This window comes from Chiloscyllium punctatum, chromosome 27, assembly GCF_047496795.1.
Source record: "Chiloscyllium punctatum isolate Juve2018m chromosome 27, sChiPun1.3, whole genome shotgun sequence".
In the NCBI taxonomy this organism is placed as follows: Eukaryota; Metazoa; Chordata; class Chondrichthyes; order Orectolobiformes; family Hemiscylliidae; genus Chiloscyllium; species Chiloscyllium punctatum.
Genome location: NC_092765.1, coordinates 51,706,177 through 51,827,183, shown reverse-complemented (window position 1 = coordinate 51,827,183; position 121,007 = coordinate 51,706,177). Strand labels below are relative to the sequence as shown.

The 121,007-nt window shown below is 44.7% G+C and overlaps 2 protein-coding genes across 6 annotated transcripts; one reads left to right on the top strand and one right to left on the bottom strand.

Annotated features, from left to right (window-relative positions):
• Positions 1–14,422: 14,422 nt before the first annotated feature.
• mrps15 (mitochondrial ribosomal protein S15) lies at positions 14,423–93,371 on the bottom strand. 5 transcript variants are annotated; one of them, XM_072548640.1, is made up of 10 exons: positions 93,249–93,371; positions 92,004–92,057; positions 86,164–86,239; positions 83,430–83,478; positions 81,194–81,278; positions 69,345–69,403; positions 62,345–62,536; positions 53,548–53,647; positions 33,401–33,478; positions 14,423–16,918 (listed from the first exon to the last, which is right to left on the bottom strand). In XM_072548640.1, exons 1-10 carry the CDS (start codon positions 93,334–93,336, stop codon positions 16,785–16,787), a joined length of 915 nt encoding a protein of 304 aa, XP_072404741.1. In that variant the 5' UTR covers positions 93,337–93,371; the 3' UTR covers positions 14,423–16,784. The 5 variants fall into 5 exon arrangements, with proteins under 5 accessions (XP_072404741.1, XP_072404742.1, XP_072404743.1 ...); XM_072548641.1 differs by lacking the exon at positions 33,401–33,478; XM_072548642.1 differs by lacking the exon at positions 62,345–62,536.
• A 12,246-nt stretch (positions 93,372–105,617) lies between these two features.
• On the top strand, positions 105,618–106,454 carry LOC140453269 (general transcription factor II-I repeat domain-containing protein 2B-like). The gene has a single exon (XM_072547826.1). The coding sequence runs from the start codon at positions 105,618–105,620 to the stop codon at positions 106,452–106,454; it is 837 nt and encodes a 278-aa protein (XP_072403927.1).
• Positions 106,455–121,007: the final 14,553 nt, after the last annotated feature.

Here is a 121,007-nt window from a genome sequence, read left to right as displayed (position 1 = left end):
TGGCAATATCAGTATATCCGATCATACCCCAGTGTATATTAAAGATGCGGTGGTAGGCTTGAGGCACTGGTGACTGGACCCCTTCATCTTCAAGGATGGCAAGTTTATTGAGCTCTTTCCTACTCAGTTCAGGCTTTCTTAGATATTAGTTCAGGCTCGGCCAGTCACCAGTTTCCCATCCTTTGGGAAACAGCTGAAGCCTATGCTGCTGGTTTGATTATTTCCTATTCAGCCAGTAAGGAGTGGCAGACAGGTAAGCAGCAACGCTTGCTCAAGACACTTCTGAAAGTAGCTGAAAAGGCTAACTTTGACAATCCCTCACTGGTTAAACTGCAGAGGATCACAGCGCTTCGGTCTACACTGAACTCCATGCTCACATGGACAGCCAAGAGAGAGCTTACATTTGCAAGTCAAAGGCTGTTTGAGCATGGGGATAAGCTGGACAAGTACCTAACATACCTTACTTGGAAAAGGAGTGTCCCCAAGCCCTCAATCAGACAGGACACTGGAAATTTGACCTACGATTCTAAAAGGATTAATGCAGCATTCCGGAAATTTTACTCTGATTCTACCAATCTGAAAGCAGTAAGAGTGGATGGGTTAGGATGGAGTCATTTTTTTAAGAATTTGGGCTTTCCAGGGGTGACTCCTGAACAAGAGTCTCTCTCTCTCTCTCTCTTCTCAATGCCCCGTTGTCAGAGCAGGAGGTGCAGGAGGCCGTGAGGCAGTTCCAGAATGGGAAGGTGCCAGGTCCAGACGGGCTCCGGAATGGGAAGGTGCCAGGTCTGGACGGGCTCCAGAATGGGAAGGCGCCAGGTCCGGACGGGCTCCGGAATGGGAAGGTGCCAGGCCCGGACGGGCTCCGGAATGGGAAGGTGCCAGGTCCGGACGGGCTCCCCAGTGAGTTCTCGAAGGAATTTATAGTCACAGCCTCCTCCCACTATCTCTAAAAGAGTCGAACATCTCTCTCTCATTCTTAAAAAAAGGGAAAGCCCCGGAGGACTGTGCTTCCTGTAGACCCACTTCGCTCCTGAATGTCGACTTCAAAATCCTATCCAAGACTCTGGCATTAAGGTTAGAAACTGTACTGCCCCCATTAAGGAGGACCAGATGGGGTTCATAAAAGGTCACAGATCGAAGGATAACGTCAGGAGATTACTTATCATGATCCAAGTATGTCAACAGTGATCGGGACAGGGATTGGTGATCTCCTTAGATGTGGAAAAGTCATTTGACAGGGTTGAGTGGCCATAGCTTTTTCATACTTTGAAGCCATTTGGTTTGGGCGAGACCTTCATTAGGCGGGTGGATATTTTGTATAGTGACCTTTTTGCCGTGGTCTTCACCAATGGTGTACAGTCAAGCAATTTTATTATTTGTAGGGGCAGTCGACACCGTTACTTGTCACCGTTACTTTTCACATTGGTGATCGAACTGCTGGCAGAGGCAATACGTAGGGATCCCATTATAAGCGCTCCAGAAGTGGGGATGAAGTCACATAATATTACACTGTATGTGGATGAAGTTCTTGTCTTCTTATCAAACCCAGCAGTCTCAGTGCCACACCTGATACAATGCATCAATCCATTTGGGGACTTCTCAGGTTATAAGATCAATTTTGTGAAGTCAGAGTGCCTGATCCTGAGTGAGGATCTCAGTTCCCCTTTAGATGGTCGCAGGAGGGCTTTCTCTACTTATGTATATTTATTACTCCCATTTTTGATCAGCTAATTGAAGCCAATTTTGCCCATTCATTCGACAGAATCAAGCAGGACCTTCATAGATGGGAGGCACTTCCAATCTCTTGGTTCGGTCGGATAGCCCTCATTAAAATGAACATTCTGCCCCGCCTATTGTATCCTGTGCAAATGCTTCCTCTGCTTTTTACTACGCAAATACTGAGAAGACTGAATGGCTGGTTCAGTTCTTTTGTCTGGTATAGCAAGGGTCCCCTAATTACATTGACTAAATTGCAGTTACCTTACCTATGTGTGGGTCTCCCAGATATCAAAAACTATCAGTTAAGCTCATTGCTATCTTACGTGAATGATTGGGCCTGGGGAGACCCTCACTCACTTTGGTTGGACATCGAAGTAACCTGCTGTTCTTAAACAAAATGAGAACAGTTAAGGAATATTGCCATAGCCCAATAGTCATCAATACTGTCAAGGCATGGAGGGCAATACATCAGGGGGAGGGCAATATTGCTAAAACATCATCTTCGACAGCGATTGTTGGTATGCCGGGCTTTCAGCCAGGGATGATGGACTCTGGGTTTAAACTATGGGCAGCTAGGGGCATGTCTTGTCTGGATGACTTATTTAAAGGGGTCATACTGATGTCTTTTGACCAATTGGCTCGGAAATATGAATTGCCCAGTAGGGACCTCTTTCGGTTCTTCCAAATGAGAAACTTCATACAGAAAGAGACCACACTTCTAACTGGTCCCAATATGGAGAGGAGGGAGTTGAGTGCTGAGGATACATTATCTGTTAGTAATGCTTATCATCTATTGGGAGATGGTTCCTCAGACAAGACCAAATGACTCTGTAAGGTATGGGAGACGGAGTTGGACATTGAGATCTCTTCTGAAATATAGGAGGATATCTGGAAAAATGCAAGAAGGATCTCAATTTGCAACAGGACCCATGCTTTGCAATTCAAGATTCTCAACAGGGTCCATCTGGCCCCAGACCGCCTCGCAAAATTTAAAGTGGGCGCATCTCCAAAGTGTCCTCAATGTAAAGTGAGTGTGGGCATGCTTACTCATTGTATTTGGTCCTGACACAGACTGCGGGCACACTGGAGCGCTGTGGTTGGTGAAATAGAAAAGGCCTTGGGGACGGAGGTGGAGATGGGCCCGGTATCTCTTCTTCTTGGCTTTTTTAATTCTCTTTCATTAGATGCTCACAAAAAAGGGCTTTTCAGTGTCCTCACTTCTTATGCTGGAAAAAACACTCTATGAAGGTGGGTGTCGGAAAATCCCCCGGGGCTGACAGGCTGGTGTAAGCTCGTCCTGGAGCACATCCTCTTGGACTTTCTTACGAGTATGGTGCACTATAAAACTGAGAATTTCTAAAAGGCATGGCAGCCCTTTTTGGACTACTCAGGTACAGATTTGTCTGCCATACTAATAATAAAGAGCCTTTATACAGCCCAGGGCAATTTTAAGTAATGGGTTTGCTATCCAGAGTGGAGAAACTATGAACATATGAATATGTATAAACTTTGCGCTTGATGATCAAGGGCTATTGTTTTGTTTTGCTGAGTTGTGTTACGGTTGTTATCATTATTATTGTTAAGATTTTCCTTTTTTTAGTTTAGTTATTAATTAGTATTTATTTGTGTAATTAGCAGTTTTGTTTTTTTAATATTGGTTTGAATTGTTTGGTTTTGTATTTGTTGTAATATTCAAAAGAAAAAAGTTCTTCTTTTTAATAAGAATATATCTTTAAAAACTGGAGTTGGAGGGGCACACATTTCAGTCCATAATTCCTAATCCTTGGTGAGTTAGAGCCTTCTTATCAGTTCTTCCCATTACAGAGGAACCTCGATTATCTGAATGAGATGGGCAGCTGGACTAGGCACCAACAGATAACTGATTATTTGGTGAATTGATTTCCTCTGGGGCTTGGAGCTTTCTGTGAAGTCTGCTCCCCGTTCAGGACACGAGGCAGCAGCACACCATGCGCAAGCCCCCCCCACCCCCAACCCTGTCCAACACCGTCCCCCTGTCACCCCCCCAACCCCGTCCAACGCCATCCTCCTGTCCACCCCAACCCTGTCCAACACTGTCCCCCCCCAACCCCGTCAAACACCGTCCCCCCGTCCCACCCCCAACCCCGTCCAACACCATCCCCCGTCACCCCAACCCCGTCCAACACCATCCCCCCATCCCCCAACCCCGTCCAATACCATCCCTCTGTCCCCCCCACCCCGTCCGCTCTCCCAACCTCATCCAACACCGTACCCCCGTCACCCCCCAAATGCCGTCCAACACCACACCCCCGTCACTCCCCAACCCCATCCAACACCGTCCCCCCCAACCCCGTCCAACACCATCCCCCCGTCCCGCCGTCCCCCCAACCCCGTACAACACCATCCCCCCGTCACCCCCCAACCCCATCCAACACCGTTCATCCCAACCCTGTCCAACACCATCCCCCTCGTCCCCCCAACCCCATCCAACATCATCCCCCCATTCCCCCCAAACCCGTCCAACACCATCCTCCCGTCCCCCCAACCCCGTCCAACACCATCCCCCCCCGTCCCCCCAACCCTGTCCAACACCATCCCCCCAACCCTGTCCAATACCATCCCTCCGTCTCTCCCACCCCGTCCGCCCCCCCAACACCGTCCAAAACCGTCCCCCCATCACCCCACTAACCCCGTCCAACACCATCCCCCCGTCCCCCCCAACCCCGTCCAACACCATCACCCCGTCACCCCCCAACCCCATCCAACACCGTGCCCCTGTCACCACCCCAACCCTGTCCAACACCGTCCCCCCAACCACATCCAATACTGTCACCCCGTCACCCCCCCAACCCCGTCCAACACCATCCTCCTGTCTGCCCCCCAAACCCTGTCCAACACTGTCCCCCCCAACCCCGTCCAACACCATCCCCCTGCATCCCCCCAACCCCGCCCAACACCATCCCACCATCCGCCCCAATCCCGCCCAACGCCGTCCCCCCGTCAGCCCTCCCAACACCGTCCAACACCATCCCCCATCCACCTCCCAAACCCGTCCAACACCATCCCCCTGCACCGCCCCCAACCCCGTCCAACACCATCCCCCTGCACCGCCCCCAACCCCGTCCAACACAGTCCCTCCATATGCCCATCCCCAACCCCATCCAACACCATCCCCCGTCCCCCCAACCCTGTCCAACACCAACCCCTGTCCGTTGTCCGCCCCCCCAACCACGTCCAACACCATCCCCCGTCCGTCCCCCCAATCCCGTCCAACACCATTCCCCCATCCACCGCCCAACCCCGTCCAACACCATCGCCCCCGTCACCCCCAACCCCGTCCAACACCATCCCCCCGTCCGCCACCCCAACCCCGTCCAACACCATCCCCCGTCTGCCACCCCAAACCTGTCCAACACCATCCCCCGTCTGCCACCCCAAACCTGTCCAACACCATCCCCTTGTCCCCCCAACCCCGTCCAACACCATCCCCCCGTCCGACCCCCATCCACCCAAACCCCATCCAATACCATCCCCCCGTCCCCCCAACCCCGTCCAACCCCATCCCCCCAACACCCCACCAGCCCTGTCCAACACCGACCCCCCGTGTCACCCCAAATCCGTCCAACACCAGCCCCCTGTCCGCCCCCAACCCTGTCCAATACCATCCCCCCGTCACCCCCAGCCCTGTCCAACACCATCCCCAATACCCCCCAACCCAGTCCAACACCATCCTCCCATCCCCCCAACCCTGTCCAACACCATCCCCCCATCCCACAACCCCATCCAATTCCATCCCTCCGTCTCTCCCACCCCGTCTGCCCCCCCAACCGCGTCCAACACCGTCCCCCCGTCACCCCACCAACCCCATCCAACACCACACTCCCATCACCCCCCAACCCCATTCAACACCGTCGCCCCCAACCCCGTCCAAAACCATCCCCCGTCCCCCCCGCCCCCCAAACCCCATCCCCCCGTCACCCCCCAACCCCATCCAACACCGTTCCCCCCAACCCCGTCCAACACCATCCTCCCCGTTCCCCCAACCCCGTCCAACACCATCCCCACATCCCCCCCAACCCTGTCCAACACCATCCCCCCCCCACTCCCCCAACCCCATCCAACACCGTGCCCCTGTCACCACCCCAACCCCGTCCAACACCATCCCCCATCACCCCCCAACCCTGTCCAACACCATCCCCCCAACCCCATCCAATACTGTCACCCCGTCACACCCCCCAACCCCGTCCAACACCATCTTCCTGTCTGCCCCCCAAACCCTGTCCAACACTGTCCCCCCCAACCCCGTCCAACACCATCCCCCCATCCGCCCACCCCCAACCCCATCCAACACCATCCCCCTGCATCCCCCAACCCCGCCCAACACCATCCCACCGTCCGCCCCAATCCCGCCCAACACCGTCCCCCCCGTCCACCCTCCCAACCCCGTCCAACACCATCCCCCCATCCACCCCCCAAACCCGTCCAACACCATCCCCCTGCACCGCCCCCAACTCCGTCCAACACCATCCCCCTGAACCGTCCCCAACCCCGTCCAACACAGTCTCTCCATCTGCCCATCCCCAACCCCATCCAACACCATCCCCCGTCCCCCCAACCCTGTCCAACACCAACCCCTGTCCACTGTCTGCCCCCCCAACCACGTCCAACACCATCCCCCGTCCGTACCCCCAATCCCGTCCAACACCATTCCCCCATCCACCGCCCAATCCCGTCCAACACCATCGCCCCCGTCACCCCCAACCCCGTCCAACACCATCCCCCGTCCGCCACCCCAAACCTGTCCAACACCATCCCCCCGTCTCCCCCAACCCCGTCCAACACCATCCCCTTGTCCCCCGAACCCCGTCCAACACCATCCCCCTGTCCAACCCCCATCCACCCAAACCCTGTCCAATACCATCCCCCCGTCCCCCCAACCCCATCCAACCCCATCCCCCCAACACCCCACCAGCCCTGTCCAACACCGACCCCCCGTGCCGCCCCAAATCCGTCCAACACCATTCCCCTGTCCGCCCCCAACCCTGTCCAACACCATCCCCCCGTCACCCCCAGCCCCGTCCAACACCATCCCCCCATCCCCCCCAACCCAGTCCATCACCATCCTCCAGTCCCCCCAACCCCGTCCAACACCATCCCCCCCGTCCAACACCATCCCCCCCGTCCCCCCCAACCCTGTGCAACACCATCCCCCCCTCCCCCAACCCCGTCCAATACCATCCCTCCATCTCTCCCACCCCGTCTGCCCCCCCAACCGCATCCAACACCATCCCCCCGTCACCCCACCAACCCCATCCAACACCACACCCCCATCACCCCCACCCCATTCAACACCGTCGCCCCCCAACCCCATCTAACACCATCCCCCCATCACCCCCCAAACCCATCCAACACCGTTCCCCCAACCCCGTCCAACACCATCCTCCCCGTTCCCCCAACCCTGTCCAACACCATCCCCACATCCCCCCCAACCCTGTCCAACACCATCCCCCCCACTCCCCCAACCCCGTCCAACACCGTGCCCCCGTCACCACCCCAACCCCATCCAACACCATCCCCCATCACCCCCCAACCCTGTGCAACACCATCCTCCTGTCTGCCCCCCAAACCCTGTCCAACACTGTCCCCCCCAACCCCGTCCAACACCATCCTCCTGTCTGCCCCCCAAACCCTGTCCAACACTGTCCCACCCAACCCCATCCAACACCATCCCCCATCCGCCCACCCCCAACCCCGTCCAACACCATCCCCCTGCATCCCCCCAACACCATCCCACCGTCCGCCCCAATCCCGTCCAACACCGTCCCCCCGTCCACCCTCCCAACCCCATCCAACACCATCCCCCCATCCACCCCCCAAACCCGTCCAACACCATCCCCCTGCACCGCCCCCAACTCCGTCCAACACCATCCCCCTGAACCGCCCCCAACCCCGTCCAACACAGTCCCTCCATCTGCCCACACCCAACCCCATCCAACACCAACCCCTGTCCACTGTCTGCTCCCCAACCACGTCCAACACCATCCCCCGTCCGTCCCCCCAACCCCGTCCAACACCATCGCCCCCGTCACCCCCAGCCCCGTCCAACACCATCCCCCCATCCCCCCCAACCCAGTCCAACACCATCCTCCAGTCCCCCCAACCCCGTCCAACACCATCCCCCCCCGTCCCCCCCAACCCTGTCCAACACCATCCCCCCCTCCCCCAACCCCGTCCAATACCATCCCTCTGTCTCTCCCACCCCGTCTGCCACCCCAACCGCATCCAACACCAACCCCATCCAACACCACACCCCCATCACCCCCCACCCCATTCAACACCGTCGCCCCCCAACCCCATCCAACACCATCCCCCCATCCACCCCCCAAACCCGTCCAACACCATCCCCCTGCACCGCCCCCAACTCCGTCCAACACCATCCCCCTGAACCGCCCCCAACCCCGTCCAACACAGTCCCTCCATCTGCCCACACCCAACCCCATCCAACACCATCCCCCGTCCCCCCAACCCTGTCCAACACCAACCCCTGTCCACTGTCTGCTCCCCAACCACGTCCAACACCATCCCCCGTCCGTCCCCCCAATCCCGTCCAACACCATTCCCCCATCCACCGCCCAACCCCGTCCAACACCATCGCCCCCGTCACCCCCAACCCCGTCCAACACCATCCCCCCGTCCACCACCCCAACCCCGTCCGACACCATCCCCCGTTCGCCACCCCAAAACTGTCCAACACCATCCCCTTGTCCTCCCAACCCCGTCCAACACCATCCCCCTGTCCAACCCCCATCCACCCAAACCCCGTCCAATACCATCCCTCCGTCCCCCCAACCCCGTCCAACACCATCCCCCCAACACCCCACCAGCCCTGTCCAACACCGACCCCCCGTGTCGCCCCAACTCCGTCCAACACCATCCCCCTGTCCGCCCCCAACCCTGTCCAACACCATCCCCCCGTCACCCTCAGCCCCGTCCAACACCATCCCCCCAATTCCCCCCAAGCCCGTCCAACACCGACCCTCCATTGCCCCATTCAACACCATCCCCCTGTTCCTCCCAACCCCGTCTAACACCGACCCCCCCACTCCCCCCCAACCCCGTCCAACACCATTCCCCGCACCCCCTCAACTCCATCCAACACCATCCCTCACATGTCACCCCAACCCCATTCAACACAATCCCCCCATGCTCCCCCAACCCCGTCCAACACCATCACCCCGTCGCCCCAACCCCGTCCCACATCATCCCCCCATCTGCACCCCAACCCCGTCCAGCACCATCCCCCCCATGCCCCACAACCCCATCCAACACCATCCCCACGTCCGGCCCCCTAACCCCGTCCAACACCGTCCCCTCATCTGCCCACCCCAACCCTGTCCAACACCATCCCCCCGTTCCACCACCAACCCTGTCCAACACCATCACCCCGTCCGCCCCAATCCCATCCAACACAATCCCCCTGTCTGCCCCAATCCCGTCCAACACCATCCCCCAACCCCGCCCAACACCATTCCCCGTCTGTTCCAACCCTGTCCAACACCATCCCCCCGTCCGTCCCCCCAGTCCCGTCCAACACCATTCCCCCATCCACCCCCCAACCCCGTCCAACACCATTCCCCCGTACCCCCCAACACAGTCCAACACCGTCCCCTCGCTCCCCCCCACCCTGTCCAACACCATCCCCCCGTCTGTCCCCAACCTGTCCAACACCATCACCTCGCACGCCCCCAAGCCCGTCCAACACCATCCCTGCGTACCCCCAAACCCCATCCAACACCATCCCCTTGTCCCCTCCAACACCAACCCCTCAGCCATCCCTCCAACCATGTCCAATACCGATCCCCTTGTCTCCCCCACCCTGTCCAACACCATCCCCCCGTCTGCCCCCCAATCCCGACCAACACCATCCCTGCGTACCCCCCAACCCCTTCCAACACCATCCTCCCGTCCCCCCCAACCCTGTCCAACACCAACTTCCCGTCCGCCACCCCAACCCCGTCCAACACCAACACCCCAGCTGCCCCCCCAACCCCGTCCAACACCATACCCCCTTCACCCCCAACCCCGTCCAACACCATCCCCCTGACCCCCAAATCCCGTCCAACACCATCCCCTTGTCCCCCCAACCCCGTCCAACAGTGACCCCACCGTTCCCCCCAACCCCATCCAACACCGACCCCCCGGTCCCCCTAACCCCGTCCAACACCATCCCCCGCACACCCCCAACCCAATCCAACACCATTCCCCGTCCACCACTCCAACCCCATTCAACACCATCACCCCGTCCCCCCCACCCTGTCCAACACCATGCCCCCGCATCCGCGCACCCAAACCCCTCCAGCACCATCCCCCCCGGCATCCCCCTAACCCCGTCCAACACCTTCCCCACGTTTGGCCCCCCAACCCTGTCCAACACCGTCCCCCCATCCGCCCTCCCAACCCCGTCCAACACCATCCCCCGTTCTCCCACCAACCCCGTCCAACACCATCCCCCCATCCAACCCCCGTCCTCCCCAACCCCGTCCAACACCTCCCCCTAACTCCCCCACCAACCCCGTCCAATACTGACCCCCTGTCCGCCCCCCCAACCCCGTCCAACACCATCCCCCTGTCCGCCCCCAACCCTGTCCAACACCATCCCCCCGTCACCCCCAGCCCCGTCCAACACCATCCCCCCAATTCCCCCCAAGCCCGTCCAACACCGACCCTCCGTTCCCCCCAACCCCATCCAACACCATTCCCCTGTTCCTCCCAACCCCGTCCAACACTGACCCCCCGCTCCCCCCAACCCCGTCCAACACCATTCCCCGCACCCCCTCAACTCCATCCAACACCATCCCTCACATGTCACCCCAACCCCATTCAACACAATCCCCCCGTGCTCCCGCAACCCCGTCCAACACCATCACCCCGTCGCCCCAACCCCGTCCCACATCATCCCCCCATCTGCACCCCAACCCCGTCCAGCACCATCCCCCCCCATGCCCCACAACCCCGTCCAACACCGTCCCCTCATCTGCCCACCCCAACCCCGTCCAACACCATCCCCCCGTCCGCCCCAATCCCATCCAACACAATCCCCCTGTCTGCCCCAATCCCGTCCAACACCATCCCCCAACCCCGCCCAACACCATTCCCCGTCTGCCCCAACCCCGTCCAACACCATCCCCCCATCCACCCCCCAATCCGTCCAACCCCATCCCCCCATCCACCCCCGTCCCTCCGTCTGCCCAGCCCAACCCCGTGCCAGACCAACCCCCGTCCTCCCCAATCCCGTCCAACACCACCCCCGTCCCTCCGTTTGCCCAGCCCAACCCCGTGCCAGACCAACCCCCGTCCTCCCCAATCCCGTCCAACACCATCCCCCTAACTCCCCCACCAACCCCGTCCAATACTGACCCCCTGTCCGCCCCCCCAACCCCGTCCAACACCATCCCCCCGTCCGCTCTCCAACCCCGTCCAACACCATCCCGACGTCACCCCTAACCTCGTCCAAAACCATCCCCGTCACCCCCCAACCCCCGTCCAACGCCATCCCCCTGCCCCCCCAACCCCGTCTAACATCATCCCCCGTCACCACCAAACCCGTCCAACACGACCCCCCCTCCCCCCCAACACCGACCCTCTGTTCCCCCCAACCCCATCCAACACCATCCCCCTCCATACCCCCCAACCCCGTCCAACACTATCTCCCCGTCACCCTCCAACACTGTCCAACACCATCCCCCCGTCCGCCACCCCAACCCCATCCAACACCATCCCCTGTCCCCCCCAACCCCGTCCAACACCATCCCCCGTACCCCCCAACCCCGTCCAACACTATCCCCCCGTCACCCTCCAACACCGTCCAACACCATCCCCCTGTCCGCCACCCCAACCCCGTCCAACACCATCCCCTGTCCCCCCCAACCCCGTCCAACACCATCCCCCGTACCCCCCAACCCCGTCCAACACTATCCCCCCGTCACCCTCCAACACCGTCCAACACCATCCCCCTGTCCGCCACCCCAACCCCGTCCAACACCATCCCCTGTCCTCCACACCAACCCCGTCCAACACCTTCTCCCCCCCAAACCCCGTCCAACACCCCCCCTGTCTGCCACCTCAACCCCGTCCAACACCATCCCCCCGCAGCCTCCCAACCCCGTCCAACACCATTCCCCCGTCCGCCCCCCAACCCCGTCCCCCCATCTGCCCCCCCAACCCCATCCACCACCATCACCTTAACCCCCAACCCTGTCCAACATCATCCCCCTGATCCCCAAACCCTGTCCAACACTATCCCCCTGTTCCCCCCAATCCCGTCCAACACTATACCCCCATCCCCCCCAACCCTATCCAACACCATCCCCCTGTCCCCCCCAACCCCGTCCAACACAGACCCCCGGCCGCACCCCCCCAACCACGTCCAACACCGTCCCCCCGTCCGTCCCCCTAATCCCGTCCAACACCATCCTCATCAGCTCCCCCCCCAAACCCATCCAACACCATCCCCCCATCCGCCCCACCAACCCCGTCCAACACCACCCTCCGTCTGTCCCCTCAATCCCATCCAACACCATCCCCTCGTCCGGCCCCCCAACCCCGTCCAACACCGTCCCCCCATCTGCTCCCCCCAACCCCGCCAACACCATCACCATGATCCCCCCAACCCTGTCCAACACCATCCCCCGATCCCCAACCCCGTTCAACACCATCCCCCGATTCCCCCCAATCCTGCCCATCACCATCCCCCCATTCCCCCCAATCCCGTCCAACACCATCCCCCCGTTCCTCCCAATCCCGTCCAACGCCATCCCCCTGACCACCCAACCCCATCCAACACTAACCCCCGTCTGCCCCAACCCGACCAACACCACACCCCCGTCCGCCCCAACCCCGTCTGCCCCAATCCAGTCCAACACCATCCCCCTGTCCGCCCCAACTCCGTCCAACACCGTCCCCCCCAATCCCGTCCAACAACATCCCCCCGTCCCCCCCAACACTGTCCAACACCATCCCCCCGACTGCCCGCCCCTCAACCCCGTCCAACACCAACCCCCCTGTCCGATCCCCAATCCGGCCAACATCACCCCCCCAACCCCTGTCCAACACCATCCCCCCGTCCCACCAACCCCGTCCAACACCATTCACCCATCTGCCCCCCCAACCCCGTCCAACACCATCACCCTGACCCCCCCAACCCCGTCCAACACCATCCCCCCTTCCGCCCCAATCCCGTCCAACACCATCCTCCCGTCCGCCCCAATCCCGTCCAACATCATCCCCCCGTCCGCCCCCCAACCTCGTCCAACACCATCCACCCCATCCGCGCCCCCAACCCTGTCCAACACCATCCCCCCTGTCCGCGCCCCAACCCCGTCCAACAACATCCCCCCATCCGCCACCCCAACCCCATCCAACACCATTCCCCCGTCCCCCCCAACCCCGTCCAACACCGTCCCCCCGTCCACCCCCCAACCCCGTCCAACACCGTCCCCCCGTCCACCCCCCAACCCCGTCCAACACCGTCCCCCCGTCCGCCCTTGCCAGCTCCCAACCCCATCCATCACTGAACCCCCCCCCCACCCCCCCAAATCCAAATCCCCTCCAGGGCAGCGGGACTGGACACCAACAGTAAGACTGCTGCCCTTGAAGGGTGAGTCTCCACACACACGCCTTTTTTACTGCAACTTTTTGACAGATTCCACCTTAGCTCTGTACAGGACAATATTAGAGAGATTATCTGGGGAAAGGGGAGGAGTTTAGGGTACACCCCTGTGTAGAACTCCAGGGAAAGTGTGGGGAGAGAGAGAGGGTGGGAGGTTGGTCGTTTGGAGACAGTGCCTGGGCTCCCATTGATGTCCAGGACTGTTCTCAGCAGCATTTCAGTAAGATGGGTTCATTCTTAATCATTGTAAACAAAAGACACAATCAGTGTTGGAAACGCCTCTTTGATGTAATGTTTCTGTCGGGACCTTGAGATCTTCTTCGAATAATCGGAAATTCAGATAATTGATATTCGGATAATCGAGGTTCCTCTGAAGCTTGGTTCAGCCACATTTGGAATACTGCCTACAGTTCTGGTTGTCACATTCCCAAAAGGATGTGGATGTTTTGGAGAGGGTGCAGAGGAGGTTCACCAGGATGTTGGCTGGTATGGAGGGCACTAGCTATGAAGAGAGGTTGAGTAGATTAGGATTATTTTCAGTAGGAAGATGGAATTTAGGGGAGACCTAATTGAGGTCTACAAAATCATGAGAAGTATAGACAGGGTGGCTCGCAAGTAATTTTTTCTCAGAGTGGGGGGGCTCAATTACTAGGGGTCATGAGTTCAAGGTGAGAGGGGAAAAGTTGAAGGGAGATAGGCACGGAAAGTTCTTTGTGCAGAAGGTGGTGGGTACCTGGAATGTGTTGCCAGTGGAGGTGGTCGGCGCAGGCACGATAGCATTCATTAGGATGTATCAAGACAGATACATGGGCAGGGAGCAGAGGGATACAGATCCTTCGAAAATAGGTGACAGGTTTAGAGGATCTGGATCGGTGCAGGCTTGGAGGGTCGAAGGGCCTGTTCCTGTGCTGGAATTTTCTTTGTTCTTTGTATGAACTGGTTTTATTGAGGTGGTTAGGAAGCACAGGAAGGAGAATGGTGTCAAATTCTAATGGTATTTAGGTCTTGACAGAGACTGAGATCAAGAACTGAAACAAGGGACACAAAGTTCCCACATAAATTTATTTGGTTGGTAGTACTTCACATTATATGTACATTAAAGTTGGAATACATGAAACTTTGTTTGTAATCGATCCAACCGTTTTAACAGAATTGGTTAAGTAAACTACAGTAAGCACAAATATGCATCATGAAGTAGTCTCACAATTCATCCCCAACAACCGTCTTACCTTTCATACCTAGTAATCTCCTTACCTTCCATCCACATTATCCACCTCATTCAATCTTCAGTCTCTGTCTCATTTATCCAGTCATAGAATCATAGAGTTATTCAGTATGGAGACAATCCCTCAGTCCAACTTGTCCATGTTGATTGGGTTTCCTAAACTGAACTTGTCCCATTTGTCTGCATTTGGCTTATATCCCTTTAAACCTTTCAGGGTAGGACTCTTGTAGTATGGTGGCTGTGTCTCTCCCACTAGGCTAGGAGGTCCAGGTTGAAGCCCTACCTATTGCGGTGGTGTGTAATAACATCTCTAAACAGGTTATTAAAAATATCTCCAAGTCATCTCACCATATTTCTATCTCGCCTTCCATTTATTAATTAAAACTACAAGCTCATATCTTTCAAGTTGTGACAGTGTCCATCCTTGACGTTATTAACAAAAGCAGCACTTAATACAGGGTTAATTCAGCTGGACACAGACAACATTGGGCCTATCTCCCTTGTAACTGAAGAGACTAACAGATGATTTGACAAAATTGAATAAATTGTATATGAAAGGTGAGATAACAGATGACTTCAGTGGTCAAGGGATCTAGATATAAGATTTACAATAAACATTTAGGAAAGAGAAGGAGAAATACAGAAGGCTGTGAGATACACAATTGGAGTTAGTGACTTATGCAGAACTTGTCAACATCTTGAAGTAGGCTAAATGGATAATTGAAGGAAAGAAGAATAAAGCGATGGGAATAACAGGATAATGCTCCCATGAATATTATACATCAGTATGGACTGGCTAGACTGATGATTTGTTTGCATTTTGTAATTCTGCACATCAATAACTTGTTCCAGTCTGCATTCCTAATATGTTGGTGTCAAAGGATGCTGTGCTGGTGGAAGAGGTTTCTGATGGAATTTGATTAATAGCAGGTTTGATGAATATACCAGGATTTCAGGTTCTACAGCCAACTGAGGAGGGCATTACTGTATAAACAAGGGCATGTACACCTAGCCTAGACCCATCTTCTAACCTTGGGATCGTTAATGTACTTGATGCAGACTTCTTTCCTGCCCTGGAGTTTGCAGCCAGGCAAACCAGTCTGATGTCAAGAAGTAGCGCACCAACCGAGTTATCTGAATATGCCACATATTCATGTTTCACACACTTTCACTAAATAGATTTCCTAATGGTAATGCTGTGGAAGTCATGTGATCAGGCATGATATGGCCTGATGTCATGTGATTAAAATATCATACAATCATAGCACACAATATATCTCTAAACCAATTTGGCAGCCCTTCTGATCAGATCCCTATACAATAAACCAGCCTCAGTTCTAAACTAACTCATAGAATCCCTACAGTGTGGAAATGAGTCATCCAGCCCAAAAAGTCCACACTGACGCTCTGAAGAGCAACCCACCCTCCTAACCAATACTCCACATTTACTCCTAACCTGCACATCCCTGAACACTATGGGCAATTTGGCATAGCCAGTTCACCCAAACTGCACACTTTTGGATTGAGACAAAACCAGAGCACTTGGAGGAAACTCATGCAGACACGGGGAGAATATGCAAACTCCACACAGTCACCTGAGGCTAGAATTGAGCCCAGGTCCCTGGCGCTGTGAGGCAGCAGTGCTAACCACTTAGCTACCGTGCCACCCCCCCAACTGTGCAATGTAAGGATGTGGCAGGGAGGTCATAATTCCTGTGTTTGAAGAGGTTTTGCCTATTTTTGTCTGGATAATAATGGTATGTGGGGTGTAACAGAATGACTGAAACGTCAATTCTCCTGCTCCTCAAATGCTGCCTGACCTGCTGTGTTTTTCCAGCACCACACTCTTGACTCTGTTACAGCATGACCCCTAAACCCTTTCTTAGCTTTCTGTCCTTTGAGGATTTCTGTGGCAATGTTCTGTAGAGTTTAGAAACTAACAGTAATTCAGTTGGTGGGTTCCTCATTCTTCCTGTGGTGAAGGCAACTTGTGATGTCAGCTCAGAATGAGGATAGAAATGTGTGACGAATTGCTCAACCTTCCCCTCCAAGACCGATTTCTACAATCGCTTTTCAGATTTGGTTCCTCTTTGTAATCTGTTATTGTCGTTATTTTGTACCAAACTCCATTCATTAACAGATTGTCTCTGATGGTTGTCTCACCACCCACTCACTCCCTTTACCAAAGCTGATTTACGGCATTAACTTTCCACTCGAGATCACAGAAGTAGATTTCTCAAGGACTTGACCTGAATAAATTCTGAGAGTTCTTCCTGACTTCAGTCCTGAATTAGTTTTCTGTTGGTACGTTCCTGTGTCATCTTGCTCTGCATTTAGTAGAAAGAACAAAAGAACAGTACAGCACTTGATCTGGCCCTTCAGGTCACCACAGCTGTGGTGACACATTACACCTTCCTAAACTATAAATCTTTTACCCAAATATGATCCATATCCCCCAAATCTTTGCTTACTTATATATATCAAGACGACTCTTAATAGTTGCCATTGTATCTGCCACCTCTACCACCTCCTCTGGCAGCACACTCCAAGCACTTAAAACTCTGTTATCTCACTTTTTAGATTAGAATCAATCTAAACATCAGGTCATAGACCGAAAACACAGGGGGCTAACATACCTTCAACATATTGTCTAGCTATCACCATTGTTAACAGCAAACCCGAGAATGCAACTTTTAAAAAAAGGGTTTTGTGATTTACACATGAAAGAGGTGAAACTATCACTGTATTCTAACAGATGAAAGGCTTAACAATCAATTTTTCAATGTATAATTTCAGTTACATCACACTGCAAATTTTTGCTATAAATTCTGTGCTACGATCGAGCCCTCCACAATCACCTGATGAAGGGGCGTCGCTCCGAAAGCTAGTGTGCTTCCAATTAAACCTGTTGGACTATAACCTGGTGTTGTGTGATTTTTAACTTTGAATACCCCAGTCTAACACCGGCATCTCCAAATCATGTCTCATAATTTTGTAAGGCTCAGTGATTTGAGTGCATAATCTAGGTTGACAGTTCAGTGTAGCACCGTTAGAACTTCTGTCTTGCCACCTGAATGTGAAACTGTCTCCTCACATGGCCATTAATGGTGCTACGGTATTGTTCTGAACAGCATGGGAATATTGATTCATATAACACCTAAAGTGGGCTATCTGGCTGATTAAGGTGTTTTTCAGGATCCTTCTGTGAAAAATCAGGAAATGATCTTCACAATTTAAAACAGTAGAAGAGGGTATTGGTTGAGGTGATAGTGGAGGGACCGAATAAGCTTGCTATGCTTATAGAGAATAAGTCACCTGTTCTAGACAATTTGTATAGCAGCATTCAAAAGAAATTGGGAGTGGAAACTGTGGAAAGTTCTGTCATAATATTTGAATCTTCCCTGGATAAGGGCGCAATGGCGTGAGAGAGGCTGAGAAAACATTCAAAAAAGGTAAGGGCACTCTAATAACTACAAGCTGGCCAGTTTAACATCAATGATGGGTGGGGTTTTAGAAACAATAATCAGAAAAAAAACTTCACTGATGCTTGGTGTTATTTCGAAAGCCAGCAGGGACTTGTGAAGGGCAAATTGTAGTTGACTATTGGAGTTTAATTTTTAGAGAGGTTTGATGAAGATGTGGCCGCTCAAAATTATGAACTTATGATGGATTTACAAAGATTGGACAATATCTGAGGCATGCTGGGAAACTGAGGCAAGCCTTGACCAAAGTGACTGTGCTGCAGAATCCAGACAGGCTGCAGCTACAGACAGACAGTATGTATCTGACCTGGTAGCTGCAGACCATACAAATGCTTACTTGAGTTTGGGTTTGAATAGAGTCAACTGGATTATCCCCCTCAGGGGGATCAGAAACATTGGGGTGTGTACAGATATGGGGGTGCCTCACACCCTTACTTGGAGGGGTCTACGTATGCCCAGGACTTCCACGAATGGATACCCAAGGACCACTCTACTATCGACATGCCAATGTCTGGTTGGGTCTGATTGATCAGGGTGATCGAGTCTGATTGATCCATTGGTGAACAGTAAGGAGTCACCCAAAAGGCGCAAAGACTTTCAGGTATAAGAATCACCACAACACCACGCTAGGGGTGGTAACTAATGAGAAGCGAGGACACCCCTGGGACCAACGGGAGAAGACTAAATGACCATCGTCATGTGGATCAAGGCCAAGATCTAGTGTGGTGGGAGATGATCATCCAGAGTTAAGCTAAAGCACAAGATAGTTGTTTAGATTTATAGTGTAAACTGTCAGTTTGTAGTTTAGTTTATTATGATATTAATTGTGTTAAATAAATAAATATCATCATTTATTGCTATTGAATCAACTCGCAATTTCTTTGCAAGATACAAGAGTTAAAACACACTGCGTGGCACGTGCAACAAATTGGCACCCCAGATGGGACCATGATAAGAAGTGATTTTGTCGCTCTGAGATCAAATTCCACAGAATCGAATATTCCTTGAGATTTTATCTGCGTCAGTCGTTAAGAGGATAGCTGTCCCATATGAAGGCCAGGAATTCAAGTAAATCAAAGGGAATAGAAAGGTCTAAAGTAAACTGTTCTTTAAAGGATAAAAGCCAACAGTTGTTTACTTCTGATCAAATAAACAACTGTTTGCCTTGTGTGTACATGGGATTCTTATTGGGATAGGTAAGCTAAGACATCGAAAGTCGGTAGAGACCCAGTGGGATTGGGACCAGAACATAGCAAAAGCCGTACCCTCAGTCTGATCTACCCCCATACCCGGTAGTTTAATCGAAAATGGCAGAGAAAGGCAGAGGATTGTCCTGTATGGGAAACAAAACTGAGGCAGTATATTAGTAAGAATGTATGGGCAGAATTTTGTTGCAATAATGAAATAGGATCAGCTTCCCTAGAACAGAAATATTGGAATGACTTTAGGACAATTCAAGGGAAGCGACCTTCCAAACTTGAGAAGGTGCTGTCTAGGACAATTGTTAGGGACAGAGCAGGAATTAAATACTGTCTGTAAGGAATTAGAGGACACAAGAAAGGAGATAAAGCTGAAAAATGCAGCTCCGGACCAGAGAAATCAGGCAAACCTACTATACATGGGGAAGTTCCAAACTCAGTGTGAAACACCATACCAAGATACTCATAGTGTTCAGGAATGTGTAGGTTAGGTGCATTAGATAGGGGTAAATGTAGACTAATGGGGTAGAGGAATGGTTCTGAATGGGTTGCTCTTTAGACAGTCAGTGTGGATTTGTTAGGCCAAATGGCTTGTTTCCACACTGTAGAGGTTCTATGATTCTATGATACCCAGCATACACTGTCAGCTAAAAAGGTTTCTGAGAATGAAATAAGGCAGAAATATATGTGCAGATTTACAAGCAGCAGACAAAGTATTGCATTAGGCAGATAGGGAGAAGAAAAAAGTAGCTGCAGACCACACAAAGTGCCTGGAAGAGATTGGGAAATTAAAAGCCCAACTCTCAATGCGCAACAGAATACTGAGCGCATAAGGGGAAGTTAAAGAGGAAGGAGAAGGGCAGGAGCACAGCAGGGGACCAGTGCAGTGCTACCACTCTGGGCATACATGACACTATGCACGAGAATGTAGAGCCTATGTGTGGCCACACTCACAGCCACAGGGACCACCGACTGCAGCAGGACGAAAAGGGAGTCATCAATTCCCATTAGAAGGCCCAATTCGGCAGGCTCTGGTCAATGTCGTGGACACTAGCTAACCCACTCCCAATCTACGAGGCATCCACCTCACAGTGTCAGGTTTCAGTTTCTTCAGCGTGGGTCTGCAACATGCAGTGGGGTAGTGTGGGTGGACTACCAGGCAATGGCGAAATAGGAGACCACCACTAGAATTTCTTTGGGATATCAGAGTTTCCCGTTCAACCCTCAACACAAGATTTAATAATCTACTCCAGAAAACCACAGGGACCATTGTTCTAAGTGGACTTACTAGCCATGTACGTGAAGGGTACATAAGCAAGCCAACAGAGTTTAAATTGGACAACATGACATGCCAGCACCCTGCTATCTTAGTCAACCTTTCCTCAGGCACAGAACACATTCTTAGCATTGATTACAAAACCATGTGGAATCTTACTTTTGATCCAGTGAATGCCTGTATAAGGCAACTCTCCTGATTAGCAACATGCCACCCATCATTCCAGTAGGCTAATCAAATCAGCACAAAGGAGAGTTTTGGTTCAATCCCCTGACAATGACCAAGGATCTGACTATGAGAGAGGTGATTGTGAAATACAAAGGGGCATTCACCCAGCATAAATTTGACTGTGGGCATATCCCAGGAGAGGTGATAATTGAGGGGCTTTACTAGAAACTGCAAAGACAGTTGGGCGGCACGGTGGCACAGTGGTTAGCACTGCTGCCTCACAGCGTCAGAGACCCGGGTTCAGTTCCCGCCTCAGGCGACTCTCTGTGTGGAGTTTGCACATTCTCCCCGTGTCTGCGTGGGTTTCCTGCGGGTGCTCCGGTTTCCTCCCATAGTCCAAAGATGTCCAGGGTCAGGTGAATTGGCCATTCTAAATTGCCCGTAGTGTTAGGTAAGGGGTAGATGTAGGGGAATGGGTGGGCTGCGCTTCGGCGGGTCGGTGTGGACTTGTTGGGCCGAAGGGCCTGTTTCCACACTGTAAGTCTAATCTAATCTAATACAATACAGTTTCCCTCGACAGGTAGACAGGGAGGCTAAGGTAATTGACATTCTGTTACAGCAAGTGGTGCTGCAACCTGTAGCCTGCAGTGATAATGCTCCAATTTCACCGGTCAGGAAACCAGATGGTTCATGGTTTTTAACTATCCATTATCAGGAAATTAATAATGTTATCCCTCTCACTGCACCAAGAGTAGCTACCAGCCCAACACAACAATGAAGCAAGCTCCCCAAGCTAAGTACTTCACGAGACTTGATATTAGTAATGGTTTCTGATCCACATCCTTAAATTGGTCGTGTGAGTACAAATTCGCATTCACTTTCCAGGAACAGGTCATGTTACTTTGGACTTTGGTTTGGCCACATTTGGAATACTGCAGGCAGTTCTGGTTGTCACATTACCTGGTTGTGGATGCTTTGGAGAGGGTGCAGAGAAGGCTCACCGGGATATTGCCTGGTTTGGAGGGTGCTAGCTATGAAGAGAGGTTGATTAGATAAGGATTATTTTCATTAGAAAGACAGAGGTTGAGGGGGGACCTGACTGAGGTCTACAAAATCACGAAAGGTATGGACAGGGTGGAAAGCAAGAAGCTTTTTCCCAGAATGGGGGACTCAATTACTAGGAATCACGCGTTCAAGGTGAGAGGGGAAATGTTTAAGGAAATGTTTAAATCTTTACGCAGAGGGTGGTGGGTGCTTGGAACAAGTTGCCAGTGGAGGTGGTCGAGGTGGGCACAATAGGGTCAGTTAAGACGTATCAAAACAGATATATGAATGGGCAGGGAGCAAAGGAATTACAGACCTTTAGAAAATAGGCAACAGGTTTAGATAGAGGATCTAGATCGGTGCAGGCTTGGAGGGTCTGTTCCTGTGCTGTAACTTTCTTTGTTCTTTGTTCTATACCTGGGCTTGTCTACCCCAAAAGTTTCATAGCTCACCCTTGATTTTTCACAGACAGTTAGCCAAGGGACTAGAAAGGTGTTTCTGGCCTGACTACCTAATACAATATGTAGATGACCTACTCTTACAGATGGAAACAAAAAAGGAGCACATCCACCTCTGAGATGAATTACTCGATCTGTTACACAAGCTACGATGTAAAATAAACCTGAAAAAGATGCAAATTCTACACCCTAGGGTTGTATACTTTGTAGCAATAGTCACCCACAGGAAAAAGGAGACAGACCAAAAGTGAATAGAGACCATAGAATGATTCCTAGTCCCTCGAGATGTTAGTGCATTTGATCTTTCCTAGGGTTAGTGGGATACTGCAGGAACCACATTGATGGGTTTGTCACCAAAGCAGCCCCACTCTCAGAGTTGCTGAGAAAGAACGCTGCCTGGAACTGGACATTCCAACTTACAAAGGCAGTGACTGATTTAAAACACACCCTCTTATTACTTTTGAACCCCACCCTAGAAGCTTTAGGTTAGATTCCCTACAGTATGGAAACAGGCCCTTCAGCCCAACAAGTCCACACCAACCCTTTGGAGAGTAACCCACTCAGATCCATTCCCCTACATTTACCCCTGACTAATGCACCTAACACTATAGGCAATGTATCATGGCCAATTCAGCTGACCTGCACATCTTTGGACTGTGGGAGGAAACCAGAGGAAACCCACACAGACACGCGGAGAATGTGCAAACTCCACACAGACAGTTGCCTGAGGCTGGAATTGAACCCGGGTTCCCTGGCGCTGTGCAGCAGCAGTGCTAACCACTGAGCCACCCTGCCACTTGTAGTCACAGACCAGACGACAGCTGCTGTTCTACTACGAGAGCGGCACGGTAGGCAAGGCCTTGTGGCCTACGCCTCCAGGGTTCTACAGTCCCATGGAACATGGATTTCCCATGTGTGAACAATACCTCCCTGCTGTCTTATGGGCAGTCCAGTATTTGAACTATCTCATTGGCTTACACCCACTGACTATAGCTGGTGATCTGACCAAATCATATCCATTAAACCACCCCCACTAGTCCTTTCTATACACCCCAACCCAGCTTCCGTTAGATGGCTGAATCAAAGATGACTCAGTGAGCCAGATTCGAGCCGCATGATAGGCTCTAATGCTTCAAGGTCGGGACACCATGGTAAAACATACCAAGGTGTCCACCTTCCTAGCGGATAGCCTAAATTATGGGGGAGACCCACATGACTGCCAAATCATATCCATTTAAACACCTCACTGGTCCTTTTTATACATAAGCAGCAGGAAAAACGGTTAGGAATGAGACAAAAAGATAATCAGGCTGACACAGCCATCAGAATTTATGTAGATGAATTCTCCACTGTAGAGAATGGCTGTCAGATCACCAGCTGTGGGAAACACATGACTGACACTCAAGCACAGCCTGGATTAGTGGTGCTGGAAGAGCACAGCAGTTCAGGCAGCATCCAACGAGCAGCGAAATGATTTCGCTGCTCGTTGGATGCTGCCTGAACTGCTGTGCTCTTCCAGCACCACTAATCCAGTATTTGCTTTCCAGCATCTGCAGTCATTGTTTCTAACTCAAGCGCAGCCACTGATTGAACTAGCTTCAAAATTACCCAGCCATTTAAATGCCCAAGCTGCGGAACTAGCAGCTGTAGACAATGTCGTCAGGCAGCCTCATCTATTCCCTTCACCTGCAGATATTTACTCTGATAGCATGTATATGTGCAACTGCCTCACTGAATTTTTACCATTATAGGAAGCTAGAGGTTTTATTTCTGCCAATGGGAAACCAGTACCATCAGCCTCCTCAGTAAATTGTGTATTGCAGGCCATTGATGGAAGGAAATATGGCATAATTAAGGCTAGAAACCTCCATAAAACATTCGCAGAGAATAACAGTACAAGATAGTTGACTGGATTTATAATGTAAATTGTTAGTTTGTAATGTATTTTGTTATTACAGTATTAAATATGTTAAATAAATAAATACTATTGTTTATTGTTATTAAAAGTTGACTCGCAGTTTTTTTGCTAGATATGAGTTAAAACATATTATGTGGCAGGCGCAACTTAATATGGTTTAGAAAGATCTGAAGAAAACTTCTGATAAGCTACCACATAAGGAGTTAATTAACAAAATCAAGGCTTACGGAGCAAGAGGATCAGGGTCAGCTTGTATATTAAGAACTGAAAAGTGATTTTAACAGTTAAACTAAGGAACGTACTGCAGAAGCTGGAGATCTGAAATAGAAACTGGAAGTGTTGGAGAAACTCAGCAGGTATGGCAACGTCCGTGGAGAGAGAAACAGAGTGAATGTTTCAAGTTTGGTTTGATGCTTCTTTGGAACTGATGGACAAGAGTGACTGTCAGTATTGGGAGAGCGTTTTTGCTATATAGACACAACTTGAACATTGGAAGACAGTGTATCTTTTAAAAATTTGTTGGTAACTGTTCTGATTACCAGAGATCAATAACATAAAAGAACAGAATGCCCTAAATTATATCAATAGAAAAAACAATGGACAAGATTTCAATTTTTCTAACTTTTACTTCAACAATGTAAATTACCATGAATAGACAAGTTGTATTCAATAGAAAGTTACTGATAAGAGATAGAATCACATTGTTACTCAGCATCAGGTTCAGTCTCCAAAGTACTTCACAACTCTTGTTTTAAAGGAGTTAAATTCCTCCAGGATATGATCCTCAAGTCACTTCCAACAACAACTTTACTGTATTGGATTTCTACGGCACCATTATCACCCAAAGTGTGCTCTTCAACAGCAGCTCCTTAGCTCAGCTCTTGACAGTTCGAGTAGCATACATTCCCGGAGTTATCTTCATCTGACCACTCACATCCTGCTACATGGCAAGGACTACTCTGGCAGACTAGTTTTATTGCACTATTCTGGATTAGTGGTGCAGGAAGAGGTTCAGGCAGCATCCAAGTAGCTTCGAAATCGATGTTTCGGGCAAAAGCCCTTGATCAGGAATAAAGGCAGTGAGCCTGAAGAGTGGAGAGATAAGCTAGAGGAGGGTGGGGGTGGGGAGAAAGTAGCATAGAGTACAATGGGTGAGTGGGGGAGGGGATGTAGGTGATAGATCAGGGAGGAGAGGGTGGAGTGGATAGGTGGAAAAGGAGATAGGCAGGTAGGACAAGTGGGGACAGTGCTGAGCTGGAAGTTTAGAATTAGGCTGAGGTGGGGGAAGGGGAAAAGTCCACCTGGTGGAAAATCCAATCCCCAGTGTTTTATTTTAGTTTGATGTGCCTCCCTTTCAAATTTTCACAACCACTGTAACTGATCTGACCATGAGCAGAAATCTGATCTCCCAGCTTTGCGTTCATCTCACAAACTATACATTTCACACAATCCCAAACTCAAGTTTTAAAAGGACAATACAGATAATTGGGGAAATTACCGGATGGTGGGTTTTATGTCAGTGGTAGGGAATTTATTAAAGATTCTTACAGACAGGATTTACTCACATTTGGAAAAATATGGACTTATCAGTGATAGGCAGCAAGGAAGGTATCATCCCCCCAGCCCTATATCCCTCTCATTTATCTCTCAGCTCCCTGGCCCACAAGCCTTCGATTCTCTTCTCCACGAATGCTGCCTGACCTGCTGTGCTTTTCCAGCACCACACTCTCGACTGTGATCTCCAGCATCTGCAATCCTCACTGTCTCCTAGCAAGGAAGGTCATGTCTCACAAACCTGATTAGGCTTTTTAGCAAGTGACAAAGATGATTGATGACAGTGGAGCAGTAAATGTTGTCCATCTGTACTTTAGCAAGACCTTTGACAAAGTCCCTCATGGCAGGCTGATACAAAAGGTGAAGTCAAATGGGATCTGTGTGAGCTGTTAAGATGGATACAGAACTGCTTTGTCATAGTAGACATAGCATAGTGATGGAAGGATGTTTTTCTGACTGGAGATCTCTGATCAGTGGCGTTCCATAGGGATCAGTGCTGAGACCCCCCGTTGTTTAAGAGAAAATGAGGACTGCAGATACTGCAGAGTCAGAGTTGATAAAGTATAGCACTGGAAAAGGCACAGCAGGTCAGGCAGCATCTGAGCAGCAAGACAGTCTATGTTTCAGGCAGGAGTCTTCTTCAGGGCATGATTTATGACCCCTGTTGTTTGTAATATATACATTTGATTTGGAGGAGACTGTAGATGGCCTGATTAGTAAGTTTGCAGATGACACAAAGATTGGTGGAGCTGCGGATAGTGAGGAGGATTGTCAGAAGATACAGCAAGATACAGACAGGCAGGAGACTTGGGCAGAGAAATGGCACATTTGTTTAATGTGGACAAATATGAAGTGATGCATTTTGGAACATTTAACAAAGGAGGGAAGCATACTGTAAATGGCAGAACACTTTGTAACATCAACATACAAAGGGATCTAAGTGTACAGGTCCACTGTTACCTGAAAATGGCAATACAAGTGGTTAAGAAGGTATATGGCATGCTTGACTTCATCAAGTTGCAAGTCATGTTGCTACTGTATAGAAGTTTAGTTAGGCCATATTTGGAATATTATGTACAGCTCTGGTTGCCACACTACCAGAGGGTGTGGAGCTTTTAGAGAGGGCAGAAACATTTAACAGGACGTTGCTTGATTTGGAGAGTATTAGTTATGAGAAATATTTCGGCAAACTTGGATTGTTTTCACTTGAACAAAGGCTGAGGGGTGTCCTTATAGATGTTTACAGAATTATGAGAGGCATAGATAGAATGGATAATCTGAGTCTTCTTCCCAGGGCAGAAATGTCAAATACTGAAATACATTGAAGGTAAAAGGGGTAAAGTTTAAAGGAGCTGTAAGAGGCAACTTTTTTTACAAAGGGTATTAAGTGCCTGGAATGCATAGCCAGAGGAGGGGTGGAGGTGGATACAAATAGCAACTATTAAGAGGCATCTTGACAGATATATGAATAGGCAGGAAATAGAGGGCTACAGACCAAGTACAGGCAAAGGTTTTTAGTTGAGAAAGGCATCATGAATTGGCACTGTCCTGTTGGGCAGCACTTGTTTACAGTGCTGTACTGTTCTTTGTTTGGATTTAGGTAAACAGTTAGGATATGAGGAAGTGACTGCAACAAGCCTTGGCTAGGTTAGCAGAATGGTCAGTCATCTACTGACTGAAACAGGGAGATGACTCACATTGGTAGAAGGGAGAGGGTGAGACAATATAGGCTTGATAGCGCAGTTCTAAAGACAACAATGAGACACAGGGACCTAAGAGTTCATGTGCATTGATCTTTAAAAGGGGCAGCACATATGATAGAATAGTTAGCAAAATACACAGGACAGAAGAAGGAAGTTATGCTAAATCTGTATAAAGGTCTGGTTAGGCTGCAGCTGGTGTATTGCATTCACTTCAAGTCACCATTATCTTTTATTCAGTTGTGGGATGTGGCCAGTATTGAATGCCTTTCCCTAATTACCTTGAGAAGGTGGGGGGTGTGCTGTCTTCTTGAACTGCTGCACTGTTGTGTGTAGACCCATAATGCCCTTCGGAAGGGAATTTCAGGATTTTAACCCAATGACACTGAGAGAGTGGTGATATATTTCCAAGTCAGGATGGTGAGTGACTTGGGAAGAACTTGTAGGAGATGGTGATCCCATGTATCTGTTTCCCTTGATCATCTAAATGCACATAGTCATGAGTCTGAAAAATGCTGTCTGAGGACTTTTGGTAAATTTCTACAAATCAACTTGTAGATAGTATCCACTGCTGCTACTGAGTGTCGATAGTTGAAGAAGTGGATGCCATGCCAATCAAGTGGCCTGCTTTGTGCTGGCTGGTGTCAAGCTTCGTGAGTATTGTTGGAGCTGCACCTATTTCGGCAGGTGGGGAGTATTCCATCACACTCCTGCCTTGTGCCTTGGAGATGGTGCACAGGCTTTGGGGAGTCAGGAGGTGAGTTACTCACCGCAGTATTCTGAGCCGATGACCAGCTCTTGCAGTCACTGGGTCTACATGGTGGGTATAGATCTGGTCAACGGTAATCCCAAGGATATGGATAATGGGGAATTAACATGGAATGTGAAGGGACGGTGACAAGAAAATCTCTTACTTGAAATGGTCATAGCCTGATATTTGTGTGGCATGAATGTTACTTGCCACTTGTCAGCCCAAGCCTGGATATTATCCAGATCTTGTTGCATTTGAACCTGCTTCAGTACCTTCAACAGTGCTAAACATATGTTTGCTGATGATTGCACCCTGATCTTATAGAATTCCTGCAATTTGGAAGCAGGCCTTCAGCCCATTGAGTCCACACTTACCCTCCGAAGAACATTCCATCCAGACCCATTCCCCTGTAACCTATCCCTGTAACCCTATATTTCCCATGGCTAATACACCTTGCCTACACATCCCTGAACATCATGGGCAATTTAACATAGCCAACCCACCTAACCTGCAAATCTTCGGACTGTGGGAGGAAACCAGGCCATATGGAGGAAACACACGCGGTCATAGAGCGGACATGAAAACTCTACACAGATAGTCACACAAGGGGGGAATCGAAACCAGATCCCTGGTGTTGTGATGCAGCAGAACTAACATCTGAGCCACTACACTGCTCTATGATGGAGGGAATGACAGTTATGAAAAAGCTGAAGGTGGTTGGGACTAGGTCACTATCCCAAGGGACTCTTGCAGAGATGTCCTGGAGCTGAGATGACTGACCCCCAACAACCACAACCATTTTCCAACATTCCAGTAAGACTGCAACCAGCAAAGAGTTTGGCCCCTGGTACCCATTGTTTCCAGTTTTGCTTGAGCTCCTTGATGCCAAGGGCTATCACTCTAACCTTGCCTCTGGAATTCAGCTCTTTTGTCCATTTTTTGAACCAAGGCAATAAGGAGGTAGAACAAAGAACAAAGTAAGTTAGCAGCCCAGGAACAGGCCCTTTGGCCCTCCAAGCCTGAGCCAATCCAAATGCACTTCTAAATCTATCGCCCAATTCTGAGGATCTGTATCCCTCTGCTTCCCAACTACTCATGCATTTGTCCAGATGCACCTTAAATTAATCTACTGTGCCTGCCTCTACTACCTCTGCTGGCAATGCATTCAGGCACTTATCACCCTCTATGTAAAGTACTTCCCTTAAACTTTTCACCTCTCACCTTGAAAACATGACCTCTTGTTATAGAATCCCTCAGCCTGGGGAAAAGCTTATCTCTATCTACTCTGTTTATACCCTTCATAATTTTGTAAACCTCAATCAGGTCCCTCCTCAATTTCCTTTTTTCAAATGAAAACAATCCTAACCTACTCAACCTCTCTTCATAGCCAGCACCAGGCAACATCCTGGTGAACCTCCTCTGCACCTCTCCAAAGCGTACACATCCTTTTAGTAATGTGGTGACTAGAACTGTACACAGTATTCTAAATGTAGCCGAATCAAAGTCTTGTACATTTTTTAACATGACCTGCCAGCTCTTATACTCAATATGCCTTCTTGACCACTCTGTCCACCTGTGCAGACACCTTCAGTGTACCTGAACTCCTAGATCTCTCTGCTCATCAACCTTTCCCAAGGCTCTTCAGTTTTCTTTATAGTTTGCTCTAGAATTAGACTTCCCAAAATGCATCACCTGACATTTGCCTGGATTGAACTCCATCTGCCACTTCTCCACCCAACTCTCCAGTCTATCTATATTCTCTGTATTCTTTGACAGTCCCTTATGCTTTCTGCTACTCCACCAATCTTCGTGTCATCTGCAAACTTGCTGATCATACCAACAGTGCCCTCTTCCAGATCATTTATGTATATCACAAATAACAGTGGCCCCAGCACTGATCCCTGTGGAACACCACTGTCACCTGTCTCCATTTCGAGAAACTCCCTTCAACTATTACTCTCTGTCTCCTGTTGCTCAACCAGTTCTTTATCCACCTAGCTAGAACATCCTGCACGCTATGTGACTTCATTTTCTCCATTAATTTACCATGGGGAACCTTATCAAAGGCCTTACTGAAGTCCAAGTATATGCCATCTACAGCTTTTTCTTCATCTATCAACTTGGTCACTTCCTCGAAGAACTCTATTAGGTTGGTAAGGCATGATCTCCCCTGCACAAAACCATGTTGCCTATCACTGATAAGCCCATTCATTTCTAAATATAAATAGATTTTATCCCTCAGTATCTTCTCCAGCAACTTTCCTACCACTAACATCAGGCTCACTGGTCTGTAGTTACCTAGAATATCCCTTCTTGTACAGGGGGACAACATGAGCAACCCTCCAGTCCTCCTGTACTTCACCTGTGTTTAAGGATGCTACAAAGATAACTGTCAGGGTTCCAGCTATTTCCTCTCTCACCTCCCTCAGCTACCTGAGATAGATCCCGTCTGGCCCTGGAGATTTGTCCACCTTAATATCTTATAGCCTACCCAACACATCTTCCCTCCTTATGTCAACATGGCCCAGAGTAAACAAACTTCCATCTCTAATCTCAACATTCATTCATGTCCCTCTCCTCAGTGAACACTAATGCAAAGTAATCATTGAGAATCTCACCCATTTTCTCAGGTTCGACACACAGCCTTATTCCCTTATCCTTCAGCGGACCAACCCTTTTGCTTCTTATATATGAATAAAAGGCCTTGGGATTCTCCTTAATTCTGCTCATTAAAGTTATTTCATGACCTCTTTTAAGCCCGCCTGATTCCTCATTTAAGATTGGTCCTACTCTCCTGATATTCCTCCAAGGCCTGTTCTGTTCTTAGCTGCCTGGACCTTATGTACGCTTCCCTTTTCCTCTTGGCTAGTCACACGATTTCTCCTGTTATCCATAGTTCACGAATCTTGCCTTTCCTATCCCTGGTTTTCAAAGGGACACACCTATCCTGCACTATCTTTAACCTATCGTTGAAGGCCTCCCACATATGAAATGTGGACTTCCCTTCAAATAGCTGCTCCCAATCCATATTTCTCAGCTCCTGCCGAATTTTGATATAATTGGCCTTGATCCAGTTTTGTACTCTTCCCTTAGGACCACTCTCATCTTGTCTACGAGTATTCTAAAACTTGCAGAATTGTGGTCACTCTTCCCAAAGAAATCCCCCACTACAACTTTTACCACCTGACCTGGCTCATTCCCAACACCAGGTCCAATATGGCCCCAACCCTTATCGGACTATTGTCATTCTCCTCTAGAAAGCTTTCTTGGATGCTCCTTACAAATTCTATCCCATCCTGACCTCTGACACTAAGTGTATCCCAGTCAATGTTGGGAAAATTAAAATCTCCCCTCACCACCACCCTGTTGCCTCTACATCTTTCCATAATAATAGATCTATTGAGTAAGGTTTATGAGTGTCTATTTTAACACAAGTATCAGCAATAAAGGGATGAACGTAGAGCATAAATCAGTACTTGAAGCAAAAATGTTGTGATCATTACAGAGACTTGAATAGCACAGGGGCAGGAATAGTTGTTGGATGTCCTGGAGTTTAGATATTTGAAAAGGAATAGAGAGAGAGGTAAAAGAGGTGGGGGAGCAGAAAGGGAGATCGTCAAGGAGGGTTTGTCTACAGAGCTAGTATGGTGGGAGTCAGAAGCAGGAAAGGACAGTCGAGACAGGCAGACTAGAGGGAAATCCATATTGGATTTGGGTGCTTGGCAACAAAATAGGTCAGGTGTCAGATCTCTCAGTGGGAAAGCATTTCGGTGATAGTGATCACAACTCCCTGACCTTTAATATAGTCATGGAGAGGGATAGGAGCAGATGGAATGGGAAATATTTAATTGGGGGAGGGGGAATAACAATGCTATTAGGCCAGAGCATAAATTGGGAACAGATGTCCTGACGGAAACGCACGACAGAAATGTGGAGGTTGTTTAGGGAGCACTTGTTGTGAGAGCTGGATGGGTTTATCCCAGTGAGGTAAAGAAAGAATGGCAGGGTGAAAGAACCTTGGTTGACAAGGGATGTGGAACATCTAATCAAGAGGAAGAAGAGATCTTACATAAGGTTGAGGAAGCAAGGATCAGAGGGTTACAAGGTAGCCAGGAGGGAACTGAAGAATGGACTTAGAAGAGCTGGAAGGGGGCATGGAAAGGCTTTGGTGGGTAAGATTAAGGAAAACCCCAAGGCCTTCATCAGGAATGACCGGCTGTGCTTTTCCAGTGCTGCATTTTTTGACCCAAGTTGATAGGTTTGTTAGAAAGGCGTATGGTGTGTTGGTTTTCATTAGAGTTTAAGAGGATGTGGAAGTTTTAGAGAGGGTACAGAGGAGATTTACCAGGATGTTGCCTGAACTGGAGGGCATGTCTTATAAAGAAAGGATGAGGGAGCTGGGGCTTTTCTCTTTGGAGCGAAGAAGGGTGAGAGGTGACTTGATAGAGGTGTACAAGATGACAAGAGGCATAGATAGAGTGAATAGCCAGAGACTTTTTCTCAGGGCAGAAACAGCTATCACGAGGGGGCATAATTTTAAAGTGATTGGAGGAAGGTTTAGGGGAGATGTCAGAGGTAGGTTCTTTATGCAGTGAGTGGAGGGTGCATGGAATACACTGCCAGCAGATAGAGTCAGATAGGTTAGGGATGTTTAAACGACTCTTGCATAGGCACTTGGATGAAAGGAAAATGAAGAGTATGTAGGTACTTAGTTTGATCTTAAGAGTAGAATAAAAGGTCAGCACAACATCGAGGGCTGTAAGAGACTCTACTGTGCTGTACTGTTCTATGTTCTACGTTGAGTGGCCCTGGCAGAACCCAATCTGGGCCTTACTGAGCAGCTTATTGCTGAGCAGGTGCTGCGTGACAGCTCAACTGGTGACAGCTTTGATCAACTTTTACTGTTGATTGGGAGTAGACTGATTGGGTGGTAAATTGTTGGGTTGGATTTGTCCTGCTTTTTGAATACAGGACATACCTGTGCATTTTCCAAAATTGTCAGGTAGATGCCAGTGTTGTAACTATACTGGAACAGCTTGGCTCGGGGAGCAGCAAGCTCTGGAGCACAAGTCTTCAGCACTATTATCAGGGCTTATTAGCTTTGCCTCCAGTGCCTCGAACCATTCTTGATATCGTATGGAGTGAACTGAATTGGCTCAAGACTGGTATCTCTGATGCTGGGGACCACTGGAGGAGCCAGAGATGGATCATCCACTTGGAACTTCTGGTTGAAAATTTCTGTGAATGCTTCAGCCTTACCTTTATACTTATATGTTGGGCTCTTCATCATTGAGGATGGGGATATTTCTGAAATCTCCTCCTCCAGTGAGTTCTTTTCTTAGATAGATAATTTTATTGAAAAAGAAGATTTTTGCGATTGTTTACAAAAATAGTACAAACTATAGTGTATTCCACTTTACAATATAATAACAACACCAATATAGAATTTTTAAAAAACTAACTACTAATCTATTCTACAAATTACCAAAATATAAAATAGGATATCATACATTACTAACAATAAACAAAAGGAGAACAGAAAATAAATAAGTAAATAAATAACTAGATACATATTCAAAATAAATTTATGTCAAGTTATATCAAAACCCGTATTGATATGGGATTCCTCCTCCCAGGAGCCCCTGAACCAGCCAGAACGACGCCCACGGCAAAGCAAAGACCCTGAACAGTGTGGCCGATATATCGGTGTCAATGTCGTTCAAAAACGGTTGCCATGTTCTATAAAATAATTCCGCTTTTTGGTGCCCCATATTCGTAAGGAAGTCAAGGGGGATATATTCCATGACTATCTTGTGCCAATTTGAAAGCCCTGGGGGACCTTTAGAGACCCAATTCATTAAGATGCTTTTCCTCGCACAAAAGGAAAGGATAATGAATAATTTCCTCCCGTATACATCCAACGAGAGGCAACTTGGGGACCCCAAAAGTAGAGACACTGGGTCCAACCCGATCTCCGTACCCAAAATCTTTGTTAAGGCATTCGCTACTCTGTCTCAGCACCTGCAGATCTTATGGCATGTCCACAGACAATGCGTGAGAGTGCCAACTTCTATTTTGAATTTAGATACATCAGAGATGCTCCTGTATTGAACTTTGCAAGTGGCTCTGGTGCCATGTGAGCCCTATGAAGTATCTTCAATTGAATAGCCTGAGTTCTGTTACAGATAGAGATCTTACTGGCATTTTCCCAGACGTTCTCCCACATCTCTAAGGAGATTTCCATCCCCAATTCTTGACTCCAGGTCTTATACAACTGTTCCATGCCCTTTGATACCTTATTGCATCGAGTACTGGCGGACCCATCGGCTGAAGCACTCTCCTTTCCCTATCCGATTTATAAGGATTAATTATCAATGTGGTCTTCTTTTGTATGAATGCTCGTATTTGAAAATATCGATAAAGGTCCTTGCTCGGCTGCCCAAACTTCAGATGCAGCTGTACGTCAGAAGGACATCATGACCTCCCTATTGAACAGATCTCCCAAACAGGAGACACCTCTGGACTCCCAGATTTTGAATACAGCATCAGTCAGCCCTGGCTGGAATCCCAACATTCCCACTATAAAGGTATAAGGGGAGGGTTTTTGTAAGTTACCCTCATCCTATCGCATTATCCTCCAAGCTTCGATTGTATTTAATACAATAGGATTTTTACAATGATCCATAATAACTCTCATCTTGTCCATAAATAGTAGATTGATGAGGGGACATTTTGCATGGGAGGCCTCAATATCTAACCAGATTGATTGTGGGTCACAAGAGACCCAATCAGCTATATAAAATAATAGAGAGCTCAACTGGTACCTTCTGAAATCTGGAAAATCCAGCCCACCCCTTACTTCTGGAAGCTGCAGCTTTTCGAATTTAATAAGGAGCCGATTATGATTCCAAATAAAAGAGCCGAGCCAACCATAGAGCTTACACAGCACCTGTCTCGGCAGCATCAAGGGGAGCATTCTTATAGCATATAAAAGATGAGGCAGAATATTCATCTTAACCAAAGCTAACCTACCCACCCAGGAAATTGGGAGATCTTCCCAGCGTTGAAGGTCCTGTCTTATTTTCTCTAATAAGTGTGTAAAATTAGCTTTATATAGCTGACCAAATGCCGGAGTAACAAAAATACGTAAGTAAAGGAAACCTCTCAGTGACCATCGAAAGGGGAAACAGGATCCATCCAAAGAATTGGATATGCTAGTAAGATGTCCTAGCCGCACAGCCTCTGATTTCATAAAATTAATTTTGTAACCTGAGAACATACCAAATAAGTTAATCACTTGAATTAAGCGGGGCACAGATGTCAATGGACCATTTAAGAAAAGAAGGATGGAGATTCAAGATGGCAGTGACCCAGCAAGTCTGAGTCTGTAGTGCTCTGCCTAAGACTCGGGCAAAGTGGGGCACCCGCCTTCACCACACACTTTAAATCATTTAAGATAGCTTTTGCCCAGCATAGTTAGTCATTTTACATCAGACTTGGACAGTTTTGTGTTGTTTTTAAAATAACTAAGGGCAAAAATTCCCACAGTTCGCAACAGGCAGGGACCCCTCCCCCAGCAGCAGAGACGTTCACGGCCACCTCGGGGGACTTACCTGCAGAGGGGAGCCTGATCTCCGGGATCAACAAACTTCAAGAGAAAATCGATGCCTTTATTGAGGAGTCCCGGTCCAGGTGGGAGTCATTCTCAGTCATGCTGCAGAAGCACGACCGAGAAATCGAAAAACTTGAACAGCACGTCGGAGGGGCAGAGCAACAGGCTGTGGCCTGAGAGACTGCTGCTGAGTTGTCCGTGGGCCAGGACTCTTGAACAGCAAATCCGGACCTTGGAGGAGCACATAGACGACCTCGACAATCGGGGCCGTTGAAAAAATATTCAGTTGCTGGGCCTTCCCAAATGGGAAGAGGAAGGCCAGCTTGTAGACGTTCTGGAGCGATGGTTCCCACAAATATTAAAGTTGGATTCGGGTGAAGTGGGTCCACCGGGTTGCTGTACACAGGCCGGGGTCGGACCAATGCTCCCACCCAGTTCTATTCCCATTCCAATGTTATAGAGAAAAACAAATGCTCCTGGAAGCGTCCAGAGTCCTGGGGAAGGATCCCCAGGCCATGATGCACAAGGGTTCCAGGATTATGTTATTTCAGGATTTCTCTCCAGCTGTGGTCCGCAAGAGGAGGAGGCGAAGAAATGTCTAAGAGACCTAAATATTCAATGCTCCACGCGTTACCCAGCAATGCTGCGCTTTAGCCATGAAAGATCCGTATATAAGTGGATCACTGGAGAAAGCTAAAGAATTCTTGGATTCTCTTAAATAGACTGCAGGACTTAAACTGTATGGAAAACAATTTTATTTTGCCTCCCCCTTGTTTACCCTTTTTTTCCTTCTTCATCTCTTTTCCATTATCTTTCCCGGGGGGATGGGGTGGGGGGGCTTATTCTTTACTCTCTCTTTGGTTTATTTTTTACAGCTCGTGCAGCTTATTCGATTTGTGTGGGAAGGCAGTTTGTTTTGTTCTATCTCTCTTTAGAGCGGGGTTTTCTTCTTTTGTCACTTTACTGAGTTACCTAATACTTGCTGGGATTGTAACTTTGTAGTTTTATGTATTTATATTTTGTATTATGCTTGCTAAACACATCTAGGTGTTGGAGTGGAGGGGGGTGGTCACTGACTTTTAACTTTGGTTTTATAGAATACTTGAATTTGTCTACTCCATTCTATAATGCCTGGGCCGAGGGCAGCGCCCTAGTTAGGTGAGGTTATGGTGGAGTTATTGACAGGTAGTCACGCCCCCTGGGAACAAGTGGGAAAGTCTCCTTCCAAATGTGTTTTGCGTTTTTTTTTTACTTAGGAATAGTTTTTAATTGTGTTGGTGTAAATGTTTTCAAGAATTTTTGCGTTTGTGAATTTTCTATGGTCTTTATTCAAGGTATTTTGGATGGGGTTCTTCCTCCTGGGGGTTCTCGGGCTTGCCTGGATGATCATGGATAGCTATTCGCTTAGGTGGTGCACCTGGAATGTCAAGGGGAGTAATTCAACAATCAAAAGGAAAAAGATATTATCAAGTCTCAAATAAGAAAAGGTTGACATAGCTCTCTTCCAGGAGACACATCTACTTGACAAAGAGCACTTAAAGCTACAACAGGGTGGATTTGATCAGGCTCTTTTCTCATCTTTCAGTCAAAAAGTAGGGGAGTAGTCATTCTCATTTGGAAGAATCTTCCTTTCCAAATCTCAAGCCAGGAAAAGATGTGTCTGGATGGTATATACTGATCAAAGCCCTAATATATGGAGAGGAATATGGAATTTTGAATCTTTATTGCTCCCTGACACACCCCTTTAAATTTGTAATGGAAGGTTTCTCTAAGCTGATGCTTTTGGGGTCTGCCATGCAATTATAGGAGGAGATTTTAACTGTGTTATAGACCCAGAGACAGATAGGATACCTAAGAGCACTATGGGTATATCTCTTAGATTTAGACAACTGGCGGACCTGAATAGGGAGTTGGGGCTGATAGATGTGTGGAGGTGTCTTCAACCTGAGGGCAGAGACTTTACTTTCTACTCTAACCCACACAAGTGCCATACTAGAATTAACATGTGCTTTGCTCCCTCGACCCTTTTGAAGTCCATATTATGTTACAAAATAGGTAATATAGCTATTTCTGATCATGCCGCAATATATATGGAAGTCGAGACTAGGGACGATGGGATAGGCCCCCAACACTGGCGTATGGATTATTTCTTATTGAAGGATAGCAAATTTATTAAATATTTTTCTCAGGAATACAAAACCTTTTTAGAAATTAATTCAGGTACGGCCAGTAACTCGTCGACGATGTGGGAGACCATTAAGGCTTATGCGCGAGGTTTGGCCATCTCATATCCTGCAACCCAAAAAAAAGGGAGAACAACAGTGCCTGCTCGAAGCTCGCTTGAAGGCAGCTGAGACAGCGTATGTTGATAGGCCCTCTATGACTAAGCTACAAAGGATCACAGCCCTTAGGGCAGCCTTGAATACCGCATTTACCCAAACAGCAAAGAGGGAAATATTATTCGCAAAGCAGAGATTATATGAATATGGCGACAAGCCTGGCAGATACCTAGCATATCTTGCTCGGAAAACAAAAGGCTCCTCAAGCTATTACATCCATTACAGAAAGTGCTGGTACTCTGACTTGTGATGTAAAAAGATCAATACAGCCTTTAGAAAGTTCTATTTTGAACTATACAAATTGCAGGACTGTGAGGATAGAATTGAGAAGATAGAGTCCTTCTTTAAAAACTTGGCCTTTTCAGGCTACTTCCAACTCAACACTGTCCCCATGACTTGTCCTACCTGCCTATCTTCTTTTCCACCTATCCACTCCACCCTCCCCCCACCCCCGACCTATCACCTTCATCCCCTCCCCTACTCACCTATTCTATTCTACTTTCTCCCCACCCCCACCCTCTCACTTATCTCTCTACCCTTCAGGCTCTCTGCCTGTATTCCTGATGAAGGGCTTTTGCCGGAAACGTCAATTTTACTGCTCCTCGGATGCTGCCTGAACTGCTGTGCTCTTCCAGCACCACTAATCCAGAATCGTCCGCATAAAGATTGATTTTATGCTTACCCGATCCTACCTCCGGAGCCGTTATATCAGAGTCAGTTCGTATAGCTTCCGCCAGCGGCTCAATCACTAGCGTAAATAATAAATGTGAGGGAGGGCATCCCTGACGGCAACCTTTGCCAATGCTAAAACTAACCAAACTTAAACCATTGGTAATCACTGCTGCTTTGGGATCATTATATAATACTGCAACCCATTTAGTAAAGACCTCTCCAACACCAAACCATTCTAGCGTATAAAAGAGATATGGTCATTCTACCCGCGCAAACGCCTTCTCTCCATCTACGGAAGACAACTAATTCCGGTATGGCTTCCTGCTGGCAGGCTTGTACCATATTTAAAACTCTTCTAATGTTATTAGTTGATCCTCGAACCTTTATAAACCCCATCTGGTCCTCTTTTATAATGAATGGTAAAATCCTCTCCAGTCTTAATGCTAATATTTTTGAGAGAATTTTAAAATCCATATTCAACAAGGATATAGGTCTGTATGAAGAGCAGTCATCTGGGGCCTTTCCCTTCTTAAGAATGGGAGAAATATTTGCTTCTCTCAGAGAAGGAGGGAGGCAGCCCTGACTAGGTGAATAATTATACATATTTATAAGTGGCCCGACCAATTTCCCTATAAATTCTTTATAGAACTCAGCCTGGAATCCTTGTGGAGAGGTTTTTTTTCGGGCAAAAGTCCCATTTATCTCTCCACCCTGGAGGCTCCCTGCCTCCATTCCTGATGAAGGGCTTTTGCCCAAAACGTCAATTTTCCTGCTCCTCAGATGCTGCCTGAACTGCTGTGCTTTTCCAACACCACTCTGATCTAAACTCAGCCTGAAATCAGTCTGGTCCAGGCACTTTGCTGCACTGGAGCTGCCTCACTGCCTCCTGTACTTCCTAGGTTGCCAGGGGGCATTCAAGGATTAGTGGTGCTGGAAGAGCACAGCAGTTCAGGCAGCATCCAAGGAGCTTCGAAATGGACGTTTCGGGCAAAAGCCCTTCACCAGGAATAAAGGCAGTGAGCCTGAAACGTGCAGAGATAAGCTAGAGGAGGGTGGGGGTGGGGAGAAAGTAGCATAGAGTACAATGGGTGAGTGGGGGAGGAGATGAAGGTGATAGGTCAAGGAGGAGAGGGTGGAGTGGATAGGTGGAAAAGAAGATAGGCAGGTAGGACAAGTCCGGACAAGTCATTGGCATGGTGCTGAGCTGAAAGTTTGGAACTAGGGTGAGGTGGGAGAAGGGGAAATGAGGAAACTGTTGAAGTCCACATTGATGCCCTGGGGTTGAAGTGTTCCGAGGCGGAAGATGAGGCGTTCTTCCTCCAGGCCTCTGGTGGTGAGGGAGCGGCGGTGAAGGAGGCCCAGGACCTCCATGTCCTCGGCAGAGTGGGAGGGGGAGTTGAAATGTTGGGCCACGGGGCGGTGTGGTTGATTGGGTGTCCTGGAGATGTTCCCTAAAGCGCTCTGCTAGGAGGCGCCCAGTCTCCCCAATGTAGAGGAGACCGCATGTGGAGCAACTGATACAATAAATGATATTAGTGGATGTGCAAGTAAAACTTTGATGGACGTGGAAGGCTCCTTTAGGGCCTTGGATAGAGGTGAGGGAGGAGGTGTGGGCACAGGTTTTACAGTTGCTGCGGTGGCAGGGGAAAGTGCCATCAAGAATGACAGCTGCTCCGAGGTTAGGCCCGGGAGGGCCAGATTTTCAGAAAAAGACTCCCATCTTCCATCTTCACAGTCCTGCGACTTATACAATTCGAAATAGAACTTTCTAAAGGCTGCATTGATCTTTTTACGATCACAAGTCACGGGACTGGCACACTCTCTAATATACATAATAGCTAGGGGAGCTTTTTTCTTTTTGGCAAGGTGTGCTGGATACCTGCCAGGTTTGTCACCATATTCAAATAATCTCTGCTTCGCAAATAATATCTTCCTCTTTGCTGTTTGAATAAGTGCGGTATTCAAAGTTGCCCTAAGGGCTGTAATCCGCTGTAGTTTAGTAATGGACGGCCTATCAGCATACGCTGTCTCAGCTGCCTTCAGGCGAGCCTCGAGCAGACACTGTTGTTCACCCTTTTGTCTTTTCTGGGTCACAGAAGTCTCGCCGTTACAGTCTCCCACATCATTGAAGGGTTACTAGCCGTACCTGAGTTGATAGCCCAGAACGTTTTAAATTCCTGCGAGAAATATTTTATGAACTTACTATCCTTCAATAGAAAAGGATCCATACGCCAATGTCAGGAACCTATCTCATGATCCCTAATCTTAACCTCCATATATACTGTAGCATGGTCAGAAATAGTTATATTACCAATTTTACAAAACAATATCGAATTCAAAAGGGTCAAGAGGACAAAAAACATATTGATTCTGGTATGGCACTTGTGTGGGTTAGAACAAAAAGTAAAATCTCTACCCTTAGGTTGAAGACACGTCCACACATCTACCAGTCCCAACAGGTCTGCGATGGGTTAGATAGGGTGGACAGGGAGAGCCTTTTTCCAAGTATGGGGACGGCAAACATGAGGGGACACAACTTTAAAGTGAGGGGAGATAGGTATAAGACAGATGTCAGAGGTAGTTTCTTTACTCAGAGAGTAATAAGGAATGCTTTGCCTGCATCGGTAGTATATTCGCCAAGTTTAAGTGCATTTCAGTCGTCATTGGACAGGCAAATGGATGTACATGGAATAGTGTAGGTGGGATGGGCTTCAGATTAGTATGACAGGGCGGCGCAACATCGAGGGCCGAAGGGCCTGTACTGCGCTGCAATGTTCTATGTTCTATATGCCTGCAGAGCTCCTAGGTATCCCGTCCATCTCTGGGTCAACAATACAATTAAAATCTCTCCCTATAATTGTATGGTGGACCCTGAAAGCCATTAAATTAGAGAACACTTCTGTTACAAATTTAAAAGTGTGCGCTGGAGGCAATAAAGATTCAAAATCCTATATTCCCCTCCATATAGTAGGGCTTTAATTAATATATACCTTCCAGACTCATCTTTTATCTGGCTTAGCATTTGGAAGGGAAGATTCTTCTGAATAAGAATGGCTACTCCTCTACTTTTTGAGCTGAAAGATGAAAAGAATACATGGCCAAATCCACCCTGTTGCAGCTTCGAATGCTCCTCATCAAGTAAATGTGTGCCCTGTAGAAGGGCTATATCAACCCTTTCTTTTTTAAGGCTTGATAATATTTTTTTCCTTTTGATTGGTGAGTGGCTCCCCTTGACATTCCAGGTGCACCACCTAAACGAATGACTAGCCATGGTCGTCCAAGCAAGCTTGAGACACCCGAAAGGAAGAACCCCACCCAAAAGACATTGAATAAAAAACAAAAACGATTCATATATAAAAACACTCTTTAAAACAACCAAATCAAAACAGCTAAGAACTACTCCTAAAAACAAATAACACAAAACATATTTAAAAGGAGACTTTCCCCCTTGTTCACAGGAGGCACTATACTTTACAATAATCCTGCCACAACATCTCCCAACTAGAGCCATGCCCTCAGCTCAGACATTACAAATTAGAGTAAATAAATGCCAATATCTTATAAAACAGGAGTTAAAAGTGGGCGACCCACCTATCCCCCCCACACTATCACCTAGATAAACTTAGCAAAACAACACAAGATAAAAATATATAAGATTGCAAAATTAAAATCCCAGCAAGTATTAAGCAACCAAATTAAAAAAAACACTCAGAAACATCCCCAGTAATCGAATAAACTGCGTGAGCTATAGATAAGAGTCCAAGGAAAGGATAAGAAACGAGCCCCCCCCCCCCCCCCCCCGCACCCCACCAAAGAAAGATGGAGAAGAGAAAGATGGAGAAAGGAGGAGGAAAAAACAGAAGGGGGGATGGGGGGCAGAATAAAGCCATTATCCATACAGTTCAAGTCTTGCAGTCTATTTGAGAGCATCCAGGAATTCTTTTACTTTTTCCAGAGACCCGAAGTTATATACAGATCCTCCACGACTGAAGGGCAGCGTTGTCGGATAGTGTATAGAATATTGAATATTTAAGTCCCTCAGACGCTTCTTTGCCTCATCAAATGCCTTCCACTTGCAAACCACAGCCGGAGAAAAGTCCTGGAACAACATTATCTTGGAGCCCTTGTATATCATGGCATGGGGATCCTTCCCCAAGACTCTGGAAGCCTCCAGCAGCATTTGTTTTTCCCTGTAATGTTGAAGTCGAACTAGGACTGGGTGGGGAGCGCTGGTCCGACCCGGACCTGTGCACAGCAACCCGGTGGGCCCGCTCAACCTGCACCCAGGCCCAGCTGTGACTCCAGTTTCAGCAGTTGTGGGAACCATTGCTTCAGAAAATCAACAAGTTGGCCTTCCTCCTCCCATTCAGGAAGGCCCAGCAACTGAATATTTTTCCGACGACCTTGATTTTCGGGGGGTGTTCCCTGCCTTTGCAAACTGCGAGAGCCTTTGCCTTTGGTCATTTTAAAAAGCATCAAACTGCTAAAGTTTGATATTGGATGGCCAAGGCTGCTGGTCAAAATCTATTTTAAACAATTTAGCAGGTGAGGTGAGGGTGGGTACCCCATTTTGCCTGAGTCTTAGGCAGAGTGCTGCAGATTCAGACCTACTTGGTCACCACTATCTTGAATCTCCCCCCAGTGTGTTGTTTAATTGTCCACCACAATTCATACCTCGATGTGGCAGGACTGTAGAGCTTAAATCTGATCCGTTGGTTATAGGATTGCTCAATTCGTTTGCTGCTTTTGCTGTTTGGCATGCAAATTGTCCTGTTTGGTAGTTTCACCAGGTTGACATCTTATGTTCAGGCACGCCTGATGCTGCTGTACTCTCTAATGAATGAGGCTTTGATCCCCTGACTTGATTGAGTTGGGGGGTTACAGGTGGTGCTGGTGTTGATGGTCCACTGTGCCTCATGAATGCCCGGTCGTGAGTTGCTAGATCTGCTCGAAGTCTGTCCCATTTAGCACAGTGATAAGTGCCACATAATCAAGGTGGAGATTATTCTCAATATGAAGGCGGGTCTTCGTCTCCACAAGAACTGTGCGGTGGTCACTTTTACTGCTACTGTCATAGACAGATAATCTGCTTGTAGATTGGGAAGGCTGAGGGGGCAGCGCGGTGGCTGAGTGGTTAGCACTGCTGCGTCACAGTGCCAGGGACCCAGGTTCGATTCCAGCCTTGGGTGACTGTCTGTGTGGAGTTTGCACGTTCTCCCAGTGTCTGCATGGATTTCCTCCGGGTGCTCCGGTTTCCTTCCATAGTCCAAAGATGTGCAGGTCAGGTGAATTGGCCATTCTAAATTGCCCATAGCTTTAGGTGCTTTAGTCAGAGGGAAGTGGGTCTGAGTGGGTTACTCTTCAGAGGCTGGGTGTGGACTTGTTGGGCTAAAGGACCTGTTTCCACACTGTAGGGAATCTAACCTAAAAAAAAGTATGTTTTTCCCTTTCGTTGTTTCCTGCACCTCTTGCCACAGACCCAATCAAGCAGCTACATCCTTTAGGACACGACCAGCTTGATTACTATTACTGCTGCCAAGCTACTCTTGGTGGTGGACATTGAAATCCTCCACCCAGAGCACATTTTGCACCCATGCCATCCTCAGCACTTTCCCAAGTGTTGTTCAATTTGGAGGAGCACCAATTCATCTGCTGAGGGAGGACAATATGTGGTAGTAAGCAGGAGGTTTTCTTACCCATGTTCTACGTGATACCATGAGACTTCATGTGGTCCGGAGTAAATGTTGAGGACTCCCACGGCAATTCCATCTCAAATCTATACAACTGTGCCATCTCCTCCTCAGATGGTCTGTCCTGTTGATGCGTCAGTACATAATCCAGGGATGATGGTGGACATTAAGATATCACTGTCAGAATGGAGGGGTTTTAACCACAAAGTGAGGTTGGAGAGGCTGACATTGTTCTTTCTGGATCAAAGAAGATTGAGATTTCATAGAATCCCTACAGTGGGGAAACAGGTCATTCAGCCCATCGAGTCACAACCAACCCCCTCCCCCCAAACAGCATCCCACTCAGACCCTCTTACCCTGTCCTATCCCTGTAACCCTGCATTTCCCATGGCTAATCCACCTAGCTTGCATATCCCTGGACACCACAGGGCAATTTAGCATTGCCAATCCACCTAACCCATACATCTTTGGAATGGGGGAGGAAACCCATAAGGACATGGGAGTAATGTATAAACTACACACAGACAATTGCCTCAGTATGGAAACAAACCTGGGTCCCTGCCACTGTCAGGCAACAGGGTTAACACTGAGCTGTCATGTCACCCTGTCCACTCTGTATTTAGCCATGATATAAGATTCTAAATGGTTTAGAAAAGGTAAGAAAAGAATAGAGCTCAATGATGACAGCTCAGGATAACTCAGAAGAGTGGGACTGTGCATCATCATTTCTGCCTGAATGCTGCATAAACATTGTCCCCTCAGACTGGTTGTAATGGGTCAGATCAGAGGAGGTTTCATGATGCATATGTGCTGCCCTTCAACCACCTATTTTAAAAAAAAAATTCATTCGTGGGATAATTGCCCTTAAGGTGGTGGTGAGCTGCCTTCTTGAATTGCTATAGTTCACCTGCTATGAGTTGACCCACAGTACCATTAGGGCATTAGGGGAGAGAATTACAGGATTTAGATCCTGCGACAGTGAAGGAACAGTGATATATTTCCAAGTCAGGGTGGTGAGTGGCTTGGAGGGGAACTTGAAGATGATGATATTCTTGTACGTGTGCTGTCCTTGCACTTCTAGATGAAATTGGTCATGGATTTGGAAGCTGACGTCTGAGGATCTTTAGTGAATTCCTGCAGTGCATCTTGTAGATAGTAAACACTGCTGCTACCAGGTGCCAGTAGTGGAGGGTGTGGATGCTTTTTGATGTGGTGCCAATCAACTGGGCTGCTTTTTCCTGGATGGTGTCAAGCTTCTTGAGTGCTGTTGCAGCGGTCTGCTCAGGCAAGTGGGAAGGATTCCATCACACTCCTGACCAGTGCCTTGTAGATGGTGGACATGCTTTGGGCAGTCAGGAAGTGATTTATCTGCAGTATTAATATTCCTAACCTCTGACCTGCTCTTGTACTTATACAATGAGCCCAGTTGAGTTTCTGGTCAATGATAACCCCAAGGATATTGATCGTGGCAGATTCAGTGATGGTAACACCATGGAATGTCAAGGGGTAGTCTTTGCAGTGATGGTCATAGCCTGGCATTTTTATGGCATAAATGTTACTTGCCACATGTCACCCGAAGCCTGGACATTGTCCAGATCTTGATGCATTTGAACATGACCATCTTCAGTGCCTGAAAAGTCATGAAAGGTGCTGAACATTGTAAGGTCAGAAGTGGGGACGATTGCACAATGGAGGGAAGGTGACTGGTGAGCAGCAGATGATGGTTGGGCCTAGGTAACTACCCGGAGGAACTCCTGCAGAGTTGTTCTGGAGCTGAGATGACTGACCTCTAACAACCAGAACCATCTTCCTATGTATCAGATATGAGTCCATCCAACCAGAGCATTTGGCTCCTGCTACCCACTGATTCCAGTTTTGCTAAGTCATCTAATCACCTTCAGTCCTTTCCTGCTTCCCTACAATGTTCTGGCATTCACAGGAAGCAATTTCTACATCTAAATGTGGGTGTCTTTGGTAAGTTCAATAAAATATGCAGATAAATTTACCTCTTTGTTGCTCTTCACAATAAAAAAACTGCTCCTCAGGACACACAATAGAAACTTTACAATCTCTGCAGTTGAGTCAAAAGCGTACAAGAGGCCCCGTGATCGCTACCACAAAATCAACGGCACGAACCACAGCTTAAGTCTCTATCACACTGTCCGGAAAGAGTAAGTTAAGGTCCAGGATGCCCTGTTTGTATTCTAACAAAGATAATCTGCATTTTCTTCAGCAGATCTGAGGATGGTGTTTCTGAGAAATGATTCATGGTGCACTGCCTCCACTTCATTTTCTTCTGGAGGGTGGTGAGGGTCTGGAATGCAGTACCTGTGAGGATAGTCAAGGCAGGACACCTCAACATTTACTGGATTAGTGGTGCTGGAAGAGCACAGCAGTTCAGGCAGCATCCAAGTGGCTTCAAAATCGAATAAAGGCAGTGAGCCTGAAGCGTGTGTGCATGTGGGTCGTTGTCTGTCAGTGTGTGTGTCTGGGTTGGGGGTTGTGAGTTTGAGAAAGTGTATGCGTGCGTGTAGTGAGTGCAGAGTGTCTTAAGTCTGTGAGGGGGTGCGTGTGGGAGTGTGTGTGGGGGTGTCTGGGTGTAGGCGTGTCTGTGTGTGTGTCTGTATGCGTCTGTGTCTGTGCATGTGTATGAGAGACACCCACACACACTCCCTCACAGACTTAAGATACTCTGCACTCACTACACACACACATACATTTTCTCACACTCAACTCCCAACACAGACAGACAGACACACACACACACAAAGACCCACATGCACACATATTTTGTGGGGTGAATTTGTACTTGCAGAGTTACATTGTATTTTGCTCAAACACTGCATGAATTCATGTAAAACTCCATTATCTCACTTTTTAGATTAGGATCAATCTAAACATCATGGCATTGACAGAGAACACAGGGGTCCAACACCTTCAATATATTGTCTAGCTATCACCCATTGTTAACAGCTAACCTGAGAATGCAACTTTTTAAAAAAAAGGTTTTGTGATTTACACATGAAAGAAGTGAAACTATCATGGTATTCTGACAGATTAAAGGTTTAACAGACAATCAATTTTTCAATGTATAATTTCAGTTACATCACACTGTAAATTTTTGCTCTAAATTCTGTGTGTTCGGATCGAGCCCTCCACTACCACCTGCTGAAGGAGCGTCGCTCCGAAAGCTAGCATGCTTCCAATTAAACCTGTTGGACTATAACCTGGTGTTGTGTGATTGTTAACTTGGCAGGTATGTAGTTAACTTAGTGTTGTAATGCATGCCCAGGATTATATTACAGAGCTCCAGTAACAGATAGTAGTATGCTGTGATAGGTTAAGTGTAATGTAGGGAACCAGTGTGGCAGACGATGATTAGTTTAGAAAGACAAAGCAAGCCAGCATGATTGGTTATGCTCATGTTAGCTGATAAGCGTGGGAACAACAACTGTGTTAACGGCAGAGGAACAAAGAGCTTGTGGGCGGTCAGGAAAGACATTTTTCTGGCTGCCACAGCTTTGATTTTGCAACATTAAAGAATTTTCTGCATCTCCTGGTAATTTTTATAGAACATTCAGTGATTCTTCCACAAAAGTAGTTGCACATATTTGGTGGTACAGACTTGATGGGCTTGTACTGTATGATTCTACGAATCCATGATTACATCTGTTAATCACTTGGGAAATACCTAGAATTGAATCTCAGAATGGGAAAGTCTGCATGGATCAGCTGGCTTCCCCAGTGGAACTAAATGATTGATGAAACCCCTGTTAGGGATGTTATACATCCAATATATCTGTATTTGTGCTCATGTTGAACCTTTATTACTCTTGCTGTGGCAAACATTCAGTACCCACCATTATTGGATGTATTGGTCTCAATCTTTTAAGACATGACAACCACCAACAGATTTGCCACTCTGTTCCTATATTTTCTGATTTGGAGGCGCCGGTGTTGGACTAGGGTGTACAAAGTTAAAAATCACCTGATGAAGGAGCGGCACTCCGAAAGCTAGTGCTTCCAATTAAACCTGGTGTTGTGTGATTTTTAACCCTATATTTTCTATGCTACAACTAAGCTCCCTGTTTATGGCACTGAATTCTGATCACATCACAGTCTTTGCACAAACAGGGAGCATAACTTCTCATCAACTATTCCCTCGAAACACAGAACCTTTGAGGCAAGGCAAACTATGATTCTATCTTAAGGCACTCAATGTCATATTTTATTAGCTTAAATGTTACAAAAATTATCTTAATTATGCTGTTTTCAGCTTTGTGTACCAGTACAGAATATTTTCAAACCTATGTTATAATAATCCTGCAGCCAGTAGTTTTAATGTTCACCCTCCTCCCCCCACCTCCAAGTGTTTACACTCTTCTTACCCCCCAAAATGTTCACCCTCCTCCCTCACCTTCCCCCAAGTTCTTACCCTTCTCCCTCATTACCGAGTGTTTAACATCCTGCTATACGTTTACCCCACAATCCCAACTCTGACCCTGCCCTCTCACTTTTTAACCTCCCAAAAGTACTCAACTGCTATTGTCTCCCTGCCTGATATTGCCAATCTTCTGACATGAGTCATCTGGGAGACAGTGATCTAAGGGGAATAGTATGTAAAAGTGGTGTGGTCTTGAGGGTAAGCACTATGATGATGCAAAGGGTACTGGTGACTGCATATTGCCGTGTTTCCTGGAGCGCTTTCACTAGATCGATACTCCTGAGCAGTCTTTAGACCACAATGAGTTGGGAAATCATGTTGTGACTGGTGAGGCCTCTTCTGGAATACTGCGTCACCCAATTATAGGAAGGCTATTACCCAGCTGGAGGGGACTCAGAAGAGACTTACCAGGATGGTGCAGGCTACGAAAGGTTTCAGTTATAAATAAAGGCTGAATAGGCTGGAATGTTTTTCACTGGAGGCAACCTGATAGGAGTTTATAAAATAATGAGGAGTATAGATAAAGCTGATGGTAGTTGTCTTTTCCTTTGGATGGGGAATTTCAAGACTAGGGAGCACACCTTTAAGGTGAGAGAGATTTAAAAAAAAGACACAGGGGCATATTTTTTACACAGAGGGTGATTCACATGTGGAATGACCTTCCTGAGGCAGCAGTGGATATGGGTACAATTACAATGTTTAAAAGATATTTGGATAGGTACATTAATAGGAAAGGTTTGGAGGGAGATTGGCCAGGAGTAGGCAGGTGGGACTAGTTTACTTTGGGATTATGTTCAGCATGGACTGGTTGGACTAAATGGTCTGTTTCTGTGCACTATGACTTTAAGATACGCAGGTTAGATGGATTGGCCATGCTAAATTACATCTTAGTGTCCAGGAATGTGCAGACTAGGGGGGCAGCCATGGGAAATGCTGAGTTACAGGGATAGGGTAGGGAGTGGATCTATGTGGGATGCTCTTTCGAGGGCTGGTTTGGATTCAATGGCCCGAATGGCCTGCTTCCATACAGTAAGGGTTCCATGATTCTCTGAAAGATTAAGGAAATCCATGTAAAATCTGAATTAAATTTAGGGCAATCACCATAAATCCGCATGGTTCTGGTCATCGATTCCACTATCATTGGAATTATGAAGGCTGTAATCTGGAATTTTCAACTTCCCATGTATGGATATGATTACATGGTGACGTTCTCAGTGTCTCTGCTAAATTAGTGATAAAGTTATCTTGGCAGTGTCTCTCCATTTTGAGAATGGTTGGGTCATTATTACAAGAGTTTCAGCTGTGGGTGTCTGGGCTAGACTCCAAAACAGCATCTTAACTGATGCAACCTCCTAAACATTGCAGCAAACCACTGGTCTGATTTGATCCCTACAGTTCTTTGATGCTCTATTGCTGAGAGATATCAGCTGAAGAACAGACTGATAGCAGTCGCTGCTCAAGACTGAATGAGGTGACAGAAGGTTGCAGGGTGTCAGGAAGTGATACAGAGTATCCCCCACTTTTCGAACATTCACTTTATGCAATTTCATTTTTACAAAAGACCTACATTAGTATCTGTTTTAGCAAATCCAAAGAGGATTTTCACTTTTACGAAAAACTACAATACATTTTCCCATATAAATTGTTCATTTTCGCTTTATGCCATTTCTGACTTAAGAAAGATTTCCTGGGATTGCTCCAGTTTTGGATAGTCCTGCACATAAATTTTCTCATGATCTGGGAAAAATAGGCATTTGAAGAACCAGCTTTGTTTGTTGACATCAGAGGGGTTAAGTTTATATGTTATGATGGCCAATATGATACACTTTTACAACATACATACAAACAAATGAACTAGGCGCATCAATTGATTCTTGATTTTCAAAAGAGTCTATCTAAGCCAGCCTTACAAATATCCATGACACTGCCTTCATTGCACTCTTCTGCTTCTTCTCCTATGTCTGTGGTCTAAACTTTCCTCAAGATAACCCCTTCATGCCAGGAATCAGTCAAGTGAACCATCTTTGCAATGTTTCTACTGCAACTATATCCTTTTTCAGATGCAGTCTCAATATTGCTTTGTCCAATCGTAGCAAAACATTCCTACTTTTATATTCCACTTCCCTTTCAATAATCAACATTCTATTTGCGTTCCTAATCAGTTGCTGTAACACACATTTGTCAACACAAATTCGCTGTAATGTGATTGATGAATTGAGGACGCTGTTTTTAAAGCACAAAATTTTAAAATGTGTAGGGATTGAGTCTATGCGGGATGCTCTTATGAGGGTCTGTTTGGACTCAACGGCCCGAATGGTGTAATGCAATTACAGCACCAACACTTTAAGCGCTGTTTCTAAAGCATGATTTTTCTATAACGCATGGTTGCGTACAAATACAGCCATTGCGTTATAGAGTACTGATTGTACTTGCATACTAATATTTCATCATTCATGTACCAGAACACCCAGATCCCTCTGTACCTCAAAATTCTGCAGTTTTTCCTGTTAAATATTATTCTAATTATAATAAATAATAAGCAATTTACAAGAATAATTCCAAGGATAAGAATTTTCAATTACGAGAATAGATTGAAGAAGCTGGGACTGTCCTCCTTGGAGGGGCGGCGGCTAACAGATGATCACAGAGTAGTTTTCAAAATCTTTAGAGAGCTGTACAGAGTAGATGGCAAAATACTCAGCCTCATAAAAGTTACAAGAACGAGATGACTCAGATTTATGTAATTTACAAAAGAGGAAAGTGCGAGATCAGAAAAAACTTTTTCACAGAGAGTAATAGGGTGTGGAATGCATAGCTTGGAAATATGGGGAAGGCAGTTTTAAAATGACCTATTCAAGAAAGTATGGGATGATTATTTGGCTGGATATACTGTGCAAGGGAAAGAGTTATCAAGAAAAAGCAGGATAACAGGAGTAGGTTATAATGCTCATTTGAGGAGATGATGCGGAACACAATGGCCAAAAGAACTCATTCTATCCACTAACGTTTCTGTGATTCTGCTTTTCTGTTCTTCCTGCTAAAATGGACAAATTCATATATATTGGTTGTAACTAGCTTGGAAACCCTAGCTCTGACGCCTGTAGCACTCCATTAGTTTACAGCTTGTCAACTCAAAAATGACACATTTATAATTCTTCTCTGCTTTGTTTTATCTAACTAATCATTCATTTATACTAAAATATTACCTCTTAAATCACAAGTTCTTTACAGACGTACAGCATGGAAACAGACCATTCAATTCAACTCGTCTATGCTGATCAGACATCCCTATCCAACCCAGACCCATTTGCTAGCATTTTGCCCCATCCCTCCAAATCCTTCCTACTCATATATCCATGCAATGCCTTTAAAATGTTGTAAATTGTACCAACCTCCAACATTTCCTCTGGCAGCTGGCAGCTTTTCACATTGCGTGTGAAAAGATTACACCTCAGGTCATACACGTAGAGATGTACAGCAGAGAGACAGACCCTTCAGTCCAACTCATCTATGCCGACCAGATATCCGAAACTAATCTAGTCCCATTTGCCAGCACCAGGCCCATATTCCTATTCATGTACCAATCCAGATGGCTTTTAAATGTTGTAATTGTACCAGACTCCACCATTCCCTCTGGCAGTTCATTCCAAACACACACCACCCTCCTTGCGAAAATGTACCCCTACGTCCATTTTAAATCTTTCCCTTCTCACCTTAAACCTATGCCTATTAGTTTTGGACTCCCTAGGAAAATGACGTTAGCTATTTACTCTATACATGCCCCTCATGATTGTATAAACTTCAATAAGGTCACCCCTCAGTCTCTGATGCTCCAGGAAAAACAAACCAGTCTATTCAGCCTCTCCCTGTAACTCAAACCCTCAAGACCTAGCAACAGCCTTGTGAATATTTTCAGCACCATCTCAAGTTTAACAACATCCTTCCTGTAAAAAGGGCGACCACAATTGTAAACAGCATTCCAAACGTGGCCTAACCCATGTCCTGATCAAGTCCCGGGGATTTATCTACCTTTATGCGTTTTAAGACCTCCAGCATCTCCACTTCTGTAATATGAAATCCTTTTGAAAACATCACTATTTATTTTTCCAAGCTCCTGAGCTTTCATGTTCTTCTCCAAGCAATACTGACGAAATATTCATTTAATATTTCACCCGTCTCCTATGGTTTCACATAAAGACAGCCACATTCATCTTTAAGAGGCCTATTCTTTCCCGAGTTACTCTTTTGCTCTTAATATACTTTTAGAATCTCTTTGGGTTTTCCTTAACCCAGTTTGCCAAATAATTTAGAAAAGCAAGCTTGTGTCCCTTGTTTGCCCTTCTGATTTCCCACCTAAGTATACTCTTAGAATACTAGTGTGAAACCTTATCAAATGCCTTATAGAAATTCAAACACATCTACAGTTTCTCCTTCATCTGTTTGCTTGCTACTTCTTCAAAGATTTTCTTCATTAAAGATTTTCTTTAAGGAAATTTTACATCAAGTGCAAAGAAGATTTAAAGATATAAATATTTATTAATCTGACACTGGACATCCATCGTCTTCTGTTAAAATACAGTTACTGTGTCAAACACATAACCAATCCTGCAGTATTTGCTTTACACACTCTTTTGTTCACACTGGTGTACCTTCATTAACTTCCTTATTGATGGACTGGGCTTTCTCTTTAACTGCTGCTTTCTGCTTCTGCCGTTCAGCAGCACGCAGTTTCTGTACCTCCTGGAACACCTGAAACAAAGCACAAAGCTGTGACTGAGAATGGATCAGTGTGTAAGCACATATATTCAGCATGTCCCATCTCCTAAAGTGCATAGTTTTTAACCTCATTGGGTGCCACTGTTTGCAGTCTCAACTTGTATCAGCTGCATGCTGTTCCCCTTTGTTACTTCAGTTTAGACAGGATTTTCCTCATTGATCAGACTGCTTGTGACAAACAATTTCTACCCAAAACACTAACCTGCTTCAATAAGAGCAAAAAAACAAACAGCAATTGTCATTCAATAATATCATGGCAATCAGACTGTGGCCTTAACTCCACTTTTCTGCCCCGTTAGACTCAACTCCTGTACAAGTTAAAGAATCTATCTCAGTCTTTAATAAATTCAATGACTTAGGCTGGTTTCTAGGATGAATGGCTTATGTTGTGAAGAAAGTTGATATAGTCTGGCCCTATACCATTTAGAGTTTAGAAGAATATGGGTTGATTTTACTGTAATCTAAAGCTCACAGGGTAGTTCTGGGAGGATGCTTTGCTTCTGGAAGAGACCTGAACCGGAGCAAGTTGGTAAAGAATAAGAGTTCTCCATTTTAAAATGAGAAGAGCATTTCCTAATTGTCGTTAGTCCGTGGAATTCTCTTCCCAGAAAACAGTCGTAGTTGATGCATTCAAATTATTCGTGACTAGATTGGATAGATTCTGGATTGACAAAGGTTATGGCAGCAGATAGGAAAGTAGAGCTGAGGCTGCAACCAGCACAGTCATAAATGGGGAGCAATCTTGAAGGGTTAAATGACCGCCTCCTTCTCCAAGTCCTTTGTTTCTGATAGCTGATGCTCTACCATGTCCTGTGGTGTCTCAGAATTGAGTTTTCCAACCTGAAAATAAACCTTTTAACCTGTGTTTTTCCAATTAGTTAGCCAAACATCTTCCTGTGCTAGTACATCACCTCCAACACCATCTTGTGTAATAATTGTTTTTAAATGTGGCATCTTTTCAAATGTCTTTTGGAAACTGTAATACACTACATTTACTGGCATCTTTATCCCTTCTGCTTGTTACATCCTGAAAGAACTCTAATAAATTTGTTTTGCAAAATCACTTTGAGTCTGTCTGAATACAATATGATTTTCTAAATGCTTAGCTGCAGTTTTTAAAACAACGAACTCTAGCATTTCCTTCATAAGAGTTGTCAGGCTAACGAGTCTATAGTTTCCTGCTTCGTGTCTCCCCACCTTTCTTCAATTGGAGTATTACATTTGTGGCTTTTCAACCCTTTGGGACCATCTCTAACAGCGAATTCTGCCAGGTGTTTTTTCTCTAATGATCACGATTGATTCATCATGCACCAGCCTACCCACTTCTACACTATTAATTGGATGCTTTTACTGTCCTCGACCATGAAGACAGAAATAAAATTTTATTCCAACTTTCTGCTATTTCCTGCTTTTCTATTACTAATACCCCAATCTTATCCTCTGAGGAGCCACCATTTACATTGGTTACTTCTTTCCCATTTCTGGCTATTACAGATACTTTATTTTTCCTGAGTGCTCCTTTTACTATTTCTAAAATCTCCCAATCTTGTGGCCTATTCATAATCTTTGCAATATTATCCACCTTTCTTAAAACTGGATATGATTAATTTCCTTTGCTATCTACAAATAGTTCATCCTTTCTTAATTCTCAAAGACATTCCGTAATCTCCATAAATATCCAGCACTACATGTCTACTCACCTTCTAACCTATTTTCAGAGTTAACTTCAACCAGACATGTCTTCATACTTTGTAGATGTCTTTAAAACATCAGCCTCACAATAGAATACTGCATTCAATTTGTCATGATCATCTTCACCATTACAGCATTAATATTTCATCTTAAAAGATCCAAGCAGTTTGCTTCATGGTTTTTTTCTTCATACTTTGTTCTAAGAAACTATCCTGAATGTACGTTATGAACTCATCTTCAAGGCTAACTTTACCTACTTCATTCATCCAAAGATTTGAAGTCACACACAATTGTTACCTAATACAGTCCTATTACTTGTTAATTTATACTTATTTCTACAGGATAGCTGCTGATAGGGGGCTCTAGATTATTTCCACCAGTTAACAAAGAATAGTACACCATAGGAACAGGCCCTTCAGCCCACCGAGATTGTGCTGACACGCTGTGCCTTTCTAAACTAAAAACCTTTTGCCCCTACATGGTCCATAACCCTCCATTCCCTGCCGATTCATTTATCTGTCAAAACGCTTTTTAAATGTTACTATTGTATCGGCCTCCATCGGCTCCTCTGCAAACTAGACATTTACCACCCTCTGCGAAAAAAAAAACTTGCCTCTTGTAGCTCCTTTAAACTTACCTCCTTTTACCTTAAACCGATGACCATGAGTAATTCACATTTTATTCTGGGAAAAACACTGACCATCCATACCTCTCAATTTTGTAAATTGCTATCATACCACTCCTCACCCTTTGGTATTCAAGGGAAAACAAACCAAGTTTGTCCAATCCCTCCTCTAACTGGAACTCTCCAGCGCAGACAACACCCTGGTAAATCTGCTCTTCAGCTGTTCCAGTGCAGCCACATCCTTCCTATACCGTGGATTCCAAAACTACACACACTAATCTAGCTCTGGCCTAACCAATGTTTTATAAAAATTTAAACATATAAAACTTCCTACATAATCTCCCTGCTCTTAGATGTTATGCCTCGACTAATTAAGTATGCAATATGCCTTCTTAACCATGTTATCCTCCTGTCCTGATAGTTTAAGGGACTGTGACCCTCTGCATTTTCCAGGTCCTACCATTCACTGTGTATCTCCTTGTCTGCACTGCCTAAATGCATCATTTCATGCTTATATGGATTGAATTTGGCTCATCTGTCCAGCCCATCTATGTCCTCTTGCAATCTAAGACTATTGTCCTTACTACTTACCACCTCACCAATTTTTGTATCAACAAACAGCAATGTCTGCAACACTGACCCTGGTGGAACCCCACTGGGCATACTCCTCAACCATCACCCTCTGCTTCCTGCCACACAGCCACTTGTGGATCCAATCTACCAAATTTCCTTGAATCCCAAGTACTATCAGTCTCCCACTGGGACCTTATCAAAAGTCTTGCTGAAGTTCAAGCAGATACTGTCTACTGCTCTGCATTCATCTATCTTCTTGGTCACCTCTTTAAAAAAACCAAATCAAATTTGAAAGATCTGATTTCCCACACACAAAGCCATGCTGATTATCCATAATCTTTCTTTGCATGTAGATTCTGTCTCTCAATAAGCCCTCCAACAACTTACCCACCACTGACATTAGGATCACTCATCTGTAGTTCTTGACGTTTCCTTGCAACCTTTCTTAAATAATGGCACATTAGCTACCCTCCTGTCTTCTTACACCTCACCTGTGGCTGTCGTTGATACAAAAATCTCTGCTAGGACCCCTGTAATTTCTTTCCTAGCTTCCCACAATGTCCTGGAATACAATTGATCAGATCCTAGGATAATATCTACCTTCATGCGTTTTAAGACCTTCAGCACTTGCTCTTCTGCATTTTGGACTCTTTTCAAAAGATCACTATTTATATTCCGGAGCTCCCTAGCTTCCATGTCTGTATCTACTGTAAATACTGACTCAAAACGTTTGTTTAGGATATCACCCATCTCCTTTGGTCCCACACATAGATGGCCATGTTGATCCTGACCTTATTCTCTCTCTCATTACTCTTTTGCACTTAATATACTTGTAGAATCTCTTTGGATTCTCCTTTACCCTGTCAAAGGTATCTCATTTCCCTTTTACCATAGTTATCACAAAGCTATCAAAAAAACATTTCCATCGCTGCTCTGTCTTCTATAACCATGCCAGTTCTGTATTCATCTTACCAGCTCACTGCAGATCCTACTTGACTTTACCTTTTGTATCAGTCTGCCATGTGGAACCTTGTCAAAGGCCTTGCTAAAGTCCAGATACACATCTACTGCTCCACATTATACATTGAGTTTTTTGAAGAAGTGACAAGGACAATCAAGTTTGAGACACACAACCTTCCTTATACTAAGCCATGCTAATATCTCCCAATAAGTCATTTTTTTAAAAAATGAGGGTAAACTCTATCCCTAAGAATTTTCTCCAATAATTTACCGACCATTGATACAAGGCTGCCAGCCTGCAATTTCCCAGATTAACTCTGTTGCCCTTCTTAAACGAAGGAATAATGTTGGCTATTCTCCAGTCGTCTGGGACCCCATCAGGTCCTGGGAACTTGTCTACCTTAATTCTTTTTAAAACACCCAACACCACCATTTTTTTTATATTGACAATGTCCCAGAATATTAATGTATCCCTCCTGAGACTCACTTCTTTGTAAATATCGATGCAAAGTATTTGTTACTTCTTTTCTTTGCTATTCACAGATTCATAGAATCCCTACAGTGTGGAAACAGGTCTTTGGCCCAACAAGTCCACACTGACCTTCCAAAGAGTAACCCACCCATATCCATTCTCCCAACCCTATATTTACGCTCCTGACTAATGCACCTAACCTACACATCCCTGAACACTTATGGGCAATTTAGCACAGCCAATTCACCTAACTTGCACATCTTTGGACTGTGGGAGGAAACTAGAGCACCCAGAGGATACCCATGCAGTCAGAACGTGCAGGCTCTACACAGACAGTCGCCCGAGGCTAGAGTTGAACCTGGGCTGCTGGCGATGTGAGCCACACAATAAGATCTACAACTTGATCTTCTGAGCCAAAATCATTTCATAATCCTGTACTGATCTTATCCTTTATTGATAGAGCTACTCTCTCTTTTTGGACTATCCTTCTGAAATTCAAATTTTCCCTTAACTTTGAGCAACTACTTATTTTATAGACTTATCTACAGCCCTACCTGTTTACCAGCTCATTAGTCCCTACAACATTCAAGTGAAACCCATTCCAATTGAACATCTCCCTTTTCCAGTATTGGTGTCACTGTTCTGGGATTTGAAACCCATGTTCCCACATCAAATCCTTGAGCCACACTCAACCCACTGACTTTATTGAGCCACACCAATTTGCTTGCTGCTCAGGCAGTAATTTTGAAATTATTATTTTTGTGTTTCTCCTCTTGAATTTACATCCCAATTATTCAGACCATCTCAACCAACACCTCATTCAAAATCTTACTTAAACTGACAGAATCCACGAAGACAAGGACAATGGGATTTTTCCCTTCCCAGTTTCAATTCCGATCTGCACATTTCCGATTCATCCATTTAAGAATTTTGTTGTATGGTGAGTTTGCAAATTACTCAGAAAGAGTTTGCCATTATCGTTTATGGGGCGAACGGAAAGCAGGTTTGCCCCTGCCTTTTCATGCACAATTTCTTGAGCTGTAGTTCCACTCATCCATAATTACTCACAGGTCTAAGCAGGGTCTCTAGGTAGGCTTTCAATTGTGAGGCACAATGGCCAAGCCGGATTCCTTTTATATTTGATATACTTTCTAACATCAGGGAGGAAGTGGGAGGACTGCAGAGTAACTGCAGTTTCTTTCTGGGTGGAACTCCCAATGCTGGTCAACTGGCTTCTGTTCAGTTGTAACTGGTTTTAAGAAGATCAAAGATATACTAGTTCCTGCAAAGCCTTTCCCCAAACCAACTTCCTGACAGCCTTGACAACAGCTTCTATTTACATAGCAAATTCCAATGTAATAATATTTTCCAAAGTAGTTCACAGGAACAACAAGCAAGCAAAACTTGACACGGAGCCATAAAGCTGACCAGAAGGGTATACAGTGAGGAAGATTTCAGAGTGGGAGGGACTCTTGAAAGAGCAAAGAGGGGTTGAGGTTTCAAAATGCAATTCCAGATTTTGGGCCTAATTCCATAGCATGAGGCAGAACTGAAAGTACTGTGGTATAGCTTTGGTGATCATTATAAAATTGAATTACAAAATTGACTTCAAGAAGGGAGCAAGGAAATAATTCATTGGCTAAGTTTAGACTGCAGGAAAAAACAGCAACACTTTGGCTGGAGAATGGGGCTCAAGTTAATGAAGGGAGCGAGTAATTAAGTTAGTTATATTTAAACTACTTAACCCTATACTTAACTGTCTTTAATCAGTAATTTTTAGGTTATAATAATGAGGAGGATTTAAAGTTTTTGTTATTGTGGCAAGATAAACAGAACACAATTTCAGGATTCACCTGATAATCCAAATGAGCAACACCAAAGCAAAGACAGAATTTGCATTTTCAGTATATACTATAGCATCCCAAAGTAATTTATAACCAGTGCAGTAGTGTTGAAGCATAGTCACTGCTGTAATCTAGAAAGTGGTTTTATTGGTCTTAAAATATGTGGGATGCACTGAGGCAAATTATTTCATCAATCCAGGTAAATCAAAAGAGCTTTAAAAAGTGAACACTTGAAATGTCATAACATTCAAGGCCAAGTGCTGGAAACTGCATTTAATACAGATATAGAGTAGTTTTTGTTGATGGCCCAAAGACCTCTCTTTATTGCATGATTCTATCAGAACAATAACAAGTCATGTTGTAAGTCCTCACTCAAAGTGCAAGAACCTGCTGATCTCAACCAGATGGCATTTAGGAATGTTGCAACTGATCTGTGGATCACTGGATTCCTCCAGATTCCAGCTGGTATTTCCTATCTGTGTTCATTAAAGATATGACTGAATGACGTTTACAGCTTAATAGCCCATTGACACGTGACGTGTCAGGCTGCGGCTTTTTCACTGGATTGTAGGAGATTGGGTGGTGACCTTAGTGAGGTTGAGAAAATCATGAAGGCTACACATAACGTGAATGGCAGGTGTCTTTTCCTAGGGTTGGGGATTTCAAGACTAGGATGAAAGGAGAAAGATTTAATAAAGATGTAAGGTTTTTTTATACAGAGTGGACCATATGTGGAATGAACTTCCACAGGAAGTGGTGGATGTGGGTAGTTACAACATTGGAAAGACATTTGGATAAGGACATGAATAGGAAAGGTCTGGAGGGGTCTGGGGCAAATGCAGGCAGGTGGGACTGGTTTAGATTGGAAACATGGATTGGTTGGACTGAAGGCCTATGATCTCATGGTCCAAGGAGGAAGCTACAGACCAGTCAATCTAACCTCAATGGTGGGGAAACTGTTGGAAGCAGAATTAGATTAGATTACATTACATTACAGTGTGGAAACAGGCCCTTCGGCCCAACAAGTCCACACCGAGCCGCCGAAGCGCAACCCACCCATACCCCTACATTTACCCCTTACCTAACACTACGGGCAATTTAACATGGCCAATTCACCTAACCTGCACAGCTTTGGACTGTGGGAGGAAACCGGAGCACCCGGAGGAAACCCACGCAGACACGGGGAGAACGTGCAAACTCCACACAGTCAGTCACCTGAGGTGGGAATTGAACCCAGGTCTCCGGCGCTGTGAGGCCGCTAATCTGCATTTTGAGAAGCAGGGATTAATCAAAAACTGTCAGCATGGTTTTGTTAACGAGAGGTCATGTCTGACTAACTTGACTGAGATTTTTGAAGAAATTATCAGGTTAGAATAGGACAATACTTTTGTGGTAGTCTACTTGGACTTCAGCAATGCCTTGGGAGCCTTATAGCACAAGTAACAGTCCATGGGATTCAAGAAATTGGTAAATTGGATACACAAGCGGCTGAGTGGCAGGTGGCAGAGTGTGATGGTTGAGGCCTTTGTCCAGTAGGGTTCCACGGAAGTTTGTGTCGGGGCCCTTGCTGTTTGTTGATATGGAGATTGGTTTCGTGGTGACTAGTGAGGAGGGTAGCCTGAGACTACAAGAGGACATTGATGAGCTGGTGGGATAAGTAGATCAGTGGCAAATGGAATTCAATCCAGATAAATGAGAAGTGATGCATGCAGGCAGGACAAACAAAGCAAGGGAATACACAATGAATGGTAGAACCCTGGGAATCACAGAGTATCAAAGGGACCTTATTGTGTAAATACACTGGCCCGTTAAGGTATTGGGGCAGGTGGATACAGTGGTTAAGGAGGTGTACGGTATATTTGTCTTTATTAGTCGAGGCGTAGCGCTTAAGAGCACAGAGTAAACCTTTCATGCGTTTAATGTTTTATAAAATATGGTTAGACTAGAGCTAGATTAGTGCATGTGATCCACATTATAGGAGGGAATTGCCTGACCTGGAGAGTTTCAGTTATAGAGAGAGATTGGACAGACTGGGGTTGTTTTCTGTAGAGCAGAGGAGATTGAGAGGGTACATGACTGAAAAATATAAAGTTATATGGGCATAGGTGGGTTGACAATGTTTTTCCTTGATGGAGAGATCAGTGACTTTCTTCTGTGCTGTAGATCTCTAGGCCTCAATCTGAAAGCTCCACAATGCATCAACACTGCAGATATTGATATCTGTTCAGGTTTCTCAAAACAGCACCAAGTGACACTTATGTCCATCCCCACAGCCAGAATTTTAGTTCACCCAGTATTTGGTGATAAGCTAGCCTACCACGGCAACCATCTTTCAGAGCTCTGATCCTGCCCACATCTAGCATTCTTGTGAGGTGGGGTCAGAAGACAATCTCTCTGAAAATCTTTCCCTACTTTGTCCAGGTTGCAGAGCATAATTTCAAGTTTATTCAACAAATTCTGCCATGTTAGCAATCATATTGAACCCAGTTGGCTAATCTCCTTACCCTTATGCACAAAGCTTTTTTGGCAGCCCATCGCTGTGTCACCTTCCTGTAATATTCTGGGGGGAAGGTGTACTGAATGCCTAGCTGGGTGCACACATTCTCAAACACCTCATAGCGTGTTCTCCGGAGATACTTCAACAGCTTCTTCCGTCTGTCGATTGCCATTAACATGTAGCGTTTGTTGGTCTTATCCTATTTAAGAACAAACATGTCTGAGTACTTTAGAAAGATACACTTGACCAAGCAATTGTGCAATGATGACCCAGGACTCTGCTGACATTGTATCTGGGTACCAAGTTTGCATTTGTGATAGATGAAATCATTGGTCACGTAATTGCTGAAGGTGAAGATATGAACTAATCACTAAAATTGCGATTGTAATGGCATGTGAACATGCAACGTTACCATTACAGGAGTACTGAACCATTACAAGTGCCATTAAAAACCTTTTCACAAGACTTCGATAAAGAAAAATATTAAAAAGGACATATGGAAAGAACAGGAAAGTGGATGAGAAAATTGAAATTGAGATGAGCATAAGTCAAACAGCTCCAGTCCCTCGGTCCCAAGGAATACTTTTCTTCTATTTTTCTGCAAAAATAAAGCTCCCTTGATACGGTCCTCACCAAACATTCCTAAAGGCAGATAATCAGCGCTGGGTTAACCAGCATGCTATTTAGCCTTCTTCACTACCTGCTGTACCTGCACGCTTACCTTCATTGACTGGTGTACAAGAACACCCAGATCTCTCTGTACTGCCCCTTTACCTAAATTGATTCCATTTAGGTAGTAATCTGCCTTCCTGTTCTTGCCACCAAAGTGGATAACCATACATTTACCCACATTAAACTGCATCTGCCATGCATCTGACCACTCACCTAACTTGTCCAGGTCACCCTGTAATCTCCTAGCATCCTCACCACATTTCACCCTGCCACCCAGCTTAGTATCACCAGCAAATTTGCTAATGTTATTACTAATACCATCTTCTATATCATTAACATATATTGTAAAAAGCTGCGGTCCCAGTACTGATCCTTGCGGTACCCCACTGGTTACTGCCTGCCATTCCAAAATGGAGCCGTTTATCACTACTCTTTGTTTCCTATCAGCCAGCCAACTTTCAATCCAAGTCAGTACTTTGCCCCCAATACCATGTGCCCTAATTTTGCTCACTAATCTCCTATGTGGGACTTTATCAAAAGCTTTCTGAAAGTCCAGGGACACTACATCTACTGGATCACCCTCGTCCATCTTCAGAGTTACATCCTCAAAAAATTCCAGAAGGTTAGTCAAGCATGATTTCCCCTTCATAAATCCATGCTGACTCTGACCTATCCTGTTACTACTATCCAGATGTGATGTAATTTCGTCCTTTATAATAGACTCCAGCATCTTTCCCAACTGGGTTAGATGCAGAGTGAAATTTATATTCTGCCTCAAAGTTTATTTCTACTCTTTATTAACACAGTAAGTCAACCACAAGAAGAATCAATAAGAAAAGTTTAGAAAATTTTAGAAAAGGTTACCCAAGTGAAAGGTTTCAAATGTGGTCTTGCCTGGTTAGACCACATTTGTAATATTGCATTCAATTCTTATTAGCTCATTATAGGAAGATTGTAGAAGCTATAGTGAGGGTGCAGAGGAGATTTACTAGGATGCTGCCTGGACTGTAGGGCATGTCTTATGAAGAAAGGTTGAGGGGGCGAGGGCTTTTCTCCCTGGAATGAAGAAGGGTGAGAGATGACTTATGTAAAGATGAGGCGTGAAGGTTCAGTTGGGGCGACTGAGAGTTATAAGGTAGCCAGGAAGGATCTGAAGAGAGAGCTAAGAGCAGCAAGGAAGGGACATGAAAAGTCCTTAGTTGGTAGGATTAGGGAAAACCCAAAGGCTTTCTATAGGTATGTCAGGAATAAAAGAATGACTAGGGTAGGAATAGGTCCAGTCAAGGATAGTAGTGGGAAGTTGCGTGTGGAGGCTGAAGAGATTGGGGAGACACTGAATGAATACTTTTCGTCAGTATTCACTCAGGAACAGGACATTGTTGCCGATGTGAATACTGAGTCACAATTTAATTAGAATGGACGGCTTTGAGGTATGTTGGAAATTCTGGAAAGGGTGAAAATAGATAAGTCCCCTGAACCTGATGGCATTTATCCTAGGATTCTCTGGGAAGCAAGGGAGGAGATTGCAGAGCCATTGGCCTTGATTTTTATGTCCTCGTTGTCTACAGGAATAGTGCCAGAAGACTGGAGATTAGCAAATGTGGTTCCCTTGTTCAAGAAGGGGAGTAGGGATAACCCTAGTAACTATAGGCCGGTGAGTCTCACTTCTGTTGTGGGCAAAGTCTTAGAGAGAATTGTAAGGGATAGGATTTATGAACATCTGGATAGGAATAATGTGATCAAGGATAGTCAGCATGATTTTGTGAAGTGCCTCACAAACCTTATTGAATTCTTTGAGAAGGTGACTAAGGAGGTGGACGAGGGTAAAGCGGTGTATATGGATTTTAGCAAGGCGTTTGGTAAGGTTCCACATGGTAGGCTACTGCAAAAAATACGGAGGTATGGCATTGAGGGTGAGTTGGAGGTTTGGATTAGGAATTGGCTGGCTGGAAGAAGACAGAGGGTAGTAGTTGATGGTAAAGGTTCATCTTGGAGTGCAGTTACTAGCGGTGTTCCACAAGGATCTGTTTTGGGACCATTGCTGTTTGTCATTTTTATAAATGACCTGGAGGAGGGGCTAGAAGGTTGGGTGAGCAAGTTTGCGGATGATACAAAAGTCAGTGGAGTTGTTGACAGTGAGGAAGGATGTGTCAGGTTACAGCGGGATATAGATAAGCTGCAGAGCTGGGCAGAAAGGTGGCAAATGGAGTTCAATATGGGTATGTGTGAGGTGATTCACTTTGGTATAAGTAACAAGAAGGTGGGGTACTGGGCTAATGGTCGGATACTTGGTAGTGTGGATGAGCAGAGGGATCTTGGTGTCCATGTATACAGATCTCTGAAAGTTGCCACCCAGGTAAATAGTGCAGTGAAGAAGGCATATGGTGTATTGGGCTTTATTGGTAGAGGAATTGAGTTCTGGAGTCCTGAGGTCACGTTGCAGTTGTAGAAGACTCTGGTGCAACTGCATCTGGAGTATTGTGTGCAGTTTTGGTTGCCATACTATAGGAAGGATGTGGAGGCACTGGAACGGGTGCAGAGGAGGTTTACCAGGATGTTGCCTGGTATGGTAGGAAGATCGTATGAGGAAAGGCTGAGGCACTTGGGGCTGTTTTCATTGGAGAAAAGAAGGTTTAGGTGTGACTTGATTGAGGTGTACAAGATGATTAGGGGTTTAGATAGGGTTGACCATGAGAACCTTTTTCCACGTATGGAGTCAGCTATTACGAGGGGGCATAGCTTTAAATTAAGGGGTGGTAGATATAGGACAGATATTAGGGGTAGATTCTTTACCCAGCGAGTCGTGAGTTCATGGAATGCCCTGCCAGTAGCAGTGGTGGACTCTCCCTCTTTATGGGCATTTAAACGGGCATTGGATAGGCATATGGAGGATAGTGGGCTAGTGTAGGTTAGGTGGGCTTGAATCGGCGCAACATCGAGGGCCAAAGGGCCTATACTGCGCTGTATTTTTTCTATGTTCTTTCTATTTCTAGAGGTGTACAAGATGATGAAAGGCATAGATAGAGTGGATAACCAGAGACCTTTTCCCAGGGCTATCATGAGGGGACGTAATTTTAAGGTAATTGAAGGAAGATTTAGGGGAGATGTCAGAGGTAGGTTCTTTACACAGAGTATTGGTGCGTGGAATGCACTGCCAGCAGTGGTAGGAGAGTCAGATACATTAGGGACACTTAAGCGAGTTTTGGATAGGCACATGAAGTTAGTACAATGAAGGGTATGTAGGGTGGTGTGGTCTTAAAGTAGGATAAAAGGCTGGCACAACATTGAGTGCCGAAGTACCTGTACTGTGCTGTTCAATGTTTGTTGTCACTGAAACACTATGTACATTTTTTTTAGTGAATTTGGACAGGGAAATATCGTAGAGTGAAAATGAGCAGCATTAGATCGGTGGGATATTAAAGACCATGAGAAGTGTGGAAAATGGGACTTGAGTATGTGAGATTGACTCAGCTACATTAAAATTGACAATGGATCTTTATGGAGCAATGTGCCTCTCTAGATGGGACTGTGTGTGTGCAACGGTTGGGCAAGAAAGTCTAAATTTTTATTTGGCATAAGTGTAATCTAGTTTGGAGATGGCAAACTTATATCTACTGTGTCAACTCTGCCATTTCCAGTCTGAAGTAAGATGTTCTGAAAGTCCAGTAAAAGAACAACTTTAACTAAGAAACAGCCGTAACTGGATCATTAAGTAGATCAGGAAGGCTGATGTGTGTTAACAGCATGTAGTGTTTAGAACCAGGTGGATCCCATAGACTATGAGCTCTTAATCGGTGTTAATAACCTGGGCTCATCAGATAGCCTTGATTGACAGATATAAACAGGAGATTGCAATGGTCCCCTCAGTCAAGGGACTGGCTTTGAGCGAGCCGGTCACAGCCCATGTGTTGTGCTTATGTAAATAATGGGTGACTTGGTGATGGGATAATGGCCTCCGCGCAATTATTTCAGAGCATATAAAAAAAGCCAACTTGGGCTGACCTAGCTTGAGTGCAACTTATAATAGAGCACTAGAGTTAAGTGATTCAGGAACAAAATAGTAGGTTCTGCATAGCCAGTATGAGGAGCTAGATCCGAAATTAAGATCATCAAATGTCATAATCCCTGCAATATTACCTGAGTGGTGTGCAAAGTGGTACAAGGCAAATCAGATTAGAAACATGAATGCATGGCTCAAAGAGTGGTGTGGGGGAAGGTTCATGAGACTGGTAGTAGCAGTGGGGAAGGTGGAATTTGTACCAATTAAGGTTAGTGTTCTTGCCAACTTTATAAGTAAAGAAATAGAAAGGATTTTAAACTGAATAGAGGGGGCACGAGATCAAATTTGAGATTATATGATAAATCAGAGCGTCAAGGCCAAAGAGTGAGGATAATTTTATAAGATATCGTAAACAGACCTTGTTTGAAGGAATAGAGAGCATGAATGTAAGAGGCAATCAACAGGTGAAATTAAAATTTACAAAATGGTAAAAGGATAAAACTAAAGGTCCTGTATCTAGGCGATTTCCTTGAATGCCAGGAACAGCAATTATTGTCTTATAAGCTGTGGCATTGTTTTGGAACATTGGGGGAAATAACATCAAAAGAACGGCATTTTAAAAAGGAGGGAGAGAGAGAAAGGCAGAGATCACATGGTCAGAAAAAGAAACCCACATTCCTGTTAGACACAGCACTAAATCTGCACAGCTAATGCATTTCTTGCTTGACTTCAAGAAAAATGTGCAAACTCCACACAGACAGTCGGCTGAGGCTGGGTTGCTGACGCTGTGAGGCAACAGTACTAACCACTGAGCCACTGTGTCGCCAGAAAACATTTAAAAGGATGTTGCTAGGGTCCGAGGGTTTCAGCTATCGGGCGAGGCTAAATAGGCTGGATGCTGAGTGGTGAACTTTTTATAAAATCACGATCGGCATGGATAGGGAGAACAGACAAGGTATTTTCCCTGGGGTGGGAGGAGTCCAGAACTAGAGGGCAAAGGTTTAGAGTGAGGGGGAAATATTTTGGAGGGACTTAAGCAGCAACTTTTTCATGCAGAGGGTGGTACATGTATGGAATGAGCTGCCAGTGGAAGTGAAGGCCAGTACAATTACAACATTTAAAAGGCATCTGGATGGGTATATGAAGGATTTAGACGCATATGGGCCAGGTGTTGGCAATTAAGGCTAGATTAGTTTGGGACATTTGGTCGTCATAGGCTAGTTGGACTGAAGGGTCTGTTTCCATATTGTATAACTTGTGAATGTAGGGGAACGTTAGATAAGCACAAACAGGCAAGATAAGGCCCAAACTCCTAGAATCGTGCAATGACTATAGTTCAGGAAGAGACTATGTTGAGTTAGCTGAAGTACAGCAGGAAACCCCTTACATGGAACATAAACACCAGCAGTGACATCGGGCTCATGGCCATCTGTAAAATTTTATGTAATACCAGTATGATCTGGTCAGAGATGACAAGCAATCAGGTTCAATTATGATATCTGCCACAGACAATTAACCATGAAATACAGATGCCTGGTCCTGCATCACATCTGCCACTTACAGAATCATTCTGCCTAAAGGAATCAATGAACTTTAGAAAGTTAGTTAAATTTGCAGAGAGGAGAGTTTCCTTCAAAATGTGGTGTAAGTTGAGACATCAGAATCATTGTGTCATTGACTTTCCCAATGTATTGTCACAAGCCACGACAATGAATTAAGCCAAAAGAAATCGTTCATTCATTAACTGAAATTTGCATTGCTTGGTAAAAGTGACAAAATTTCACAACGATATGTAAGAATAAAGTAGAACTGAAAATGAATGTTTGACAGATGACTGGTGCCAATGAAAGATCTCTCCTAGGAGTCAGATTTGAACTGTACTCCCAGATTCCAACATAATCTAGGTTTGTTTCAGTGCTATTCAAAGGGGCATTGGATCTGTGCACCATACGTATGTGGAGGTTAATGTTTCCCAAACTCATGTAGGGTGTGCCCAACTGGAGTAGAAATACAACGTGGGGTGGTCCAGAGCCCCAGGCCCATTATTTTCACTTTACCGGACACAGGTCCAACAGCTCTGTGAACTGAAAGCACGAACAAACTACGATTCAGCACTACAACCCAAATGAATTCCTCTCCTGTCAGCACTTCTCATTGTCTTCAATTGGATGTTGGGAGAATATTGACAGGGTGGTTAATTGCCCGATAGTGGCACATTGAATGGCTAGGTCCAGGATTGTGACAAAGAGCAATGTGTCTTAGTAGTACTTGTCCTTGTACAGTGTTAAAAGTCAGATTCACTGTGTGGGCCCCTATCAAATTTTCTACCACTCACCTTCCTGTGTACCTGCAGGTGCTCTTGGTAATTCCGAATTTTTGCTGTTAAGATGGCAACTAATGGGAGAGAGAGAGAGAGAGAGAAAGAGAGTGTGAGAATCCATTAATTTAACACATAGCAGTCAGTAGTTCTGTGCAGAATTAGATATCAGACATATCCATCATCTTTTTACACCAACTTGCCCAGAATTTGGTCCAATGATTTACCAACAGTGGAGGTTTTAAAGGGGGTGGTCAACAGTTAAAGCTGCGTATTGTCAGCATACAGGTGAAAACTAAGACTTTACTTCCAGATCCTATTGCCTTTGGCAATCTGAAGATGAGAAATAGGAGAGGGTCAACAACCGATTCTTGAAGGACATCAGAGATGAAAGTGAGGAAACAGAAAGAGAAACAATTACATGTCATTCTCTGGTTAAAGTTAGATAGGCGACAGCAACACCAGCCAGTTGCCTGGTAGTAGAGAAATGAGGGGATGGTTGGACAGTGTCAAGGACTGCACGCAGGCTTTTTTAAAAATCTTCATTCATGGAAGTCGCTGGCTAGACCAGCTTTTATTGCCCATCCTTAACTGCCCTTAGCAGAGTTAAAGGTCAACCATATTGCTGTTGAGTCTGAAGTCACATCTAGGCCACACTAGGTAAGGATGGCAGTTTCCATCCCAAAAGGGCATCAGAGAACCAGGTGGTTTTCCCGATAATTGACAATGGATTCATGGTCATTATTTGACTCTCCATTCTAGATTTTTATTGAATTCAAGTTTTACCATTTGCCATGGCAAGATTCAAACCAGGTCCCCAGAACATTATCTGGGCCTCTGGATTAACAGTCCAGCAATAATACCACTAGGCTGCTTCTGTAAGTGAAGAAATGATCGTTGGGAAACACAAAACATTAACTTTGCTTTTTCTCCATTGATGCTGCCAGGTGATCTAAGTTTCTTCAAAAATTTGTTTTGGTTAAGAATAAGTGATTCTTTGAGAAAGATAATTATATGATCTACACAAAATGCCTTCAGAGTGAAGGAGTTGGAAATGGATCATCCCTTTCATCTGGAGCTCAGTTTCTGTTAGCACATTGGGGTAAACACTTGCTAAATGGAAGAATAGCAAAATGTTCCAAAGATCTTCACAGGAGCAATTATCATCTAACATTTGGAACTGAACCATAAAAGAAGGTATTATGGGTCAGTAGCCAAAACCTTGACTGAAGAATCAAATTTTGAAAAGCAGTTCAAAGGAGGATAGTGACACTTGGAGAAATCAAGAAACCCTAATTTTGGAATACAGAGCATGTGAGAGTTTTAAAGTGCAATTGAGAATTCAGGGAGTTGGACATAAAGACATCAATAGTGGAGTAATGGAATTCAGGAGCACCCAGCAATCTGCGTTACCAATGCAGAGATCTTAGAGGGTTGTAAGCACATGAGCAATGTTTGAATACAGACATGTTAACACTTGTGTGAGAACCTGAATATGCGTGAGTGTGCATATATCTGACTGCATATCTGTGGATATTGTTACGACACAGGGTTGTAAGCCAGACTAAATCAGACTTGCTGACTGCAGATTCACAATACAGTAAAGTTAAATACTTGACAACCCTCAAAATTGCTCAACTGTTCCTAACTGGACTTTACAAATAACCAGTCTTGGACATATAGTTTATAACTGAAACAGTAATGTAACTTTAGCAGAACACAAGGCAATCTAATTAACATCTACAATCTAAGCCTGATTATTCCCCCTCTCCACTGACAGACAGACATAGTTAAGAGATAAACATTTAAAAAAAAGAATTTAAGTTGCCAGTTCAATAACCATTTCAACTATGTTTCAACCATGCATTCATGAAATCCAATGGGTTGTATTACAGGCACATATGATTGTATCTTACTTGAATTCAAAAGTCACCAGTCAATGCAAATCATTTCTGCAGATCTCTGGAGGCTTTTCCTTATTCTTTATAGACTAGGGTTCTTTTCTCAGGGCTATCAACAAGTCGATAATGATATTAACTAGAGAGTGGAAAACCAAAAGAAAAACCTCAGTCCTGCACCTTCCAAAGCAACACTGCTTTCTCCCCAGACAAAACCAGTTCACCCATTAATTTCTTCTTTTAAAAAACACTGAGATTGGCTGGCCTGCATCTGTCCTTGCTTGATTGACTAAGTCAACATCCAACTAGCTGCCACTCCTCAGGAGTATATCAACATCTCAGTGCCAAATACCAAAATGGTATTCTTATAGCAGTAATTGATCTGCTTTATATTTTTAGGCCAGTCCCCAGCAGCAAACATCAGTCTTTTGTGAAGTTGTGGATAGTGTGGAAGGCTGTTGTCGGTTGCAGCAGGACATCGACAAGATGCAGAGAATTGGTAGATAGAGTTCAACCTGGAAAAGTGTGACGTGACTCATTTTGAAAGGTCAAGTTTGAATGCAGATGACAGCCCTGGTTAGACCACGTTTGGAATATTGTGTTTAGTTCTGGTTGCCTCATTATAGGAAGGATATGGAAGCTTTGGAGAGTGTTGGCACAATATTGAGAGCCGAAGATGTGCAGGTCAGGTGAATTGGCCATGCTAAATTGCCCATAGTTAGGTGCATAAATATAGGGAATGGGTCTGGGTGGATTACTCTTGGGAGGGTTGGTGTGGTCTTGTTGGGCTGAAGAGCCTGTTTCCACACTGGAGGGAATCTAATCAAATCTACTGCGCTGTACTGATTTATGTCTCAACAATATGCACATGAGTAAGCATGTCAACATGTGCCTGGTTATGAAAGTGAGAGAGAGTCTCAGACTATATCTGACAGTGAGTGCCACCTGTATTTGTCTGTGTGTATTTGACAGCTACTGTAGTGTGAATTGTTGTAAAGCCACTAGGATTGGATCTCTCAAGGCAGCAATTCAATCTGTGACCAGTGAAGTGACTTGGATGGTCACAGTCAAAATATTGAGCTGTTCCACTGTGGACCATAGAACATAGAACATTACAGTGCAGTAGAGACCCTTCAGCCTTCGATGGTGCGCCGACCTGTGAAATCAATCCGAAGCCCATTTAACCTACACTATTCCATTCTCATCCATATGACTATCCAAGGACCATTTAAATGCCCTTGAAGTTGGCGAGTCTACTACTGTCACAGGGAGTGCGTTCCATGCCCCTACTCCTGAGTAAAGAGACTACCTCTGGACATCAATCCTATATCTATCGCCCCTCAATTTAAAGTTTTGCCCCCTCGTGCTAGTCATCACTATCCGAGGAAAACGGCTCTCACCGTTCAACCTATCTAACTCTCTGATTATCTTTATATAGCTTAATTAAGCCACCTCTCAACCACCTTCTCTCTAATGAAAACAGCCTCAAGTCCCTCACCCTTTCCTCATAAGACTTTCCCTCCCATACCAGGCAACATCCTAGTAAATCCTTCCTATAAAGCGGTGTCCAGAATTTACACAATACTCCAAGTACGGCTGCACCAGAGTTTGGTACAGCCGCAACGTGACCTCATGGCTCCAAAACTCAATCCCTGTACTAATAAAAGCTAACACACCGGATGCCTTCTTAACAACTCTATCAACCTCGGTGGCAACTTTCAGGAATCTATATGCATGGATCTCCACTCCCTCCACATCTCTCCACTCATCTACACTGCGAAGAATCTTATCATTAGCCCAGTACTCTGTTTTCCTGTTGCACCTTCCAAGGAGAATCAACTCACTCATTTCTGCATTAAACTCTATTTGCCACCTCTCAGCCCAGCTCTGGAGCTTATCTATGTCCCTCTGTAATCTGCAACATCCTTCGACACTCTCAACTCCACCGACCTTAGTGTTACCTGCAAATTTACTAATCTATCCTTCTATGCTCTCATCCAGGTTATTTATAAACATGACAAACAGCAGTGGCCCCAAAACAGATCCTCGTGGTACACCACTAGTAAATGATGTCAGAGTGAACATTTCACATCAACCACCACCCTATGTCTTCTTTCAGCTAATTTCTGATCCAAACCACCAAATCACCCTCAATCCCACGCCTCTATTAATTATCATTCTTTTATTACACTTAATCTGCATGTTTTGCACTTTATACCGTCCTTTGTATGATCATGTAGTTTGTGCTGTCCATGTAGTATCTTGGTCTTGGAGGAATGCTACCTTGTAGAAATAACAAATAAAATCTACTCTCTCTCAAAATCTACTCTATCTGTATTTTCAGCAACAGTCTACTGTGGGTGGGGTACCTTATCAAACACTTTATTGAAATCCATATACACTACATCAACCGCTTTATCCTCATCCACCTGTTTGGTCACTCTCTCAAAGAACTCAATAAGGTTTGAGAGACACTACCTACCCTTCACAAAACCATGTTGACTATCCCGAATCAACTTATTCCTTTCTGAATAATTATAAATCCTCTCTCTTATAACCTTCCCCAACACTTTATCCACAACCGCAACCAGATGCAACTATATCTTCTCTGAGGAGAAAGTGAGTACTGCAGAGGCTAGAGATCACAGTCCAGAGTGTGTTGCTGGAAAAGCACAGCAGGTGAAGCAACATTCGAGGAGCAGGAGAATCAACGTTTCAGGCACAAGCCCTTCATCAGTTTTTTTTCCTGATGAAGGACTAATGCCCGAAACATTGATTCTCCTGCGCCTTGCTTGCTGCCTGACCTGCTGTGCTTTTCCAGCACCACACTTGCAACTACATCTTCCCTGAGCCTTCCCCTCAAGTGGCTCAGAGTTGTCCAGAATTTCTGAGAAAGGTACTTCATTCCAGTCAGTTACCAGGGTGCAGTTGGTGATGTTTGCCGTCAACTAAAATTTCAGACAAATCCACGGGCTTTGACTTTGGTGAATGTTAGCTTTGTTAACTGTCAGCTGGTGATATCCCCTGAGGCGAAGGCCTTGAGTTTCTATTGGCCCTTCACATCTGTTAAAGGCATGATAAGCAGCAGCATGCATGGATGGGTCTGAATGTCCATAGGTGTTGAGAGGGTATTGAGCCATACATGAGAACTTGAATGTGTCAGGAGGAACGCGTGCATGTATGTCAGTGCATTTGTTTCGGTTATGAGTGGTGCCCTTAACAAACTTAGAAACAGGACAAATGACTGCATTTGTTTAAGATTAAATTAGATTAAATTCTCTACATTGCGGAAACAGGCCCTTCAGCCCAATTGGTCCACACCGACCCTCCGAACAGTAACCCACCCTGACCTATTTCCCCTGACTAATGCATCTAGCACTATGGGCAACTTAGAATGGCCAATTCACCTAACTTGCACATCTTTGGACTGTGGGAGAAAACCAGAGCACGGGGAGGAAACCCACGCAGACACAGGGAGAATGTACAAACTCCACACAGACATGCACCTGCAGCTGGATTGAACCTGAGACCCTGGTGCTGTGAGACAGCAATGCTAACCACTGAGCTACCATGCTATCCCACGGTATGTGCATACATTTTGCCATTGCAACACACATGCTTTTGTCATAGTTGCTAAGACATAAAACAATTTTCACAAAGCAATTTCAAACTAAATTTGACAGAGCTTAACAGGAGACCAAAGTGGTAGGTTTTAAAGATCAAGTTAAGAGTTGATATAGAATCAGGAATAAGCGCTGGAGAGAATTTCAGTGCTTAAGAGTCCATCAACCAAAGGCACATTCATCAGCAGTACAGACATTAAAATCTGGGATGCAGATGTTAGAATTGCAGGAAAACAAATACCCAAGGATTGTGTATTGGAGGAGATTAGTGATATATGAGGCAGCTGAGGCAAGCATGGGTGAATTTGAAAATAACGTCAACTATCTGCTCAGTGATTTTTTTTCCCCTGTGCAGTACTGTTCAATTGTCTTCCTAAGCAATTGACTTTATGTTGTGTATTTGAGTATGCACTTTCCACTTCAGAGAACAGACACAATTTAGACACCATCAAAAATAATCTCATGTTATAGAACAATTGCTGTTCAGTAGAAGTCCTTAACAAGGATTGTTAGTATGTTTTACTATAATCTATCAATTTTCACTATTTTACTTGTGAAAGACATGCTTGGACAAAAAGAAAGTTTTTAAAAAATGGACAAATACAAACCTAAAATGACTACTCCGATCACCTGACCAGGTTGAGCCAAGCCCACGAATCCATCAACAAAGATCAACTTTGAGTTGAAATTAACATTGTTTCAAAGGGCACTAAAACACTGTACCTTTCAGCCAATTCACATCTTTGAGATGAAAGGTTGTCTGAGAAACAATGAACAGATATAGTGAGATGAAAATCATCCTTTATCAGTTGCTGCTTCTGAGCAGCAGGGAGACACAAACAAAAATGGATTTATGAACAACAACTGGACAAGTCCCTCTCATGCTTGTGCGTGCGTGCATGCTTGAACATTCTCATTGTGTGCGTGTGTGCGTGAGAGAGAGAGAAGCTCAGAAAACAATGGGGTGGCACAGTGGTTAGCACAGCGCCAGAGACCTGGGTTCAATTCCCGCCTCAGGTGACTGACTGTGTGGAGTTTGCACATTCTCCCCGTGTCTGTGGGGGTTTCCTCCGGGTGCTCGGCTTTCCGCCCACAGTCTAAAAATGTGCAGGTTAGGTGAACTGGCCATGCTAAATTGCCTGTAGAGTTAGGTGCAGGGGTAAATGTAGGGGAAATGGGTCTGGGTGGGTGCGCTTCGGCGGGTGAGTGTGGACTTGTTGGGCTGAAGGGCCTGTTTCCACACTGTAAGTAATCTAAGTAATCTAATCTAGAACCCTGGGACATCTGCAGCTATGCGATTATGGAAAACATAAGATAATTAAACAGCAGGATTAAAATTTCACTCTTGGGTTAGAAAAGGAGGGAGCCATTACACTTTCTCACCTGATTGCAAAAGGGTGGAGATCAAAACGGAATTGATTACTGGTTATAATGATCATCAGGGCAAAGACCTAGAGTGGACGAGGACAGCATCCTACTATTGCTCTTTAATTCTGCATAGATATGTCTGTTGGTGAAATGGTGTACCGATGGCTACTCAATTATTTATAGACAATTTAGAGAAAGCCTTCCGGAAACCTTGTCACATTTAACTTTGCCACGGACAATGTAGGAGAGAAATTGACAAAATGAAACAGTTCCAGTGAGCTACAGCAATGAATGAGCAATATCTTGACCACACAAAGTGCTTAGTGCTGTTGACTGAAGAAGTAATTATAAAATATGTAAGTAAGAACATCCTAAATAGTGAGGAGCTTATCAAGGCCTTAGAATAAACTTTCATTTCTATTCTGCTCTCAATGATGCTGCATTATCAAGAGACACAGATGCCCAGTTTTGATTAACAATACCATGTGTATAATGTTAGATGAGGGAGATTAAGCTAATTTAATGGAGACAGCAGGGTTGGAAGTTAAATTTAAACTTGCGCTGCTCTTCAATTCAGTCTCATTATAATCTTATTAATTATGACTTGCGAGTTAAGCTGAAACCTGACACCATGTAGGCATTTAGGTAGGTTGAGTTCAGACTATTGGGAAAGATTATTGCAAAACAGCAAATGAAAAGGCTGAAGTAGAAATAACGTAGTCATGTTAAAATGCATCTCTTGAAATCAATTTGAAGTTTGCATTTTTCTTTAACTCATACATATCAAAATGATATATTTCTTATATTGACACTCTTATCTGTGATAATGTACAAGTATTTTAGATCAGTATTTGCTGTGGAAAAGGACATGGAAGATATAGAATGTAGGGAAATAGATGATGACATCGTGAAAAATGTCCATATTACAGAGGAGGAAGAGCTGGATGTCTTGAAACACATAAAAGTGGATAAATCCTCAGGACCTGATCAGGTGTACCCTAGAACTCTGTGGGAAGCTAGGGAATGGATGCTGGGCCTCTTACTGAGATATTTGCATCATCGATAGTCACAGGTAAGGTGCCGGAAGACTGGAGGTTGGCTAATGTGGTGCCACTGTTTCAGAAGGGTGGTAAGGACAAGCCAGGGAACTACAGACCAGTGAGCCTGATGCGGTGGTGGGCAAGTGGGAATCCTGAGGGACAGAATGCACATGTATTTGGAAAGGCAAGGACTGATGAGGGATCGTCAACATCGCTTTGTGCTCGGGAATTCATGTCTCACAAACTTGATTGAAGAAGGAACAAAGAGGATTGCAGAGGGCAGAGCGGTAGATGTGATCTATATGGACTTCAGTAAAGCATTCGACAAGGTTCCCTATGGGAGACTGGTGAGCAAGGTTAAATCTCATGGAATACAGGCAGAACTGGCCATTTGGATACAGAATTGGCTCAAAGGTAGAAGACAGAGGGTGGTGGTGGAGGGTTGTTTTTCAGACAGGAGGCCTGTGACCAGTGGAGTGCCACAAGGATCGGTGCTGGGCCATCTACTTTTTGTCATTTATATGAATGATTTGGATGTGAGCATAAGAGGTACAGTTAGCAATTTTGCAGAGGACACCAAAATTGGAGGTGTAATGGACAGCGAAGAAGGTTACCTCAGATTACAACGGGATCTTGATCAGATGGGCCAATGGGCTGAGAAGTGGCAGATGGAGTTTAATTTAGATATATGCGAGGTGCTGCATTTTGGGAAAGCAAATCTTAGCAGGACTTATACACTTAACGGTAAGGTCTTAGGGAGTGTTGCTAAATAGGGACACCTTGGAGTGCAGGTTCAGAGCTCCTTGAAAGTGGAGTCACAGGTAGATAGGATAGTGAAGGTGGTATTTGGTATGCTTTCCTTTATTGGCCAGAGTATTGAGTACAGGTGGGAGGTCATGTTATGGCTGTACAGGACATTGGTTAGGCCACTGTTGGAATATTGCATGCAATTCTGGTATCCTTCCTATCGGAAAGATGTTGTGAAACTTGAAAGGGTTCAGAAAAGATTTACAAGGATGTTGCCAGGGTTGGAGGATTTGAGCTAGAGGGAAAGGCTGAATAGGCTGGGGCTGTTTTTCCTGGAGTGTCGGAGGCTGAGGGGTGCCCTTATAGAGGTTTACAAAATCATGACAGGCATGGATAGGATAAATAACCAAAGTCTTTTCCCTGGGGTTGGGGAGTCCAGAACTGGAGGGCATAGGTTTAGGGTAGAGGGGAAAGATATAAAAGAGACCTAAGGGGCAACATTTTCATGCAGCGGGTGGTACACCTATGGAATGAGCTGCCAGAGGAAGTAGTGGAGGCTGGACATTTAAGAGGCATTTGGATGGGTATATGAATAGGAAGGGTTTGGATGGATATGGACCAGGTGCTGGCAGGTGGGACTAGATTGGGTTGGGATATCTGGACGGCATGGACGGGTTGGACCAAAGGGTCTGTTTCTGTGCTGTACATCTCTATGACTCTAGTTTAAAGAATGAGTTAAAGCAATTGTTCAATTTCTCTAATTAACTTGAGGATTTGATGAGTTTGCAATACCAAGGAAATTAAACTGTCTTTCAGGAATCCAGGATTAATCGTCAATGGAAGGATCAAACCTTGTTAACAAAAACAATGAAACTTACTGATGAAGGTGGGAGGCTATCTAAATTCAAAACATGTTCCTGTAAACAAAGTGGATGCCACAGATTGAGGAAGTATTGAGAGATTCGAATGGTGTTAGGTAGTGAATGGATTATCGCCCAGCAATGATGAACAATGCCCATCTGAAGATACGTGTGATACGGAGGAGAACTTGGGATGATGATGTTTCTGTGTATTAGATGCCCTTGTCCTCCTAAGTGTTTGAGGTATTGGATTTAAGAAGCCTTGGCATGTTTTGACAGTACATCACATCTAAAGTCTGTTTTATCAATGCAACAGCAAGAAATCAGAAGACGACTATTACTACACAATCTTTGACAGTGCATAGAGATGATTTATCAGATATTGGTGAAGAGAGACACGTGCTGCTGAAGCTTTTCATCTCGGACTCAAAAACACAAGAATACCAAATTTCAAATAATTTTACAAAAGGGTGTTGATTGGTTAGCAAGTTGACTCAGATTGATCAAGAAATGTCATGGAGATAGAGACTAAGAAAAACAGGTCCCCAAAGATATCAGGTTATTAAAAAAAATGACAAAACTGATCATATTCCTTTTGTTTACAGAGAATGGGTCCTTGTCTATGGAACACAAGTGTAAATCAGCTTAATGACAAGTTCAACTTCTATTACATTGATTGATGATGTAGCTTTTAGCTCATTCAAGGTTGCTCAGGCAGGGCTGCCAAATACAGAACTGCATCTAATAATAGATGCTTCAGTGGGCTAATGGAGTACATCTGTACATCAACAATCAAATGAACATGCTGTTGATTTGTTAGGGTGTACAGCCTACTTACCTGGAACTGCACCAGAATGTTAATTCATAGATGCGGCTGGACTTTAAAGACAACATGGTCTATGGTCAAACCACATCTCATGAACTGTGCCCAAGAAAAAGGTCCGGGGTGAGCAGCAAGAATGATTCAAAGTTTAAAGCAGATAATTTGAATGGCTCAAACATTGGGAGGTCACGTTGCGGCTGTACAGGACATCGGTTATGCTACTGTTGGAATATTGCATAGAATTCTGTCTCCTTCCTATCAGAAAGATGTTGTGAAACTTGAAAGGGTTCAGAAAAGATTTACAAGGATGATGCCAGGGTTTGAGGATTTAAGCTATAGGGAGAGGCTGAACAGGCTGGGGCTGTTTTCCCTTCAGCGTCGGAGGCTGAGGCGTGACCTTACAGAGGTTTAGAAAATTATGAGGGACATGGATAGGATAAATAGGCAAAGTCTTTTCCCTGGGGTTGGGGAGTCCAGATTCTAGAGGGCATAGGTTTAGGGTGAGAGGGGAATGATATAAAAGAGACCTAAGGGGCAACTTTTTCACGCTAAGGGTGGTAGGTGTATGGAATGAGCTGCCAGAGGAAGTGATGGAGGCTGGTACAATTGCAACATTTAAGAGGCATTTGGATGGGTATATGAATACGAAGGGTTTGGACGGATATGGGCTGGGTGCTGGCAGGTGGGACTAGATTGGGTTGGGATATCTGGTTGGCATGGTTGGACCGAAGGGTATGTTTCCATACTGTACATCTCTATGACTATTTCCAGCTTTTTTTTTAGATTCCCTATAGTGTGGAAACAGGCCCTTCAGCCGAACTAGTCCACACTGACCCTCCGAAGAATAACCTTTCCAGACCCATTCCCCCTAACTAATGCACCTAAATCTATGGGTAATTTAGCACGACCAATTCATCGTAACCTGCACATCTTTGGACTGTGGGAGGAAACCGGAGCACCCGGAGGAAACCCACGCAACACAGGGAGAATGTGCAAACTCCAGACAATTGCCCAAGGCTGGAATCGAACCCGGGTCCCTGAGGTTGTGAGGCACAGTTGCTAACCACTGAGCCACCGTGCAACACAGACTCAGGGGTTTCCCAAAAGAGGTCTAAAAACTCAATGGCTGTGTAATATTGCTACAGATTACAGTTTTACAGATTTCAGTTGCAGGAATATGCATTTAAGCTATGTTAAAATTAACTTGGTATTGTCTCTTCAAAGAGAAGCGAGTCTTTGAAATGTGTACATCTTCAGGAGAGAGCTGGAGGTGAATTAAATCTAGACTACAGCAGAGATCACATCATCTGAAGTTTAGAGTACTAATGGAGAACCCATGTGATCTCTGGGACTGGTTTGGTTTGATAAGTCTTTTGCCACTTGCCAATTATGCTATGAAACATCAAGTTATAAAAATATAAACTTAGATGCTCAAACCTGTATATGAAAAGAGTACTTTTAACTGAACCCAACTTGTAGGGGATTGCATAATGGAAATGCATACTCACTTTGGACTTCTGTAGAGCCAACGTCACTGGGACTCCTCTGCACCTTCTCCACCAGCTGGCTTGTTTTCAGTTTCAGCTTCTCTTTCTGGAGTGAGTAATTCAGCATGTCAGTTCAATATCAACATCGCAAGGTCAATCACAAGTTAACAGCATGAGGAATTTCCTCTTTCCAGTCTGGATTTATATTCTAGAATAGTTATAGAGGAGGGATGTTTGGAACAGGGACAAAAGCAATGGCTTCAGGCCTAATATTTAATCTGACTTCATCAGCCGTCTTCTTAAAAGCAACTCCATTCAATAGCCCATCATCCTGTAAACCACCAACTTCCCTCTCCTCTTCAAACACCCTGATCTCTCATTTCACAGATGCTTGAATCCCTCTAGTTGGGTTCCAATCATGTGATAGCACAGACATGGCTCTTCAGAGTCAAACAAAAGACTTCCACTCTTCATCCTTCATGTTCGGACTGCAGCCTATGACATGGCTGACTACATCGCCCATCATTTAGTCATAGCATTCATAAAATCCCTACAGTGTGGAAGCATGGTATTTGGCCCTTCAAGTCCAGACTGACTCTTCAAAGGTACACCCAGATACACCCTAATACCCTATCCTGATAAAGCTGCATTTTCCGTGGCCAATCCACCTAACCGGCACATTGTTGGACTGGTGGAAGAAATGGAGCATCCGGAGAAAACCCGCTAAAACACGAAGAGAATGTGCAAAGTCCACACAGACAGTCACCCATGGCTGGAATCAAACCCGGGTCCCTGGCGCTCTGAGGCAGCAGTCCTATCCACTGAGCCATGCTTATCCAGCTGGGTGATACTAATCTCATCTGGTTCCATTCTTAACTGAGCTAATTATAGTCAGAGTAACACTTCCAAAGGCTTCTTTTCCCACTCGCACATATTTATTTCTGTGGCACACATCCCCAGGAGTCTCTCCTTTGTCCCCATCTAGTCCCCTCTTCCATATGCTGACCTTGACATCATCTCAAAGCATAGCACTGTTCAACTCAGTTGTGCCTCACCACTCCTCACTCTTTCATTGTTGTAAAATCATACTTCTTATTCAAAGTAGGGGACCTAGATGACCAGAAATTTTCTCTATTTAAATAGAGATGAGTTCAGTCTCTACTGCAAACTCTGTTCCGTAGCAAGTTACTCCGATCTTCCCCCTGCAAAGTCTGCGAGTAAAGCAGACTATTCAACAGCTAGGTATCACATTGGACCACAAGACGCTTTCCCACCTCATCATGTAGACTCCCTATTTGCATTGCCGTAACAATCCCCAATTTTGCCCTTACTTCAATCTCTTTGCTTCGGAAACTCTCACATGTGCCTTTGCTACCTCAGGATTGGATTATCCCAGTGCTTCCCTAACTGACCTCCAAAATCCTGAGGCCATCAGAAACCATGCCCTAATTTGCAAAAATTCAGTTGAACCACACTGCAGCCCTGTCAAACAGCGTCTAAACTTTAAAATTCTCATCAGATCTCTCCATGGCCTCACAATATCTCTGCAAAACCTTCCAGTCCCACAACCATCCACAATATCTAGGGTACTCTAACTCTGTCTTTTTGAAATTTTATCCTTCACCACTGATGGCTGTGGCTTCGGCTGCCGAGGTTCTAAGCTCTGTGAAAACAATGACTGCAGATGCTGGAAACCAGATTCTGGATTAGTGGTGCTGGAAGAGCACAGCAGTTCAGGCAGCATCCAAGTAGCTTCGAAATCGATGTTTCGGGCAAAAGCCTGGCTTTTGCCCGAAACGTCGATTTCGAAGCTACTTGGATGCTGCCTGAACTGCTGTGCTCTTCCAGCACCACTAATCCCGAGGTTCTAAGCTCTTCAATTCGTTGTCTAAACCACTCCAACTTTCTCTCTCTCTGTCTTCTCCTGTGGGGCTCTTCAAAATAAACTTCACTGACCAAGCCTTCAGCCATCTGCCCTCAGTACCATGTTATGTGGCACAGTTATCAAAGTTTGTAACAACTGTAAAACACCATGGGATATTTTATTATATCAAAAGTACTATAGAAATAGAAATATAAGTCATTTCCGCCTCATCAGAAGATCTGCATTTGGATAAGGCTCGAGCGGTGGATTGAAAATGGAGATTATCAATGCAGCAATAAAATAAGGTCATTACAATATGAGATAAAGACAAACGGGAAAGCATGGGCTCCACACTACTTCAATAAAATCTAATCTGAAAAGGGAATGACTTACATGAGATGCCATTTCCAGTGACAGCAGCTTTCGAACCACATCATTGGTCCTGCAGAATAATTAGATTCACAATTCAAATATACAGGAGAACAGTCTCGCGTAGGACATGCAGAAATGGGGAAGCATTCAATGGCATTTGCAACTCATTTGCTGAAGCTGTTTGCACTATTATGCAATAGGAAATGGACATTTTGGTTCGGTGCATGATAGATGGCAGGCAAAGACTGTCTCCAATGGGAAGGAGAACCTAATCATCATCTCTTTGAACTCATCACTGTCAACTTAGATGGCACTGAGCTATCACGAACATTGGGCGGCTGGCATTCTCCCTTCATAATCTTGCTGATCACAGTGAATCGATTCTTTTAAAAGTTGTTTGTAGGTATGAGAACGTCAGCAGTGTTGACACCAGCAACACCAGGATGGCAACATTACTATTCATCCCTATTACCTGAGTCACAAAGGGCCAAACATACAGTATTGTAGGGTAATAATAAGTCATTGATTTTTTTTGACAAAATATTAAATTTTAACATGAACTTTATTGATGGGCTGAAGTGGTTCGACTGGGACAACACATCCATCCTAGGTCAAGCCAAACAGAGACATGCACAAGAATTCCTAGAAGCACAGCATTCCAACTGGAACTCTCTCAACAAACACATCGAGTTAGACTCCATCTACCACCCCCTGAGAAAAAGAACAGGCAATGTTATCACCACAGGAAATGACATCACCAACCCAAAGAAATTCAAACATATAAATAGAAAGCAGGAATTATCAACAGTGCTTCGCCCAGACGCTCACTGAAGAAACATCTGGAATTGAACCTTCCAGGTCAGCGAGCAAACCTACATCATTAAACGTGTAATTCTTGATATCCTTCAGAATAGAAACCTACCGATACACGTCATGAAAACTTCCAGTGCACCTCACCATCTATAATCTCTTGAGGTAGAAAGTTTCAGATCTCAACCACTGTGAGAGGATAAATTGTTTACTGACTTTACCCATGAATGACCCAGCTATAAATTTAAACTTGTGTTTAGATTTTCCACCAGACAGAATACTTTGTGTTGAATTCATCATTCTGAACACCAGTCAGATTAGAGTCATGAGATGTACAGCACAGAAACAGACCCTTCGGTCCAACCCGTCCATGCCGACCAGATATCCCAACCCAATCTAGTCCCACCTGCGAGCACCCAGCCCATATCGCTCCAAACCCTTCCTATTCATATACATATCCAGATGCCTCTTAAATGTTACAATTGTACCAGCCTCCATCACTTCCTCTGGCAGCTCATTCCATACCACCCGCTGTGTGAAAAAGTTGCCCCTTAGATCTCTTTTATATCTTTCCCCTCTCACCCTAAACCTATACCCTCTAATTCTGGACTCCCCAACCCCAGGGAAAAGACTTTGTCAATTTATCCTATCCATGCCCCTCATGATTTTGTAAACCTCTATAACGTCATCACTCAGCCTCCGACGCTCCAGGGAAAACAGCCCTTGCTCGTTCAGCCATTCCCTGATTATCCCTTAGTCTTCTGTACAAAGTCACTAATTGAAAGTGCAGAGGTTTGGCAGAAGTTGATTGGCTCTGGCCACCCAATCTCAATAGGCAGCAATGGGAGATAGAAGTACACATGCTGAAACCCAGCAGCTACCACTACAGGTTTAATAGATTAGATTAGGTTAGATAGATTATAGATAGATTACTTACAGTGTGGAAACAGGCCCTTCAGCCCAAAAAGTCTATACCGACCCGTAACCCACCCTTACCCACTCCCCTATATTTACCCCTTCACCTAAAACTACGGGCAATTTAGAATGGCCAATTCACCTAACCTGCATATTTTTGGACTGTGGGAGGAAACCGGAGCACCTGGAAAAAACCCACGCGGACAGGGGGAGGATGTGCAAACTCCACACAGTTGCCTGAGGCGGGAATTGAATCCGGGTCTCTGGCGCTGTGAGGCAGCAGTGCTAACCACTGTGCCACCGTGCCGCCCACAATTGGTTGAAGAAATCCGTCCCAACCCTGACATAGTGTCTTCAGTACAGTGGTAGGACCAATTGTGTATTCAAGACATTCAATCCCACAATTAGATACATTCAAGACTGTTGATACATCAAAGTCTTCATATCATGGGATGGGAAACGGACTTCCCATTAGTTATTGAATTTAGGAGCTTAATATCATATAATCATAGAATCTCTACAGTGCAGAAAGAGATTATTTGGCCCATCGTGTCTGCATCAACCCTTCGAAGACCATTCCACCCACCCCATCCCTATAACCCACATGGAATTTGTAGCATGGCTAACCCACCTAACCTGCACATCCAGGGAGACTACGAGGCAATTTTCTTTTTCCCTGGCCAATCCACCTAACTCGCACATCTTTGGACTGTGGGAGGAAACCCATGCAGACACAGGGAGGACATGCAAACTCCACACAGTCATACAGAGTCCCAGGTATTTTGAGGCAGCACTTCTAACCACTGTGCTAATGTGCTATCCCCAGATGGGTCTTGAACCCATAACCCATGGCTGAAAAGACTTATGCCTTTTCCATTAGGCCACAGAGTCCTAGTATCCTGACTCCACACACCAACACCGCACCAAAATGGCCCCCCACCTCCACTTCCAAAGTATGAGTTCAGCAGAAAAGTATGGTGCTCCAGCATCTGAATGCAGCACCTGTCATCAGGAAACTCAGTGTACATACATATTCATTATCTCCAGGTCTTTGTAGTCCTTCTTCAGCATGGTTGATGACAGGTCATCCAGCTGGCTAGGAAATTCTGCAAGGAGGGGAAAACATTAAAATATGATAGCATTTGGACTTTATAAAACATAGGACAACCTGCTACTAGCCTGCATTTCCCACAGAGCCCTGCAAACATTTCTCTCTTCTGGCTTTTGATAGTTACTATTGAATTGACTTCCATTATCCTTTTGGGCAGTACATCCAGGTTTTTCCCAATCTAAATCTTTATATTTGACTCCTGTTAGAGCTCCACTCACTGGCTGTGCTCTGATAGTGCACCCACATGTCCATTAATATTTTGAAACACTCAAACGAGTGTCTTACTCAAATTTGCACATCATTTGTTGACGTTAGGACAAATTATGAATTATGACCCAAAGTGTTTCCCCACTTTTACTTCAGTCACCTGCCCTGCCTGAAGCCCAAATGAAGGTCTAGTTTTGCTCCTTCCATAGGAAGAGCATCCACATGTTGATAAAGAAAATTCTCTTGAACACATTTGACAAAGTCTTCACCATCCAAACCTTTAACACGATGGTAGTCCCAGTCAATGTTTGGAAAATTGAAATCCCCATTATTACAACCTTCTAATGCTTACATATATCAGAGATCTCCCTACATATTTGTTTCTCAATTTCTCTCTTACGATTGGGGGCCTTTAGTACAATCCCATCAAAGCGATCTTTCCTTGTTTGTAATTTCTACCCATACAATTTTCATTGGATGATTTTTCAGCAATATCTTCCCTAGTTACACCAGTAATATTATTATGGGTGGCACAGTGGTTAGCACTGCTGCCTCACAGCACCAGAGACCTAGGTTCAATTCCTGCCTCAGGCAACTGTCTGTGTTGAGTTTGCACGTACTCCCCGTGTCTGCGTGGGTTTCCTCCGGGTGCTCCGGTTTCCTCCCACAGTCCAAAAAATGTGCAGGTTAGGTGAATTGGCCATGCTAAATTGCCTGTAGTGTTAGGTGAAGGGGTAAATGTAGGGGAATGGGTCTGGGTGGGTTGCTCTTCGGTGGGTCAGTATGGACTTGTTGGGCCGAAGGGCCTGTTTCCAAACTGTAAGGAATCCAATTCCTTAATGAAAATACCATCCCCTCTTTTCTTCCCTCCTTTTATATCCTTCCTAGAGCACTTAAAACCCAGAACCCTGAGCTGCCAGTCTTGTCCGTCTCTCAGCCAAGTTTCTGTAATAGATCTAATGGCCCAATCCCATGTTCTTAAACATGCCCCAAATTCATCAACCTTACCTGTTTAGACCCCTTGCATCAAAATAAATGCAGTTTAGTTCTTCAGAGTTACTACAATTCTGACACTCTCGTCTTTTTTTTCTAATTGACGTGCTTTCACATTAAGAACCTTACCCATCAATCCTTCCAATTTTACTGTTACTTAGAATTCCTCCACTCACCTTCTCTATCAGTATAAACACTCCCTTAATAGAATGATAAATCTCCTTGCTAAGATATTGGTCTCTTTCCAGTTTAGGTTAGACCCAACCTTTTTGAACAGGTCATTTGGGATAGAAGAGACATTCCAGTTGTCCAAAAACCTGAATCTCTGAACAAAGGCTCAGTGGTTAGCACTGCTGCCTCACATCACCAGAGACCCAGGTTCAATTCCAGCCTTGGGCGACTGTCTATATGGAGGTTGCACATTCTCCGTGTGTCTGCGTAGGTTTCCTCTGGGTGCTCTGGTTTCTCCCACAGTCCAAAGAACTGGCCATGCTAAATTGCCCATAGTGTTAATCAGAGGGAAATGGGTCTGGGTGGGTTACTCTTCGGAGGGTCGGTGTGGACTTGTTGGGCCAAAGGGCCTGTTTCCACACTGTAGGGAACCTAATCTCAATACACCAGCTCTCCAGCCATTGGTTTAGCTCCTTTACCTCTTGTTGCTTCGCTCGTCTGAGTCTGGCATTGGAGGAAACCAGAAATTACTACTTTTAAATGTTTTATTTTTTAACTTTCTACTTAACTTCTTAAATTCTCTCTGTTCTGCCTTAATTTTTTCCCTAAAACTGTCATTCCTACCAATGTGTACAATAATTTCATGCTTCGCAATCTCACCTTGAACAACATGATTGAAATGTTTAGAATTGTCCTTAATCCTAGCACCAGGAAAGCAACAAACCACCCTAAACATATGTTCACTGCCAAGAATCTCCTGTCTATGCCCTGACAGGACAGTCACTTATAACAATAATTCTATTAAATCTTGTCAAATGCTGTCTAACATAAGAATTGTTCCAAGTGTCCAACAACTAACTGGCCCTTCCATTTTCCTGAGAGACTATCCAATTTGACAGTTCCAAAAACTGAATATCTATTTGATAGAGGAATAGCCAGAGACTTTTGAACTATCTTCTTACTTTTCCTGACAGTCATCCATTTGTCTGACTGATCCTACTGAGTAATAAGTTTCCTAAATCTACTAGCCATCTCTGTACCTTATATATGGCCTTAATAACATTAAGCCTAATAAGAAATGTCAATAATATCTTATATATAAAATAAACCACCTTTCATTACTTACAGAAAATAATATTCAAATGGAAAAAAATTTAAAATATACATTTCAAACATGTAAAACTTAGATAAAATCAGCTGCTTAGCTGATTAACTGAATAAAAGTGATTCCACTTCAATAAGTTCCTCAAAGGAAAAAAAACTTCTCCAGAACTGACCATATGTAGGACACTCTGGAAGAAAAACACAACTCCTTATTTTAAAAGAAAAGCGTAGTATTAAAAAAAACTTTCTAAAACATATAGACTTTCTAAATTTCTGAATTAAGAATAAAATAAACCTCAGCCATTCAATGAAGACTCTCAAAAAGCTGATTTTTTAAAGAAGTCCACTTGAAAAAAATCCCAGTTACTTTTGTTTGGTTCTTTTGGATTTTTTGAATATTCATAAAACAATAAAGAAAAAAGTCTTCTATTAGTAAACTATATTTACCATATTAACTGCAAAAAACCCTATAATAAATCTTTAACTAAGCCTGCAAAGGCAGGAGCAGCAGCCACCTTGGCCCTTTCTGAACATGATGGCCCATTTCCAGAGAGTGTCATCACTGACTTTCAGTCTTGGTTCAAGGTAGGTTGTGCAGACTCAAGACAGGTTATAACAACTTATCTCTGTGGCACTTTATTTTCTCATACTTTATGAATGGTTGACACTCAAATATGGGCAAGGCATTCTTTGGGACCCTCACATCTCTGACAGAATTTTATCATACGAGGCCAGCCCTGTGTAAGGGTCAACCTTGTGAGGTTCATAGAAAGGAAGATAGGAGCAGAAGTAGGCTATTCGGCCTCTCAAGCTGCTCCAATATTAAATATGATCATAGCTGATCATTGAGCTCAATATCCTAATACCACTCTTCCACAAACCTCTTGATTGTCTGCTTGAAAACGCAAGCTTTGGCCTCAACCACTTTCTGTGGTACTGAATTCCAGACTCACCATTCTTTGCATGAAGAAATTTCTTGTCATCTCAATCCTCAAAAATTTACCCCTTATCCTTAAACTGTGACCTCTGGTTCGAGGCTGCCCCACTATTAGAAACATTTTTCTTGAATAGAACCTGTCTATCTTGTTAGAATTTTATGGGTTTCTATGATATCCCCCCCCCCACATTCTTCTAAACTTCAGTGAACACAATGCTAGCCGACTCAATCTCTCCTCATACATCAATCCTGTCATCTCAGGAATCAATTTGGTACATCTTCGCTGCACTCCATCTATGACAAGAACATCCTTCCTCAGAAAAGTAGGCCAAAACCACACATTCCAGGTGTAGCCTCACTAATGCCTTGCATAAATGCAGCAAGACATCCTTTTCCCCTATTTGAATTTTCAAATACATAACAGTTGGCCTTCTTTACTGCCTGCTAGACCTGGGCCTCAGATTTCAGCGACTGGTGCACGAGGGACACCTAGGTCTCGCTGAGCATTCCACGCTCTCGATTTAAACAATAATCTGCCTTCCTACTTCTGCTATCAATGTAGATACCCTCATATTTATCCACATTGTACTGCATCAGCCATACATTTGCCCACACAGCCTGACCAAACCACACTGCAACATCCCTGCATTGTCCTCACAGCTCACCCTTTCATACAGGCTGCATCAGCAGGAAACTGTTAACTAGGTGCAATGATTTTACGTTATTTGCAGATTTTATCCAGGTATTTGAGACCTTATTGCCTTTAAAGTACAATATGCCTATACTCTGGCTTTTGAGCTTTAACCATTTTGTAACTTCCCACTCTCGCTACACAGTGTGATTGCTTATCAGAATGAATGGACCCTGTTTGATGTTTCTCTCCATCTTGGTGTCCAAGTCATTAAACAGTGCTGTCATCCACAAAGGTCAAAGAGGAATACTTGATTCTTCTCTCTCCCAGGACGATGGATGAGTTGACCCTTTCCAGAGAGCACACCAATAGATCCCAGGCAATACTGAATACTATCAGTGAGAATGGTTTAACTCCCCTCTCCTTGTTGATTGGAATGATCTTAGTTTTGTTTCTTCCACCACATGGTAACATTTAAATCTGAGACCAGAGTTATGATGTCTCTGGGGACGCACACACTATGTTGAGTTTTAATATGTAGTTTGTAACTAATGGAGTCAAAGTCCTTCACAAGATCGACAAAAGTAGCTGCTAGGTTCTTTCGGTTTGTTTCATAGTGATATTTTTGAGGACTGTGATAATTTTTATGCACCCAGGAGTAGCTGCAAGGAAACCCTTTTGCCAAGAATTGATTTTGATTGTCTTGTTCAGTCACTTCACCATAATATTTGTGAACAATTGGAGCAGTATTGGACTTAATGTGATGGACATCAGTTGTCAATGTCTTTCAGATGATTTGGCTCCTTTTAATAGAGACAGGCATTGGATTTGATTTCAGCCAGAGAGAAAAATTGGGTTAGGTGTGAGATCCAACGTGGATGTCCTCAACATCTTCCCAGCTCCTGTTGGCTGGACTGGCTGCATTTTTCATATCAATCCTCTTGATAGTTACATTTACTTCCAAATCCTTCTCACTTTTCACTAGTCAAATGCCAAGTGCTCAGGGACACCCCAAACATCCATAAATTATTTGGACTGAGTGTTGGTCATTAATATCCGTACATTTTAGCTAATGGTTCAGTTACTTGTTTTGGATATTTGGAGCCCATGTCAGCGGAGCAGACATCCCTCAGTAGCTCAACTTCTAGGAAATCATGAACAAGATTGTGCAGTGCTATTGCTTGGGCCTTCAACAAGGTGTCCTGTAACCATCTGCACTTGTCTGTGGCTTGCTTAGCTACTTCATTTCCAAGACATTGGCTTTTTTTAATTGAATTGCATGACATCCTCTAAACTACTGAGCAAGCTCAAAGATTAGTTTCTTCCTTTGCTTTTTCATCGTCTCTGGTTTGGATGTGGCTTTCAAGACTGCGAGATGTACCTTGCATGCCTGACCCATTCATGCTGCCAAAGCCAATCTTTAATACATACATAGGTGCCTGTGTGTTTGGAAAGGGTGAAATGGTATTTACAGTGTAATGGTAATGTGTTAGCACTGGGGGGTCCATTTTCTCCTTTGAGTACAGCCCATTCAGAAATCTCTCACACAACTAAAGCTTTAAGATATCCATTAGTTTACAACAGCCTGCAACCGTTGATCTCTCTGATAATTGAACTAATACAGAAACAGGGTGTCAATGTGTTGCTGTAAAAATCATACAGCAAGACCAGATTCCCTCTCAGTATCTGTACTATCCACTGATGTTTGTTACATACCTTGGGTTTTCTTTGAAAGACTGGCATAATTGTTCACGGCTACCAAGCTGGCACCTGTAGGAAGACAGCCAACATTCAACAATGGCCACAAAACCAGTGAGACACTATCTTGTAGCATCACAGAAGAGTAAACTTGTACTATCATATTTTCTAAACTGGATCTGGACAGTTGGACTATGAGCACTGCAAAAATACCCGAATTGAAGTGCACTCAGACAACTTTCGTATCTCAAATGAGCAATTAGCTGGTTTGCAATGCAGACAGATGCCAAAACACAGGTTCAATTCCCACAATTATCAGAAAGAAGTCTCCTTCACAACCTCTCCCCTCACCTGAGGTGTGGTGACCTCAACTTAAAACACCAGCAGTCACCTCTATCTAAAGACAGGGCAGCTCTGTGATCCTGCAGCACTATGGTCAGTTTAATATTTGACAGTTCAGGAAGATTAGCTTTACATAATACATTTCCCCAACCCCCCTCCACCAGCTACATACTCGATCTCCTGGGATCCACATACCTCTGAACCATCTCCTGACATTCCTCCCCATTCTCATGCTGCCTTTGCCTGTTCCCCGGGCCTTCTCAACACTGCCCACTTTCGCCCACCCCCCCCCCCCCCCCCCCACCAAAATGGTGGTGTTAGCCCTGTTTACCCCCCACTGCCCTTCTGCTCCCTCCGACTCTGGTGAATAAACTGTCACCCTCTTCAGAAAGGTTGTTGGCTGTGAGGGGATGATGGTGTTAAGAGCCTCATTTCTCAACAAATCCCTAATATTTTCGGCAGCTGAATTGAGTTCAATTTTCACTCATTTAAAAATCACACAACACCAGGTTATAGTCCAACAGGTTTATTTGGAAGCACTTGCTTTCGGAGGGCCGCTCCTTCCTCAGGGGTTGTGGAGATTAAGATCATACTCACAGAATTTATAGCCTACTCCTCACCGTCACCCTGTGCCCCCCCCCCCCAAACCTCACCATGCTCCCAATTACAGGGACAGGGGACAGGGGACAGGGCACAGGGCACAGGGCACAGGGCCCCTTCCCTCCCTCTCCTCGGTAACCCCTGCCCCTCATCTTATTCCCAGGCCCGTTACCCCTCTCTCTCTCTCTCTCCCCCTCACCCTCCTCCTCCTCCTCGTCCCCGCCATTGCCCCTTTGCTCATCCCTTGACCCCATTCCGTCCCCTCCCGGAACCTGACCGTCCGCTCAGGCTGCTCAGATACCCGGGACTCCGTGCACTCACCCCGCCCCGGCTCCTCCCGGGTGAACGGGGCCCATCCTCCGGGTCTCAGGAACCGGCAAACCACCCGCCGCAGCATCACCGTCGTCATCAACAACGCGACCGCCACGTCATGACAGAGCGACCAGGGCCGATCAGGGCCATAGCAACAAGGACATCCCATAGTAACAGCAACAAGGACCCATAGTAACAAGGATGTCCCATAGTAACAGCAACAAGGACCCACAGCAACAAGGACCCATAGTAACAAGGACATCCCATAGTAACAGCAACAAGGACCCATAGTAACAAGGACATCCCATAGTAACAGCAACAAGGACCCATAGTAACAAGGACATCCCATAGTAACAGCAACAAGGACCCACAGCAACAAGGACATCCCATAGTAACAGCAACAAGGACCCATAGTAACAAGGACATCCCATAGTAACAGCAACAAGGACCCACAGCAACAAGGACATCCCATAGTAACAGCAACAAGGACCCATAGCAACAAGGATATCCCATAGTGGGATTCCTGATGAAGGGCTTTTGCCTGAAACGTTGATTTTCCTGCTCCTCAGATGCTGCCTGACCTGCTGTGCTTTTCCAACACCGCTCTGATCTAAACTCTGGTTTCCAGCATCTGCAGACCTCACTTTTGTCCATCCCACAGTAACAGTAATCTCTTCAAACCCCTCGCATCTATATTACACCTTCACCCTGTCGCGGGGCGATAAGTCAGATACTCATTTTTCTTTTTCCCGCCCTCGTGTCAGTTTCAATAGACCTTCAACTTCACCAATAACTTTTACTCGGCAGAGCTGTTTTGTACTTTTTTTATTCAACAGCTGAATTCATGACAGTGTTAAGTTTAGATCAGAGTGACGTTAAAACAAGTCTTCTTTCTTGTAGCATTTCACGACAGTCCTTTTGACTGGGATGTGCCCTGTTGGCTGTGAGGGGATGATGGTGTTAGAGCCTCATTTTTCAACAAATCCCTAATATTTTCGGCAGCTGAATTGAGTTCAATTTTCACTTATTTAAAAATCACACAACACCAGGTTATAGTCCAACAGGTTTATTTGGAAGCACACTAGCTTTCGGAGGGCCGCTCCTTCCTCAGGGGTTGTGGAGATTAAGATCATGCTCACAGAATTTATAGCCAAAGGAGTCCAATGTCATGGAGATGTGATACAGTTAACGATCTTAGATTAAGACGTTCATCTTTCATAATGAGATATGCTGATTTCTCTTCTTTGATATGTAAATCCCAGAACTTCTTTCAAATTATATTCTCAAGGTAGCTGAGTTTTTTAAACACTAGGTGTGAAGTCTGTCTGTGTCCAGTGCTATGTCAGACTGACAAACCCTCTGCATAGTTTTACAGAGTTTTACATAAATTCATGCAGTTTTTGAGAAAAATAAAATATAATTCTGCAAAAACTAATTCATTCCGTAAGCTTATATGTGTGTGCACATAGGAGCGACAAATTTAATGTGCCTGTGAGTGTGGGTGTGTGTACGCGTGACAGAGTGTATGTGTAAGCTTGGTTAAGTGTGTGTGTGAGTGTGGTGGGGTGTGTGTGAGTGTGCTGGGGTATGTGTGAGAGGGCGCATGTGTTGGTGTGAGTGTGGGGTGGTGTATGTGTGTGCATATGAGAGAGAGCTTGTGTGTGTCTGCGTGGGTGTATGAATATGTAGGCGTGTGTGTGCGTGAGAGAATGTATTGTGCAATGGGGTCACCTATAGTGTGACATGAACCCAAGGTCCATGAGGCCATTTCCGTGGATACAGAACTTTCTTAACAGCTTCTGCTTAGCCACTCTATGTTGTTGCTTGTCCCAAAGTCAGCCTTGGAGGATGGTCACCCAAAGTAGTCAGGCCAAATGTCCTGGACCACTGAAATTCCTGACTGGGAGGGAACACTCCTGCCTGGTGATTGTTGTGTAGTGTCCATTCATCTGCTGTAGTAGTGTCTGCTCGGTCTCGCCAATGTACCATGTCTCGAGGCATCCTTGCCTGCAGCGTATGAGTTAGACCACGTTGACCAAGTCACATGGGTACCTGCCGTGTACATTCTGGGAGGTGTCTCCATGTATAATGGTATTACTCGTGCCAATTCTCTGTCATGTCTTACAGTAGCTGCTGTTGCAGGGTTGTACAATGTTTTTGTCCTGAAGGCTGGACAGTTTGCTATGAATTATGATCTTTTTAAGGTTTGGTGATTGTTTAAAGGCGAGAAGTGGCGGTGTGGGGAAGGTCTTGGCGAGGTACTCATCCTCATCGTTAATGTGTTGCAAGCTACAAAGAACATGGCATAGTCGTTCGGCTCCGGGGAAGTACTGGACAACGAAGGATACCCTGTCTGTTGCAGCTCATGTCTGTCTCCTGTGGAGGTCATTACGGTTTCTCACTGTGGCATGTCAGAACTGGCGATCGATGAGTTGAGCATCATACCCTGTTCCTATGAGGGCATCCTTGAGCACTTTCAAGTGTCCATCATGTTCCTCCTCATCTGAACAGATCATTTGTATGCAGACGGCCTGTCCGTAGGGGATGGCTGTTTTAATATGTTTCGGGTAGAAGCTAGAGAAGTGTAGCATTGTGAGGTTATTCGTGAGTTTGCGGTAGAGTGAGTTGCTGAGTTTCTGTTGGAGATGCATGTATCCATGAATGAGATAGATACTAAAGAGTAGTCCATGGTAAATCTGATGGTGGGATGAAATTCGTTGTGTACTGTGTACTTGTTTCAGTGACTCCTCACCATGGGTCCAGAGGAAGAAAATGTTGTCAGTATGTCTGGTATATAGTGTTAGTTGGAGGTTCTGTGCAAAAAAGAAGAATTTTCACTTATTTCTTCTTCATGAGTAAAAGGAACACAGAGAATGGTGAAAAAACTCATCAAGCCTGGTCGCATTTGTAGAGAAAGAAACAGAGTTAATCTTTCTGAAATGTTTTTGGAAGTACTAGCTTTTGAGACTCAAAATGTTTGCTGTTTTTCTCACCACAGGTTGGCTGCACCAATCTGCATCCTGGAGCAGTGGGGCCAACTCCATCCTGACCCACATTCATTGTCTCTATTACAAAAGTTAACTTGCAAATATGTTTATATAAGTTATACATCTTTCGTCAGTGTAATTTTTCAGGAACTCACTGGCATTTCAGCAGTTTGCATGACTCAGTGAATCCCTTCCCCTATACAGAGAAGGTACTCTGCCCAGTGTGAACTCACTGCTGCAGAGTAAGGGGAGTTGTTCACCTGAACTTGGTGCTGCAGTAAGAGCATCCAAATAGATTCAGGTCAGTGAGAACATTTGAATGGCTCATCAACTCCCAAAAACCTTTTGAACTTCCTGCACCTCAACCCCTCAAAAATGAAGACTGTGCCGTTTGAGGCATTTTATAATAAGGCAAATGTGACAAGCCAGGAAGCACCCTGACCCGAGGTAGTGAAGATTCATAACAATGTCTTTTCACCACAGCATCGGATGAAACTTCTGGATCTGTTCTGATGAATGGTCACAGAATTTGAAATATTAACTCTATTTTCCACAGATGCTGCCAGAGTTGCTGAGTCTCTCTAGCAATTTCTGTTTTCATTTTAGTTTGTCAGTGGCCGCAGTTCTTTGTTTTTCTGTTCGATGGCTTGTCTTCTTCTTATGAACAAAGGCCTAAATAATCCCCATCCACCATCAACCCCTTTTGCCTGGCTGAATTTGTTCTCACGTGGAACGACTTCTCCTTTACTTCACTCATATCTGCCAAACAAAAGATAATTCTGTAACCATGCACACAGATTCTAAGCCTTGCCTCCCTGTTTAACCCTATTTATTTAGTTCATTAATTAGCTATTAATTCTTTTAGCTAAACTGGTAGAAGGTTACAGTGTCTTAGCTGGCAGACAAAATAACACTCACTGGCTCCCTGAGGTTTGGGAAAAGATATTAAAAGCAGCATCTCCTTCCCCTTCTGTACCAGATTCTAAACTTGCATCAATGTCCTGACTTAGCACTTAGTTTACCAAAAAACACCCTTTCCTTAGATCACTTTGTGCTTTTTCAATCTATATGTGATAGCAAAACTTATCTATTTTTACAGGGAGTTGATGAAACACAATCTGACAGCTGTTCAAAAACTGTTTCGTTTGGATCTAAAATGGGAAGGAACCAGAGCAGACGGAGACGTAGGAGCAATTGAACATCTGGACAATAGTGACCATAATATTATATGCTTTGAGATGATGATAGACAGTGCTGTAATTATGACAAAATCCAGTTCGGAGAATGAGGAAGAGCTAATTTTGAGGTAAAAATTTATGGATAACAATATTTGCTGAAGGAGAGAATGTAAAGGAAAGAAAAATTCAAATCTTGAATAGCTATCATAGATTTTAAAACAGAAAACCTTACTTGACAAACTCAAATTTTTTTTTAAAGATATAGTACAGAGAGTAAACGATGGTAATTAGCAGATGTAATTTATTTGGATTTTACAAGAAGCTTTTGATACCATAATAGTGTCCCATAGCAGACTAATGAATAAGGGATGAGAATGTACAGCTAGAGGATATATATAGTAGGATGGATTGTGAGCTGTCTTCAAGAGTGAAAGCAAGACAGTGGGTGTAAAGGTTTGTTGACAGTGGTTTGGGGGATTGTGGGGAATAATTGTCAGTTAGTCCTGAAGAGAAGTGCAACACATTACATGGAGGCATACCAAAGGGGGGTGACAGTAATATAATCTAGTTTAGATTAGATTAGATTACTTACAGTGTGGAAACAGGCCCTTCGGCCCAACAAGTCCACACTGACCCGCCGAAGCTCAACCCACCCAGACCCATTCCCCTACATTTACCCCTTCATCTAACACTACGGGCAATTTAACTTGGTCAATTCACCTAACATGCACATTTTTGGACTGTGGGAGGAAACCGGAGGAAACCCACGCAGACACAGGGAGAACGTGCAAACTCCACACAGAGGTGTGCCTGAGGTGGAAATTGAACCTGGGTCTCTGGCGTTGTAAGGCAGCAGTGCTAACCACTGTGCCACCGTGCTGCCCTAGTTCTCAAAAGACCAAGGTAATGTTCTGGGGAATTAATAGATTCCTGCCAAGGCAGATGGCAGAATTTGAATTCAATAAAAATCTGGAATTAAGAGTCTACTGATGACCATTAATCCATTATCGATTGTCAGAAAAATAAATCTGGTTCACTAATGTCCTTTGCGGAAGGAAACTGCCTTCCTAATCTCATCTGGCCTACATGTGATTCCAGACCCAGAGCAATGTGGTCAACTTTGAATTGCCTTCTGGATAATTAGGCTTGGGCAATAAATGTTGGCCTAGACAGGGACATCCTCAGTTTGTGAATGAAGAATATAATGTTGCAGAATGGGCCAATAGTTGGCGAATGAAGTTCAAGACAAAAAATGAGATAGTACATTTTAATAGGAAGAATAGGTCACTTATTATTTGGAAGCTTCGAGGCACCATACAATAAAAGAACAGGGGGAACTTTGGAATGCAAATACTACAATTATGAAATTTGTGCCACCAGTTAGTGAGGCCATCGAAAAGCAAACTAAGCTTCACTTCTAAGGGATAGAAATGAAAAGTAAGGGATTTCTACCCCATATAAATTGAACCTTGATTAGAGCATATTTTACATCCTCTGTGCAGATCTGATTACTGTATTATAAACAGAATACAGAGGCACTGGAGAGGGTGCAGAGGTGACCTACAATGATAATACTAGGCACATGTAGGGAAACATGCAAATTATCGTTTCTCTTGATAAAAGACTGGATGTGACTGAATAAAATGATAAATGGGTTTTGATGGAATGGATACAAACGCAATGCTTCCCTTTGTACTGACCATCATTATCAGTCACCAATACATTTAATATGTGGAAATATCTTTCCAATAACAACAACTTGTTGATGAAGCATCTTTAACATAGTAAATGGTTCTGGAGAATGAAAGCACGGTAAAAAGAGGCAGTGGGGACGTTGTAGGTAGTATTTCAGACAGCTGAAGGCACGGCCATCAATGCTGCAGCAATTAGGACAAAGATTGCTGGAGAGGCCAAAATTAGGTGAACACATATGTCAGGGAGGGTTGTCAGATTTGAGAACAAGGGTAGAATTTTAACCACAAATAAAACTTGCTTGAATGAGAGCCAATGTAACTGAGCAAAGCAGCCTTGATGTTACTGATTACTGACTACCTACTATGATTAGATTTAGAGATGGTAGAATTCTTATTCAAATAGCAGTGAGAATGTGAATATCACTACACTGGAAGTGGTTGAAGTGAATACTTGATGAATTTCAGGAGAAGCTGGACATATATATGTGGGACAAGGGGATACAGGGTTACAATCTCGATTTAGTTGAGGAAAGTTTGGAGGAAGCTCAAAGGAAGCATCAACTCATTGACATGGGACTGTTGGGCTGAATGGCTTGTTGCTGTGCCAGATATCTTAGTTTTCTACCTGATTTTGTCTGCTCAGAAATCCACCTTATCATCTATTCTTGTTTGTTCCACTTTCCTCTGTCACTTTTTTCAAACATTTCCCAGTTCTGATGTAAAGCCAATTCCCTGAAATGTTAACTCTGTTTCTTGGTCCACAGAAGCTACCTTACTTGATGAGAGTTTGCAGCATTTTTGATTTCTATTTTAGAACTCCAGCAACTGCAGTATTCATTTTGTAGCAAAAGAGAGGGTCTATGATAGAGTAGAAGGTAGGAGAAATTAGATGACAAATGAGGTGATTGAGCAAAGCCAGCAGGGATGGTAATAGCACAAGAGAAGAAGTGAAAGATGGGATTAGAAGAAGTGTGGACGGAAATAACACAATCATCACCAAAAACTACCAGCCAGAAGATGAATATGTGTTCCCAATACAGGAGATAGGGTACTGCCATTAAAAATGGCAGCTATGATTAATCTGTGCAAACCCAGTGCAATAGCAAATAACAGGAAAAGGATTTTGAAGTTATGATCCTCTTACATCGCTTTTTTAAACCACGTCTGTGTTTTACTGAAGTTAAATGCAAAAATGCATGGCATAAATTATATGTTTTATAATAAGTTTTAGCAAGCTATTATCTAGTTTTGCAAGCAGTTAAAATGTATAAATAAAAGAATGTTTGTATGGGCAGACATTTGTCAATTTAAATAAATTTGGCATTGATAAATTTGAATTTTGAGAAAAGTGCAAACCTTTTTATGATATTCATTGGATGTGGCAGAGCTGGCTAGGCAAGCACTCATTGTTCATCTCTAATTGCTCAGAGGGAACTTAACAGCCAACCTCATTGCTGTGGGCCTGGAGTCACATGTAAGTCAGACTGGCTAAGAATACTAAGCTTTCTTCCCTAAAACACATTAGTGTTGGTTAGGCCACTTTTGGAATATTACGCACAATTCTGGTCTCCTTCCTATCAGAAGAATTTTGTGAAACTTGAAAGGGTTCAGAAAACATTTCCAAGGATGTTGCCAATTTTGGAGAATTTGAGCTATAGGGAGAGGCTGAATAGGCTAGGGCTGTTTTTCCTGGACCGTCAGAGGTTGAGGGGTGACCTCAAGCTTATAAAATCATGAGAGGCATGGATAGAATAATAGACAAAGTCTTTTCCCTGGGGTGGGGGAGTCCAGAATTAGAGGGCATAGGTTAAGGCTGAGAGGGGAAAGATATAAAGGAGACCTAAAGGGCAACTTTTTCACCCAGAGGGTGGTGTGTGTATGGAATGAGCTGCCAGAAGAAGTGGTGGAAGCTGGTAGAATTGCATTATTTAAAATGCATCTGGATGTGAATATGAATAGGAAGGGTTTAGAAGGATAAGGGCCAAGTGCAGGCAAATGGGAATATATTAGTTTGGGATATCTGGTCGGCATGGACAGGTTGGACCAAAGGGTCTGTTTCCTTGCTGTACATCTCTATGACTCTAATCTGACTGGTGTTCAGAATGATGAACAGAATTCAACACGAAGTACTCTGGTGGGAAATCTAAACACAAACTTAAATTTATAGCTGTGTCATTCATGGGTTGGGATATCTGGTCATCATGGACCAGTTGGACCAAAGGGTCTGTTTCTGTGCTGTACATCTCTATGACTCTATAACATTAGTGAACAAGTGAAAGCGAACTAGCAGTGGTTACAAGACTTGCTTTTATTCCAAATTTATTGCAAATTTAGCTTCTCAAATTTAGCTTTGGCATGGTGGCATAGTGGGTGGCACCACTGCCTCACAGTGCCAGAGAGCCAGGTTCAGTTCTGGCTTTGAGTTTGCACATTCTTCATGTGTCTGCATGGGTTCCCACCGGGTGCTCCAGTTTCTTCCTACAGTCCAAAGGTGTGCAGATTAGATGGATTATCATGGTAAATGTGGTGTTATGGGGAAAGGGTAGGGGCAGGGTCTGGGTGGGATGCTCTTTGGAGGATTTGCTGTCCACTCAATGAGCCAAATAGCCTGTTTTCACACTGTAGGGACTCTATGATTCTCTATTGAGATGGATGTATACATAAAATGTGTATATCTTTCATGGGCTTTAATAGTGTAATCTGGCAGAGAACGTGAAAGAACATGAACTTATGTAAGTCCTCAATTAAAAACTGCATCAGTGGTTGCCAAAGTGATGGCCAATGATTGACAGGTATGTGAACCCTGTGGATTTCTCACTTTGTGCATTCACACAGTGCTCCATCTGTTGGTGATGGCCAGAAATGCAGCCTATAATAAAGGAGAGGATGTTTGATCTGAAACTGCGGATCTTAATGTTGTATCCAGAAAATGTCAAGTGCCCAATCAAAGGATGAGATATTTATCCTCAGTCTCTGAAATAAAGAAACGTGAAAGTTACTGGCATTTGTGAGATATAGGAATGTTATAAGGGTGGTTGTTTTTGACTGGCACAAATGCAAAGGGCCTTTTCTGTGCTGTAGAGCTCTACGACTAATTGAATCTTTTCTTGCAAACACCTACATTTTGCTGATCACAAGTGGCCCTTTGGTTCCTGGACCTTAGTTCTTGGCACAGCACCCGTTACAAGCAAAATCACCGAATGGGACCCAATGGGACACAACAACCACTGTAGAAACCATGTAAATAAATCTCATGTAATTATCCCATGATTAGATATCATATTAGAATGTCACATTATCAAATGTTCAGGAATGTTTCTAACCAATGTTAGCATCTGTACCACATAGCGAGTTTTGAGAAGATTTGTAGCTCAGGTTGAGGTTTTGGATGTAGGTTTGCTCGCTGAGCTGGAAGGTTAATTTCCAGACGTTTTGTCACTCTACTCGGTAACATCTTCAGTGGGCCTCAGACAAAGCACTGCTGAAAATTCCTGCTTTCTATTTAAACATTTGGGTTTCTTTGGGTTGGTGATGTCATTTGCTGTAGTGATGTTATTTCCTGTGGTGAAGTCACTTCCTGTTCCTTTTCTCAGGGGTGGTAAATGCAGTCTAACTCGATGTGTTTGTCGATAGAGTTCCGGTTGGAATGCCATGCTTCTAGGAATTCTCGTGCGTGTCTTTGTTTGGCTGGTCCTAGGATGGATGTGTTGTCCCAGTCGAAGTGGTGTCCTTCCTCATCCGTATGTGAGGATATTAGTGACAGAGGGTCATGTTGTTTTGTAGCTAGCTGGTGTTCATGTATCCTAGTTTTCGGCCTGTTTGTCCAATGTAGTGTTGGTTACAGTCCTTGCACGGTATATTGTAAATGACATTAGTTTTGCTTGTTGTCTGTATAGGGCCTTTCAATTTCATTTACAAAATACCGTGCAAGGACTGTAACAAACATTACATTGGATAAACAGGCAGAAAACTAGCCACCAGGATACATGAACACCAACTAGCCACAAAACAACATGACCCTCTGTCACTAGTATCCTCACATATGGATGAGGAAGGACACCACTTCGACTGGGACAACACATCCATCCTAGGACAAGCCAAACAAAGACATGAGAATTCCTAGAAGCATGGCATTCCAGCCGGAACTCTATCAACAAACACATCGAGTTAGACCCCATATACCATCCTCTGAGAAAAGCAACAGGAAGTGACTTCATCACAGGGAATAACATCACCACAGCAAATGACATCACCAACCCAAAGAAACCCAAACATATAAATAGAAAACAGGAATTTTCAGCAGTGCTTTGCCTGAGGCCCACTGAAGATGTTACCTAGTAGGGTGACAAAACGTCTGGAAATTAACCTTCCAGCTTAGCGAGCAAGCCTACATCCAAAACCTGTACCGCATATACGCGTTACAACAAATTCTACCACCTGACAAAATCTTAAAAACCCTGATCGCACTGCACATATCCCATAGTAATCCCACTCCCATTCATGGCCTGGGATGGGTACATCAGAGCTCAATTAGGAGGCCCACTATACTTGGGGGCTAGATGTTGAGGGGCCTGGGATAGAAGCAGCATTGGGGTGTGTGATGTCTGCTCTGGATCTGTTGTCACCCACTCTATAAGAACCCAAATGTTAATCCATAACCCTATTTCTCGATGCTCTATGCTGGAAGACATCAAAAGAACTGTATTTGCAGTGCAATTGTTGGTTGAGAATTGCAAAGATCTTATCGAGATTAGCTCTACTAAATGCAAAGACATGAAAATGGCTGTATTTTCTCTTATAACCCAGAGGGAACAGGAGGCCAATCAGCCATTTTTCACCGTTCTATCACAATATGGATTACTTGTATTTTAATTCCTTTTATTTGCTTTGGTAAACAGGTCAATGTGACAAGTGAATGAAGAGAATTATTTTACGTTGGGTTGTTTTTCATTTTCATCTCACACTACTAGCTAGCAGCAAAACAATAAAGAAAGCCAATGCATAAGTCTGTTCTTGTCAGTATACAGCCTGTCCATGGACAAGTTCTCAGATGTGCTTCCTGGTGTTGGTACAGAGAAACAAGGTCTCTCGCAACACTAAGGTAAAACTTAGAGCATTTTACGGCCAGCGGGCCATATCCGGCCCTTTGGTCGTTCCTGTCCGGCCCGCATGAGGTGAATCTTAAATTAGAACATAAATGAAAAAGTATTTACACCATGTGTAAATACATGGTGTAAAGCAACTGTGTTGCTTTTGGTTTGAAAAGGAGGCTTTTTTTATTTACATATGGACGCACATGCGCGTATGTGCGTGCGTGAACAGCTACAAGTGATGCTTGCTGGCTAGCCCTCAAAATGTCAGCTCACGCCAAGACAAGTTATGTCATATCCCACAAAATTGCCAGAAACAGTAAACCGTTTTCTGATGGAGAGTTTATTAAGGTGGGAAAAACAATGACCTCAGATGCTGGAAACCAGACTCTGGATTAGTGGTGCTGGAAAAGCACAGCAGTTCAGGCAGCATCCGAGGAGCAGTAAAATCGACTTTTCGGGCAAAAGCCCTTCATCAGGAATACAGGCAGAGAGCCTGAAGGGTAAGAGCGATAAGTGAGAAGAGGGTGGGGGTGGGGAGAAAGTAGCATAGAGTACAATAGGTGAGTGGGGGAGGGGATGAAGGTGATAGGTCAGGGAGGAGGGTGGAGTGGATAGGTGGAAAAGAAGATAGGCAAGTAGGACGAGTCATGGGGACAGTGCTGAGCTGGAAGTTTGGAACTAGGGTGAGGTGGGGGAAGGGGAAATGAGGAAACTGTTGAAGTCCACATTGATGCCCTGGGGTTGATGTGTTCCGAGGCGGAAGATGAGACATTCTTCCTCCAGGCGTCTAGTGGTGAGGGAGCGGTGGTGAAGGAGGCCCAGGACCTCCATGTCCTCGGCAGAGTGGGAGGGAGAGTTGAAATGTTGGGCCACAGGGCGGTGTGGTTGATTGGTGCGGGTGTCCCGGAGATGTTCCCTAAAGTGCTCTGCTAGGAGGCGTCCAGTCTCCCCAATGTAGAGGAGACCACATCAGGAGCAACGAATACAATAAATGATATTGGTGGATGTGCAGATAAAACCTTGATGGATGTGGAAGGCTCCTTTAGGGCCTTGAATGGAGGTGAGGGAGGAGCTGTGGGTGCAGGTTTTGCAATTCTTGTGGTGGCGGGGGAAGTTGCCAAGATGGCAGGGTAGGTTGTAGGGGGGTGTGGACCTTATTAAGGAGTGCTTGTTGGACTCTGCAGAACTAATATGCCCAGAGAAAAAGGAGGCATTTGAGAATGTGCCCTTCTCCCGACGCACTGTAACGAGAAGGATTGGGGACATTGCGAGAAATCTGGAGCCTCAGCTGCAGCACAGAGCGGTTAACTTTGACTTTTTTTCCTTGGCTTTGGATGAGAGCTGTGACGTACGTGACACAGCCCAGCTACTCACCTTCGTACGTGGGATAACTACGGACTTTAAAATCACGGAGGAGCTGGCAGCCATGCAGTCAATGAAAGGAACAAGAACTGGCAATGATTTGTTGATGGAGGTAAATGCATGTTTGGACAAGTTGGGACTAAAATGGGACAAGCTGGCGGGTGTGCCAATGGCTGGTTGTCCAAATCTAATGGGAAAAAATGTTGGACTCTTAAAGACAATGCAGGATAAAGTGACAGAAATTGGTCCTGAACAGAAATTGGTATTTTTGCATTGTATTATACATCAGGAAGAGCTGTGTAAATCAGTGTTAAAAATTAACCATGTGGTTGATGTTGTAACTAAAATAGTTAACTTCATCAGGGCAAGAGCTTTGAATCACAGGCAGTTTGTTGCACTTTTGGAGGAAAATGAGACTAAACATCGTGACATAGGCTACCACATAGCTGTCAGGGGGCTCAACCTGGACAAAATGTTGAAAAGTGTATGGGACCTGAGAGAAGAGATTCAAGATTTCTGTGTGAAGAAAGGGAATGGCATTCCACAGCTTTCAGATGCAGACTGGATTGCAGACCTTGGTTTTGCTGTTGATGTGACTGCACTTATGAATGAACTAAATGTGAAGCTGCAGTGCAAAGGCCTTTTTGTGCATGAAATATACAACTTGGTAAAGGCTTTTAGGAGAAAGTTGCAGCTTCTCTCAAGCCAAATGAAGGACAACATTCTCACCCACTTGCCAACACTGAAGGAAGCCGCATCTTCAGCTGATCACCTCCACAGGTACTCATCTGTGTTAGAAGCACTGCGTGGTGAATTTTCAAGGCGATTTCGAGACTTTAAAACGGTTGAGAATGAAATGCACATGATTTTTTCCCCATTTACATGTGGAGAATGCACCTAGTGATGTTCAGCTTGAACTCATTGACCTACAGTCTGACACACTTCTGGCAGAGTACTTTAGGTCAGTCTCACTGCTCGATTTTTACTCTTCCCTCAAAGAGGAGAACTTTCCACATATGTGGAGGCATGCTCAGAAGATTCTCGTCCTCTTTGGATCTACCTATATATGTGAACAGACATTCTCAGTGATGAAGTTACACAAACCCAAATCCCGATCCTCTATCACTGACGATCACCTCTCAACTGTCCTTTGCATATCCACCTCAGACATTCACCCAGATTTCAGTGCACTTGTTCAAGCCCAAAACAGACTGGATTTTTCTCACTAAACAAGTAAAATGAACTGAAAAACATCAACAGCATTTATTGCTTTTTGTATAGAGTTGTTTGTTGTTTGTAATACTGAACAATAATGAAACAACTTTTCATTATTAGTTTGTGAGATTAACGTGTTAAAAATAAAATGAAATACTGAAATTATTGTTTTTGCTGTTTATTTCTTTTATATTTGACCTGCTCCACAATTTCATGTCTTTATTGTAATAGAATATCCTTATTCTTTTGATTATAAGTTTCAGTGCAAAACTATATAATTTCGTACTTTTTACAATGGGAGAAAATTAATACTGAGCAGAATTATGTTCAACTTATTGTTGGTTCGGTCCTCCAACACAACTCAGGTTTCTCATATGGCCCCTTGGAAGAATTAATTGCCCACCCCTGGCTTAGAGGAACTTGGAGGAAGCTAGGTCCCATACATGCAGTGTGCAGACCCACAAACATGTGGTCTCAATGCCATTCATGAACCAAATTGACACTATGAGTGAACAGCTTCATTGCCCTGTGGATACCCAACGAGAGTTGAAGACTAAAGTCGTGAAACGTCGATTCTCCTGTTCTCCTGGTCAGGATGCTGCCTGACCAGCTGTGCTTTTCCAGCACCATACTTTTCGAGTGTGTTTATGCTTTTTCTTTGCTCTTCTAATTGCTCTCCGAAGATCCCCTTTGCACTTCCTCTCCTCCACTCAGACCTCTGTTGATTTGTTCCCTTTATTAAAAGCCTTTCTTTTTCTTACATTATTCCTACATCCAGGGTTCCCTGGTCTTGTTGCTCCCAAACAGAATATGTTGGGCCTATCCCTGTTCAATCCTTTTTTGAACATTGCGCACTATTTACCTATAAACTTTTTCACAAGTAGCTGTTCCCAGTCTACTTTGGCCAGTAGCAACCTTATTTCAATGAGAACTGCATTACCCCAATCCAAAACTCTTTTTTTACAAACTATCTTTTTCCTTTCCAATAACAAACTTAAAAAGTTCAAGTATAGAAATATCTGAGGAAGGATCACTGGACCCGAAATATTAACTCTACTTTCTCTTCACAGATGCTGCCAGACTTGCTGAGGTTTTCCAGCAATTTTAGTTTCTGTTAAAAAGTATACTGCTGTGGTCCCTATCAGTGAGATGGTCCTCCACTGACACCTCAGTCACCTATTTGGATTTGTTTCCCAGTAGTAGGTCCAGTACTGCACCGTCCCTTGTTGGATCTTCTACATGTTGACATGAAAAGTTTAGATTGATCGAAAACGTCTCATGGCATTATTATATGAAGACAGGAGTTCTCTGTCCTGTGCAATAGTTATCTTACAAGTATCATCACTAAGGTTAAATTATCTGATCAATTATCCCATTGCTCTTTGTGGGATCTTGTGTGAAAAATGGCAGCTGAATTCTATACATTAAAACCACAAATACAGCTCAATTATTTGCATTTATGGTTTCCAGTATCTACAGTCCTCACTTTCGCCGAGTATAAACACACTGACAGGTAAGGTTAGAGAGCAACCCAAGATATTTTATAAGAGTATCAATGGGAAGAGAATAACTAGGGAAGGAGTAGGGCCCATTAGGGATCAATGTACATCGAGCCGGATGACATTGTATCATGTTACACAAGTACTTCACATCTGTGCTCACTCTGGGGAAGGAGCATGTTGGTACAGAACCTGAGAAGAGGAGGAAGTGTTGAAGGTTTTGGTGGGCTTCAATGTGGACAAATCCCTGATCTGAATGAGTTGTATCTCAGACTGTTGTAGGTGGCAAGGGAGGAAATAACGAGGGCTCTGACTCAAACTTTTACTTTCTGGCTGGCCACACAGAAGGTGCCAGAGGACTGCAGGACGTTCCACTTTTAAGAAGGGTGGTAGAGGTAAACGAGGGGGTTACAGACGTACATCAATGACAGGGAAATTATTGGAGAAAATTCTGAAAGAGATAATTAATCTCCACTTGGAGAGGCTAAGTTTGATCAAGGATAATAGAATCATATAATCCTTACAGTGTGGAAACAGGCCCTTCGGCCCGACAAATCCACACCAATCCTCCAAAGAGGAAGCCACCCAGACCCATTCCCCTCCCCTCCCTTATATTTACCCCTGCCTAATGCACCTAACTTACACATTCCTGAACACTATGGTCAATTTAGCATGGCCAATTTATCTAACCTGTTTGGATTGTGGGAGGAAACCGGAGCACTTGGAGGAAACCTGTGCAGACACGGGGAGAATGTGCAAACTCCACACAGACAGTCACCCGAGGTTGGAATTGAACCCTGGTCCCCGGTGCTGTGAGGCAACAGTGTTAACCACTGAGCCACATGCCATCCCACCCACTGTGCCAGAGGAAGGTTATGCCTAACAAATTTGATTGTATTTTTTGAGGAAATGGACAGATATGTAGATGAATGCATAAAAACATTGCCCCTCAGGTCACTTTAAATCTTTCCGCTCCCACCATAAAGCTATGCCTTCTAATTTTGACCTTTCCTACTCTGAGAAAAAAGACCTTGGCTACTTGCACCTGGCTGGTGATGGTTGTGCAGTGTCCATTCATCTGTTGTCACAATGTCTGCATGGAATCGCTGATAAGCTATGCCTCGGGGCATCCTTTCCTTCAGCATATGAGTAGACACCATCGGCCAACATGAGTACCTACTGTGTAAATGGTGGGTGGTGTTCCCGTATGTGTGCTGGTAGTATGTAGATAGTATTGGTCAGACAGAAGGAGAAAGTGAGGACTGCAGATGCTGGAGATCAGAGTCGAGATCAGGCAGAAGGCAGTCAGTCCCTGAGGTGGTCAGTGAGGCTCAAAGTGTCAGAGTTTAGAGTTGTACTGTGTGGAAACAGACCCTTTGGTTCAACTTGTCCATCCTGATCAGAAAGAAGGCAGTCAGTCCCTGAGAGGAGGGAGTGAGGGTCAGGGAGAAGGCAGTCAGTCCCTGAGAGGAGGGAGTGAGGGTCAGGGAGAAGGCAGTCAGTCCCTGAGAGGAGGGAGTGAGGGTCAGGGAGAAGGCAGTCAGTCCCTGAGAGGAGGGAGTGAGGGTCAGGGAGAAGGCAGTCAGTCCCTGAGAGGAGGCAGTGAGGGTCAGGGAGAAGGCAGTCAGTCCCTGAGAGGAGGGAGTGAGGGTCAGGGAGAAGGCAGTCAGCCCCTAAGAGGAGGCAGTGAGGGTCAGAGAGAAGGCAGTCAGTCCCTGAGAGGAGGGAGTGAGGGTCAGGGAGAAGGCAGTCAGTCCCTGAGAGGAGGGAGTGAGGGTCAGAGAGAAGGCAGTCAGTCCCTGAGAGGAGGGAGTGAGGGTCAGGGAGAAGGCAGTCAGTCCCTGAGAGGAGGGAGTGAGGGTCAGGGAGAAGGCAGTCAGTCCCTGAGAGGAGGGAGTGAGGGTCAGGGAGAAGGCAGTCAGTCCCTGAGAGGAGGCAGTGAGGGTCAGGGAGAAGGCAGTCAGTCCCTGAGAGGAGGCAATGAGTGTCAGGGAGAAGGCAGTCAGTCCCTGAGAGGAGGGAGTGAGGGTCAGGGAGAAGGCAGTCAATCCATGAGAGGAGGCAGTGAGGGTCAGGGAGAAGGCAGTCAGTCCATGAGAGGAGGCAGTGAGCGTCAGGGAGAAGGCAGACCATTGGAGCTTGCCTGTTTATGTGAACAATATGTGATTAAGTATGTATTCTTCAAAATGTTAACAACAGCTATTTTGTATAAACAAGTCCTGGCAGCTGAGAAGAATGGAAACACATCACTAACTGAGCCAAGAGTCTCACCTAGCTACTGCTCCTCCACTACAAGTAGACAAACAGAAAGAGGATCAGAAATTTTATTCATCACAGTTTTATCGTAGTGATCAGAATGGAGCAGCTCCAATCTTAGCTCCAGTCTGTTTCCTGAGATACTATGGGATGAAATTCCAAAAGGAGATATGTTTATTAGGAAGCAACACAGGCTGGTGCCAGTTGAAGTGAATGATTTCACGACTGTCTCACCTCAATACATAAGGAACTGAGGAAGGCCAGAGTTTATACAATGAGGGTGTGCTCTGTTCTGAATACCACAGATATAAACAAGAACACAACAATTCCTGCTGGCTGGGAACACGGAAACTGATGATGCAAAAGCATCCATGCTGGATTTCCCCAGGAGCTCAGTGCTAAAGCTGTCAAAGATATTTGTATGACATGACTGGGAGCTGTGGTTTGGCATGAGATCGAGGATATTGGAAGTTTCTGGAACCAAAAATGATCATTGCTGCTTAGATATCACCTCTACCTCTATGTTAACATTGATTCATGTAATGTCATCCAAGGAGAGTGTGATGCCATCTAGGGGTAGGGAACTGTGGTTGAGTGCTAACCTATTATGGTCCAGTGCTGAGGGTCCAGGACTGGAGCTTTCAGCTAGACCCTCCCAGGATACAGTGGGATGGCTGACTGCTCTCTGCAACTTCACCAGGATAAGTGGCCACTGCTGGTACTACATCCTGCCTTAGACATCCCGAATCTAGATGTGAATCATATTAGATTGTTGAGGGGGTTACTGTTAGAGCCAGACTGGCAGCTTGAATAAAGTGTGGGGGGAGGAGAGTGCAGCATTAACAAACCAGGATAGAGAAAGGTGAAAGGGGCATCACCTTGTTAAGACACCCCTCTAGTGGGCTAAGGGAGCCCATAAAAGATACCTCTCCACCTTTGCTTGCCCCTTAGAGAAACTATGACTAAGCCTGCACCAGCCAACACAATTAAAGCTCCAGACATCGCACATGGTGTGCAATAGGGTCTGTAAGTAGCAAGTCATTGCAGAGGGCCTGAAATTGTGTAGACATTGGGCAGGACACTCACTGGACTTTACATGGCTCCACCCCCTTTAAAACCACTGTCAGGAGAGTGTTAAATCAGGTCCACAGTGATATCGAAATTAATAACATCAAGCCACGAAGATTATTCTTATGTTCTTAATCTCACTCCAGGATCTTGTTATCATAGTTATATGGTCCATCTAAGCACTTCAGTCACTTTATTAATTTAAAATGTGACCAAACTAACATCTCCCAGACTTTAAACTTTTGGATAGATGACAATTCATTCAATATGCCCGATTCACAAAACATTTCTGATCAGCAGAATTGAAAGGTATTTAAATTAATTGTATACTGATTCCATTATCAATGACAGATTTGGTAATTCAACTTACAATCCACCCATTCTTTTTCTTTTGTTCTCTCCACCAGGAATAATTACCTGAGTAATATTTTTTTCAGATTGTTTTATTCCAATCAACGCCTATGGTTATTCCAAACTTTTGTAAAAACTTTTTACATGTGGTTACATGGGATTAAATAGGTTACAGCACAGAAATAGGCTATTCAGCCCAACCTGTCTACTTCAATGTTTCTACTTCAATTGAACCTTATGCCATCTTTCTCATCTGTATCTATCAGTGAATCTCTTTATATCCTTTTTCCTCATTAGCTTATCTCGTTTTCCCTTCAATAGATCTAGAAGCTTCTTCAGAATTCTCTATGGGATTTCTTAGTTACTATATTTGAATTGAATTGAATTGAATCAAATTTATTGTCATGTGTACCGACGCACAGTGAAAATCTTTGTCTTTCGAGCAATACAGGCAGATCACAGAGTTAAGTAGCATAGATAGTAACTAATAGGTAAACAGCAGCAAAAACAAAAACGCAGGTACAGGCGAATGTTAGGAGTTTGTGAGTCCATTCAATATTCCAACAACTGTAGGGTAGAAACTGTTATGAAACCGGTTGGTGCATGTGTTCAGGATTCTGTACCTTCTCCCCAATGATAATGTGTGTAGAAAAACTTTGCCAGGATGGGATGGATCTTTGAGAATGCTGGTGGCCTTTCCTTGACAGCGAGCCTGATAGATGGAGTCTTTAGATGGGGGGTTAGCCTTTGTGATTGTCCGGGTCGAGATCACCACTCTCTGTAACTGTCTGTGATCTTGAATGGTACAGTTGCCATACCACGTAGTGATACAAGCAGACAGAATGTTCTCGATGGCACACCTATAAAAGTTGGCAAGAGTATTCACCATAATGTCAAAATTCCTCAGCTGCCTGAGGAAGAAGAGACAATCCTTGTTTTTGAACTGAGTTCAAAAACAAGAGTTCCTTGTTTTTGAACTGTCTAAATACCTTTATCATTTGCGGTCACCCTGCTGCCACTCTTTCCAAGAGGAAAGAGATTTAGCCTGTCAATCTTTTCCTGAAATATTATCCCATACATTTTTGTGATCATCTCTGCCATTTTGCAGTGCCACTGTTGTGCTGTTTAATAATGTAGTGACCATGATTAGGTACATTTCTCTAAATGGGGTCTAACCAAGATTCAATAAGAGACTGCAAGCTAATATAGAAGCCTCTGAAATGGAGGGCACATTGTAGACATGGTTGGGAAATTATTAAATGGCAGGTGACAGGAAGTAGGAATAATGGTTAGATACTCAAATTGCGAAGATGCGACCAGTGGTGCCCATAACAATATGTTAATACTTCAATTATTCATATGATTTATTAATGACTTGGATAAAGGTGTAATAGTCATATATCCAAATTTTCTGATAACATAACATTAGGCAGTACTGTCGATGTAAAAATAAAATTGTCACAGTCTTACTAGAGCATAGGCTGCCCTCTCATTAGAGAGAAAAAACTGGTGGTTGAGGGACACCATGACTCAAGTGAGGGGAGGGGTTGAGATGGAGAATCCTTCATGGCAACCTTGACCAGTGTAGGAATTGGACCCACATTGCTGGCATCACTCTGCAGCACAAACCAGCCATCCAGCCAACTGAGCCATGTAGATGATAACACAAAATTATAAGGGATATTGATAGACTGGGTGAATGGATAAAATTTTGGCAGAAGAATTTCAATGTAGGCAAGTGTGAGGATATCCATTTTGGACCAAAAAACAGATAGATCATGGTACATTGTAGATGATATGAAGTTAAATACAGTGGATTCTAAAGAGACTTGGAGGTTCAGGTGCATAGATCTTTAAAATGTCACAAACAGGTGCAGAAAATCATCATTGAATCCCTACAGTGTGAAAGCAGACCATTTGGCCATTGATTCCACACTGAAGAGTATCCCACTCATTGCCACCCATTCCTGTAACTCTGTATTTCCCATGGGCTAATTTGCCTAGCCTACAGATCCCTGGACACTATGGGCAATTTAGTATGGTCAATCCACCTAATCTGCACACCTTTGGACTGTGAGAGAAAACTGGAGGAAACCAATGCAAACATGGGAGAATGTGCAAACTCCCCTCAGTCACCCAAGGCTGGAATCAAACTTGGGTAACTGGCAATGTGAGGCAGCAATGCTAACCACTGAGCCATCATATCACCCCAAGAAATACTTTCATTATCTTTTTTCCCTGTTTAGCCTTTTCTTTCAAGTCTATTTTTAACATCCCTCCCTGGAATTTAAATAGCAGTTACATGACAGTGGTTATCTAATTTGTATGCTTCAGGTATCATGGCATTAATCAGGTTGCCCTGTAAGATTGGATCATGGTTAACAGTCCATCCTTTTTATCTGGCTAAGCAACAGATACTCCAACCTCTATTTTCACCATGATAAAATTATGATCTGTTTCTGAGATTACCTTCGAATCAGCAAACTTTGCTTGCAGTGCTAATAGGAAAAATGTAAATAAAAAGACCCAATTCCACCTCTCGACAATTGCAAGGAATTTAACCAAGAAGGCTAATGGAATGTTTGTCTTTATTTCTAGGGGACTAGAGTATAAGGACTCAGACATTATGCTGCAGCTAGAGTTCACTTGGAGTACTGTGAGCAGATCTGTGCATCACATCTTAGAAAGAATATATTGGCCTTGGAGGGAGTGCAACGTAGATTTACAAGAATGATGCCTGGATTGAAGGGTTAAGTTATGAAGAGAGATGATACAAACTAAGCCTGTTTTCTTTGGAATTTAGAAAGTTATGGGGTGATGTGATCCAAGTCTTCAAGATATTGTGGAGGTTTGGAAGAAGGGTCACTGGACCCGAAACATTAACTCCAATTTTTCTCCACAGTTGCTGTCAAATCTGCTGAGATTTTCTAGCGTTTTCTACTTTTGTTTCTTCAAGATACTAACAGGACAAAGACAGAGGAGATACACCATTTTCATTGGTAGGGTGCGTATTCTAAAAATTAGGGACAGACATTGGAAGCACTTCTATTCACAAAGGGTGGTACAGGTTTGGAACTTTTCCACAAATGGCAGTTGATGCTAAATCAGTTGTGACTTTTAAATCTCAAATAGATAAAATTTTGTTCAGCAAAGGATGAGGGCCAAAGGCAGGTATATGGCATTAGGCCACAGATCAACCATGATTAAACTGAATGGCAGCGAAACAGGCTTGATAAGCTGAATGACCTACTCCTGTTCCCTGTTCCAAATACAGATTCAGCATGATTCCCTACTTTTCAAAGATATTTCCCTTGACCCTAGTGTTTTGATTGTTTTTTAATGGTCCAGATCACCCATGGTGCAGCACTTAGTAATTGGTATACTTGTTTGAGTTCCTTTTATTCCTCTCCAAGTCTTGCACCTTACAAGTAACAGCCAAAGTGGACAATTTTACATTTTCCCATATCCAGCTGCAGCTGTTCAAGAAGCCAGCATGCTACCACCTCTAAAGGGCAACCAGGGGCAACTAGGGATGGGCAATACATGCTGACCTAGCCAGTGAGGCCCACCTCCTATAATTAATTTTTAAAAATGGGCAGTCACTCTCGCTTTACCTCTGAAGTTCGGCTCTTGTTTGGACCAAGGCAGTAATGAGGACAGGAACCAAATTGTCCAGGCAGAACACAAACTGAGAGTAATTGAGCAAGTTAATCATTTGCAAGTGCTGTTTAATAGCACTATCAATGACTTTTTCCCTCACTTTGTTGATTGTAGATTCCATCAAAACTAGATTGATAGGGTGATAGTTGGCTGCATTGGTTTTAGAACATAGAACAGTACAGCACAGTACAGGCCCTTCGGCCTACCATGTTGTGTTGAACATTTATCTTAATCTTGCTTTCTGTGCATTGGACATATCTGGACAATTTTTCACATTGTGGGGTAAATGCTAGGTTGTAACTGTATTGAAAATCTTGGCTCAGGACATGGCTAATTCTGGAACTCATGCCTTTGATACTATTATCAGAATGTTGTCAGCTTCTGTAGCTTTGCAGTATCCAGCATCTTCAGCCGTTTCTTGTGAGATACAGTTACTCAAATTGGTTAAAGACTGGCATCTGCGATGCTGAGGACCTCAAGAAGAGGCAAAATGGATAATCCATTTTTCACTTCTAGCTGAAGATTGTTGCGAATGCTTCCATCTTAATTTTTGCATTTATGTACTGGACTCCTCTATGATCAAGGATGAGGATATTTGTGGATCTTTGTCACCCAGAAGTTGTTAAATTGTCCGCCACCATTCCCAATTAGATGTGACGGGACTACAGTACTTAGATCTGATCCATTGTTAGTGGGATCACATAGCTCTGTTTATCACATACTGCCTCCACTGTTTGTAATACAAGTAATCCTTTGATGTCGTCTCACCAGGTGACACCTCGTTTTTAGGTATGATTTCCCAGCTGGATGATAATGGTAGAGTAGAAGATATGCAGATCTTTGAGGTTACAAATTATGTGTAAATACAATTCTGCCACTGCAGAAATCCTACAGCACTTCATTGATATCCAGTTTTGAGTTTCTCAATCAATTTGAAACCTGTCCTGTTTAGCATGTTGATAGTGCAATATGTCATACAAACAGTACCCTCAATGATAGGACTTTGACTCCCAGGGATTGTGTAATAGTCACTCTTTTCAATACTGTCATTGACAGTTGCATTTGCTACTGGTAGACTGATAAGGACAAGGTCAAGTAAATTTCTCCGTCTTGCTGGCCCCCTCTCTGCAGATGCAGACCAACAGCTATGTCCTTCAGGCCATTAGTGGTGCTGATGAACTGCTCCTATCCTATATATACTGACCCTTTGGATAAGAAGGAAGTGGTCTTTTACAACATTGAGTTTTAAGTTACCATGAGGTTAGGTTTTTAGTTTGAGATTTTTATTCAATTCACATTTCATTTCACAGAAGCCTTGGGCTTGGATTTTTTTTTGTAAGATCAATAAGTTCATGGATAATACAAAGATTTGTGGGCAGTAAATAATGAGGAAGATAGTCTTCGATTACAGGAGGATATAGATGTGGGCAGACCAGTAGCAAATACAGTTCAATTCAGATAAGTGTGTGGTGATGCACCAGGGTAGGACAGAAAAGGCAAAGGAATTCATAAAGAATGGTAGGACCCTGGGAAGCACTGAGGATCAGAGGGACCTTGGTGTGCGTGTCTCATGGTCTCTTAAGATATCAGGGCAGGTGGCTGAAGTGGTTAAGAATGCATTGGGATATTTGTCTTTATTAGTTGAGGAATGGAGTTTAAGAGCAGGGAGGTGAAATTATATAAAATGTTGGTTAGGCTACAGCTGGAATATTGTGCGCAGTTCTGGAATCCACATTATCAGAGGGATATGACTGCTCTCGGGAGGGTGCAGAGGAGATTTGCCAGGATGTTGCCCTGGCTGGAGAGGTTCAGTTATGAAGAAAGATTGGATAGTCTTGGGTTGTCCACTCCTGGCTCTTCTGAGCTCTCTTTTTAGGTCTTTCCTGACTTCCTTGTAACCCTCAAGCGCCCTAACTGAGTTTTCACATTTTGTCCTAACATAAGCCTTCTTCTTCTTCTTGACCACTTCCTTAGTAAACCACGGCTCACATGTTCTATATCTTCCTCCCTGCCTGACTGGTACATACTTATCTAGGACACACAGGAGCTTTTCCTTGAATAAGCTCCACATTTTTAATGTGCTCATCCCCTGCAGTTTCCTTCCTCATTCTACGCTTCCTAAATCTTTCCTAATTGCATCGTAATTTCTCTTCCCCCAGCTGTAACTCTTGCTCGGTGGAGTACACCTATCCCTTTCCATCACAATAGTAAACCTGACAGAATTGTGATCGCTGTCTCCAATGTGCTCACCTACTTCCAAATCTAACACCTGGCCAGGCTCGTTACCCAGTACTAAATCTAAAGTGGCTTCGCCCCTTGTAGGCCTGTCTACATACTGTGTCAGGAAGCCCTCCTGCACACACTGGACAAAAACCGACCTATCTATAGTACTCGTACTGTAGTGATCCCAATCATATTTGGATAGTTGAAGCCCCCCATGACAACTACCCTGCCTCTCTCACTCCTATCGAGAATCATCTTTGCTATCCTTTCCTCTACGTCTCTTGGACTATTCGGAGGCCTATAGAAAACTCCCAGCATGGTGACTTCTCCTTTCCTGTTTCTAACCTCAGCTCATACTACCTCAGTTATTGAGTCCCCAAACATCCTTTCTACAACTGTAATATTGTCCCTGATCAACAATGCCACACCTCTCCCTCTTTTACCATCTTCTCTATTCTTACTGAAACATCTGAATCCCAGAACCTGCAACAACCATTCCTGTCCCTGCTCTATCCATGTCTCTGTAATGGCCACAACATCGAAGCCCCAGGTACCAACCCACACTGCCAGTTCACCCACTTTATTTCGGATGCTCCTCGCGTTGAAGTACACACACTTCAAACCAAGTTCTCGCTTGCCAGTGTCAGATACTTGATTTGGGAACTCCCTACCCTCATCCTCTTCTGTACCTGTCCTACAATTTTGGTTCCCATTCCCCTGCTGTATTAGTTTAAATCCACCTTGATAGCTTTAGCGAATTTCCCACCCAGGATATTGGTACCCCTCTGGTTTAGATGAAGACCATCCTGCTTGTAGAGGTGCCAGCTACCCCAGAAAGAGCTCCAATTATACAAAAACCTGAAACCCTCCCTCCTGCACCATCCCCGTAGCTATTATACAAAATGCGGAGGAATGGGATTGTGGGAGACATAGCAGTTTGGATCAGTAATTGGCTTGCTGAAAGAAAACAGAGTGTTGTAGTTGATGGAACATGTTCATCTTGGTGTCCAGTTACTAGTGGCATACCGCAAGGGTCAGTGTTGGTCCACTGTTGTTCGTCATTTTTATAAATGACCAGGATGAGGGTGTAGAAGGGTGGGTTAGTAAATTTGCGGATGCCACTAAGGTCGGTGGAGTTGTGGATAGTGACGAAGGATGTAGTAGGTTGCAGAGAGACATAGATATGATGCAGACCTGGGCTGAGAGGTGGCTAATGGAGTTTAATGTGTGGACAAGTGTGAGGTGATACACTTTGGCCGGAGTAATCGGAATGCAAAGTACTGGGCTAATGGTAGGATTCTTGGGAGTGCAGATGAGCAGAGAGATCTCGGTGTCCATGTACACAGACCCTGAAAGTTGCCACCTAGATTGGCAGGGTTGTTAAGAAGGCATACAGTGTTTTGGCCTTTACTAATAGAGGGATTGAGTTCCAGAACCAGGAGGTAATGCTGCAGCTGTACAAAGCTCTGGTACAGCCACACTTGGAGTATTGTGTATAGTTCTGGTCACCGCATTATAAGAAGGATGTGGAAACTTCGCAAAGGGTGTAAGGAGATTTACTAGGATGTTGTCTGGTATGGAAGGAATGTCTTACGATGAAAGGCTGAGGGCCTTGAGGCTGTTCTCGTTAGAGAGAAGAAGGTTGAGAGGTGACTTAATAGAGGCATACAAGATAATCAGAGGGTTAGATAGGGTGGACAGGGAGAGCCTTTTTCCAAGTATGGGGACGGCAAACACGAGGGGACGCAACTTTAAAGTGAGGGGGGTTAGGTATAAGACAGATGTCAGAGATAGTTTCTTTCAGAGAGTAGTAAGGGTATGGAATGCTTTGCCTGCATCGGTAGTAGATTCGCCAAGTTTAAGAGCGTTTAAGTCGTCGTTGGACAGGCAAATGGACGTACATGGAATAGTGTAGATGGGATGGGCTTCAGATTAGTATGAAAGGACGGTGCAACATCAAGACCAAAGGGCCTGTACTGCGCTGTAATGTTCTATGTTTTCCTTGGAGCTGAAGAGACTAAGAAGGACATGATTGAGATGCATAAAATTATGTGGGGCATAGATAGGGTAGACAAGAAGAAACCTTTCTACTTTGTGGAGGCATCAATGACCATCCTCCCACAATGTAGCATACCCTCAACACTGACCATCAGTAGTACAGCCATACATCTGCACTCCCTCTGTATTGACTCACTGACAGTGCAGCATCCCTCAGTATTGACCCTCTGATAGTACAACGCTTTCTCAGTATTGATCCTCTGACAGTGCGGTGCTCTCTCAGTACTGACCCTCTGACAGTGCAGCACTCCCTCGGTACTGACCCTCTGACAGTGCGGTGCTCTCTCAATACTGACCTTCTGACAGTGCAGCATTCCTCAGTATTGACCCTCTGACAGTGCAGCACTCCTTTAGTACTAACTCTCTGACTGTGCAGCACTCCCACATAATTGACTCACTGATAGTGCAGCAGTCCCTCAGTACTGACCCTGTGACGGTACAGCTCTCCCTGTTCCTCTCTGACACCGTGGCACTCCATCAGTGCTGCAGTGAAATATCTGCCTTGAGCAGTCTGCAATGTGGAGGGAGGGGACTGTTGGAACACTTGATGTTTTCTTTGGACTAAACCCAAACTTAATCATCTGCTAAACATGATTAAACTGAGGAAGGAAATTAGATTATTGCAGCAAAGAGTTTAAAAAAGGCACAGTGTGTAAATAGTAAAAACACAGTAAAAATGGAAACAATAATTTGGGGAAGGAAATAAAGATATTGGCAGGAATTGTTCAGGGAAGGTGTAGCAACATAAGTTCATTGTCCGAGTTCATTGTCCTGTGTGCCAGCAGTGCACAGTTGAGGCTGCTTGTGCTCTGAACCATTCTGGATCTTGCTTGCTCAGATCTGACTGGATTTTATTACTCTCAGTTTCTTCCTTATGTCATATTTGATTAGCTTAGATTAGATTCCGTACAATATGGAAACAGGCCCTTCAGCCCAACACCGACCCTCCAAAGAGAAACCCACCCAAACCCATTCCCTTATATTTACCCCTGACAAATGCACCTAACACTACGGCCAATTCACCTAACCTGCACATCTTTGGATTGTGAAAGGAAACCGGAGCACCCGGAGAAAACCCACCCAGACACGGGGAGAATGTGCAAGCTCCACACAGACAATCACCA

Coding starts and splice junctions, on each gene's coding strand:
- mrps15 (XM_072548640.1), bottom strand. CDS start 93,336: ATGACGACGGTGATGCTGCGGCGGGTGGTTTGCCGGTTCCTGAGACCC. Junction 81,279..83,429: donor CACTGGAAATGGCATCTCAT/GTAAGTCATTCC, acceptor TACTCACTCCAG/AAAGAGAAGCTGAAACTGAA. Junction 33,479..53,547: donor CAATAAGGAAGTTAATGAAG/GTACACCAGTGT, acceptor TATCTATCTAAG/AAAAGAACTCACTGGAGGAG.
- LOC140453269 (XM_072547826.1), top strand. CDS start 105,618: ATGCAGTCAATGAAAGGAACAAGAACTGGCAATGATTTGTTGATGGAG.